A 144,179-nucleotide genomic window follows, 5' to 3' on the forward strand; every position below is an offset into this window, starting at 1 on the left:
TCTGCAGCCATATAAATATAGGTTCTCAAATGCAAATTCAATTTCGCTGGAATACCATGAACACATAGACGTGACAAAAGGTCAGCAAGGTAAACTAGTTTGCATTACTTCATAAATGTTCAAATAAAATAATCCCTAGTTTCCATTTAATTGTTTGCTTGAATTTATAAATATTCAAATAACTGCAGCCACTAACAGTTGTTAAAAAAAAAGACCAGTTGTTTTGTTTGTGGTAGCAATATGTCAAACTGAGATAAATGCTTGATAAGAAAAATAAAGTAAACATTGGAAAAACTGTCTGGATACCAAGAGACGGCACACACCACTCACCTGCCTAAACCGGGAGATGTTGTAAGGTTGTTTGAATCCTATAGAGAAACCAGTCTGCCTGATTTAATTATATTTCATACAGAACAGGTGCTACCTAAGAACGTCAGGGTATTCATGTCGCAGTGGTACTGTGTTGTCTTGGACTAAAGGTGTGACGGGGCCTGAGTTTTGTATGGCAAAAATAGGCCGCAAGTTGTTTCCTTGGAGATGGAATTGCCTGGAGCGGTTGGAAGTAATGTCATTGTTTAATCGGGAAAGTTTACAGTTTCGTGGTATTTTATTCTGTTGTACCATACTTTTCTTCCATTGCTTACCAGTCAGCTGACAAAACCTGAAAAGTGATTGAAGTAAGACAGAAAGCAGCCAGTTACACAAAACAGGAGAAAACGGCACAAAAATGTGGAGCGTTGTGTCGATTATATATATGTATAGCAAGAAGAACATATCAGCGATGGACAATGGAAGCTATAGACTGGATACCAAGAGATGAAAAATGACACTGAAGATGAAAACATAAAGGATGGGAAGATGAACTAATAAACTTTGCAGGTGTGACATGGAAATGAGAAGCTGTAGATCAAAGCAAGTGGAAACCTCTTGGGGAGGCCTTCATCCAGCAGTGGATCGATATAGGCTGATGTTGATGGTGAAGATGGTGTGTATATATATATATATATATATATATATATATATACAGATCAGCCATAACATTATGACCACCTGCCTAATATTGTGTAGGTCTCCCTTTTGCCACCAAAACAGCCCTGACCCGTTGAGGCATGGACTCCACTAGACCTCTGAAGGTGTGCTGTGGTATCTGGCACCAAGACGTTAGCCGCTTTTCCTTCCTTGGACCACTTTTGATAGGTACTGACCACTGTAGACTGGGAACACCCAACAAGAGCTGCAGTTTTGGAGATGCTCTGACCCAGTTTTCTAGCCATCACAATTTGGCCCTTGTCAAAGTCGCTCAGATCCTTACGCATGCCCATTTTACCTTTTTCTAACACATCAACTTTGAGGACAAAATGTTCACTTGCTGCCTAATATATCCCACCCACTGACAGGTGCCATGATAACGAGATTATCAGTGTTATTCACTTCACCTGTCAGTGGTCATAATATTATGGCTGATCGGTGTATACACATACAGTACTGTGCAAAAGGCCACATGAGAAAATTGTTTAAAGCACTTTATCTGAGCAGTAAGTGTTTATTTGTTCGAAATAACACTATATAACATTGAAGTAAACACAATGAATCATGAATATAATAAAAAGTAACAAAAACTTTGTGTGTTTTTAAAACAAGTCACTATTTCGTGTGGCCTACATTAGAATGAAAACTGAAGCAATTTACATTGGTAGACTGTCGTGAAAGTTTTTTAAGTAGTCCTGTGGTAAGTTCCTCCAAGCTTCTTGTAAGGATTTGCCATAACTCTTCTTTTGACTTTGGCTGCTTTTCGTTCTTTTCCGTGTCCAAGTGATCCCACACAGCTTCAATTATGTTGAGGTTGGGGCTCTGAGGTGGCCAGTCTAACACTGTGAGTGTTCCATCTGCAGTCTTCCGCTCCAAGTATGTCTTAATTGTGTTTGCAGAGTGTTTGGGGTCTTTATCATGTTGAAAGATACTGTTTTTGCCAATCAGTTGTTTTCCCGAGGGTACAACATGATATACCAAAATCTGTTTATATTTCTCAGTATACATAATTCCATCGATTTTGACCAGATCCCCTACACCGTTGGCTGAAATGCACCCCCGGACCTTGCCAGAGCCACCACCGTGCTTCACAGAAGGCTGCAGACAGGCATCAATGTACTTCTCACCAACTCTTATTCTGACATATCTGCGTCTTTGTGAACCAAAAAAACATTTAATTTGGACTCATCCCTCCATAAGACTTTCTGCCACTGGTTGTCACTATAGCTTTATGGTCTTCTGTGTTCTGCAATTTATTGTGCTTGTTACCTTTCAGCAAGAATGGTTTCTTAGCTGCAACACTACCTTCATTACCTTTTTTGTAACACTTTTTCTCATGGTCAAAGCATGCACTTTGGTTCTCAATGACTCTGCCAGATGCTGAGCAAGTGCTTCACTGGATTTCCTTTTGTCCCTCAAGTGAACTTTAAGTAATATTCATTCAGGTTTTTTGGTCTTCCACTGCATTTTTGGTCTTCAACTTGCCCAGTTTCTTCAAATTCTTTTATGGCAGCTTGAACACCACATCTTGAAAATTCAGTTAGACAGGCTATTGCTCACTGAGAATTATCTTGTTGATACAAAACTATAATTTTGTCTGTCAAACTGTGTTAGCTTAGCCTCTTCCAAACCAATTGATATCTTGTGAGCAGTGGCAGCTGGTGGGGGAATTTTCTGAGGAGGCTGAGGTGTAAATTGAAATTGATCATTAGCTATGACAAAACGTTATTAGACTATCACATTTTTTGTGATAATTAAGCTCCTATATGCAGATAATATATAAATATTTGATAACTGACAACACATGAGCGAAGCCTAGTTCAGGCATGGCACTCGGGCAGCGCATCATCTCGCTCATCACTGTATAGCTACTCAGCCCATAGGTTCATGTCCAATAAGGCGGCAGTATAAAAGTCGCACGGATATGCGTACACTCACGCTGTATTATTCTGTGCTGCTGCCACCATCCACATCTCCCCCGTGTTGTCTGTATGTTGCTATCCATCAGGGGGATTTGTACTCTATTGGCAGGGAGTGCTTCCTCTATGTACATCCACTACGCCAAAGTCAAACCTATTTCCATGTCTATGGTATCAATAAATGGTCAAATCATCATGTGAGTGTCTTGACTGAACTTAAATCTTTCCCATCACCAACACTTGTAGCAGTAGGAAATTATTAGAACAAATCACAGTGTTGTCTACAGACTTATAATCAATACAACAATTTATTAAAGTATGAATGGAGGGCCCCATTTGGTATAACATTTCTACTCACCTATTTGTAGATGAACTCCATCCTCTGCTCCTTCATTGTTGCAAATTAAAAAATGAAAGTTCTACGAAAACTGCTCTGTCTTCCCTGTTGTGTAATACTAAGTTCTGGAGTTGGTCACCCAGCATTTTTTATTTCTAATTGCTGATCAAATGGTAGCTTTCCAAAATTATTTTGTAACAAATAATCCATACTAGCGATTACAGCCATGTTGGCTAAAGTGAGGTTTTGCCGCTCTTTCTCCCAACCATTGGCAGGCTTGTTTCAATGTGATAATGAAAGCTAATAGGTTTATGAATGGGAGATCAATGCTTATTGGTTATTTATGCTGAAGGAGGCACAATTCAATTTGCCTCCCTTCTGCCTTTTTTGAAAGCGTTTTTTGACGGAAACAAATTACGTTGCAATATTTGAACATCCATTCTGATTGGTCAATTTAGTAACGAGAGGAGCCATTATGCTTTCAGCCTCCTCTGGCATGTGTGCAATACAATCAATGAATATGGGAATATGATATCGCCCGCGTATCTTGGAAAATGAAAATGAAAAAAATCTCTATATATATTATGGTCATCATCATCAAGGTATGAACAATTTTGTAAGAAACTGATTAAAATAAAAGTCAATTTTATTGCTTTACCTAGGATAATTTCTGAGAATTTTTTAAGGAGGCTCAGCCTCCCTTGCCTGCTCTGACCAGCCGCCACTGCTTGTGAGATGGCTAGATGAACACAAGTTTGGTTTCCAAACCTCTCTTTGAGGCAACCCAGCCATTCCATGTATTTGTTAAATTCCACCACTAGCACAGCTGGTTCAGGTAATCAATACCTCATTAAGTTGAATCAGGTTTGCTAGTGGTGGAATTCAACAAATACATAAAAAAGCTGGGGTGCCTTGAGTAGTGGTTTGGAAACCACTTTTGTTCTTCTAGCTATCTCACAAGGACTGAGCTTTATATTCAGCATAGTTACAGCACAGGATGGGAAAGTAATGGAAAAGTACTGACAATAAAGAGTTTCAAGTAAAGCAACTCCTTCTTTCAGAGCTTGTGTGTATTTCTCAAGTTGCAGATAGTGTTATCAACATGGGAAAGCACAGAGAGAATACATCAAACATACCTTACTGCTTAATAATATTTGTATTAATATTTGTATAATATGGCTTATTGAATACTACAGTACACCATATTATACTGTGCTATACTGACCTAACTTGCACTACACTGCACCAAACTGTACTATTCTGCTTCCTCACTGTGCTCCACTCCCTGCAATCTTCGTTATGGGGTTATTCTGCAACAGCCAGTACTGTACAGAGCATTTCATAGGGAACAATAGCACCACCAGGTGGACAAACTGTCTCACTGCACAAGCAAATACTGCACATAAAGTCAATAAACCAGGGATTTCCAAACTGGTCCTGGATTGTCCTGCTGGTTTTTGTTCCAACTGAGATCTTAACAGAATCCTTAACTGAACAGACAATGCAATAATAGGCTCAATAATATAATTATGAGCTTGGTCGGAGCAGAAATCAGCTGGGCAGGGGGTTCTCCGTGCAATAAACAAATGAATAAATGCATGACTAAAACATAAATGAATAAACACACTAGTCACAATAGAGACATTAGGAATATGTGTTTTTTCAGGTTTATTTTCAGTCTATACCGAGGGGTCACTCTTTCTCTCTCTCTCTCTCTGGGACATTCAGAGAGCATTCAAATCATAATTAGAGATTTTGATTACTTTTCTTTGTATATGTCATCCATCCATTCATATCCAATACCTGCTTTATCCAGAGTCACAGGATTACAAAGCAATACCATATATACAAAATGTGTGACACCATGTGAGGTCAGACATGTGGGTTTGGGGCTCTCATGGTAAAAGAGTGCAGGTTTATTTATATGCACTGCCCAGTGATCAATGTAAATACATAGACAAAAACCAAAACAAAACCCTAGCTCCTCTCGAGCCTAAACTACACATATAACAGGTCCCTAACTAAACATATAACTAATTCAACATGAACACAAAGACAGCAACCAAATCCAATCCACCGTAATCCAAAACCCAGCTCACTTGCCAAGTTCAGTACCGTAATTCAAATGATTTCCTTTCTACTGTTCTCTGTGTTGCTCCAACTCTCCACACTGGAACTCCTCCCTACATCACCTCAACAGGAAGCCTGTTGCTTCCTGTATTATCAAGGGGGCAGCCAGGGAGGGAACAGCGGTCCTCCCCCGGGGTCTGCAGACTGAAGCAGGTTTTTTCAAGTATCTGTCTGTATTTAACTCCATCCATTTTGCCCTGTACCCTGACAATCTTCCATGTCTCTGCCAAAACATCTCCATATCATGATGCTGCACCCCATGCTGCACACCTGGTCTGCATAAAAGCGCCTGTACTTTGAGACTGTTCTTGAGATTCTCTTGAACCTCTTCCATGCAGTTCCTCGTAATAAATTCCTTTTGATTGACCATGCATCTCTCTCTGGATGATTTTTGACTTCGATAAACAAGTCAAGGTACCATAAAGGTTTTATTTTTTGTTCTCTTTCTTTCTCTGTCTCTACAACTGGAAGTGGATTGCTTTCTCTTTTCATCAAAGGGGGAGCCAGTCACTGAAGGAACAGCAGGTGTTCCCCTGGAAATGTTCCTCCCCTGGGGGGTGGGGAGGAGCAGGGCAGTCACACACACACACACAAACACACACACACACACACACACACACACACACACACACACACACACACAGATCAGATGGCAGTTAATTCATTTTCAGGTTTATTTAAGGTCAGACAGACACACAAACACACACAACAGGTCACAATGAAAGACTCCCCCACCCCCCGCCTCTCTGTACTAGTATGGCCCCTCGTAACCCCTTCCTCCCTCTATCTATTTACCGCCCTTCTCCAGTTCTCTCCTTGATCTCCATCTGCATAACATACCTCCCATCTTCCCCTCCTTCCTCCCTCTAACACTGCTGTTCCCCTCCCTCATTATCCCATACCCTTCTCCCTCCCTCCCTCAGTGTGATCCAGCCGCTGCCACCAAAGTATTCCCCAGCATTCCCACCCCCCCGGCCCCCGCCCCGCCCCCAGGCCCGTCGCTGTGCTCTGCGCTCCAGAGCCGGTAGAAGTCGGTGAAGTCCACGTAGGGCTCGACCCGGCCGGTCTCATCAGGCTGGGCTGCCTGGCTGCCCCGCTGTCGGAACAGGCTGCCCCCGTCCCCCGAGCTCGAGCTGGATGACTGGGTATGTGTGCTGGACGACTGCAGGGTCACTGTGGGGCTCTGACTGCAAGGCAGAATGAGAGATGCAGGGGTGAGATGGAGATGGAGAGGGAGGGTAGCAGGAACAGAGAGAGAACGAGAGAGAGCGGAGGCGGTGACAGGACAGAGGGTCATTAATGGAGAGAGAGAGAGGGATGGGTAGGAGAGAGAGACTGAAACGCACACCTCCTCACTCTCACACACGGACTAATGCCCTGTTTCCACTAGCCACATTCAGGTACACCTCAGCGTGGCCATTCGAGTCCAGGCGTTTCCACTGGAGCTCAGCTACACCTATGCCTGTGCCTGAACTAGATTCAGTAGGCACAGTTTCGTACATCGTACCGGCTGAGTCCCAAACTGGTCTGGGGCACGTACTGCTACATCCCTTACGTAGCCAGATGCCACACCACTGCATTTTGAAATTGTAACTACAGTAATGGCAGCCGCTATCGATGCCAAAGATATGGTAGAAATGTTTCCCAAGAAATAATATGTATGTTTACCATGGGAAGACTATTACATTTGAGCTGTTATCAATGTACGATCGGAAAGTGCAACACACGATCAATTGCTCGGAACAGTAAGACATTTAACAGTGTTTGAAAAGATCGTGAAAATCCTGCTGGAGAAAGGACTGCATTGGACTGCTATACAGTGCCGTGACAAAATACATTCACTTTTTTGTATATATACATGCAAACATGAAAGACTATAGTGTCCATACGTCCTGGATTTTAATTATATTAAATCTCAAAAACAGAGGCATGTTTGTTAAGTGATCAATAGCATGAAGAAGCAAATATTTTAATTATATTGTAAACCCTCATTAACGTAAACTATATGTATATCCTACTCCTACTAACAGAATGGAAATCCGAGTATAGATGCTTTACCAACTGTAGAAATACATCACTACCTTGAAAAATTAGCGATTAATACAACCACCACCTGATCCATTAATTACGGTGTCAGGACAAGGTATTTTTTTAAAGGAATCCAATACAAAATAAATATTGATGCCGCGCATGCTGTTATCGATGTGTGATTATGTAGCGACATTGATTAAGCATATGTAGGGTTTACAGGAAAAAAGAGAACAAAAATGCTGATACTGAATTTGTGAAAAAGTTATGGATCCCAGAGTCCATTAATAACTAAGCGATCCAAGGGTCACATCCCGGTTTCTACTTTTGAATATCTGGTCATCCTATAATACAATCTGTTAGATATCGTAAAAATGTTTCACTTTAATGTTTAAGGTATTTCAGCCTGCAGTTTCTGAACACTAAATCCCACAATGCCTAGTGTGCTGGAATGCGTTTTGACCTTTGGTGTCTCAGATTCACTTCCTAGGGCAGCTGAACTTCACGACAATGAATGGAAACACTGCCAACAAAGTTTAGATGTGCGGTTACATCCTGGCCACACCGAGGTGCACCTAAAAAATGGCCAGTGGAGACCGGGTAAAGACCAAAAGATAAATAGATGCACACAGACATAGAAACACACACTGTTACACTCACTTGGTCAGGGTGGGTGTGGTCTCGTCCTGGGATGGGGGGGCATGGCTGCCATTCATGAGGGTCCCCTGGGAGGGCATGACCAGTGACAGGGTGACACTGGTCTTGCTGGTGGACTGGTTGTTGGAGTAGGGCACCGACACAGGGTAGAAACGGCCACCTGGGGAGGGAGAAAAGGGGGTCGTGTCAGGTCCTGGTAACTCACTCACTCGCTCTATACAGTTAGGTATTTGGACAAACTGAAGGCAAAACGCCCCATGAACAAGCAGGAACTAAAGACAGCTGCAGTACAGGCCTGTTCCAGACTTCAGGCAGTCATTGACTGCAAAGGATTTGCAACTAAGTATTGAAACTCACAATTTAATTCATGAATATGTTAGTTTGTCCAGTTACAATTGAGCCCCTAAAATTGAGGGGACCACATATACAAATGGGTGTAATTCCTACACCGTTCACCCAATTTGAATGTAACTACCCTCAAATTAAAGATGAAAGTCTACACTTAAAGAACTGAGGGATTGTTTCCTTTCAAACCCATTTTGGTTTATGAATATGAATATATTCAATACAGAAATAGATGTCATGCATTTCTCACTCACTCACTCACACACACACACACTCTCTTCTTATTTCCTCTTCTAATCCTTTATTTCTTCCTAGTACCATGATACGATTACAAATGGGCTCTATTAATATCACCAGAGATGGGGGGAAAAGAGCTGGTGTTCTCTACTGAGAAGAGAACGAATATTTGATCGGTAACGGACGTTGTAAAAGGAAGGCTTGTAAGAGTAGACTTGTAAGTTTGAGCTCAGTAATATCAAATGTGCCAAATCATGGGACTGAGTGGGCAGCCGTGTTTGGACAAGTACTACAGGTCTCACAGCCCAGTGACCCTGAGAGCTGGACAGCTGTTGGGCGATTGAAACTACTGTTGATTTTACAGGGGGGAGGCAGTACACGCAGGTCAGAGTGCGCAGTGACATGGTGTGTGCTGCCAGGCTCCATATGTTTTATATAGAAACAGCAGTGAGAAACAGTTTTAAATTGTTCATTATTCATCCTATGTGTGTAAGTGATCATGTTTTCATCTTAATTTAAAGCTGCTGAGGGACCAGGTTCTGTGCCAGTTTCAGTGATTTCTGTCTGGTCTGAGTCATTGAGGCAGTGGTGGGAGGTGGGGAAGGCTCAGATTAGGCAGATAAGGATGGAGGTGGTCAGGTTTTACACTGACCTGTATCGGATGGAGGACTCTGATGCACAAGGTACAAAGCTTTTAAAACAGCAACTGAGCTGGATAGTGTGCTCAGCCTGCAGAAGCTCATCGTGGCCGTCCCTGGCTCGGGCTGCGGGCACAGATGGGCTGCCTGCACAGTTTTATCACAGGCTCTGGGGCAATATTGGGGGAGATTTTGATGAGTTGCAGAAGCACTGGGAGGGGGGGTGGAGAAGGTGTGTGCCAGGTTGTCAGGGTGGGCACTGGTAGTTACAGGGATCTGCTCAGTACGCTGCGTACAGGAGTTCCTGGATGCAGTGGCTGCAGCGCTGCCCGCTTCTTTACAGAGTATTTTAACAGTGGGCAGGGAGAGCAGGGGCCACTGATCCCAGCAGGGAGGGAGCGAGCAGCAGGATGGAGTGGGGTTGCTGCTCTACCTCAGTACACTCAGTGCAGAAGAAGGCATCGTACGCAGTGTGCGTAAAAGTTTGCCAATTTTTACTTATTGAGGGAGACTCAAAATGGAGGGGAGATTTAACAAATGTTCACAATAGTGTAATAAACTGAAGGACACTGTATAAGCTGCCAGTCCATAAGAGGATCCACCAATAGGCACCTGGCACACCTGGATCCTGTGGTGGGTGGGGCATGTTCTTTCTGTACACTGTTTGGGCAGAGTGGCCTGCTGGCTTGACTGTTTAGTCTGCTGGGGGAGCTTTGTGGGAGGTTGGGAATAGTGTTCACTCTGGCATTTTTAATTTTTGTGTCAAAGTCAACTCTGCCAAAGAGTCTGATTAATTTTCTTTATGGACAGGCAAAGCTGAGTAACCAGGAAGAATAAGATGGCAGGATAAAGGGTGACAGAGCCACAGCTATTAGTGAGGGGGTGGGGGGGGGGGGGGGGTGTCTATGCACCTGAGGGCTGAGTGTGTGTATTACAGGCTTGTTACTGACCTGGGCACTTTCACCAGTGTGGGGAACATCATGTGTAGAGTATATGAAGAGGGAGGTTTAATTATTTTAAAATGATGATCTGGGGGGTTTAATAGGGTAATGGGTTAAGTTTTTTATTATATTGGATACGGTTGTTGAGGGTTTTTATCGCACATTTTAATCTGTATTGTTTGGATTATGGATTATTCAAAAATGTTTTTTGATAAATAAAGGGGATCAAAAAGTCACACAAAAAAAACTCTCTCTCCCTCCCCCGCCCCATCTCTCACCCTTTTTGGGGATCAGTGTGGTCTCTCCCCCTTCTTTCTTTCTCTCACCCTGTGTGGGGGTCAGTGCTGTGTCCAGGCTGTTCCCCAGTGTACGCAGCAGCAGGGTCATGTCCTCGTGGCTCCCACAGTGGGGGGGGGGCAGGGATTGGCCACGGGGTTGAGAGGGGCCGTGGGGGGGGCGGCCGCTGGCATAGGCGTCACGGTGCAGTCGCCGGACCCTGTCCACCACAGCCTGAGCAGCCGCGCTCACACTGCCCTGCTGAGCCAGCTCTGCGGCAACCATGGACACCATCTCCTACAGAGAGAGAGGGAGAGAGTGTACTGTCAGCATTGACACCATCTTCTACACAGAGAGAGAGAGAGGAAGAAAAAGGAGATTGAGTGAACTCTTCAATTCTTGTAGGGGAGAAAGGGGGGGTCCAATGGACTGGAAACCTTCACCTGATTGGCCTGCTCAGGACCGTGGGCAGCTTCCAGCGCTCTGATTAGTCCCTCTGACATGAGGAGGAGGAACCCAGTCACTCCATCCAATGACTGTCCTCCGTGGATCTCAGGCTCGGCGATGATTGGCTTAGACTTGGCCGCACTAACGGAGAGAGGGATAGTGAGGGAGAGAGATTGGAGACAGCGCTGTGGAGACTATAGTATAGTATACTGTACTGTGTGGGCTAGTCCCTGTGTTGTTGGGCCTCAGTCTCACCTCAGCAGCTCCACGTCACTGTAGTTGAACTTGGCTCTGTAGTCCCCGATCCTTCTGGTGCTGCTCTGACCCAACAGAACTCCAGCTTGCTTGATCCGAGACACGTCCAGACCTGAGACACAGGGACAGACAGAGAGAAACAAAAATAAAGAGACACAGAAACACACAGGGACAGAGACACAAAGCATGAAAGAGAGACAGACAGAGAGAGAGATACACAAAAAGTAAAGAGAGGGAGCATGAGAGGCAGAGAAAAAAACAAGGATGGAGGGAGGGAGAAAGATAGATGAAGAGAGGAGAGAGCAATGTTGTAGTGGTGACTGTAAGGAAAAATGCAATTGCTGAAACTGGGCAAATTCCACCATGATAAAAGTTTAAAGTCAACTCCTCAAATGTTCTTGGGTATTGTCCTAATTCACAGAAGGTAAACACGGATGGCTGAGCAAAGGTGGGGTCCCTGGTATCAATAGGAACAAAAGGTTGATAAGGACACAGTTTGCTTACCAGTCTTGTATCAATAGCATATCAAAAGCTATTGATAAGGACGAGTAAGGAGACAGTCTGTGTCTGTTGGGATTTGACAAAAAATAAGTAGCCTTTTTCCGCCCCAACCAAATATGGTAATCAACAAATAAAAATAATGCATTTTCTTAATCTAATTATCCATTAGTCATGGTCAAAGAGTTGCTACTTATTGCTCTGCATCAAGTGGCAAATACATACAAGCCATACGTTTAAACATTGATCTCATTACAGTATTACATTACATACAGTAACCGTAACCTCAACCCATATTACAGTTTACAATCAATATCAATGTTCTAAACCAGGGATGGCAAAGCTTTCTTGGCTGGAGTGCCCAAAGTCTGCTTTGTTTAATACATGTCATTAAGTGCCAAGGATGCCAATGATTACTTAGGGATGTAAATGTTTATACAGGGTCTAAAACAGCAACTTTTTAAATCAATATTTATTTAATGATAAGTTATTAAGCAAACATGCCAATAAAACAAACGGCAATCCACAATACAAAATAATCAAACACACTCTGGGCAGATAGAACTCCTCCGTCCATCCTCCCACTGCTGACCCCCCCCCACCCCTTATCCCTCTGTGGTCTGGAGAGCATGTGAGCTCTAGTCTGCTAATGGGATGTCTGCTGCAGAATATAAAGCTGTTTAAAGCAAGGGACCAAGAAAATTCTCACCAAAAAATACAACAAATGTCCCTCATTGCATTTTTGCTCACAGATTATGATTTTAGATTTTTTATTTTTTTTGTCTGTAAATTTACTGACTTACTGACTTTTTACTCACCTGGACCCGCCCTGTCTCCCTACTCCCCTTCCTCTCAAAGACTCTCGAGCGGGTGGTCCACCGTCAGCTCTCTGACTTTCTGTCCCAACACTCACTCCTTGATCCTCTGCAATCCGGCTACCGCACAGCTCACTCCACTGAGACGGCTCTCCTGGCAGTCACTAACTCCCTCAGCTGTGCTTGGGTGGCCTCCCTCTCCTCAATCCTCATCCTCCTTGACTTCTCCACAACATTTGACACTGTTGATCACTCCATCCTCCTCTCCTGCATCGCTGACCTTGGAATCTCTGGAACTGCTCTCACCTGGTTCTCCTCCTACCTCAACGACCGGACCTACCAAGTGACGTGTTGAGGTTCCTCATCCACCCCCCAACCTCTCCTCACAGGTGTACCCCAAGGCTCTGTCCTGGGCCCGCTCCTGTTCTCTCTCTACACTCGCTCCCTGGGCCCCCTCATCGCATCCCATGGCTTCTCCTACCACTTCTATGCTGATGATGCCCAGATCTTCCTGTCTTTTCCCTCCTCTGACCCTCTCATCCCCTCTCGTATCTCTTCCTGCTTGTCTGCTATCTCCATCTAGATGCACTCACACCACCTCAAGCTCAACCTCACCAAATCGGATCTCCTGTTTTCCCCCTACTCTTCCTCACCTTCTGCTGACCTCCCCATCTCGATCCCCTTGGAATCCACCACTCTCTCCTTCTTCTTCCGCAAAAAATCTAGGAGTCACGCTTGATCCTGCGCTCTCCTATACCCAGCACATCACTACGCTGACACGCACCTGCAGATTCTTCCTGAGCAACATACGCCGAATCCGTCCCTTCCTCACCGAATACTCAACTCAGCTGCTCATCCAGTCACTGGTCCTCTCCCGCCTGGACTACTGCAACTCCCGCCTGGCCGGCCTGCCTGCAACTACTACCTGCCGCTCCAGCTCATCCACAACTCTGCGGCTCGTCTGGTATTCTCTCTGCGCCGATTCGCATACGCTACTCCACTGCTCCGATCCCTCCACTGGCTGCCGATACCGGCACGCATCCAGTTCAAGACATTGACCCTCACCTACCGCGGTCTCAACCACACTGCACCAAGCTACCTTCAGTCACTCGTCTCTCCATACATTTCCCTCCAGACCACTACGTTCCTCCAGTGCCAGAAGACTAACTCTGCCTCCTCTCCACTCTCCTTCCTCCAGAGCCGCTCCTTCTCATCCCTGGCCCCTAAATGGTGGAACGACCTTCCCACCGAAGTCAAAACAGCAGAGTCCTTGACCTCATTCCGGCACTTACTCAATACACATCTTTTCAGACAGTACTTATAATATTAGTCCTTTTAACCCCTGTCAGATAGCACTTCACAGATTGTTATTATGCTTCTTGCATTTTTAATTTGTTTCCTCCTTGCTCCCTTTCCTGTAGCCCTTGACTGTGACCCTACATCTTGACAGCACTTAGCTTTTACCGTCCAGGATGTAGGACCTCACTTACTGTACTTGCCTGTGTAAATTGTAAATTAGAAGTTCATATTTTGAATTGCTATGTTTTATGTAAATTGAATTTGTAATGATTGATGCCTTTATTGAACTGTATTTTTGCACTTTGTTTTGCAATGTGTGGAAATCTGCACTACAACGCACTCCATGGCTTCCTTACAGAGAAGCACATAAGTGTATAATATGTGCAGTGCAATAAACTACCACAAATCTACAGCTGGTATATTAACCCACCTAGAAGCCAAACACCCTTCTGTGAAATGAGCAATGACAGGAAAAGAAAGAAGAGCAACAAACACATTAATTTTACATACACAGCCAGCTATTGCTATTATTTTTTATTTGCTGTAACTCGAGCACACAGTTGTATTTCCGAATGTAGACGGCATGTAGACTAATGTTAAGGCATTTTCATTGCAGCTCACATTGCAAAACTGGCAATTGAATGAAAATGTATAAAAATTGAAAAAGAAAAAGATATTGGTCAGTCAGTTACAGATGTAATTGCAAAATATTCCTTCATAAACAAATAGTCACAACCTTTATCGTTAATTTGAAATTGTGACAATAAAAAGTTGTGATAATGTTAGGCAACAATAATACGAGAGTTGACAGGTCTGCCGTTATTATGCCATTTCCATACGTCTTCTAATAATGCATTTTTACATTTTGTGTAACAATTTGTGATAGAGACATGTATGTTTTGCTGCTTTGCTGAGATCTAGCTGAAGAGAACTATGTGCGGTTTGTTTACATTGCGTCTTTGCTGGCGTTTGTGCATCTGCAGAAGATAGGCATGGTATTGACCAATGGAAAGGACGTTACTGTCTGTCATCATCCCTAGAGATTATATTTTTTACCCAATCCAAAGGACCTCTCTCGGCAGTTGTCCGATGATGCACTGCTGCGAGAGCAGTGGTCAGAGTGCAGATGAGAGAGAGAAAGAGACTTTTACATTGTAGCTTATAAACAATTACTTTTAATGACAACAACATTCATTTTAATTACTTTTAAGGGCCTTAAGAAAATATTTTGAAATGTACTGACTTTTAATGATGGGTGGAAACTCCGAGAAGGTACTAGCACTGAAGAGGAAGAGGAGTATAAAGAGTGACAATGTGTCAACATATAACACCCCTTCTCATGTGTTTGTTTAGTGTGTTTATACAGATCCCCATTAGCTGCCATGTTATTGCATATGTGATTGATTCATTTGAAAACAAGGCTCCCGTACAGTCTCTACTTACAAGTGTTATATTTCAATAGAATGCGATGTTTTGGTCAAAGACCTTATAACACTTGCAAGTAGAAACAGTGTGTGAGAGCATGTTTCTTCTATCCAAATCCTTTTCCCTCAAACACATCTGTCTAGAGTCTATACAGGTATGCGATTAGCTTTTGTTATTGTGATTGATTCATTACCTGAATAAATGTAATGTTTTAACATGTTCACGACACATACGCACCCTCATGCATTTCTGGTGATGTTTACCTTTGGCTGGTAAAAATACCAAGTGGCTGGTAAGTTTTTTCCTTCTTCCAGACACAGTGTCTACAGGCCAAAAAAGTTAATTTTATCCCCTGATCCCAATGCCTCATACTGCAGCAGAGAGACTAATGGTTATTGACATCACACACCTACACTCCTCATTTGCTTTCTATCAAATACCACTCACAGCGGCCTGATTGGAGTCAGTATATACCTGCGTATGCCCTCAAACTACAGCACTGGGAGGGAGGGGGAGAGAAATGAAGAAAGATGGATGGAGAGTGAGAGAGAGAGATGAAGAGAGAAGGAGGGAGGGAGAGTGAGAGAGAGAGATGGAGAGAGGAGGGCAGCTCCTACCCAGCTGTGCGAGGCGGAGCAGTTCGTCCTCGTTGTCCACTGTGTGTGGACAGCCGATCTGGCTCACCTGGTTCTGCCGGTCACTGGAGCACTTACACAGCAGCACACGATTACTGCCTGAAAGGGGGAAGAGGAAGAGCAGAACTGGTCAAACAGAATCAGACATACACATTGGAGCCAGTGCTGTGTGGACTATAGTATAGTGTAGTATAGGGGATTCGTACCCACGTTGGCGACGTAGAGCTTGTTGTTGAGGATCAGTGCCACAGCGGCTGTAGCCCCCCCTGACACCTCCTGCTCCAGCTCCCTCAGACGTTCTGAGTTCTTCTGATACTGAGGGGAGAGCTGATGAAACGGCACCCCCTGGTGGAAGAGAAATGTAGAGATCAGTAAGTCAGTCAGTAAGTGGGTGAGTCTATCAGTCGTGAATCAGTAATGCCTCGGTTCCACTGGCTTAAGCGACCGTGCAGTGCCATCCCTGTGGGTTTGGTTTGTGTTTCATTTTAAAAACAGAGACAGAGAACAACACTACGAGTGATACAGCCTGACGTGGACAGGACTTTTGTGTCTGTTTTATTCTTTCTGCTTTACATGATTGAAGACAGCGTAATAAATACATGTTTCTGTTAAGAGATATTAGGAAGAGCTAAACGTGTATAGACAACATTATATTCCGACGCGCATTACTGTAAGAAAACGTTTTCATGTGCAACAATAATACTAAATAGCAAATATGTTTTGTTATTATTCTCGTCATCATTTGTGCTAGTATATGTATTTTAAACGGCACAGCGTGACTCCCTTAACTTATTACTCTTTCTGTAGATTTGTAACTGCAAACAACACTTTTTGCTGAATTATTTATAATTTACTTAACAGATGTCCTTAACCAGGGCAAGTTACAGTTGAAACAAAATACACACGTTTCACGATTATTCATTCAACTACAATATAGCAGGTTATAATTTAACTAAAGTGTGCACGTTTCGGTCATGGACGCATTTATTAAACCAGTCCTTAATGTTTTAGAGGGTAATCCAGATCTGCTGTATTTATTCATTAATGCATTCATTTATCTTGTAAATGGGGACACGTTAACTGAATCGTGTTCGTCTTCATACTGCTTGTCTCTACGGATTGTCCTGCACACCATTCACAAAACACAGCCTGAAACACCAGCCAGCTGTTCATAAAATATTAATAAAATCAGCTGCTACGATCCGATTATTATCCTTCAGTTTATTTTTAACTAGTCACAGCACTGCACCGGTCCTGTGAAATCCAAGTTTTTAATGCACTCGGATATTAACTGTAAGCAGTCTGTACATGGATTTCACTTCATGCTGCTAATAAAACTGCAATTTCTTCGTGATCGCACTTGGCACTTATTATATATTATATCTTCCGACACAATGTATCTGATCTCTTCCCTGTCTCTTCCCAAGTCAAGCGCACACCTCCGCTCCTGAAAGCGAATCATGTCCTCAGTGGGCGGGACGGATGCTTACGGACACGTCTAGCACCAGATTGTTAACCGTCCACAAAACACGGATGCATCTGGATGCGTCCAGACACTTAGGCAGTGGAAACACCCGTTTAAGCGTCTGGGGCCGGACACGTCCGGACGTTTCTGCATAAGAATCTCACTCCATCAGTGCGTAAGTACCTCGGGTAGCTGTGCCTGCAAGTCAGCCTTCTCTGCCAGGGCATCATCAATAGACTCAAAGTAACTCTTCTCCACCACATCAAACGCCTGCAATCAGAGAGAGAGAGAGAGATACACAGATATACTTACAGAAAGAAAAAGGGAGAGACCAAGAGAGAGAAACCCCAACACACAGACAGACTGTGTGTGAGTGAGGATAAGATTTCAACGTTCAGCGGGGTCTGTGGTGCTCAGTAGAGCGGCCCCCTCCACCCTCCCTTACCTGCAACAGGACCCGCCTCACATCACTGTCCGAGTGACTGGAGTTCAGCTGTCCCAACAGCAGCTCGGCCGTCAGGGTCTGAGACACAAAACTAGATACTCGACTGCCATCGTATCCATTGAAAACCCCATAGAGGAACAGGCCGTCATCCCCACTGAGAGAGAGGGAGAGAGTTTGTTTTCTTTCTCTCCACACATTATTTTTCTATTCATCATTTATATCTCCTTTCGTACAATACAATAAATTATATATGGCATGCCAATAAAGCACCTTGAATTTAATTGAGAGAGAGAGCGTGTTGAAGTAACCATCAGCAATGGTTGCAGGGCCGAATTGTGCCGCTTCTCACAGCTGCCCACTGAAGACAGCACTGAAGCACTAGACCTACCCCATCTCACTTCTCCCTCTCCACCCCTACAACTCCACATTCCCGTCTCACCGGAAGCAGAGGTGCCCGTCCTCGTTGGGGTGCGTCTGGGTGCTCTTGCCATCTGCGCTGTACACGCAGTTGGGTGCCGTGCCGACGCCACACAGCCGGCACAAGGGCAGGTCGTCCGTCCAGCTGTGCTGCTGCCCCTGGGTGACACACAGGCGTAGCGATGCAGAGGGAGAGAGAGGGGGAGAGATGCAGACCCACATGGAGAGAGAGAGAGGGACATGGCAAGACAAGAATGGAGACAAATAGAAAGACACCGAGATGCAGATGCACGTGTAGAGAAAGATGCGGTGAGACAAGGAGAAAGACACAGAGAGAGACAGACCCAGAGTCACACAGAGAAACATAGATATACATAGTCAATGTAAAATAGTGTAGTGCAACGCCACATTGTGAATGTACAACACTGCAACCAAATCTGGGGTCAGATGCCTCTAAATGCAAATTTCTCCCACTTGTTAAAATCCTGATTTGCTAGCTGCAACAACAACAACAACAACACTGATGCACTGATTGCACTGCCATAGCATAGATAGTCTGGAACAGCACCAACCAACACAGTCACTCTAGAACAGTCACACACCACACCCATGCTCTGGAACTCTTAAACACAAGAAAGACTAGCGAAGTGACACAGTCTAGGATACTAACACAGATACACAACATCTGTATATAAATAACCTAAAGAGTACAGTAATAATAAATTGAAAGATCTAAGAACTGAAGTGAAGCAATTGTCTTATTTAGTGTACTGTTCAACGGTGTCTGGATACAGTTGAAAACGACTGCATTCATATTAAAATATGTATTATTATTTTAATTAGACTTGTTGTCGTTACAACTACTAGGCTATTATTATTACTACATCAATTGTATTAATCTGAAGTCGTAGTTCATTTCTTTAGTAACTACGTACAGCACTGTTTAATAGTTGAGTACACGTAGTATATAAGGCTAATATTAATATTGTCAGTTGCAGTACATCAGTACACCGACAACAAACCTAATACCTAATCAGACACGCAACGAAAAACGGACAATTTCTACAACTGAAATGGAGTTCGATTCGACTATCCTGCATTCTCACATTAAAATAATGACATTTGTATGTTTATATTTATAAACCGCAACTAAATTGCGTGTTTACATTCTTGCCGCACAATAATCAAACAGCACTTTTAAGTTTTTGTCCGAATTCAACATTTAAAATTGACAAACGGTACAATATAATTTCTACACGTTTGTTAAAATCCCCAAATCAAAATTTACAAAAATCTCAAAAACGTCCGGAAAGCAGAAATGTTATCAAAGGCTCTTACGCTGTGCACCAAACTTCGCCTCTGGGCGGCCATCTTGGGCGGAACTGACCTGTCTTCAGATACGGGCGCCGACATATTGGATTATTTCCGTACTGCGGATACGAATAGGCCTCTGGTTCTGCCGTACGACTCGGCTTTCCTCGACTCTTTCCGCTAGTCTGTTGTCCTCTAGTGGGACAACTCGGTAATTCCATCAACATTAATGCGGAATATTTGTACACAATATATAGTATAGTATTGTATAGTATAGAAAAGAATAGTATAGTATTATAATAGTGTTATAGTACAGCTAATTGTACTACAGTAGCCTATTGCACAGTGTACCACACATAGCTGAGGGCAACAGCATTTTACTGATGCACATTTCCTACACATTTCCCTTGACAGGGTGTAGTGTTTTGAGAAATTCACTCGGTAACAAGAGTGAAAAACAATAAATCAACAAATAAATAATACAAATATTTTTTTTTTAAAAGCTCAATGAATACATAAACAAATGAATGGAGCCGTTATTGATTATGGATAAACAAACCAAGAAAAAATGTTAATTGCACATAGTTCAGAAAGATCTGTATTATACTGTACTATACTGTATTGTATTCTACTGAATTGAGTTTTGTATTGTACCGTACTGTACTGCACTGTGTTATATTGGATTGTACTCTACTGCTTTTGTTTTGCATTATACTGTATTGTTTTATGCTGTATTGTATTAACTTCAGGGTTTCGTATTACTTTGTGCGCAACTACACTCCAGGGTGAAAGTGGGACTTTAATTAAAGTGTTTAATGAGAAGAAAAAACGTTTTTAAATGATAATAAAATAATTCGACTTGAAAAAATGCGATACACCGTCAGATAAACCTTACAATACAAACACGCACAGCAAGCCTTCCTCTCTCCCAAGATGGAGCCCCACCGTACGTTCCACGCTGACGTAGGCGGTCCTGGCATATCCTATAGCTCTCTCGCTCTCTCTGTCTCTGCCCCGCCCTCTCTACGTCAATTCCCACAGCCCCGCCCCACGCCCTGCCCACCACGCACCAGCGAAAAGTAAACAAACAGTCCGGCGTGTGGCTCAGGCTCCCTGCCGCAGAGAGCACTGCAGCGACCGCGGTGGAGTAGGGGAGAGGGCCGGGGTTCAGCGATGGCGGACGGGAATGCACCGGTGTCGGAGAAGCGGTTTTGCTGCCTACTGTGTCAAGAGAAGCTGCGGGAGCCGGTGTCCTTTCCCTGCGGACACAGCTTCTGCCGGGATTGCAGTCAACGCTATCAGGAACCCCTCGGCCCGCGCCGCTGCCCCCTATGTCGCCTGTCCGTCAGCCCCCACAGGACGACCGGGCCGGGGGAGTTGCCAAGGGCGGTGAAGTCGCGGCTGTCTCAGGTGAGACCGTAACAGCGAGAGGAGACGGTAAAAGGAAATACTTAAAGTGAAATTGTTATTGAGTTTTGAGAAACGCATATAGCAACAACAATATTGCACATTACATAAATAAATTGATTAATTAATTTAATTAACAAATTAATTAATGAAATAAGACAAAATGAAAATGATTTTTTAATTATGAATCAACAATTAATTGAAGTGTTGTACAGCAAATACTGTAAAACCCTTTATAACAAACAGACTGATTTGCTGCGTCTTGTTCTTGTCCCATGCATGTCTCTGGGAAGCTGTTTCTAGCAGACTGGAGATGCCTGTGAGGACAGGGTGCCCCCCACTAAACCCTCTCTATCTCTCTCCGTTTCTCTCTCTCTCTCTCTTTCTCTCTCATATATATAGAGAGAGGCAGCTGGAACTGGCTCATCGGCTAGTCCAGGGCAGAATCTGAAAGGAGTTGGAGACCTTAGACAGGCCAGGGGGACACTCACGGTAACTGCAGTACAGACACACTCACAGGGAATACAGTAATGTGTGGACTATAGTAATACTATTACAGGTGTCTCCAACCTTTTTAATATGAGAGCTACATAAAAGATGTCGCACCATCCGTGGTTTGACACTGCATGCACAGATTTAAAGGCACATCTAAGACACATCTAACATTACCTCAGCTGGTGCTAGCAATCCACCTCCTCTTCTCGAGTTCAGACTTCGCGCAATGTGCATATTGACATTGATGTTGGCAAATATTGCTGGAAATTAATTGGCAGATATTGTATGTTGTGCATTTTTAAACAATGCTGACTAATCAGGAGTGAGATAATGGAAATGTAGATTTGATTGGATAGTAGCTGGGTGTTTGCGTGTCTGATTTGTGAGATTTGTTTTGAGTGAACAAAATATGATTAGCCTTATCTGCATCTGATATATCATTTGTAGTCCGTCATCCGAAAAGTTTTCCATCAAGAACATGGCACATTGGATCCGCACCAAGTACACAGCCTTTCCAGTGTGTTTCTCAAACTACCCTACTGTTTCTTTACCTCCTCAACTATGACAATAATAATAGTATTATTATGATTATTATTAATAATAATAATACATTGTATGTATAACACACTCTTCTCATACCCAGAGTGCTACAAGTCCAGCAAGAGTCAAAACAGACAGCAAAAACAAAACAGGCAATAAGCTGTAGCAACTAAGACCACAAGGAAAAATACAGATAAACCAAAGAAAGCAAGACAACAGGCAGGTAAGCCAATACATTGGAACAAGCAATAAAGAATCACTAAGAGGATTTAAAAACTAGCAACTAACAGAGATCCTATTAAGTGCTATCCACAGCCGTTGGTGCGCAGTGCTACTGAAGGCTCTGTCACCCATTGTTTTGAGTTTGCAAAGGGGCTAGTGAAAAAATAAGAAGCTTTTCATATTTTTTTACAATGATGTAAAAAAGAAAACACTAATCACACACAAAGACACAAAAGCAGAATGCACAGTTCAACATTATACTGTTTATTTGAAAATGCAAATCGTTGTAATTGATGTAAGTCACTTTCTAGGAGAATTCTAGCTACATCAGTGTCCTGCTTCTCCGCGATAGCTTGCCATATATGTTCTGTCTATGTTTATTTGCTCTGTTGTATACTTCTTAGTGGTTAGACAAGCAGATGATAAGCTTTTCCATCAATGCACGTCTTCCTATTGTTTTTCATTGGTCAATGTAATTTTGAATGCACGTGAAATTGGATCGAATCAAACTCGTTTTGATTCCAACGACAATGAAGGCCTCAATGATCAAGGTGGGATACGGAATGCATACTAGTTTTTTTTTCTCTTTCCACGCACATAAAAATCAGGTGCATCAGCGGATCCAGTGTGTAAAGGGCTAAATGCAGCCCCAGCCCTGGCCAATTATGCACCCTGTGCCATGGCACTATTCGCTGCCCCTACCGGTATTTCCTCAGAAACTGTGACACACCGTTCCAGAAAGGTGATTAAACAAAGTAATCACGTCTTTGACTCTATAAAACTCAAGCTCAGTTCTATCTATATCTGCATAGACAAAATAAATACGTCATCATTCTAATTTGCACAGATCTGACTCCACCCAAAACATTCACCAGACAGCAAGAATGCAAACATATATTTTTACCACTAATGAAAGTTGACCAGCCCAGCTTTTCTCTTGCAAAGGCATGTACAGACTCTGTTAAATCCAGCTGTCAAGCCAGTTCATGCCCCATAGATATTGTTGTTGTCATTGAGTTGTTGCTCAGTCATTGTGGAGTGAAAGGAGTTTTTAATCGGCTTTAGTTTTGAAAAGCTGTGCTCGCCACTTGCCATGGTGCAACCGATATGACTGTCAAGTGTCATCAGTGAATTAAATGGGACAAACTCAAGGCCACTGGAATGGTGCGGGTTGGACCCCCATAAGCCACACTGGGGTCTGTTTGGTGATTATGAATGCATCAAATGGTGTACACATCATTCACACTGCACTTGATCGCTATATTTAACTCATATTAAACTATTTCCAGATGAAGATCTTCAGCCGATCTCTCATTCCACAAAGTTTCGAAATGTCAGTGTTTCTTTCTCCCGGCTTTTTCTTTAAAATAATTCTAACCAGTCAAAGGCTCTCTTAACTGTCACTCAGTTTAGTCCCGAAGTAAGTGACCCAATCAGTGAAGCGAGGTTTCGGAAAGCAACTCTGTTAGGATAGAACTGCTCCCGGGGCAGGACTTATATAATACTTCTGATTGGTTACTTGCCTTTAGGATGTTGGACATACATGACACGATCTTCATTTTGACAGGTTTGTAACCTTGGAGATGGCGCTGCCCCCAAAGTCTTGTCATCCTGTGTGGTTGTGCATACTTGCTCAATGGGCGAGCCGGCCCTGGCTAAATGTGTACATGTATTTCCAAAATTGTTTAGCGAGCCACTCATAGGTGACTATATATACTGGTATCTCGACCTGTTGGAGACCCCTGGTACTGTGTACCTATTAGGACATCCTCACTCCTCAGCATCAGTTGTCATGCATCACTTAGTTTTGCGATCAGCCCTCAGTAAGTTTAGCGATCAGTCCTCAGTTATCACTCATATTTGATATCACCCATTGGGTGTCAGTCTTATTTGGCATCAAGCTTCATGCTTATTTTATGTCAGTTCTCATGCATCACTCGAATTTAATGTCAGGTATCACTCGATTTTAATATCAGGTGTCAGGTGTCACTTGAATTTAATATCAGGTGTCACTCAAATTTTGTATCAGGTATCAGGAGTCACTCGGTTTTTGTGTCAGGGATCACTCAGTCAGTGTCGGGTATCAGAGTGTGTTTTTTCTGGGACTTAATTTAATAGCCAATCAAATGGCTGAACTGTTACTGTTATTTCATTGGTTACAAGGAATGTCAATCAAGCCAAATAACCATAGAGTGGAACCAAGGCAGGCATTCACAAGACATTTGTGGATAATTTTAACATGTGGTATTACCAAAAATAATTGTATTATAACACAAATATCGACTATAAAATCAGCATGGAGTGAATACACTGTAATACAAATGATTGACATTTCCTGTAACCAATTAAATAACAGTAAAGACAGTTCAGCCATTTGATTGTCTATTCAATTAACTCCCAGAAAAAACACACTCTGATACCTGACACTGATTTTGAGTGATCCCTGATACAAAAACTAAGTGACTCCTGACACCTGATACAAAATTCGAGCGACACCTGATACCTGATATTAAATTCGAGTGACACCTGATACCTGACATTAAATTCGAGTGACACCTGATACCTGACATTAAATTCGAGTGACACCTGATACCTGACATTAAATTAAACACAGTGTTATCTCTTTCTCTATCTCTCAGAGCCATGTGTGTGCGGTGCTGGGGGACAGTGGGCATTTGCTAGAGGAACTGGGGGCCACAGCAAGGGGTCTGGGGGCCGGGCGAGGGTGGCAGAGGATGGAGAACTTAGCACTCCGCACTGACCATGCCCATTTTCTGCAGGTACACCCACCCCTAAAATAATCATAATTGCAAGAATCATGATTTTAATGTTGGTAATGGAATCCAGTAAGGAATTTAATTGCTGTCCCTGTCTCACTCTCTTCTTCCCTCTAGATCCTGGAGATCCCAGCTGTGCCTCAGGCTGGGATGATAGTGGCAGACCGAGTCCCAGATGTTGTGCGAGTGGCAGTGGGGGAGGCAGTAATGGAGGCAGTAAGGGGGATCGGCAGGGAGGCAGTAAGTGGAGTGGACAGGGAGGCAGTGAGGGAAGTGGACAGGGAGGCAGTGGGAAAGGCAGTGGGGGAGGCAGTGAAGGTTGCAGTGAAGGGAGTGGACAGGGAGGCAGTGAGGGTTGCAGTGAGGGACGCAATGAAGGGAGTGGACAGGGAGGCAGTTAAGGAGGCAGTAAAGGAAGCAGTGAGGGGAGTAGACAGGGAGAGAGTGTGGGAAGGAGTGAGGCAGGTGGACAGAGTGCCAGTGAGGCAGGCAGTGAAGCAAGTGGGCAGGGTGGCAGTGCGAGTAGCAGCTGTGGGTCTGAGGGTCAGTGTATTACCAGACACTGTGGTTGCTGCCAGGATCCTAAAATCGGCCAAAGGGGCGCTGAGGGAGGCTGGAGGGCTGCGGTGCCTGTCCCAGGGGGCAACCAGGGGCTCTAATCAAGGGGTCACCTCTGGCCAGGACCCTGAAGGTCGGCCACGGCCCCCTCCCAGGCCACCTCATGGGCCTAGGGTTCTGTGTCCGCTGCAGGAAGAGGGGGAGGGGTCCAGGGATGGGCAGAGGGTGGGGGTGGGGAAGGGGAAGGGGGATGGGCAGTGTGAGTCTGTGAAAGGGGAGGGGCAGTGTGGACCTGGGGAGGGGCAGGGGGTGGAGCAATGTGGGTCTAGCCATTTTCACATTACCTGCTCTCCCCTGCATTGTTCCTGAGTTCAACGTCACCTTGCACTTTACTAGACTATAGTGAACACAGCGCTGGCTCCAATCTGGTCCTTATACTAGATTACAGTCCATACAGCACTGTCCCACACTGCTCCCTGCACTGCCTCAGTCTGAGCTGCTGTGACTCCTAGCAGCCCCGAGGTGTGTTGCTGTAAATATATATTCTTGTAAATCAATCCATACATGCATACATAAACATTTTCTCTCTCTCTGTTCTCTTGTTTTTGGCAGGACACCTACAGTAGGATACAACACCACTATACTCTTCTCTACTATACTGTACTATAATATGCAATACTATACTATACTATACCTTGCTACAATTTGTGCTAAACGGGGTCATAAATACATTGAATTTATGTAGATAGATTTCATACATGACAAAACGAACATTAAAATTATATAAATGTGCTGTTAAAATAATGAATCAGAATGGATCTACTTAAAAATAATTTTTTTAAATACTCAACATAACTTTTTTAATCAGCTAACTATGGAAGGCGGGCGTTGCATTTCAGTTTTAAAAATAATTGGATATTTTAATGATTTTTTACATTTTAATTTTCAATTATTTTCCTCAATTTCATGTCATAATGAATCCATGCATAAGGGGGTCTTGCAAAGCCCACACCCCAACATATGAGGCTTCAGCGGGCCAGAGCAGACACCCAAGCTCTGTAAATATGCACCACTTCTTACCTCATTTGTAAATGAAGTCCATCCTGTGATCCTTATTAGTAAATTCTCCAATGACTGCCGTAGAAGCTGCTCCAAGAGAAAGTGGAATTTTTAAAATTATGTAAAATCCCGCCACTGAAGAAATCGATTTTACTTCCCATTCCAACAGGTAACTTTTGATGTGATGGATTAGGTGCAGTTTACATACTTTAACTTGCTTACTTTAGCTGTGCTCACCAAACGGGACATGTAATTACACCTTGTAGGTGGGGCTCTGGGAAAACGTTTCCAAATATAATCCAGTGCCGTGGTGCATTTTACAGAAGTAGAAAAAAAAAACTAGTTTAGGCCATTTAAAGTAGTCCTGCAGGCTTGTGACAACACTAAATTCAGAACGTGCACACAGCAATGAACAAAACTGACACACATTCCCTCATTCCAGTGGCGAATCGTGCCTTTCAGGACTGGGCCTTCTATACCTCCACCCCCCTCAAAAAAAAAATCACTAACAAAAAATAAGGGGCGTCCCTGGCCATTTTTCCGCTTTAGGCAAAATATAATTTTTACTGCTCCATCTTCGAAAATCGCGTTTGTTCTAGTTACGCGGGCACACACACACACACACTATCGGACGTCACGGAGGCAGTCACTTTATGAACAACAATCACTCAACAAGTGTGTGGAAACAAAATGCAACCAGTTCAACGAGATGCAACACTGTAGCCAAACCAGCAATAAAAAAAACAGTTTCACTCACCAATGACGTTCACTTGAAGACGAAATCCATCCTGCTGTGTTTTGGTGTTTTTGTGCAGCCTTAGTTAAACAGCTAAGATTATTGTTGCCTTTCCAATTCCACACACCCTTGTTGGTCCCAAAACAAGCCCCCCCAGCAGTAGAGCCTCTTTTGTCGAACTGAGCCTATTATCCAAGTGTATCGTTCCCAGTTGCTAGCCTGAAAATGGCGAACATATCCCGCTTTTGAATGTTGATTGAGATGGAGATGTTCGGGCGTTGGGCGGCCTTTTTTTAACAATGTCCATCTTTTCATTAAACGGTCGTCTTGAAAAGGGCACTGAGAATAAATCCGTGACAATATCATATTCCCCTACTGTGTCAATATCATCTCCACCTGCTGCCATCTTCGATGTCGGCTATCAATCGCTAGTTAGCAACACTAAGCTAGGTCTCGTGACGTAAGCAGGTCTTCTAGAATACCCTGGAGCCGCGGGAAATCTGAAATAATATGCCCATTGGCTACAAATCCAAATATGATTGGTTGATCAAGTTGTCAATCCAAACGTACGCTCTCATTCCATTTAATGGTCAGGGAATTCTATCGAGGAAATAGAATACCCTGGATGGAAGATATTCTCCCCAGAGACTCCATAGTAAAATATCTAATTGGTTGCATTTTTTCCCAACACAAAACCATTCAAATGCGCAGTGCAAGAAACAAGTTGGCAGAATTTTATTTTATTTATAGAATAATCACATACGTTTTTTTATTTTTTCATCTGAGGATTCCAGGGCCTTCTCTGAATACCTTGAAGGCCCTGACAGTTCGCCACTGCCTCATTCGCTCACCTTGGCCTGCAGGCCATTTAGTTGGCCAGACATAACTGCGGTTCCATTGTATGATTAACTAGATTAACAGTATGCATGCATGTGGTGCGTGAACAAGTGTTTCCACAAGTGTTTCCACAAGCAGCTTTCAGCTTTATAAGAATGTGTAGCCTAAACACTAAGTTCACTTTTCTGATGGCGCTTCTCTCTTTATCTCTCTGTGCAATGGTACTATACAGCACTTTCAGCACAGCCTGCCAGCGACATCATACCTTCCCTTGCATGTGCACACCTCATCCTGTCACACTGTTATAAACATAAAATATATAAGTTCACTGAACTCCTGAAATCTTTGTCTTTTCCCCTTATATGATTAATTAAACTACATTCCATGGCCGAAATGTGAAACAATAAGAGTTAGCAAGGTAAGCAGGAGTATAAGGAAGCATAGTTCTATAAAGTGTGACATTACAGATGTATCTTGAGTAATCGCCTGAAGGTGATCAGGTACCCTGCTGTTCTGACCTCAGTGGGAAGGTCGTTCCACCACTTAGGGGCGAGGCTGGAAGAGGAGAGGGCTCTGGAGGAAGGGCAGCGGCAAGGGGGCACAGGGAGTCTTCTGGTGTATATATACTGTACTATAACTATATTTCATACTTTTTTGTTTTAAAAGAAAGAAGGAAATAAAGGAAGAACAAGAAAACAGACAGAAAAGAAAAAGACAGTGAAAGAAAGGAAAGCTAGAAAGAATTAAAAAATACGACAAATGGAAAAGAAAAGGAAATGAAAGAACAAATGTACGAATAAGAAACTGAATTAATACTTGGGATTGTGGGGCTGGCAGTGCTGTGGTCGGAGTTATGGACTGAGGTATGAACAGTTTCCACAGTGTAAGGTGCACAAGCCCCTCCTTCTTGGCTGTGTCTTTGGCCCTGGGCTGGGCATCCCGTGGGGATTGGTGTCATCCGCCTGGTAGAGGCTGACTGCTGGACTGCTTGTCTGATCGATTTGTTATTCAATTGCCTTGGTTCCCCTCAAAGTGCACTACACTGCACCAACACTACACTACACAACACTGCACAGTCACACTAGTACACTACCACTACAGCACTGTCAAACAGTATACTACACTTCTCTAAAGTACACTACTTAATACTGTAGTATACTATAATACGCTGCATTGCACTACACCCTGTCAACAGTACAGTAGTTCTGGTTCAAACAAAGTCCTTCACTACGGCCAACAGCCAAGGAAGGAATCCTCCAGCAACAGCACCAGAGGTGTCATGTTAATCATTCATTATTGTTTTATTAGTTTTTTTGTTTTATTTACAGAATCCATATTGCATTTACTGGAAAACACTGAGAAACAATATTTGTACATTTTATATATGTATACACCGATCAGCCATAACATTATGACCACCTGCCTAATATTGTGTAGGTCCCCCTTTTGCCGCCAAAACAGCCCTGACCCATCGAGGCATGGACTCCACTAGACCTCTGAAGGTGTGCTGTGGTATCTGGCACCAAGACGTTAGCAGCAGATCCTTTAAGTCCTGTAAGTTGCGAGGTGGGGCCTCCATGGATCGGACTTGTTTGTCCAGCACATCCCACAGATGCTCGATTGGATTGAGATCTGGGGAATTTGGACAACACCTTGAACTCATGAATCATCAGACCAGGCCACTTTCTTCCATTGCTCCATGGTCCAGTTCTGATGCTCACGTGCCCATTGTAGGCGCTTTCGGCAGTGGACATGGGTCAGCATGGGCACCCTGACTGGTCTGCGGCTACGCAGCCCCATACGCAACAAACTACGATGCACTGTGTGTTCTGACACCTTTCTATCAGAACCAGCATTAACTTTTTCAGCAATTTGAGCTACAGTAGCTCGTCTGTTGGACCACACAGGCCAGCCTTCGCTCCCCATGTGCATCAATGAGCCTTGGCCGCCCAAGACCCTGTCATCGGTTCACCACTTTATCTTCCTTGGACCACTTTTTATAGGTACTGACCACTGCAGACCGGGAACACCCCACAAGAGCTGCAGTTTTGGAGATGCTCTGACCCAGTCAGTGCACCTGTACTAGGCTCTCCATAACTGCAGACACACACACACTTTGAACAGCACAAATCAACTATTCAATCAACAATTTACTCATTCAAATAATAAATAAATAAATAAGAATTAAGTATTACATATTGTGCTTCAACAAAAGACACTACTGATAGAGAACACCACACTCACACACATACACCCTCATACACACTCACAAACACACACTTCCAGTCCATTCCAAATTTTACTCCCTGTCAATTTATACTCCAATCCAATATTTAACACCTTGCCAGACCCCTGCCATCCAAATCAGGAAGTGCTGTGTAGCTGGCTTGGCCTTCCCCTGCAGTAAGGGACCGTAACCAATTGTGACATTTTACCAACACTGTGGCATCACTTGGCCCCTCCTACCAAACCTCCTGTGATTGGTTGCTCCCAATTAGGACAGTGTAGCATTTTATTATTTGTCCCTACCAATGTAATTTTTACTCTACATTTGAGCCTGAGCAACAAATAAATAAAAACAAATACATACATACATACATACATACATACATAGAAAATACATTGAAAACATTTTAACATGGTTGTTTAGTTTATAGCAACACATGAAATCTCACACAATCCTACCTAAAATCCATATAGTGTAGTATTTTGGTCACAAGATTTATTTTATATATATATATATATATATATATATATATATATATACACACAGATAGATTGATAAATAGATAGATGTATGTATATGTATGTACATATCATATTTTGTAATATTTTATATTTTCAGCATGTATTATTATCCCAAAATAAAAAATATTCTCAAAAAGCAAATGAAATAATAATAATAATAATAATAATAATAATAATAATAATAATAATAATAATACAAAAGAAACATATGTACTGGTTTGGAACCGAACGTCACACAATTAATTCAATAAGCTATCATTTGTTTTATTAATAAAGATAAACTCTACAATAAAACTCATATATACTCTCTTGAAACACTAATATACTTTGAGATACAGATTTACATATATATAGAGATAGATAGAGGTTTTTAAGGATTGTAGCTATCTATGAAATTCAGTATCAGATTCATACATTTCTTACCTATGGTATATTTTAATTAATATTATGCTTTTAAAAAATAGTGTTAAATTACAGAAGCGAATCTGCTGCCACAAAATATACAATTTGTGAAGAATCATTTTAAATCCTCTTCTTAAGATATTCTTGAAGGTTTAAGTTATTTTAAGGTTGGTTTAATAAGTCTTAGGTGATTGAATGCTTTAGTAATGCTATACAGCAGGGTCTCCAGCCCTGGTCCTGAAGAGACACTAAAGTACAGTACTCCACTGGAGACCCCTGCCATAGCCTGTGACAGTGAATTGTACTGTGTTAAGAATAAACACATGTAAGTAAAATCTTTAGTTACTGGCTTTGAAGACACTCAGTTTAGCACTTAATGTATCTTTTCTGCTGGTATTTTACCAAGACCTGTCTTACTGGTTATGTTTTGGTACTAGAAACCCATTCTGTCTTTCTAAATATGTGTTTATATCACTAACCCCATCTCCTTTTAACTGTGTGTTTATAACAATAACTCACTGTCTTTCTTCCTGTGTTTGTCCTAGTAACTCGGTGTGTCTTTCTTCCTGGCTGTGTCTGTAGTAGCAACCCACTCTGTCTTTCTTATAGACTGTGTTTGTAGCAATAACCCAGTGTCTCTCTTACTTGCCTCATGTTTTGTAGGGGTGACACACTCTATTTCTGTGACGTAGCCTCAGTTCTGTGCGATGCTGTGCTAATTGGGTAGTGTCAATGGGAGCTGGTTAGGTGTCGCTGGCTGGAGTTTTGAACCACAGAAGTCAGTGCTGGGCCGAGCACAGCCACAGAGACAGTCTGGTATGGTTATTGATTGGGGTTATTGGTGCAGTGTCATCAGGGTCATTGATTTCTTTTTGGTGCAGTACTGGCTTTATGGATGAGGTTCGACAGTGACTGAAATCCTGTTCCTGGGGTGTTTTTGTGCCGACTCTGTTTTGTGCTTTACAAGCATCTGTGTGTGTGTATCAATGTGTGTATCTGAGTGAGAGTGTGTGTATCTCTAACAGGTAGTATTGCAGTAGTTTAAGCCAGACAGAATTAGGTTTCTTAGGTTACTCCTCTGTAGGTGGAGGGGTGGGGGGCTGTAGAGCTCACTGCTGGTCCCAGTGTGGCAGAGTCTATAGATATATGTACTATAGGTACCAATCAGCCTCAGAGACTCCGATCATGGTATAGGAGGTGCACTCAGGGCCCAGTGTAGTAAAGCCCAGTGAAGGCCTGTTGAGCTCCAATAGGACTCCACTGTGGCACAATGGTAGAGCCAACCACTGTACTGCACCCCCCCCAACCCCAGGCCCCCCAGCATCCCTTACCTCACCACTACCCCCTCCCCTGCCACCCCCACCCTCTATGCTCCCTCCCTAGTTCTCTTCCCTCTCCCTCTCCCTCTCCCTCTCTCTCCCCCCCTCCCCCCCTCTAGTTCCTCAGTAGTCCTGGCGCTGATATCCCGCTGAGCCATCAAAGCCATCCAGGCCAGGCTGGTAGGGACCGGGCCCGGGGGCGGCAGAGAGGGGAGGGGGGCTGGCTAGCTCATCTCCCCCAGAGGGGTAGTTGGTATAAGGGGCGGTGCCGGCGTCCTGGCTAGGGTCGGTATAGTCCTGGGAGAACAGCGCCGAGTCTGCTCCCAGCCTGTACCTCTGAAAGGCCAGGAAGGACTGCCCTGCCTGAGGAGGGGGGTAAAGAGGTTGGGCATGGACAGGGTGGGACAAGTAGGAGAGACAGGAAGGGGGACGAAGGAAGGAAGGAATCGGAGTGGGAGGTTAAGGAGAGAGAGAAGAAGGTAGAGGGATTTGCATGCAGATTAGGGGTTAGCATTATGTCAATTTGGGTCACAGACAAGTGTGTGCAAGTGTGGATGTGTAGGTGTGTGTGTATGTGAGTGTGTGTGTATAGGGGGTTGTGTATGGGTATGTGAGGTGAGGTTTAGAGGGGAGAGGGGGAGGGAAGGAGGGAGGGAGAGAGAGCGAGAGAGAGAGAGAGAGAGAGAGAGAGAGCAATTGGTTAGTGTTGTCATTTAAGATTGTTAGTGAGTCAGCATTAGTGAAAACAAGAAGAGTCACCAAGGAAGTGGTCCGCACACCTCACCCCCCCGTGATAGGAGGACAAGGACACACCCCCACTCCACCCCCCACATACAGAAACCTCCTAGGGTGCCTGGTGTGTTCAGTGTTTAACATCCAGCACACTGCTGCTTTAAGAACAGGGAGAGATAGGATGAGAAAAGGGGACATGAAAGTAAGTAGGGGAGAGGAGGGTAGGGGACATGAAAATAATGATGTGTGATGGTACTCAGCCATGAAAACAAAGAAAACAAAGTTTTGAGTTCAGAGAGTCATCATTATCTTCATCATTATTTCACAGAATGGACAATACAGTCCCCAGGCTTTTCTGGCGCCTGTTGATGACATCACTGTAGAGTTCTGTACACTGGGGACCATAGGATTTTATATTGTTGAACTGGTTAAAAAAAGTTTGGTTGTGTTTCAGTTCTGATACAAACGATGGGAGAAAAAGTGTGGCGCCCACTTTGGAACCACACACATCAAAGCAGAACTATATCATTTCACAAATTCATATACAGTATGTTTTGTGTCATTACTGATTATTCTGTGTATTTTGATTGGTGAATATTTTTTAAGTTTTTTCTCTTCAGTTATCTATGTCAATTCATAATGTTGTTTTGGAAAGTTTTGACAACATCACCCCTGGAGTCTGCATATGTCTGCCACAACGTCACCTGGTTCTGTGGTTCATTTTATTGCAAGGTTGCCACAATGTTACTTGGTTAGCTGGAAAGATAATACAGTGAGGGCTTTCGCTATCGAGAGTCTGTTGCTTTGGACTGCAAGTGAAGAAAAGTTGAGTGTAAGAGATTGGACACATACAAATACAGTTAAGAAAAAAACCCACTCCCCCCTTCAGGTGGCATCAGCACCGCTGTGCCCCCTCCCACCCGTGAGCCTCCAACATCCATACATACAATGTAAATAAAATGCCACTCTAAGACTTTGACTGTTCTATGGTAGGGAAATGGGGGGTGGTGGGTTAGGGTGTTTAGTGATAATGGTTAATGCACATGGATTAGACCACAGGGGGCGTGGCCTGGCTGGTGAAGAGTTTGTTGTACTCTTCCTCGAAAGACACACCCTTTAACCTCTGCACTGCCAGCACTGTCTGGGCTCCCTGCAAGAGACAGAGCCAGTGGGACAGGGGGTCAAAGAGAGCGAGCGAGCGAGCGAGCGAGCGAGAGAGAGAGAGAGAGAGAGAGAGAGAGAGAGAGAGAGAGAGAGAGAGAGAGAGAGAGAGAGAGAGAGAGAGAGAGAGAGAGAGAGAGAGAGAGAGAGAGAGAGAGAGAGGGAGGAGACAGTGGAGCAACACATCATTGCCTGCCACACAGAGAGGCAAACTCCAGATACAACAATCTTATGCAAAATGTCTTTATATGTTAAATGCATAATTTCTGTATTTATTGTTCCCATTGCCCTGTCCTGAATTGAAATTGAATTTGAGAGAGAGAAGGAGAGAGAGACAGATAGCAACAGCAGACCTGGCTGCCCGGAGAGAATGTACCCTCTGATCAATGTGAGACAGGAGTGGTGGAGATAAATATGCCCAAACTAGGGAAGTATTCTTTGATAAAGTAATAAATGCTCATTGAAATTATCTGAAACTGGAAAACACAGAAAAAACTGTCAGTCCTCCTAGGGGAGGGACACTCTGGCTGCCCAATATGTAACTGCCTGCCACAGCCTAAGGGCACACTGTGACACTCTGCATAAGAGCACAGATTATTCTGATCAATTCTCGTATTACTTTTGTGCTAATGGAAAAAAAGAAACGTCTATGTGTTTTCATTTACTTATTTATTTTTCTTTATCTTGTTCTTAAATATGTTTTCAACTTCCATTAAATCTTTTACTTTATTAATATTTAATTTAATTAATCTAATTTATTAAACTTTGTGAAATATTATATTTTCAGGTATGTATATATTGTGTAAATGTTTTGGCAACACTGCTAGTTGACAGTGGTATTAGGGAAGAGGGAGGGAGGGAGAGAGAGAGAGCAAGAGAGATAGAGAGAGGAAGAGAAAGAGAGAGAGAGGGAGAGAGAAATGGGTTCTCACCCAGGTGAAGATGGAGAAGAAGGAGAAGGTGATGGCTGCCCGGGCTGCATCTGCCCCCTCCCCCAGGGGGTTGTCCTCATGTTTGGACACCTGCCACTGATTGGTCAGCAGGCAGAACCCCACGAACCACATGAAGGACCAGAACGCTGCAGGGAGAGAGGAGAGAGAGGGAGAGGGGGGGTAGAGGAGGGAGCAGTGAGGGGAGAGAGAGAGAGAGCTCTTAGCACATTATATCACATTGTGAACACATTCTCTTCCACCTGTTACCGCACCCCCCTTTCGTTCTCTCTCTGTGGACATGCCCACATCAGTCAGTACAGCCTTCTTGTGGTCCCTCCTTCCTCTCTCCCTCACCAGCCATCACCCTCCGCCTCCCACCCTTTCTCACCAGACATGCCCACGTCTGCCAGCACGGCCTTCTTGCGATCCTTGACGCTGCTGATCTGGGGGAAGTAGACATCCAGCGCCAGGAAGCCCAGACAGCACAGGAAGGCCAGGGTTCCCATGGTGACGCCGTAGTTACAGGCACTGGGGTTGCGGTTGAAGATGCAGAACTCCTCGACCTCGCTGGGCCGGTTCACGTAGCCCTCATTGGAGATGCAGCCAAACACCACGATAGAGAAGAGCTGAGAGTAGGAGGGGGGTGTGGGGGGGTGTAGTGGAAGTGGAGAGAAGGGGAGAGAGGAATAGAAAGGGAGGGAAATGTAAATTCCTACAAATTCCTATATTTGCAACTTATAACATAAATATATGGAATATAAGGAGCACACATTACTACCACATGTTAAAAATCTATGTTTGTTCCATTTGGTTGTTACTTGTTTGTTTTTTTGCATTAAGTGCCTGATTGTGTTTGTTTCCTTTTCCTCTGCCATCTCCTCTCTTCCCGCTGCGCCCATCCCTTGCTCCACTCCTCTCCTCCCATTTCGGCTCTTAATTCCAGCCCTGACCCCCCTGCCACCATTTGCCTTCCTCATCACGAGGCTGTGTTTATAATGAAAGCAGGCATTGTGGAGGCCACCTCAGGGTAAGACGGGGGGGAATCCTGATCTTGTGACATTCAGAAGGGCCCTGTTGAGCAGGAGCGAGTTCAAAAATGTGTGTGTGTAAGGTTGTGTGCAAGAGTCTGTTTCTGTGGGTCTGTGTGTGTGTAATGGAGTAGGGGTAAAACTATTTTTTTGTATTGAATTAAAAGCCCAACCCATGTGAGATGCCATGAGTAAGAAGAAGAAGAATTTACAGAGGACACTATTTCCTGAGCAGGGCTTTCATCCACAAATGGCAATGCAATTTTGTGACTCAGCAGCTGTACCCACAGCATACAGTATTGACCTTCAGTAATTAGTGCAGGCCTACCCATATGACAGCACCTACAGTAACAACAGTATGATCTACAGTACAGATCTGAGAAAGATCAGCAAATAGAGTACAGCAAAGCAAGATACCCACTGTACTGTGTCTCTCCAGGACCAGGGCTGGAGACCCTGCTGTACTGTACTGTACTGTACTGTAGCTCTCAGTGTCAGCGAATGCAGGGTGATGGTGATCAGACTGCTTCCGTCACAATGGCAGTCTGGCTGCTGCTTTCTGCTGGCACTGTGAGGGACAGAGAGATAAGCTAGTGCTTGTCTGGGCCAATCAGAGTAGTCTAGTGTTGGGTGGTATACTGTAGTAGAATGCATTGTGGTAAACTGTAGTACAGTGCAGTGGCTTATGGTAATATGTGGAGTAGTATAGCATAGTAAACACACTGTAACTGAGATACTGAAGACACTATGATACTGAGCTACTGAACACACTGCTACTGAACATACTGTGACAGTGACACTGAACACATTGTGACACTGAGCTACTAAAAATATATAGTGACACTGTGACACTGAACACATTGTGATACTGAGCTACTGAATACAACACACTGACATTGAACTACTGAACACACTGTGATACTGAGCTACTGAACATACTGTGACAGTGACACTGAACACATTGTGACACAGCTACTAAGGACTGACAGTGACACTGAACACATTAACACAGCTACTGAACACACTGTGACATTGACATTGAAAACACTGACAATGAGATACTTAACACAGTGACACGGAATACACTGAATACACTACAGCTCCAGCAGACTTTTTGTGAACTATTACATGAGACAAGGCAAGTCTTTTCCCTTCTCCCTCTTTCTTTCTCCCTCCCCCCTCTCTCTCTCTCTCTTTACTCCTTTCTTTGCCTGAGCTCCATGTCCATCTCAACCCCTCCCCCTCCATCCTCCTGCTCTAATCTCTGTGACCTTGTGTGCAGAGGGAGAGAGAGATGGAGAGAGAGAGAGTGACTGTCAGATATTAGTCTCTGAGTCACAAGGCAGACAGCAAGAGTCATACACACATACACACACACTCACTCACAATCACACACTCAGAAATACGGGCGTGCTCCCAATCATACACACAGTTACAGAAACACAAACTTAAACACACACATACACTCCGACTGGAGCCAGCGCTGTGTGCACTATAGTATAGTACAGTAGAGTATAGTATACTGTCCCAGACTGGAGCCAGCTGTTTGGATTATAGTATAGTATAGTATAGTATAGTATAGAGGCCCAGACCCAGACTGTGTGGACTGCAGTAGGTAGAATGATAATTGTGATGATGTCAGCAATTGAAAAGGTAAAGGAAGAAGCCAATTGAACACTGTGCAGATTTGGTAATTTCTGCTCTTTCATCAACACACTGACACACTGACTGACTGACTGTCTGTCACACTGAGTGCTCACTGACTGTCTCCAGCCCTGGGCTACGGTGTTTGTACAGCGCACTGTGCTCTCCGACAGGCACAGGGACACTATGGACAGTTTGGATAGCTGAGAAAAGGTAAATTGAAGGTAAGAATAAATATGTCTCTGCCAGAATCAAATGAGTGTGAGCATCCAGACAAGGTGAGGTTTCTCACTGAAATTTCAGTTTTATTTTCAAGTTGACAATAGGGGAGAACATGCAGGTATGGGGTCCAGAGGAGTTGATGTTGACAGCTCAGAATAACTGACTGACTGACACCCACACTACCACAGAAGTCACTGCTCCTGATGCACTTGCTAGCAGTAGTAGTAGTAGTAGTAGTAAGACTGTAGTAGGATGGACACACACACACAATTAATTACAGGGCAATCTATAGTAGCCAATCACCCTAAGCAGTCTGTCTCTGGCCTGTGGGACGAAGCCAGAGCCCCCAGAGAAAACCCAGGCAGCCCACAGAGGAGAAGAGGAACACCATACACAGGCAGACATACCCAAGGGTCCAGAATTGAACCCAGGGCCCAAGAGCTAGGAGGCAACAGTGCCAACCCCAGCACCACTGGGAGGACCGTTTGATAAGTATAAATGTATTTTAGAAACTCAGTAGTTCAGTAGCAGAGAGCTTGCTTGGGACAGCAACCAGGGGGATGGGGGACAGGGGCACAGAACCAGGGTCAAGAGCCACTGATGTACACTATTGTGCAAAAGTCTTAGACAGTTTCCATTTCTCTATTGTGATGTGTGAGGAAATGAAAACTTTGTGTTAAATGCAAAAACACTGTTAAGACACAGAATGTCTGACTGAAATAAGACAGCACTAGGTATTCAATTGTGTGTGTTCCTGGCTGTAGTCACCATACCAGCCATTTCCCTCCACCACTGCAGGTTCTGCACCTTTAGACTGGAACTGAACTCCTCCAGGCTGGACTGTTGGCTCCCAGCTCAGCCCCATAAGTGGCAGTCGTTCATTGTCTCAGACACTAACTTCAATTAGATCCTCTGTACTATGGCTGAATGGACAATGGCACCAGAGCCTCCTGCTAGTTCTCGAATGATCCCAGCTGTCTCACTCCCATATTGTTGTGTTTTCATCTTCGTAATCACAGTCAGAGTTCTCACAGTTGGAGACAGCACAGAGACTGAGCAAAATTGGTGATGCTCAGAACATCAACATGTTATACCCCCTGCATGTGTCCAAGGCTTCTGCACAGCACTGTAACTCCACGGTGCTCTGACCCCCTCAAGCCTGGAGCCTACTGACCCCCTAAGGCCTGGAGCCCCACTGACCCTCCCAAGGCCTGGAGCCCCACTGATTCTTGTGGCCAGCCCTGCAGTGCTGGTGTACACTGTTTAAACTGGATAGTGTGTGAGACACACTTCAAACCATCTTAGTCAAAGGAAATGTAACAAAAAAGGCAATTTTCATTATTATTATTATTATTATTATTATTATTATCATCACCGTTATCAATTTTTTTTTCATAATTATGAATATGTATTTATATATAGTCTTACTATAGTGTCTAACTAGTCTCTTACTGCAGTTGTGTTACTATAGTGGCTTAATACAGTGTCTTTCCTGCTGTACTGTACTGTAGTATCTCTCCAGGATCAGCAATGGAGACCCAGTGGCATAGTGTGACTTTTTCTTACAGGGGTGGGGGCAAGGCTAAGAGAAATTCCTGTGATTAACTGTACTGAACACAGCAACAGCATCACCGTGGGTGGGGCAGTGGATAGTGAGATTCTCTAACAGGGGTGTGTGTATGAGAGTATTAGATAGGGGGAGACAAAAGGAGAGGCACAGAGCACTGTGGCTTCCTGCAGATCTGACCCACTGACAGAGACAAAGATACAGGCACATCAACTCACAATGACTGCAGAGATCTGGCCCGCTGGTTGGGAACCACAATGTGAGAATGCAGACCTGACCAACACTGGCACCTGTGTTGGTACTGAGGGGAAGGGTGACCCAGGTTGAGGACGCTGTTGTGACAGGGACTGTAGTGTCCAGCAGGGCAGGGAAAAGGGTATACAGGTGCAGTGAGAACAGGTGCATCTGAGGACAGGTGGTCATAATGGTGTGTGTTACTGCTGAAACTATTTGAAAGGCCATATTTATATATACCTTTGAAGGCGCTACACCCACGCACTCCCAATACTCTCACTATCTGTCAGCGAGACATGGACACTGGAGACAAGGCCAGGCTCACGTACCACAACTCACAACCATCAGAACCAGCAGCACCACTACAACAATAATAATGATCAATTATCGTCTAACTAATTCACTCTCTCTCACGGTTTGTGTAAATGTTTATGGCCTAATACACTCCCAGCCTACCACAGTGAAGCAAGCAGACATGACGATAATACAGGCAATAACCACCGACGTCGTTAGGTATATCAACCGCAGCAGGAATAATAATAGTCATCATCATAATAATAATAATGAGTGACAAGGTGTGATTCAACTTTGGCCCGTACAAGAGAGCGCTGAGCCGTGATAAACTGTAACACTAGCCGATAGACGCGCTGGTATACAGATTGCAGGCATCTCCCTTTCACCCTCTCTCTCTCTCCCTTCTTTCGGCCCCTGCATTTGCCACTGTGTTTCACTTCACTTATTTTAAGTGTATTTCTTTTTAAATACCACAATTGAGCAACTAAACTGCACCTGTTTCGCAGTAGAGGGGAGCCAAGCGGCAAACGCCCCCCTACCCCACCCCACCCCACCCCCATCGCTCTTTCTGTCTCTCTATTGCCACATGATGATACAAAATAAGGAATAATATGAGAAACCTATCAAAATATAACACCGCCCCTCCCCCGCTATTTTTAACCCGTGTGTGGTTAAGTCTGCTCTGATCAAGACGGTCACCTCCTTCACTACAGACAGATTTCTCCTCCACCCCCAAAACACAACACACACACACAACTCGCCCCGTGGTTTTATTTATACAATGGTCACATTTGTATTTTTTGGTGGAACGAAAAACACAACAACCCCCTTCTCTCTCTTTCTCTCCATCCTTCACGTCCTCCTCACTCTCACTCTCTCTCTCTTCCAACGGTCGGCTGTCATTCTATTCCTTTTACTCCTGCTCCAGCACCACTATATTAAAATCATTATTCCTTTAATACACTAAACCCGCCGTGCTGCACCTGTGACCAAGCGCTTCAATAATACGAGCTATAATAATAACCAACGAAGCCTCAATCAAGGCTGTTTCCAATGTCAGGTACGGGCTTAGGGGAGCCGCACAGCCGCACATTCCCAGTGTGTGTCTGTGTCTGTGTTTGTGTTGTGCCTCCAAACACAACGCGTCCAGGCTATTGTTAATTATGGTAATTATCATCGTTATGTATTCATGAAAATGTAGCGGCACTTACCCAAGACACAATCCGGAGAATGGTGTACGGTTGTCGGAAGAATGTCACGGGGTCGAAGGCTCCCCCTGCTTTCCCCGCGCCGTATGCCATTCCTTCCATCTTCGACCGATTGGGTGTTTATTTATTTTTTATGTCTAATAATACGGTGTTTTTCAATTTTTATTCTGGCTGCGGTTGCGGTTGTTTTGAACGCGTCCTCTCCTTCTCTCCCTCGTCCTCCAACCTCTTCGTGTGAACCAACAGCTATAATCTAGTGCCGCGTTTTGTTTTGATGTAATTGTGATTTACATTAACCGAAACCCAACAGGCACCGCGGATTCTCGAGAATACGTTAGTAGCCTCTCTCTCTCTCTCTCTCTCTCTCTCATAATATTCAAGCCTGCTATGGAAGGGTGGAGAGAGGGATGGAGAAAGAAGGAGAAGGGGGGTGGTTCTGGGTCTCCAATGGAAAAGATGGCTGCGCGTTCCCGTGTGCTCCAGAACGCGCTTTGCTCCTGTCAAATCGCCTCTGCGCGCGATCGCGCTTTTCTCCTCACACAGTGCTATGAACGCGCGTTCCGGGCTCTGCTCCTTAATTAGAGAGACAGTGGGCGTTGCTTGGAGGGGGAGGTCAATTCATCATTGCGCCCTTGGTTGCTCTGCAGAAGTAACTGACAATCAATCAATCAATCAATCAATCAAAGACATGCATAAATTCCTAAATTCTCCCGCCTGGACTACTGCAACTCCCTCCTGGCCGGCCTGCCTGCATCCACTACCCGCCGCTCCAGCTCATCCACAACTCTGCGGCTCGTCTGGTATTCTCTCTGCCCCAATTCGCACACGCTGCTCCGCTCCCTCTACTGGCTCCCGATACCGGTACGCATTCAGTTCAAGACTTTGACCCTCACCTACCGCTGTCTTGACCACACTGCACCAAGCTACCTTCAGTCACTCGTCTCTCCATACATCCCCTCCAGACCACTGCGCTCCTCCAGTGCCAGAAGGCTAACTCTGCCTCCTCTCCACTCTCCTTCCTCCAGAGCCGCTCCTTCTCATCCCTGGCCCCTAAATGGTGGAACGACCTGCCCACCGAAGTCAAAACAGCAGAGTCCTTGACCTCATTCCGGCGCTTACTCAAGACGCATCTCTTCCGACAGCACTTGTAATATTAGTCCTCTATCCCTGCTAGATAGCACTTCACAGTTTTATTATGCTTCTCGCGTTCTTGATTGTTTTCCTCTTTGCTCCCTTTCCCGTAGCCCTTGATGGTGACCCTACATCTTGACAGCACTTAGCTTTCACCGTCCAGGATGTAGGAAGTCACTTACTGTACTTGTGTAAATTGGAATTTGTAAAATGTATTATTTTGAATTGCTGTTTTAGCTAAATTGAATTTGTAATGATTGATGCCTTGTACTTCACTGTATTTTTTCACTTTGTTTGCACTTATGTTGTAAGTTGCCCTGGATATGGGCGTCTGCCAAGTAATAATAATAATAATAAATAAATAAATGCAATGCTTAAATTTCAGTTCAACACAGAAGGCTAATAGTCATAGCTACCCAAGGGCTGTTAATGATCCATCTCATCTAGGGCTGGCGAGGTGCCCCCACCAGAGGGCAGACCACAGCCAGCAGCACCAATGATTAATTTTCTGATCTTCTTGCTGCTGTATCATAGAATTGTACTGCGTGGACAGGAGGTAACCATTATGCCTAGCCCATAAGCCGTGGACCCCAGAGATGTATTTTATCTTATAACAACCTGCCACCCATAGGGGTTTTTGTTTTTTTCTCATTCGTGACTAATGGTTTATTTTATTTTATGGTTAAATAAACCATTATTTTTGTGTCTGTTTTCAACCTGTAAAGTGCTCTGTGGCTACCCTGTGAAGGGCGCTATACCAAATACAAGTTGATTGATTGATTCTTCATATGGTTATATATTATTATTATTTTTATTTCTTGTCAGACGCCCTTAGCCAGGGCGACTTACAACATAAGTGCAAAAATACAGTAAGTACAAGGCATCAATCATTACAAATTCAATTTAACTAAAACAAAGCAATTCAAAATAATAAATTTTACAAATTCCAATTTACAATTTACACAAATTATATAATAACCCTGCAAAACAATTGATGCTACTAAACTGCTAAAATACTATGGCTTCACAAATACCAATTCTGCAATTATTATTATTTGCAAAATTGGTATTTGAACAGAACATTACATATCACAGGGAGTGCAAATTCAGTACAATATACAGCACCAGTTCCACTAACAGTGAATCAGAATCAGTACAAAACACAAAGCAAGAGTCTTGTGTGCAGTTGGTCAGAGCAGGCAGAATTTGCTGATGTAACAGAAGGGGTTATATTAACACAGTCAAAGTGCAGGAGTAACACCACCACCACTACTACTCTTGAAATAAAGTACAATATACAGTACAAGACAATACTGTACTGCACAATACACTACAGTACAAAACAGTGAAATTCAATAATGTACTATAATAGAATACACAGCAGTATAATACAATAAAGGACAGTACAAGACGAGAGTACAGTATAATTATTACAGTACAGTACAATGCCAAACAATAGTGTTTATTATTATTATTATTATTATTATTATTATTAGCAGTAGTAGTAGTAGTACAGTACAGTGCAATGGCATACAATACATTGGAATACCTTAAAACAATACCGCAGCTCATTGTAAAACTGAAATTATTAAGGACTGATGGAGGGGTGGAAATGCTCTGACAGTTTTAACCTATAATACAACAAGAAGAATTATGATATTAACCAGAGAGGTAGCAGAAATAAAGAATGAGGTTACACATTTTGTCCTCACACACAACTCATCTAAAAACATCAGGTCCTGCTAGAATCCTGTTTCAAGTCAAAGCGGCTCAGCTCAGAGAAGGGGGGTATAACTAAACAGATCAGATTGCTACAGTCTGTGTGCTTGATGTAGTATATGGTTTTCATAGTTAGCTGACTGAAACAACCCACTGTACAGTGCAATCAAAGTCCACGTGTAATGAGCAGCATCTGTGTAATGGTAAAAAATTAAACAAATAAACAAAATACATACATTTATCACCCGGACCTCCGACCAAAGTACCCGGCTGCTCTATCCCCGCCCCTCGCGTCGAGGAGCCGTGCGCAGTGACGTACCTATAAAAAGAGGCGGCGTCACTTTCAAATTCTCTTTTCAATCGGACGGGAGGGAAGATGGTGAGTATGTACAGGCAGTTGTTAGAAAGTGGATCGACCATCTGTGATATATCGCAACCATCCTGTCGCCTAGCTGTCTAGTGATACTCAGGCAACGTTTAACAATATACACTTTGTACAGTGTAGGGTATATTACATCGTATGTTGGCTCGGGCGGTGTTTATATTGATTATGGTAAAGGGATGGTCTGAAAATGGCGGAGAGGATTTGTGCAGGTGTCTACAGTATTAAGAGCTGGGTTATACCGTGTACAACGGATCATGAATCGTGAGTCGGAGCGGAAAATGCCTTCCGGTATTCAAGACCTAACGCTACGTTTACTTTAAACGCCCCTTCTGTTTTGCACGGTGTCTTGTATGTATGTGTCTCGCAAGCAATTGGAAGCGATGCCGGGACACGAGTACGGAATGGAGGCAGTGCGGCTGCAGTTGTGATAGTCGGTACCAAATGCCGTCCTCCTCGGCAAGATCTTATTCTTCATTTCTATACTCCGCCTAACTTGTACGTTAGTGCTCGCTTTTTGTGGGTACAGTATTGACGACAACTGAAACGATTTTGTGTAGGCCGCAACCAAATGCACCCGAGTTATTTTCTTGAGATGGTGGTAGTTACGGTTCTCCCAGTACCGTATAATAAGCCCATACCCAAGGTTTCATTTTTATCTTAGTCGGTGTATACGGTTTATCCTCTCCAGTCTTACCATGTGTAGGCCTTGTATATGGCCATAATGGGTAACAAAAGTTAAAAGCCCAGACATGTCTCTACATGTCCGTATAGGCCCCATCCGAAACTTTACTGCGGCGACTCTCGTCCGAATAGAAGTACAGACGGGGAGATCCAAGGCAAGTGGCCATTGCGTCGGGTTTGCAGTTAATTGTGTTCCTTGCAGCTTTTAACTTTTGTTACCTTCTAAGGCTATATACAAGGTATAATGTATAGAGGTTATAATGGATTCGCCTCTGCGCCACAGACTGACAACCCACGTGTTGTCGACTTGCCTTTCTATAAGACTACGCGAAAGTGGCTTTGTAACTTGAATAAGCTTTTCATCGAAGCTCGTTTATTTTCGAGCTGGAAAGACACCACCTCTAAACGAAATATGGTTGATTTGTCTATGGCGTTTATTTTGTTTAAACATTGGTGTTTTTAACCCCACTTTCTCCCCCTCCAGTCTCACCGTAAGTTTTCGGCCCCTCGTCACGGCTCTTTGGGCTTCCTGCCCCGCAAGAGAAGTCGTAGACACCGCGGCAAGGTCAAGAGCTTCCCCAAGGATGACCCCAGCAAGCCTGTGCACCTCACCGCCTTCCTGGGCTACAAGGCTGGCATGACCCACATCGTGAGAGAGGTGGACCGACCTGGCTCCAGTGAGTACCTTTTAATGGGTTTCATATTCTTCATTTGCAATTCAATTTTGAAGATTAATTGCGCCCGAATTCAGTTCTAATTCCTGAATCTGTACTTGGAAGTAATATGCATTTTAAAGTGAACAATCTTGGCTACATTGCTTGTTGACTAAAAAGACATAACGTTTAAGCTTGCAAGGTAATGTACTGGAGTTAACCTTTGAGTGGATTAACATGCCTACTGTGGAAATACTTTTAAATCTTTTTGTTCTGGACTGATTAAAAAGATGGTGTAGGATGGGGGGGGGGTACTAAGCTAAGAATAACCTGCTACAATGTCAGCATTGATTTGGTTTTGTGCTGTACTGATCCCTTCAACCCCCTAGTCTGAGTCAGGCTGTCTGTGATGATCCTATCGACGGGCGGACAGACTGGGTGACCTCGAGTCCCCCCTGCTGAGTGTCGATTTTTTTCTGAGCAGCCTGTAGAGCCAGGGCACTGTACTGTAGCTCCCCAGGCCTGGAGACCCCACTGTACTATAGTTCTCCAGGCTGCCGCCCCCCCCCTCCCCAACCCTGTATTTATAGTGGAAGCTTGATAGTCCTGCCTCTTGATTGTAACCCCTGTCTTCCCCCACAGAGGTGAATAAGAAGGAAGTTGTGGAGGCCGTGACTGTGGTGGAGACCCCACCCATGATGGTGGTGGGAGTGGTGGGCTACGTGCACACACCCCGTGGCCTGCGCTCCTTCAAGACCGTGTTCGCTGAGCACATCAGCGATGAGTGCAAGCGCCGCTTTTACAAGAACTGGTGAGCGGCCCACACCTGTCCCAGTGTCCCCTTTCCTACTGGGGCATCAATGCTGGGATTCCTGCTTCCTGAACACATCACAACTGGAAGGGGTGGTGGGGGTTGTAATATGGCTCAAACACTCTGGTGATTTACATGTAACGGGCCGTAGTCAGTATGCTGTATTTTAATCTAAATGGGATTGGAATTGCAAGCTCAGGAAGCAATTAATTCAAGATTTTAATGTCTGGTCTAGGGTTCTGTTTGCTAGGACTAGTTTTGGACATCCGGGAGTCACCTTTTCAAAAGCAGTACCTTATCTCGGTTCAGTTTTTATTCCAGATTTGGTATCTTGTGTATTAACGATTACCCTCCTCCCCCCACTCCCTCCCCTTGAAGCAGCTCCTCTCAGGCCTCCCCTAGGTCTCGATGAGCTGTGGGGCTCCGCTGGCTTATTGCGTCCGAGCTGAGATGCTGTGCCAAGAGCCCCCCTGCTAGCTGCCTCTCTGCCTCTAGAGGGCGCCAGTGGGGGCACCTCACCCTTCCGCTGGCTCTTCGTGAGCCATGAAGGGGTGGTGCCAATCCTCTTCCTCGTCTGATCTCTGGGCTCCTCCCCCATTCCTCACTGCCCCCCATCCTTTAGGTACAAGTCCAAGAAGAAGGCCTTCACCAAGTACTGCAAGAAGTGGCAGGATGAGGAGGGCAAGAAGCAGCTGGAGAAGGACTTTGCATCCATGAAGAAGTACTGCCAGGTCATCCGCATCATTGCCCACACGCAGGTAAGCCCTGTTAAAAGAAACGTGTACTACTCTGCTCGGTGTGTGGTATGTTGGTGTGATCGGTGATGAGAACACGGATCACTGCACCTGGCAGGGTGCCCGACACATGTGAGGAGACTTTCCATGCTGCCTTCCTTCTGAGAACATGCCAATACTCGCACGCTTATGCCAAGAAAACCTAGGCTATGCAATAAGGCCATGAGAATTGGTTTCGTGACCCTCTCCCTTCTTCCTTCCCTCCCTCTCTCAGATGCGTCTGCTGCCCTTGCGCCAGAAGAAGTCTCACCTGATGGAGATCCAGCTGAATGGTGGCTCCATATCTGACAAGGTGGACTGGGCCCGTGAGAAGCTGGAGCAGTCTGTGCCAATCGCCAATGTCTTCACCCAAGATGAGATGATTGACGTCATCGGAGTCACCAAGGGCAAAGGCTACAAGGGTACAGCCAGTCACACAATTCCCCAGCTCCAAGTTTTGCTGCAGTAATAGTACTTTTATGAACAGCATTCAGTGGGTTTGGACTAACTGGTTGGTTAGTGGGAAGTTTTAGGGATTACCCTGGGGGTAAAATGGTGCTTTAATACTTTGGGGTAATGTGGGGGTTCATTGGAAAAAGTCAAGTTTTTGGGTTAACTGTCCAGGGTGACAACCTGTCCAGTAGAAAATGCTCAGTTGCCCTTTTGTGGGTAATGCAGGGAGCAGTTGAGTTGGCGTGATCGGTGATGAGACCATGGAACACTGCGCCTGGCAGGGCGCCCGACACTTGTGAGGAGACTTTCCATGCTGCCTTCCTTCTGAGAACATGCCAGTGCACCTAGAATGGCACCCTGCACAATATAGAAGTGTACTGCTTCTGCAGTCAAACATAGGAATTGTAGTGCTTTTAGACCGGGATATAGGCACTGACCTCCCTCTCTCGCGCTTTCTTTCCCCCCCCCCCCCCGCTAGGTGTGACCAGCCGTTGGCACACTAAGAAGCTGCCCAGGAAGACTCACCGTGGGCTGCGTAAGGTGGCCTGTATTGGAGCCTGGCATCCTGCCCGTGTGGCGTTCTCTGTGGCTAGGGCTGGCCAGAAGGGCTACCACCACCGCACAGAAATAAACAAGAAGGTAATGGGTGTCTGATTTTCTGTTCAGACCTATTTTTTAATGTGAGTGATTTTGTTTTCTTTGTCTGAATGTTGGTTTTAATTTGAATTCTCTCTCTTCACCCCCCCCCCCCAGATCTACAAGATTGGTCAGGGCTACCACACCAAGGATGGAAAACTGGTCAAGTGCAATGCAGCCACAGAGTATGACCTGTCTGACAAGAGCATCAACCCACTGGTGAGATGGGGAAGTTGTTGGGGTGGGAAGGATGAAGAGCTGGCTGTATCCTGTGCATTATGCTGCTGTCCCATCTTTTGTGGAGGGTAGCTTTTTTTTTTTTTTTTTTTTTTTGTATTGTTAATGCCCCTCTCCTCTGTAGGGTGGCTTTGTGCACTATGGTGAGGTGACCAATGACTTCCTGATGCTGAAGGGCTGTGTGGTTGGGACCAAGAAGAGAGTGCTGACTCTGCGCAAGGTAAACCTGCAGCCTGCTTTCACTGCACTGACTACAGCACCGCACCTGGCTCTCTAAAGGCCGATTTATACTTCTGCGTAGGTACATGTATGCGTCTCTGTGTAGTGATACAGGGGTTTCTGGGTAAGTATAGCCTGCAGAGGCCCACTGACGCGCACGCCTCTGAAATCTCAACAGTGCGTCATGCAAGTGCTGATCTATTGCTGCTCAGCCATTCCAAGACCTGCGGCCAATCGCTTAGTGCTGGGGTGACTTGTGCGATGCGTCTGTGTAGGTGCCGCTGCAGAGAAACGGATGTGACATGCCAAAGTATTTAAAATGCATCCACAAAACTAATTTGTCCACATAATGAGCGTTTTGTCCCTCAAACTTCACATTTCGTGAACATAATTCACATTTTATCCCTTGAAATGCCCACTTATTTTGTGCGTGGCAATTTTGGATGAAAGGTAAAATGTACTTTTGCTTTCTGTGGATGGAATTAACAATTAGCATTCATGATCAAACTGGTGACTGATCAAGACATTGATCCAGAGACCCGGGTTTACAGCATGATCAGGATCGAATTCCAAATGAAAGTTAGAAACTTGCTGAGCCGATCAGACGATCGCGATATAGAGTACAAATCTAATACAATATTTGCTACACATCATATATCGATCATTTAGTTTCTTCAATCAACATGTTTTATAAATCTTTCACAATTACTAATTTGATTACAAAGCCCATATTGTCGGCCATAGTATATTATTCAGTGGGCTATAGCCTATCGCATAAACTGTGGGTCTGGTGGTTGGAGAAGAACGTATTTTTAGCTCATTAATTTTGAGGAGTCTTAACGGCAGAAATGCCATAAGTATCTAATTCAAATGTATAGTAACCTATAAGAACGGATATGCAGGAAAAATTCACATGCAGAGGTGTGTATGTATGTTCTAGTGTTAAGTTTCTAGCCAACTATAGCAAGATAATGGATAATCTGCACATACATGATGCAATTTGTGTGTACGTGTAGTTTTTGTAGTAAAATAACGTGTTATTAACTGTGATAATTTAAACCCATAGTTGTATGTGCACCATAGAAATCAGGTTTAGTTTTCTGTAGATTGTTAATGTGATACTGCCCCCTATGGATGTCACTCTTGCTTGCAAGTATGTTGGCAGACAGCTGTGATAACATCTGCGTATGACGCCTGCGCATGTACGCAGAGACGCAGATGCAGAAGTATAAGCCAGCCTTAAGACTCTCTATAACCCACCGTGCCTGGCTTACCAAGAGCCACTCCAGCTGACTCTTGTTCCCTCCCTTTCACTCAGTCCCTGCTGGTGCAGACCAGCCGTCGTGCTCTGGAGAAGATCGACCTCAAGTTCATCGATACCACCTCCAAATTCGGGCACGGCCGCTTCCAGACTGTTGAGGAGAAGAAGGCGTTCATGGTGAGTCTGTCCCCCCCACTATGGTGGTGGGCAGTGTATGGAGGGGGGGGCTCCATTCCCTGGCAGTTAATGAGGAGGTTAATCAGTCCACCCTGTTCACAATAACACTATGGTCTCTATCCTTATGATGGGCATTGGCTGACAAATTGGAACCACTTCATAACCTTGTCTAATCCCTTGGTTCCACTGGCTTAAGCATCCGTGCCATGCCGGACGCGTCCGTCCTCAGACGCGTCCCAGAGCCTTTTTTGCAAAACCAGGCCATTGTGAAGTCCGTCCCTCTGATGGGAGGAGCAGCGACTGTGGGTTTGGTTTCGGTTTCATTTTTAAAACCGAGACGGAGAACAACACTACGAGTGTCACAGCCTGACATGGAGAGGACTTTTGTGTCGGTTTTATTTGTGTTTTACATGATTGTAAACCGCGTAATAAATACACGTTTCTGTTCAGAGATATTGGGAAGAGCTAAATATGTAGACATTATATTCAGACAAGCATGTTCACATAAGAATACGGTTCCATGTGCAACAATAATAAATATCAAATCTGTATTGTTATTATAGTAATTTGTGCTAGTAGATTTTTTTTTAAACGGCACAGTGCGACTCCCTTAATTTATTCTTACAGATTTGTAACTACAAATGATACTACTTGCTGTATTTTAATTTACTTATCAGACGTCCTTAACCAGGGCAAGTTACAGTTTAAACAAAATACACACGTTTCACTATTAATAATCCAGATACAATATAGCAGGTTTAATTTAACTAAAGTGTTTGTGTCTCAGTCATGGCATTTATGGATGCATTTATTAGAGGGGAAACCCAGATCTGCTGTATTTATTTATTTATTAATTTATGTTGTAAATGGGCACGTTAACTGAATCGTGTTCTCCTTCATACTGATTGTCTGCAGATTGTCCTGTACACCATTCACAAAACACAGCCTGAAACACCGTCCAGCTGTTCATAAAATATTAATCGGCTGCTATGATCCGATTTATTATCCTTCAGTTTGTTTTTAACTAGTCACGGCACTGCACCGGTCCTGTGAAATCCAAGTTTTTAATACTCTGATATTAACTGTAAGCAGTCATTGTTTCTGTATGTGGTTTTCACTCCATGCTGCTAATAAAACTGCAATTTCTTTGTGATCGCACACGGCACTTGAGATTATATCTTCTGACACAATGCATCTGATCTCTTCCCTGTGTCTCAAGTCAAGTCACCTCCAAATCTGAAAGTGAATCATGTCCTCAGGGGGCGGGACGGCGCTTATGTACACGTCTAGCACCAGCAAGTTAACCGTCCACAAAACACGGACGCCGGTTTAAGCGTCCACCAGTGGAAACTGCATTAATGAGTGTCTCAACCCCTGACCTGATGCAGCTGTAGTTGGAGATGCCCCCCAGGCAGTGTTGGCCTAGTCCCCGTCCCCCCCATATCTTTTATCTTATTTTTTTCTCTCTCTGGTCCTTCCCTTGCTCCTCTTTTATTGAGGCCGAGTCACAGTAGCTTAATATTGTTTTTGAAGTGGGGTGGTGAGTGGGCTTTAAAGCAAGCATGGCATGTTTAGTGGAAGCTGACTGGGGGGCTGAAGAGCCCCCCTCCACACACACACACGCACATTTGCATCTTTATGTTCCAACTCCCTGTAAGGGGACTTAACAGTGCTGAACCTCTACTCATAGCTCTTGGGGACCCTCCTGTATTACCTTCAAGTCCCCCCCCCCCACCCTCTGCACTGATCGTAACCTGTACTCAGTCTGTGATCTGGTACTGGGTTCCATTCCAGTGCTACAGTGATCCACCACCCCCGCGAGATACAGGGGAGCTGTGTGTTATACGCAGCCTTTCCTGTTATCTGGCTGGGGACATTCTCTCCTTTTAAGTTGACTTGCTTCCTTGTATCACTCATTGGTGCAGTTGTTACAGCTTAGTACCTTGTGACTGGCCATTGAAGACCAATAGAGATTTAATAGTGTACAGCTACAGTTAAATGAGTGATTCTTTTCTCTTGCAGGGACCACTCAAGAAGGACCGGCTGGCCAAAGAGGAGACTGCTTGAGCATCGTTGTGCTTTCCATCTGGCTCCTGGCTAATTTGAGATGTTCAATACAAAAATAAAATTTTAAAAATCTGCTTGTGGTTGGGTTTTTTTTTTTTTTTTTTTTTTTTTTTTTTTTAAATAAACACTTTACATACCACATGATTGTCATGTGCGGTTTGCCATGATTTGGCAGTATGGTAGTCTCTGGTTTAGTGGCTAAATGTTAACTTCAAGAAGTGCATTGATCGTTTAGGTAATTTAATGTAACTGAGAGTTTCACTTAGATATTCCTAATGAAGTGTCCACTTGCATGAAGGATTTGAAAGCCTTAAACATGAATAAGTTAAGGTTGAGCAGGGGTGCCCAACATTGTTCTGGGACCACCACAAACCTGCAGGTTTTCCATGTCTCTAAAATATCAGTTAATAGATACCTTGAAAATGGGGACCGAACACCTAATTTAAGACCCACAGTTGTGTCTGTTTATCTGGAGAGAAAAACATGTAGACCCTGAGGCTCTTAAGGACCAAGCTTCGCTATCCATGTTCTAGTCCGTTTTGGAGAAATCCTACCCATTTTTATATAGTTCATAGTCGACCAGTCTCCCATTTTTTTTTTTTTTTTTTTTTTTGGAAACCATTTACTTGAGCTTAGTGCGTTTACTTTTGGCTGTGTAGACTTCCATGCATCTCGTTAACTGAAACTGCTACCGAAGTTACAATGGAGTTTTAATTGCAAGTAAAATGAAAATATAATCTTTCTACTGTGGCCATTTAATTAATATTATTGAAAAACTTGGAACAGTTAGGTTGTAAGTGTCACTCCTACAATTATAATATTGCAAAACTGGGGGAACGGCGACCTTCAAGCTGTTCTGTATTAACGTAAATCTTACGCCCTTCGACCACTCTGCGCACCGGTCACGGTATCCTACAATGAGCTATGTCCCAGTTCGCCAATGAGTGTGCTTCGTTTTGAGTGACAGCCCGGTAAACCAATGAGAATTCGGAAGAGGATTAAATATGTCGAGTTGGAGAGGAAGGAAGCTGGGGGGAGGACCGGGAATTCAAAATGGCGGGTTTAGACGGGTTGACCCATACGGGGAATCGCTGTAGAGGTTGCTAGGAAACCAGGCGTGTATAGGTTGCCAGGTTGGTCGGCAAGAATAACGTATCGGCTTTGTATTTCATTTTTACATGACAAAAATATCCAAAACAAGGGAACTCATTGAACATTTACGAGAAAACGGACATACGGATACACCGAATCCATCCCGCGACGACTTTACGGGCGTTAGTTACCCGTGCCGTACACTGTCATGGTGAAGTTACGGGCTAAGTGTATATTGGCAGGTGAGTTTAAAATACCAAACTATTGCGGGACTTAAGCTCCTCATCGTCTAGCCATTTATTTTGTTAAGCACTTAAAAAGTTGCTCTCGTGTGTCTTCGGTTTTTAATGCTTTTGTGTGTGCATCTGTAGTTTGTAAAAAGAGTTGGTGTGTGTGTGTTTATCCGTGTCTGCTAGTATGCCTGCGGGTGTGTCTGTGTCTCTTTCTCTGTGCATGTGTGACTATGTCTGAGCAACCTGTCCATGTTTGAGTGTCTCTGTCGGTCTGTGTCTCTCTGTGTGTGCCTCTGTCTGTGTCTGTCTTTCTGTGTGAGTGTCTCTGTCTCTTGTTTGTGTCTCTCTGTGTGTGAGTGTCTCTGTCTCTGGCTCTTGTGTGTGTCTCTGTCTGTGTCTCTGTGTGTGAGTGTCTCTGTCTGTGTGTGAGTGTCTCTGTCTCTATGTCTGTGCAGGAAACGCAGCTGTGGGAAAGACTGCTCTGGTCCAGATGTTCCTCAGTGATGGAGCTCACTTCCAGAAGAACTACAGCATGGTGAGGCACTCCATTCAATTCAATTCAAAGGCGCCTTATTGGAATGACCATAGTCAGCAGTGTTGCCAAACCAGTTAACATGTTAAGACACTGACATACAGAAGCACCTAGATATGTGTATATATATACAGGGAACATCATAGAGAAGCACATCAGAATGAATAGGTGAGGAGGAAAAATAGATACATAATAATAATTTTATTAATAATAAATTTACAATTAAAAAAAAATAAAAAAATAAAATATATATATATATACACTCACCTAAAGGATTATTAGGAACACCATACTAATACTGTGTTTGACCCCCTTTCGCCTTCAGAACTGCCTTAATTCTACGTGGCATTGATTCAACAAGGTGCTGAAAGCATTCTTTAGAAATGTTGGCCCATATTGATAGGATAGCATCTTGCAGTTGATGGAGATTTGTGGGATGCACATCCAGGGCACGAAGCTCCCGTTCCACCACATCCCAAAGATGCTCTATTAGGTTGAGATCTGGTGACTGTGGGGGCCAGTTTAGTACAGTGAACTCATTGTCATGTTCAAGAAACCAATTTGAAATGATTCGACCTTTGTGACATGGTGCATTATCCTGCTGGAAGTAGCCATCAGAGGATGGGTACATGGTGGTCATAAAGGGATGTACATGGTCAGAAACAATGCTCAGGTAGGCCGTGGCATTTAAACGATGCCCAATTGGCACTAAGGGGCCTAAAGTATGCCAAGAAAACATCCCCCACACCATTACACCACCACCACCAGCCTGCACAGTGGTAACAAGGCATGATGGATCCATGTTCTCATTCTGTTTACGCCAAATTCTGACTCTACCATCTGAATGTCTCAACAGAAATCGAGACTCATCAGACCAGGCAACATTTTTCCAGTCTTCAACTGTCCAATTTTGGTGAGCTTGTGCAAATTGTAGCCTCTTTTTCCTATTTGTAGTGGAGATGAGTGGTACCCGGTGGGGTCTTCTGCTGTTGTAGCCCATCCGCCTCAAGGTTGTACGTGTTGTGGCTTCACAAATGCTTTGCTGCATACCTCGGTTGTAACGAGTGGTTATTTCAGTCAAAGTTGCTCTTCTATCAGCTTGAATCAGTCGGCCCATTCTCCTCTGACCTGTAGCATCAACAAGGCATTTTCGCCCACAGGTCTGCCGCATACTGGATGTTTTTCCCTTTTCACACCATTCTTTGTAAACCCTAGAAATGGTTGTGCGTGAAAATCCCAGTAACTGAGCAGATTGTGAAATACTCAGACCGGCCCGTCTGGCACCAACAACCATGCCATGCTCAAAATTGCTTAAATCACCTTTCTTTCCCATTCAGACATTCAGTTTGGAGTTCAGGAGATTGTCTTGACCAGGACCACACCCCTAAATGCATTGAAGCAACTGCCATGTGATTGATTGGTTAGATAATTGCATTAATGAGAAATTGAACAGGTGTTCCTAATAATCCTTTAGGTGAGTGTATATATATATATATATATATATATAAACATAGGCCTATACATTCATAACAAATAACTTTAATACCATGTTAACATTGATAATAATGGGCTAATTAAGCTGAAAATGTTTCTCACTCTCTCTCTTGCTCAGTCACTCTCTCTCTTTGTCTCTCTCTCACTCACACAGTCATGCACTGACAGCCACTGTTAATAATGTTACTGCTTCTACTACAACTAGTCTTAATAGTAACACCGCTGTTTGTGTGTGTGTGTGTGTGTGTTGTTCAGTCGGCAGGGGTGGAGGTGGTGGTGAAGACTGTGAGCATTCCAGACTCCAGCGACAGTGTGGTGAGTGAAAGGGATGGACTGGAGAGAGGAGGGAGGGCACTAAAAGGAACAGAGGAGTGAGAGGAGGGGAGTTGATGTAAGGGAAGGATGGAGGGAGAGTGGTGGAAGAGAGAGGAGAAGGATATGATGGATCGAGAAGTCAAATTTATTTATTTTTAATTACATTTTCTTTGATTCATTCTTTCAGGAGCTGTTCATCTTTGACTCAGCTGGGAGAGAAGTCTTTTTGGAATCCTGTGAGAAACTGGTGAGTGATGTCACAGGTAGTTGTGTCTTGAATCAAGAGTCTTTCAAAGCCCTGAACTATAAAAGCACTTTTAACAATGTTATGTGTGTCTGACTGATACAACAACCTAGTTAACACAGTAACAGAGAGAGAGTGGGAGAGAGTGTTAGGAAGAGATGGGGTTGGGGAGACAGAAGCAGAGAGATGGACAGAGAGAGCTCCACAACATTTTGACAAATTTCTCCAGGGCATCTTCTTACAAGTTGAAAGGTCAGAGGTCAAGGCTTAAGGAACTTCTGTTACATACACTTTCTCTCACACAAACACTCACACACTCATGCTTACACTTTGCACTTTTCCACCAACACAGTGCCGGTGCTGGTGCCTAATCTGGAACTGCTCTGCGCTTTTCCACCGCACAACAAAATGGTTCTTGGCCGGCAAAAGTGGCTCCATGCCAGCACCATAAACCTGCTGGTCTGGAACCAAGGAACCCGTGACCTCAGGGGCCGGGGGGTGGGGTAATGTTGTCACCAACAGCGGTCTGTCGAGGAGAACACTTTAGTAACAATATGGTCCTCACAAGGTCCCCTAACTACTTAGGAGTTGGGAGAGCAGCAATGAGAAGATGGGATCAGTGCAGCTTCCATGAAAGGAAAGACGTGTTACAGCGGTGTGATGATGAAGATTATTGCGGCTATATAAATTGGACAGAAACTGAATATTGTTTGTTACTGAACTAGTTAGAAATGCATTATCTTCCGCCACTGTCAGTAATGCGGCACCGTCAGCAGACATACAGGTGGTGACAATGTTGCGGTGTCTCGCAACAGGAAAATGCAACAATATAGCAGTGATGATTTGGGACCATCATCACAGTCTTCAATAAGCAGAATTTCCCATCAAACCATAATGGCATTAATAGCCCCCGAGATCGTTTGACAGTTTACTGATTTCCCCACCACCGCGCGGCAAATATCCCCAAAACAAGCTGCATTCATAATCAACAGGCTAGCCTGTATTCATCAAGGGTTTTACATTACACCAATTCTATATCTGACTTTTTCTAAAATGAATAAAAGTAAAAATACACCACAAAATGAAAAATGATCTCTCATACAAACCATATTCATAATAAACTGTATGCGCAGAGACGAATGCATGTTAACTTTAATTTGTATTTTATTCAATACAGAAAAAGTATCTGAAAGCGAATTGGTTACCCTTCATGAATGTACCCCAGTGTTTCCACCTGTAGATAATTCCCTATGTACAACGGAAGGATAAATAATGTTAAATTTAAGATGTTTTATGCATATTTTATGACTGTGATTATGAATGTGAAATTAACCTATGATTTTAATTCCATGTAGCAGCTTAATGCCCTCGTAGTGAAGGAATGAGGCGAAACACTTATGTGTCAAATTATAGACAAAAGGCTGAGTTATCTTAGAATATTCGTATTGTTGTATTTTTGCTTCTGCTTGTCTACTGTGATCTCACTTTTTTTTACACAATGTATTTGTGCTGTGTATAGACACTAAATTAGTTGAATTTAATGGTTAAATTGGTTTTCAAAGCCAGTAGTAAAGCTTGCAAATAAGGACGTAATCCACCATGGTGGTGCTTATGGTTGCCGTGTGTTTCTCGAGTTCTATTTCATGCTTGGGAACGCCTACATCCAGTTACGTAAGCGTTCGCTTATCAAACCTGTGGAAGTGCAGGCCGGCAGTTTAGCTGGTTCCCTGGCCAAGCACCAGCTCCGGCACTGTGTCGATGGGAAAGCGTTAACTTTTTTTGCAGTTTCACACTCTGCCTCTCTCTGTGTGCAGTGGGCCCAGGCATCAGTGCTGTGTGTGGTGTTTGATGTGACCAGCGAGCTGTCCTTCACTCGCTGCGCTTACTGGCTGGACAGAGTCAGGCAGCACTGCCAGGACCCACAGGCACCAGGTTAGTGTGCGTGCGTGCATGTGTGTGTGTGTGTGTATTTCCCTGTGTGTGTATGACTTTCTGTTTCCCTGTGTTTATATTTATCTATCTCTGTGTAGTGTTCCCCTATATGTGTGTGTTTCTGTGTGTCTGTGCATAGTGTAATGCAATGCTGTGCTCCAGGGGTGCTGGTGGGGAACAAGGTGGACCTGGAGGAGCGCAGGGAGGTAGAGGCAGGGGTGGCCAGAGACTGGGCCCAGAGCCAGGGGCTGGAGTACTTCGAGACCTCTGCTGTGAGTCACTCTCCCACCATCAACTCCCTCTCTATCACTCTCTCACACACACACACACACACACACACACACACACACACACACAGACACACACTCTCAAACACACACAAATAATTTCAATATATAAATAGAGGCAATCAATGTCCCTCTTGTGTTGCAGAAGGAGATGCAGAGTTTTGAGCTGCCCTTTCTCGGCCTGGCTCAGACCTTTCACCGGGTCTATCAGGACAGAGTGCAGGCTTTGCGCACCCTGGCATAGGATCCCCATCCCCTGGGACCACCACACTGGGCCCCAGCCTTGGCCCTCGAGTCTGTGTCCTCATCAGCCCAGTGTGGACTGCAGGCTCACCTGGTTTGGTATCACAGGCACTGGAGCCACTGGACTGCCTTCTGACCCAGCACACTTTATATATATATATATATATATATATATATATATATATATATATATATGTTATTTTTGTTTCATATGCATTGCCTATAAATCATATGCTTTGGCTACACCGAAGAGAGAGGTCACGCCAATAAAGCTTGTTTTGAATTAAATTGAATTGAGAGAGAGAGAGTGCCGGGGAGCGGGGATTGTGGAGGGAGAGATGCAGACATCGCGGGGGACGGTGGAGATACTGTGAGGCGGTCACAGGATGGCCACCCTCCTCCCCAGCAACTCTCCCTCAACTCAAGTCAAGGAAGAGCGCACACTGCACTTATAGAACGCACATGCATTGTGAAACTGTGCTAATGATGTGTGCTTCTTGTGTTGTATTTCAAATGGGATGTATTTGACATGTATTTCAGCCTTTCCTCCGTATATCTAAGAGAGGTTGATTTCCACAGGACCTTTACAACATGTACAATAAATATATGGAGGACAGACAAAAATAGATTTCAAATACTTGATTACAGTGCATCAGAGCCCACCATTAGAGATAGTGTGATGCTGCCATTGTGCTGTAGTGTGAGAAAGAGACAGTTTAATCCCCAGACAGACAGCAGAGGCCTCAGCCCTAGTCCTCCCCACTGCTGTGACTGTTCTCCCTGTGAGACTTTGTGCTGAGCTGAGGTCGGTGGTACAGGTGTGCAGTGCAGCAGCTGAGCAGACAGATCAGGGGGACAGTGCTGTGTGCTGCTGTGGTCGCCATCTTGCTGGAAATTGGAGGTTACTGGAGGAAGTTGAGAAAGCCAGGACTACTGACAGCACTACAGCACCCACAGTCCCAGCAGAGTTCAGCACAGGAATTGTGCCAGAGGACCTACACCCTGCTGCTCGCAGCCCTCCGAAAGACAGACTCCGTCCAGCAGACCCTACCTGTGCGACTGTGTCTGTCTGTGTATGCATGCATGTGTGTCTGTCATTTCAAATTCTAGACAAGCTTTATTAGCATGACGAGTCTACCCAAGTCTTGCCAAAACATTTAGATTGAGTGTCTGTGCAGATGTTGCTCTGTGTACGTCTCTCTGTGTGTCTTCTGCTTCTCTGTGTGTTCCTCTGTGTCTCTGGCTGTCCCTCTACGTCTCTGTGTGTCACTGGGCGTCCCTCTGCATCTCTCTGTGTCTCTGGGCATCCCTCTGCTTCTCTGCCTGTTTTTCAGGCAGCTAGGTGAACAGTGCGTCGCCGGCAGTATTAGTATTCTGTTCCTGCCTCTAGTGTCACACTGCATCGACTGCAGAGGACCAGTGGTCTGGGGGTGCAGTGCCAGGGAGCACCACCAGAGGGAGTAAGAGTGCAGTGGATCTCCCTGATAGGTGAGGAGAAGAGAGGTGAAGAGAGCAGTGGAGTGGAGGCTGCAGTCATCCTCTCCACTGCAGGGAGCCAGATGAAGACCCACTACACTGACAAACTGAAGCTGACACACATACACACATTCATACTACACACTTACACACACCATCTCCACACCCCTGCCTTTCACACTCTCTTTCTCAAACTCTCCATCCCTGTGCTGGTGTGTGCAGCAGCAGCAATTCTTCCTCTCCAGCAGGTGGTGCTGCTCTGTGCTGACCTCCACGCTATAACTCTTCTTCTTCCTCCCCCTCTCCCCCTCTGGCTCTTCTGCCAGCAGCACAGTGATCACACAGCTTTACACTACACACACTGGCCTTTGATCAGCTCCCTGGGACACAACACAGCGAGAGAGAGAGGCACCGAGGGAGAGTCACACAGACTGACAGAGAGAGAGAGAGGTAACTGGGTCTCTCTCCAGACGAGTAGTTGTCTACCCTGAACCTAGGGGCACTGCTGGTCTATTTTATTAGTTAAATTAACTAAAACTCTGCCTTGATTTACTTTTGTGGACAAACGCTAAAGTCTCCTCTTTTGTCTACACCCCTCTCGCTCTCTCAAATTGAAATTTAAAAAGCTTTATTGGCATGGCCAAAGATAGTATGGCCAAAGCAATAATGACAATTATCAAGAACTATAAACATGAATAATGACAATCATAATAATAATAGGAATGACAGGTGATATTAACAGTATTTACATACAATAATTCCATAGGAGGGATAAGGTTTAGTGAGCAGAATGATTCAGTTGCTGCTCATTGGTCATGCCCACCTCCTGCCTCCTGCCTCCTTCAGAGTAAGGCGATGTCAACAGATTGACTTTGATATCAGAACTAGAGGCACACGCCCACATTTCATTTGCTGAGCAGGCCGTATATGCGTGCAGTTATTCAGAACTCCGAATACCAGAGGGATGTTAGGGGCCGGTGGAGAATTCGGTCTGTCAGGTGGTGCGAGGGCCCTGCCAGCTTTTATGCCTGAATTGTTGTTTTTTCCAGAATTTTTCAATAAAGAGGTTAAAAGGTTAAAAGGTCAAAAGTCTCCCTCTCTCAGCTGCCAGAGAGTTCCCAGGAGGGAGGCAAGGTGGCAGTGGTGGGTTGGGGGAGGGGGCAGTCTCTCACTCCTGTATGTGCACTGTGCCTGTGTACCTGTTCAGAGTGGGACAGACAGAGAGAGAAAGAGGGATGGAGAGAGAGATTCAGTGACCACAGCCTGGCCATTAGGTGTGTTTACACTGCCATTTCTGATCCTGATCAATTGCATCGGTAGCATTTGGTCAAATGCACCTCTCAGGGAGATGATACAGATCTGGATCAAATGCATCGGTTGCATTTGATCCTGGTAGTGTGGACGCTCACATGCTTGTTATACAGTGGTTTTCAGTCCTGGTCCTGTAGGACCCTCTATCCTGCTGGTTTTTGTTCCAGCTGAGCTCTCAATTACTTAATTGAACCCTTAATTGAAGTAATAATTTCCTAAATCAGAACCTTTTAATTATTTTAAACAGTAGGGGTTTTAAATGAAGTATAAAATGGTATACGGAACTTATTGTATTAAGGAACCAACATTTGATCAGTTACACAATTTAAAGTCAAATATAAGCAATTTATTACCTCAGTTAACAGTAACAGAAACCAACAGGGTAGGGGCTCCTCCAGGACCAGGGTTGAGATCCACTGTGTTAGAATAATTCAAAACGAGATAAAACAGTTCTTGATATACAATGCCTTGCAAAAGTATTCCAACACCTGCTCAATTCTCTCATATTACTGAATTACAAATGACACATAGAAATTTCACTTGGTTTGATATTTTAAAACATTGAAACTCAAAAACAATTATTGTAAGGTGAGATACTATATGGGAGGGTGGCAAGAAAGAAGCTGTTACTCAAAAAGTACCATCACAGCTGGGTCATTCTCATGCTTTCAGATGGTACTTTTTGAGTAATACCTTTCTTACTACCCTCCCATACAGGGTAGTGTTATGCAGAGCTCTTGATATGGTTGACTGGTGCACCATTACTCCACTCCCAGCCACTGAACTCTGTAGCTCCTTCAAAGTGAGTGTTGGCCTCTCTGTGACTTCTCTCACAAGTCTCGTTTTGGTTTGAGTGCCGACTTTTGAGAGACAGCCTTTTCTTGGCAGTGCCTGGGTGGTGTGATGCAGCTTCCACTTCCTGATTATTGATCCAACTGTGTTCAATGGGATAAACTCTTTTCCTAATCTGTACATATGTATTACCTTAACTCCTGTAGAATGCTGTTTGGTCTTCATTTTCCTTCACATTCACAGCCTGACCAATGATCCTTAAACAGTGGGGGGATAAGCCAAAAAATGTGAGAGGAACTTTAATGGTTCACAGGTGGAGGCCAATGGAAGGTAATTGTGTCCTCGTTAGGACAATTTATTTTTTCTGTGTAAACTGGGAACTTCCGCAGCACAGCAGTTGAATTTTGTATTTTCCTTACAAATATTTCCCAACATAAAACCAATGCCACCTTACAATAATTGATTTTGAGTTTCAGTGTTTTAAAATAAAATATCAAACAGAATGAAATTTCAGTGTACCATTTCAAATTCAGTAAATATGAGAGAATTGGTCAAGGTCTGAATACTTTTGCAAGGCACTGTATAGCTCTGTGTTCTAAATTACTAATTGAATATATACATATAATTAAGTTTGGACATACATGCTACTGCACATGCGACAGTTGATCCTGATCAAATGGCAGTGCATACACGCCACCATTGATCGTGATCAAATGTACCGATGCATTTGATTGGGGTTAGAAATGGCAGTGTAAAAGCACCTATTGAAACGGGCCGCTGTTGGGAACCAAGGGAAGGTTGCTGATAGAGAGATTTGTGTTTGAGAGACAGGAAATGAAATTGGGCAGAGATGCACACAGATAGGTACAGATACAACTGCAGCCTGTGTCTGTCTGTGTGTATCCATCTACCTGTGTAAACCTGTCTGTCTGGTCTGGTCTGTATATATAATTTATTGTTCTCTCTATCTCTCCCTCTCATGTTGCACAACATTGCAGTACATCAGTCAGCCTGCGGAATGTAAAGACAGTGTGTGTGCGGGGGGAAGCAGTGGGTGCATGAGTATGCATCTATGAGTCTAGACTATAAGTTAACGTCTGTGTGAGTGTCTGTGCGTGTGTGTTTGTGCGCATCTGGTTGTGGTTGTGTATGGCTATATGTGTGTCTGTGCATGTCTCAGTCTGTGTTTGTGTGTGTGTGCATGTGTCACTTTTTGTGTGTATGACTGCATGTGTGTGACGTGTGCAGAATACACTGCCTCTAATCAATATGGCATAGCTGGATTCGCTGTCTGTCAGCCGGCCGACCGGCCCCCTTCCCTCTCTCCCTCTCCTCCCACGCTTCACGTGAGCTGGCCTGCTAAAATGGCTGCCTGCTGCAGTGGAGGCTGCTGGATATTTGTTTCTCTCTCTCATTCTTTTTCTATTTTGCTCAGCCCAGGAACTTAGCTTAACTGAGATTTCCTGCAAATGCTGCTGCTACTACTGCTGCTGTACTATACTGCTACTACTCACAGTTCTAGAATTATAGAACTGCCACTGGTAAGAAACTACTAACAGTTCTAAAACTATTTCCCCAGTATACAGACCCTACTTCACACTGACCTCTATAGACCCCAGTATACAGACCCCACTGCACACTGACTGCTCTAGACCTCAGTTTACAGACCCCACTGCACACTGACCACTATATAGATGGGGCATCTGGAATGTGCTTGCGGTGTGGTCTATAACTATGTTTTGATCCAGGAAATGAACATTGCATTTTTCACGTGTGTTTGTATGTGTACATAAGTGTTAACACTGCCCAGTCCTACAGTCCTGGCCCCCAGGCACTTCCTTCTGCAGTGTAGGGGTTGGAGACCCCTGTTCTACTGTTGTGTAGCTCTGAGACTCCCATTAATGTTGCCAAACCATACGACTGTGCTTTTGTGTAGCTTTCCGCAGACATCAGTCATATATGGAAACACATACACGCATATGAGCACAGCCCTCCCCCTCCATAGGAAGGACACAGAATAACAATAATAACACGAAATAGTTAGTGTATATATATTTTTTTGTTCCCTCAGGGGTTCCAATTTTATTCATCACCAGGATTTGATGCATCCAAGTTTAGGATAATTCCATTTTGGCACCTTTTTAGAGTTTTTTTTTTTTTTTTTTTTTTTTTTCTCTTTTAAACAACACAACGCGAATCAGAAAAGAAAAAATGTCTAAGGCTGTGTGAAGAAAAAACAAAGAAATACATTCAACCCACTCATACATACAAACGCATACATACATACATACACACACGCACACATTTATAAAGAACGAAATCTGTTTTTAAAAAGTTTCGTTTTTGTTGTCGTTTCTGTTTGTTTCACCCAAAGCATAAAATAAAAAAACGGGGGGGGGACCGAAAATAAACGAAAGAAAAATAAATGTACACACAACAGTAACATTTTTTTACTTTGCGTCTTCGCGTTTCCCTTATTATTAGTATTACTTTTTAAAACTTAAGTTTCTCAAGAGCAGATTCGCTGTATCTTTTAATTTTTTTTTTTTTTTAGCATGCATGTAAATTCTTTTTTAATTCATTTTACGAGTCACTTAACGTCGTTGGTTCTCCAACTCGTCTTGATTTGTGTTGCGTCGTTGAATTCATTTGAACACCATGTCCGTCTTTTGTGTTTTTTTTTTTGCAAGTTTATCCTCCTTCTTTTGCGTCTTCTTTCCCTCGCTTTTATTTTTTAATTATCCTGTCGTTTGAAATTAGTCTTTTTTTCTGAAAAGTATTCAGATCCCCATTATTTTCCTTGAACGAACGGACGAATTCGCCAATTTCTGTTCATCCCCGACACGTCCGCGTGTGGTGCTTGGGCGCGCGCTCCTTCAACGACACGGAAAAGAAAGAGGGGGAGAGAAAAAGGTGGAAAAAGGAGTGAGTGAGACGAATATTAAAAGAATAGAATTTGTCTTTTTGTATCTTGACTGTTGTAGGGCTTCTCTGGTGCCCAACCTCGACCCCTCCAACGGTCAAAATAGGAAATTCCGCTTCTTCGGTCTGTCCTTCGTCTCGGCAAGTCCTTCAGTCGTTTACATTTTGTTAAAAAACTTTTCACTTAAGAAAAGTTTTCATATTTTTCTTGTTATATATATATATATATATATATATATATATATATATATATATATATATATATATATATATGTGTGTGTGTTGGTTTTTTGCAGAGTTCATTGTCTGGTAGTTCCTCTCGCTGTAGACACCCAAGCCATCTCGTATTATTATTATTTTTAATTTGACTGAAATTACTTTAAAAAAATGATAAAAAATAACGAAACAATCGGTGATGGGCAGCGGCAGTGGGGGAGAGATTGGAGAGGAGTGGAGAGGGGATGGCAGACTGAGACCTGTGGCCTCTGTTACACAGAGGAGAAAAAGCCAATGGCGTCAACCGAAAATAGTCAAAAAACTAAAAATAAGAAAAACATAAAGCAATTGCTGCAAGCTACCCTCCTCTTCCCCCTCTGCTCTCCACTCACCCCCACCTCACCACCTGCCCACCTAGCACCCCTGACATGTCCACCCCCCCGGAGCTGTGCTCCCCAGTTCAGCTTTACAATCATTATTTATTCATCTGAAAAATCTTTAAATAATGGTAGATGGGAATTCATGCAATTTTATGTTTTTTTTGTCTTTTCTCAAAATGGAATTTGCAATACATATATATATATATATATATATATATATATTGCAAATTCCTACACACACACACATATAAGAATATACATGCACACACCACATACATATTTCAGTGTGTGTGGTGTGTGTGTGTCTATGTCTATATCTATATCTGTATCTCTATATATTTTTTATTGAATTGTAATTGCTGGGCTTTCCCATCCCTCAGCCTCTCTCCCTCTCCCGCATGTCTCTCCCTCTCTCTCTCTCTCTCTCTCTCTCTCTCTCTCTCTCTCTCATACGGGCGTGGTGCGGCGGTTGGCAGTGTTGGTGTGGGCCGAGTCCTTGAGGTCCTTTTGCACGCAGTTGTGGACCTGCAGGAAGTTGTGGTCCCTCTCGGAGTTGTAGGTGGCGGTGGGGGTGGGGGCAGACTTGAGTGTGTCCCTGGTAAGGGTGTACATGGAGATCTCGGTGGAGGGCAGGGTGTTGAAGCCCTTCAGGCCCACGGGCGAGGTGTCGCGCGAGTGCGAGGGCTCGGTGGAGCGTGAGCTGGACCGCGAACGGCGCCGGTACCGGTACCGGTAACTGGGGATGCGGGTGATGGCCGAGCTCTGCAGGTAGTCAGTGGCGCGCGCCCCGGCTCGCAGCTGCCGGTGCCGGTCGATAAACATGTGCACTGCCAGCACGCCCACCATCTCAGCGATGATGAAGGACAGGGCGCCGAAGTAGAAGGACCAGCCATACGAGTAGCTGTTCTTCTTCGAGTCGCTCTTGGACGGGTCACCCGCGTTGGCTGATATGTACACGATGATCCCGATGATGTTGCTCAGGCCTGGGGCAGAGAGTGGGAAGTTAGAAAGCATTGAGGGAAGCAGTGAACATACATCCACATACAAGCCACATATTCTACAGTCCACACAGCGCTGGCTCCAGTCTGGGCCACTATACTATACTATACTATACTATATACAGTGAGGGAAAAAAGTATTTGATCCCCTGCTGATTTTGTACGTTTGCCCACTGACAAAGAAATGATCAGTCTATAATTTTAATGGTAGGTGTATTTTAACAGTGAGAGACAGAATAACAACAAAAAAATCCAGAAAAACGCATTTCAGAAAAGTTATAAATTGATTTGCATGTTAATGAGTGAAATAAGTATTTGACCCCTTCGACTTAGTACTTGGTGGCAAAACCCTTGTTGGCAATCACAGAGGTCAGACGTTTCTTGTAGTTGGCCACCAGGTTTGCACACATCTCAGGAGGGATTTTGTCCCACTCCTCTTTGCAGATCCTCTCCAAGTCATTAAGGTTTCGAGGCTGACGTTTGGCAACTCGAACCTTCAGCTCCCTCCACAGATTTTCTATGGGATTAAGGTCTGGAGACTGGCTAGGCCACTCCAGGACCTTAATGTGCTTCTTCGTGAGCCACTCCTTTGTTGCCTTGGCTGTGTGTTTTGGGTCATTGTCATGCTGGAATACCCATCCACGACCCATTTTCAATGCCCTGGCTGAGGGAAGGAGGTTCCCCCAACATATAATGTTTCCACCTCCATGTTTGATGGTGGGGATGGTGTTCTTGGGGTCATTCCTCCTCCTCCAAACACGGCGAGTTGAGTTGATGCCAAAGAGCTCGATTTTGGTATCATCTGACCACAACACTTTCACCCAGTTCTCCTCTGAATCATTCAGATGCTCATTGGCAAACTTCAGACGGGCTGTACATGTGCTTTCTTGAGCAGGGGGACCTTGCGGGCGCTGCAGGATTTCAGTCCTTCACGGCGTAGTGTGTTACCAATTGTTTTCTTGGTGACTATGGTCCCAGCTGCCTTGAGATCATTAACAAGATCCTCCCGTGTAGTTCTGGGCTGATTCCTCACTGTTCTCATGATCATTGAAACTCCACGAGGTGAGATCTTGCATGGAGCCCCAGACCGAGGGAGACTGACAGTTATTTTGTGTTTCTTCCATTTGCGAATAATCGCACCAACTGTTGTCACCGTCTCACCAAGCTGCTTGGCGATGGTCTTGTAGCCCATTCCAGCCTTGTGTAGGTCTACAATCTTGTCCCTGACATCCTTGGACAGCTCTGGTGGAGAGTTTGGAATCTGATTGATTGATTGCTTCTGTGGACAGGTGTCTTTTATACAGGTAACGAGCTGAGATTAGGAGCACTCCCTTTAAGAGAGTGCTCCTAATCTCAGCTCATTACCTGTATAAAAGACACCTGGGAGCCAGAAATCTTGCTGATTGATAGGGGATCAAATACTTATTTCCCTCATTAAGATGCAAATCAATTTATAACTTTTTTGAAATGCGTTTTTCTGGATTTTTTTGTTGTTATTCTGTCTCTCACTGTTAAAATACACCTACCATTAAAATTATAGACTGATCATTTCTTTGTCAGTGGGCAAATGTACAATATCAGCAGGGGATCAAATACTTTTTTCCCTCACTGTAGTCCACCCTGCACTGCTTGTACATGCACCCGGTAGATGTTCATAATAAGTAGCACCTTTAGTTTAAATCTTTTTATCTTTTCTATTTTTATATACATGCTATTTTTTCTCTCTGTTGTTTTGTTCTGTGTATCATCCCATCATTCAGTACTCTGTGAGTATGCTTGTATGTACTGGGTGTGCACGTCCTCAGTGTACTTCTGTTTCAATCAAGATTTATTTCATTTTTTATTCTTTTCATTCTCTTTTTTATACTTTTCTCTAGTTTTTTCATTATTTTCTTAAGTTGTCTTTCATTCATTTCTGTTGCATTCTTTTCTTTTTATCCTTTTTACTTTTTCTTTTTTCTTTCTCTTCTATTCTTTACTTTCATTTTTATCCTTTCATTTCTCTATTCCATTGCTTCCTCCTTTTTATTTTTTAAATATATATTTTGCATGCTCATCCCTTCCTCGCGGCTCTGTCCCGTGGCTCGGTCTCAGCTGTGGCTGTGTGTCGGATGGGCCCTATTAAAGTGTGTCAGCATATTTATAGAGTCTAATCCCACTGGGTTGCTCCTGCCCTAGCAACAGGAAAAGGAGGGGGGAAAGAAAAAAAGGCGAGAAAAGAAAAGTCACAGATAGAGGACTGAGAGCTCTCCTGAGGGGAGGCTGCCCAGATCCCTGACACACTCAGTGACACATAGGGCAGCCCAGTCTGTGCTCTCCTGCAGTCGACATCTCAGTCCACTCAAAGGATGTGCAGTGAGGGTTCTGACCCCCCCCCCCATACTATACTATACTATACTGTACTATACTATACTAGTCCACACAGGACTGGCTCCAGTCTGGGCCCCTATTCACAACATTACAGTTTTAGTGCAGCTGTCTCTGTGGAGTCCAGTTGAGTTCAGGTCAGTTGTAAGCCATGTTGTTGCCAAACAGATACACAGCCAAGCAACAACAAAAAACTCGCACATACAGTGTGTATGTGTCCCCTCCCTTCCTCTCCCCCTCTCCCTCTCTCTGACCTGCCGACACAAAGAAGATGCCCGCGCTGAGGATGATGTTGTGCCTGGTCTTGTAGAACTCACTGGCGGCGATACACAGGCCTCCCATGAACAGGAGGATTACACTCAGGATGGGGAATATACTGGAGGCTCGCACTGCACCTGCACAGAGAGAGAGAGAGAGAGAGAGAGAGAGAGAGAGAGAGAGAGAGAGAGAGAGAGAGAGCTGGTGAGGCAGAGACACACAGAGAGATATAGTATAGTGTAGGGTCCCATACTGGAGCCAGCACTGTGTGGACTGCTTGTATGTGTGTGTGTGCAATAGTGTACCCTTTTGTAATAAAGACCCCCAGGGCAAAGCAAAGTGTACAGAGCTGTACTGCTGTGGGTGGCCGACCAGGGTCTCAGTGCAGCAGCTCTAGTGGCTGCTGGCAGGGAGAGACAACGTCTGTTCTGTGTTGATGATTAAGAAGCAGGTTTGTTACTGTCTTTGGAAAAGGCCTGAGGAGTAGCCTGGAAAGATCCTGGAGTGACTGACTGACTGACACACTGACACACTGACTGACTAATACATCGACTGACTATTACACTGATACATGGGAAAAGGGAAAAACTAATGGAAATTCCAAAAGGAGGATATAAAACTACAAACAAATTACAATTAAAAAGCCAAGGAAAGCCAAATTTGGTCACTGTACAGTATACCGACTAGATAAGGACACCAAAAAGAAATTGATAATAATGATAATAGTAATAATAATAATGACAATAGTGAGAATAACTATAATAATAATAACTAATAATAAACAAATACATTAAATGTGAAATATTAATTAATCTGTATAATAATTTAAATAACGATAATAATAATAATAACAATAATGTAAAAATATTCCTGTACATTTGGGTGAATTCTGCTTCTTGCTTCTTGTGATTTTCCAGATTATCTGAAAATATATATAAATTGTATAGTTCTTGCAGGTGAAGGGATGTGCCCCATTGGCTGCCCCAAGTGACCAATCCCTGAGCAGCTCGTACCACCCGTGTGACTGGGCAGCTGAGTACATTCCTACTTTCTTCCTCTATCTTTCTTTTTTATCTCTTCCTCTCTGTGCTGCAGTGTTTTTCTCAAGCTCCAATGACTTACAATGTAATTAGCCCACTTCAGGAAGCACCGTTAATTGCCCTGAGTTACGAGCTGATTGACCAGGGTCCCTGTGCGTCTTTCTCCCAGCTTGTCCTGCTTGCACGTTGCATGTGAGCTGTGGCAACTGGGCAGTAGACAGTTGGGACTGCTGTGAAGGAGTAAACTGGGCTGCTCTGTAGTCCCCTTGACTCTCACTGGCTCGCTCCGCATTGGTGCAGTGAGCAGTAAAGATACAGGGGCACTGTACTGTACTATGTCTCTCCAGGACCAGGGCTGGATACCCTGCTGAATTGTACTGTGTCTCCACAGATAGCGCCCCTCTGGCACACCAGTAGAGTATAATGGACAGTGTTAATTACACTACAGCAATTGCAGAATGACACTGTCTCTAATGTCTCTAACTGCCCACTAACACACTAATGAGCACAACTGATTCATGTTCTCATTATTAATTATGCTGCATACGTGATGATTGATGCCAGACGGTCTTGCATGTTAATCACCTTGGATGATATAGATTGCCAGTTGACCTAATAATAATAATGATAATAATGATATTAACTGTAGTAGTAGTGGTATTTCACGTGTGTCTCAGTGGGGTTTCTGTGGGATAGTGGGTGCTCTTGATTAGTGGTGCTGTCTTTCTGTGCCTGTCTGTCTGCAGTGTGACTCTTAATTGTGACAGTGCTGAGGGAGAGAGAGAGAGAGGGAGATGGGGGCAAGGGAGAGGGAGAGAGAAGCTAATCGAAATGTATCGATCAGCCCTTCAGTGTGGGCTGGCATGGCTGGGGTTATTGTGTCCAGTGACTGCCCCCTCAACCACACACACATATGCATGCACGCATGCACACACTGTCACAGGCATGCACACACTCACATACACAACCTCCATCCGGAAAAAAAGACACACAGTGTTATCAGTCAGAGTTCAGGGACACAGCGTACAGACACCCTCACAGACTTGCTTTCACACGCAGTGCAGTGTGCTGCGATATTAAGGTCACACCCCCTTATGGCGAGCTAGTGCTATAACCCCCCAGTGTGTGCTCAGATATGCAGTGTTGCTGTGGCACAGTACTGTGATCAGAGCTCTAGCCCTAATAATATTATTTGGATTATAGCATAGGGTAGTATAGTGCCTGGTCTCTCTCTCTCTTTCTCTCTCTCTCTCTCTCTCCTCAGAGAGTCAGTATAGTACAGTATGGTAAAATATAATGCATTATAATAAAGTACTGTACAGTAGAGTACAGTAAAGTATAGTAAAGTGATGTACTGTATAATATAATGTGGGGCCCATCCTTTCTCCCACTCTCACTCATCTGTGTTTTAATGTCTGTGTTTACTCTCATGTGATGGCATGTACATTGACAGGAGCAGCTGTGTTGTGTGGGGGGGGCTTTTCCATTGGAATGGGAGAGGAGGATTGTGTGCGTGTGTGTGTGTATGGATAGGGGGGGGTCAGTAAATTAGAAAATGTGGCCGACTACATACTCTCCTCTCAACTCTCAAAACAGGCACCACTGGCACTTTCTCTGCCTCTCTCTCTCTCTCTCTCTCTCTATCTCTCCCTCTGCCCCTCTCTTTGTCTCTCCTTCTCTCTCTCACATCAAGGGACATTGATTTTAGGAGCCACAGTACAGACTGAGCACTGAGAGTGTCTGAGTGTGTCCGTGTGTGTGCATGTGCGTGTGTTAATGAATGAGAGTGTCTGAGTGTGGGAGTGAATGTGTTTGTGTGTGTGTGTTTGTGACAGCTCTTCAAAGGACATCAGGACATATGATGGCAGATTAATAATAATAATAATTAAAAAAAAGATACTACTAGTTCTAATAATAATGTTTATTAACAGAAGCCCTTATCCACGGCAAGTTTCAGTTGCGACAATGTATCACAATTACCCATTCATACAGCTGGGTTTTTACTGGAGCAATCAAGGTACAGCAGCAGTGTCTGCCACCTGGGATTGAACCCATGAGCCTCCACTCCATACTGCTCATCATCATCAAATAATAATAATAATAATAATAATAAAAATAGTAGTAGTAGTAGTAGTATAGGGTCTGTTGGTATTCCCCATGCCTGTGCCCCCCTGCCTGTAGCTCCTCCCTGGCCTGTGGTGGAGCTCTGAATACAGGCTGAGCACAGAGAGCAGCAGCCAGAGGACCTGGCCTATATAACAGCTGTAGCCTGGGCTGGCCACACTGCCGCAAACACACCACAAAAGTGATGGCTGCTTTGAGGAATGGAGTAGTTATTCTGGTTGTGTTCTGTTGTGGTGCAGGGGTTGCTGTCGCCAGGGCAGTGTGCTCAAGTTTGGGACTGCTTCCCCTTTCACCTTCACATCCCAATCAGTTGATACAAAACGGTAAGGTAGGTCTCCAGGACCAGGGCTGGAGAACCTGCTGTACTGTACCTTTCTGGGCCCCTATTTTATACTATAGTCCACAAAGTGCTGGGCTTATACTATGCTACAGTGCATCCAGAAAGTATTCACAGCGCTTCACTTTTTCCACATTTTGTTATGTTACAGCCTTATTCCAAAATGGATTAAATTCATTATTTTCCTCAAAATTCTACAAACAATACCCCATAATGACAACATGAAAGAAATTTGTTTGAAATCTTTGCAAATGTATTAAAAAAAAAAAAAAAAAAAAAAAAAAAAAGCACATGTACATAAGTATTCATAGCCTTTGCTCAATACTTTGTAGAAGCACCTTTGGCACCAATTACAGCCTCAAGTCTTTTAGAGTATGATGCTACAAGCTTGGCACACCTATTTTTGGACAGTTTCTCCCATTCTTCTTTGCAGGACCTCTCAAGCTCCATCAGGTTGGATGGGGAGTGTCGGTGCACAGCCATTTTCAGATCTCTCCAGAGATGTTCAATTGGGTTCAAGTCTGGGATCTGGCTGGGCCACTCAAGGACATTCACAGAGTTGTCCTGTATCCACTCCTTTGTTAGCTTGGCTGTGTGCTTAGGGTCATTGTCCTGTTGGAAGATGAACCTTCGCCCCAGTCTGAGGTCCAGAGCGCTCTGGAGCAGGTTTTCATCAAGGATGTCTCTGTACATTGCTGCATTCATCTTTCCCTCGATCCTGACTAGTCTCCCAGTTCCTGCCACTGAAAAACATCCCCACACCACGATGCTACCACCACCATGCTTCACTGTAGGGATGGTATTGGCCAGGTGATGAGCGGTGCCTGGTTTCCTCCAGACATGAGTTCAATATTTGTTTCATCAGAGAATTTTGTTTCTCATAGTCCGAGAGTCCTTCAGGTGTCTTTTGGCAAACTCCAGACGGGCTGTCATGTGCCTTTTACTGAGGAGTGGCTTCTGTCTGGCCACTCTACCATACAGGCTTGATTGGTGGAGTGCTGCAGAGAAGGTTGTTCTTCTGGAAGGTTCTCCTCTCTCCACAGGGACACGCTGGAGCTCTGTCAGAGTGACCATCAGGTTCTTGGTCACCTCCCTGACTAAGGCCCTTCTCCCCCGATCGCTCAGTTTGGCCGGGCGGCCAGCTCTACAAAGAGTCCTGGTGGTTCAAACTTCTTCCATTTATGGATGATGGAGGCCACTGTGCTTATGGGACCTTCAATGCTGCAGAATTTTTGCTGTACCCTTCCCCATATCTGTGCCTCGATACAATCCTGTCTCAGCGGTCTACAGACAATTCCTTGGACTTCATGGCTTGGTTTGTGCTCTGACATGCACTGTTAACTGTGGGACCTTATATAGACAGGTGTGTGCCTTTCCAAATCATGTCCAATCAACTGAATTTACCACAGGTGGACTCCAATCAAGTTGTAGAAACATCTCAAGGATGATCAGTGGAAACAGGATGCACCTGAGCTCAATTTTGAGTGTAATGTCAAAGGCTGTGAATACTTATGTACATGTGCTTTTTTTGTTTTTCATTTTTAATACATTTGCAAAGATTTCAAACAAACTTCTTTCACGTTGTCATTATGGGGTATTGTTTGTAGAATTTTTAGGAAAATAATGAATTTAATCCATTTTGGAATAAGGCTGTAACATAACAAAATGTGAAAAAAGTGAAGCGCTGTGAATACTTTCCGGATGCACTGTGTATTGTACAAAGCTGGCTCCAGTCTGGGCCCGTATACTACTATAGTATACTATACTACAGTGAAGTGTATCCGCAATGGTGCAGCAGTGAAACAGTCTGGGAAAAAGTGCCGGTGAGAAAAAGTACAAGTTGGGCCTGAAAGAGGCAGATGGAGGCCAGAGAAGGCTGTCCTACTTCACTGCGCCTGAAATATTTATGGAAGTGGGTGTCCTAATTGGCAAACCTCTGGGAGCTGCAATCTGCTCGCATGTCATCTTTCTCGCAATATCCCATATAGATGCATATAGAAATATATAGGTGAGGTTTTAGCTTATATAAAACAGAGAATAAAAAGTGTGACAGTGTGTGTCTCAGTGTGGGAGTGAGTTTGAGTTTGTGTGAGTGTGCTCAGTGTACTTAGAGTACAATCAGATGGAATTACAGGATCCCTGGCAACTGAAACTTTCAATACCTATTTATTTATTTATTTATTTATTTATTTATTAATTGATTAATGTATGTATTCATTAATTTATTAGAAGCATCTGCAATCAGATTAGAGGTCCTTCTTGGACACAAAAATAAATGAAAAAATACATACATAAAGGCCCAGTTTCTTATTGCATATCTCAGCTGCATTGGGAGATCAGAGTTTTCACACAGTCTCCTTCCTCTACAGAGCAGGATAGACCTCTTTCACTGGAATGTGCACACCCTTGTTCCTGCTAGGTCTCTGTTGCCATCTTGGGTGGGTGGGACCCTGTCTGGCTGTGTCACCGCAACCCTCTTGAGTTACATACAGTGTCAGTGTGAGCTAGGCTGGGCTGGGGTCTAGGCCAGAGAAAGGGGTCTTCATACAGTGATTGATCGCCGTTGATTGAGTGGCTGGGCTGATCGATCAGGGCTTTTGATGTCCCCTGTCTACTGCTGCACTGTGATGTGCTGTGCTGTGTAAGCAGGGTGAACTCAGCAAACTGCCACTCTGGGTCTCAAAGGAACACCGCCCACACATAGACAGACACAGACACACAGACACAGATGACAGTCACATAAGGGGGCACTTCTTTACACAGAGAGTGGTAGGGGGCTGGAACACACTGTTTCTCATGTAGATGATACACCGACAGACTGACTGATAAACATACTGATCAATCTGCTATTACTAACTATCCTGTACTGTACTGTATAATTATGTTATGCTTGTGTGTGTGTGTCAAGAGGATCAGTCTATGGGTTGTTGCCCATGGCAATCAGAATTGGGCTTGGAGATGGAACTGACTGATCAGACCAGTGTTACCAGATGACAGGAGTATGGGGGCACACTAAAAAGAGATGGAGAAGTTTTTTAGATGACTTACGTAAGAAGTACTCTGCAGTGTCAGCCTCGTAGTCAGTGTCCTCTGGAAAGTGGTCGATCTGTTTACACAGCCCTTTAAAATTCCCTGTACACGAGAGAGAACAGGAAATTAGGGGCACAGATGAAATAATAATACAAATAATGAAAAATAATTTAGTTTTAGTCTCCTGCCCCGCAGAGACACATATAATCACACAAAGACAATATCACACACAGACACTTGCAATCACACACAGACATGTAAAATGACTGAAGATGCACAGTACAGAGCACACAGACATACATATTCATTATATATGTTATGTGATGCTATCCCAGTTCAGCCAGCCTAACTCTGGACAGTTGTCTCTCTGGGGCTGAATCAGTGTCTCCTCAGTCTACTGACAGCTCCCCCTGACACACCAGTAGAGTGTAATGGACAGTGTTTATTACACTACAGCAATGGCAGCATCACACGGTCTCTAATGGGGGGCTGGGAGCACTGTGAAATATACCTGTGTATGGGACACCTGGATATGGAGAAAGTGGTGGAAAGGATGGAGAGAGGTATGTGAGAGAGAGAGGGTGGGGTGAGGGAGTTAGGAAGGAAAGGCTAGTGAAAGAGAGGTTGGGGTGAGACAAAGGGAGAATGACAGAATGACAATGAGATCAGGAGAGAGGTAGAATGGAGGTAGCAGTGATAAAAGGAGAAAGAAACAGGGACGGGAGCAGGCAGAGGGGAGAGGGTGGTGATAGAAGGAAAGAGAGTACAATAATAAGGGTTAGAGAAGAGAGAAGAAGGATGGGCATTAGAACAGAAAGGAGAGTGAGAGAGAGTAGTGTTTACTAGCGAGGAGGGAGGGGGCAGAGGGGGGGCTGTCATTAACAAGGTCCCGAGTGAGCGTCTGTTCGTTAGTGCCGTGTTTAAGCAGCCTGTTAATTACCCTTCCCCTGCACACGCCCGGGCGCAATTAAACGGGCCCTGGTAATTGATGATTAGGGGTTAAACCCCAGTGTCCTCACAGACTGCCTGGAGACAGCTGAGCACTGCACTCAAACACACATAGGCTGACACACACACACACATACACACCCACACACACAAACTCTCATACATGGACACACACATGCACTCTGACTATACTATACTATAGATAATATACACCGATCAGCCAAAACATTATGACCACTGACAGGTGAAGTGAATAACACTGATAATCTTGTTATCATGGCACCTGTCAGTGGGTGGGATATATTAGGCAGCAAGTGAACATTTTGCCCTCAAAGTTGATGTGTTAGAGGCTGGAAAAATAGGCAAGCGTAAGGATCTGAGCGACTTTGACAAGGGCCAAATTATGATGGCTAGACGACTGGGTCAGAGCATCTCCAAAACTGCAGCTCTTGTGGGGTGTTCCCGGTCTGCAGTGGTCAGTACCTATCAAAAGTGGTCCAAGGAAGGAAAAGCGGTGAACCGGCGACAGGGTCATGGGTGGCCAAGGCTCACTGATGCATGTGGGGAGAGAAGGCTGGCCCGTGTGGTCCGATCAAACAGACGAGCTACTGTAACTCAAATTGCTGAAAAAGTTAATGCTGGTTCTGATAGAAAGGTGTCAGAACACACAGTGCATTGCAGTTTGTTGCGTATGGGGCTGCGTAGCCGCAGACCAGTCAGGGTGCCCATGCTGACCCCTGTCCACTGCTGAAAGCGCCTACAATAGGCACGTGAGCATCAGAACTGGACCACGGAGCAATGGAAGAAGGTGGCCTGGTCTGATGAATCACGAGTTCAAGGTGTTGACTTGGCCTCCAAATTCCCCAGATCTCAATACAATTGAGCATCTGTGGAATGTGCTGGACAAATAAGTCCTGTCCATGGAGGCCCCACCTCGCAACTTACAGGACTTAAAGGATCTGCTGCTAACGTCTTGGTGCCAGATACCACAGCACACCTTCAGAGGTCTAGTGGAGTCCATGCCTCGACGGGTCAGGGCTGTTTTGGGACCTACACAATATTACACAGGTGGTCATAATGTTATGGCTGATCGGTGTATAGTCCAGACAGTGCTGGCTCCAGTCTGGGCCCCTATACGATACTATAGTCCACATAGCGCTGGCTCCTGTCTGGGTCCATATAATATACTATACTATACTATAGTCCACACAGCGCTGGCTCCAGTCTGATAACAGTGTCAGGTGTCTGTGTGCTCTGTTGTGTTCTCAGTGAGAGCTGCATCAGCCCTCTCTACAGCTGTCTGCAACCTTGATATTAATAGCAGCAGTAGTAGCAGGAATATGAGTAGCAGCTTCAGTAATTGTAGCATTAGCAGTAACACTATGGTACTGTACACTACGTTACACTACACTACATTACACTACAGTACTAAAGTGAAAATCCCCTTCAAAATATTTCACATGGTATATTGTGTTTTTCTCAGATTAGTAAAGCACAGTGAAGTAAAATACACGGCACTATCCTTCACTACACAACAATACGTTACACTGCATTACACTCCACTCCACTCCACTGGACTGCACTAGACTACACTACACTGCTACACTGCACTGCACTACACAGCCCTGGTAGACCATGGTTTACTGTACTCAGGGCTGTGTGTGTGTGTGTGTGTGAGGTGTGCTGGTACGGTGTGCAGTGCAGGACCCACAGCTACAATGTTCTGTGCAGTCTGAGGCTGCCAGTAGCTGCAGGGTGACAGTAGTTGACAGTGTGGTGATAGTGGGTGACAGTGCGGTGCTGTTCCAGGACTGGTTGCCATCACCACTGTCCCCATAATTAGCTGCCCGAGTTAATTGGACCACCACGGTGCGCAATTCCTAGGAAGGGAGCGAGTGTTTGCATGAACTCTGTGTTTCATTAAGTAATAACAATAATAATAATCATAATCATAATGATCATAATAGTAATGGAGATGATGATGGCGGTCCTTGTGCTAATACTGCTACCAAAGCCATTGCTTCTCCTGCTCCTCCCGATCATTAAGAAACAAATTAATTAGTTTGCTGATAAAAAGGTTGAGACTTTGGATACACCTCAGAATAAGAAATAGCTATACTCTGTGGTATAGTACAGAACAGTATAATATAGTACATTATAATATACTATAGTACAGCACAGAATACCACAATATTACACTTAAATTGATTAGTCTAGCACAGTATAGGATAGCATGTTGAGGTATACACAATACAGTAGAGTGTAGTGACATAGGCATGACATAGTATAGTACACATAATAGAGAACAGTATAGCATCATGAGGTATAGTATACATAATATAGTACAGTGTAGTCTAGCACAATGCATTATAATACAATGCACACAATACTGTATTGTGTTACATAATCAATCTGTCAATTACTCTTGCCTCAATGAAAAGTGCAAAGTTATCACAATGTTGGCACACTGTTTTACTGTGTTTTTGTTTGGTGCACTGGCACGGGCTCATCGCTGTCCCAGCTCATATCGGGTGAAACCCCAGACGCCCCCCATCTCTCATCCCTCTCCTCTCTCTGCTGCTGACCCAGCTGTAGTGGTTTCTGTTGTTGCTGTTGTTGCTATTGTGCAGGTTGTAAGTTTGCATATTGAGTTTCTCTGCTCTGGCTCTCCACACAGATCACTGAAGGGCAGGGGTGTAGCCAAGGCAACGGGCAATCAAATTTCTGATGATGAGTACTATACACATCTGTCCAGGTGTATATATACAGCACAGTACAGTACAGTACAGTACCGGAGCTCCAGTCAGTGTCCCCATTCTATATTCTTATATTCTTGTAGATTATAAAGTAGAATATAAAACTGCTATCCCCCCCCACCCCTCTCTCACGCTCTGTGATGCTGTTTCTCCCCTTCCCCCTTCCCAGTCCCTCTCCTCCTTGTTCTTTGTAGTATCAGATTGCTATGATGTCCCATCTATTCTCCCCCTCTCCCTCCTTCCCCTGTGTCCCTCTTTCCCCTGCCTCCCTCTCTCTTTCTCTCTCTGTGTTGCTGTTTCTTACTGCTGACACAGAAGTTTTAAGGAGAAACACACTCAGTCACACACTGTCCCTCGCTTACACCCCCCCCCCCACATACAGAGTAAGACACATTCAAAACCTCAACAGAAGTACATCCCTCCCTCCTTCCATTGACAATAGTTGCTTGACCCTAAGCAGCCTGTTTCTGCGCTGTGGGAGGAAACTGGACCCCCCAAAGAAAACCTAGGCTGCCCCAACAGGGGAGAACAGGCACACCCCACACAGGCAGACACGCCCAAGGGACTAGAATCGAGGAGTTGGGAGACAGACGCGGCATTCCTTTTGCCACCAGGCCGCCCGAAAATAAATACTACCAAAACAATGAAACAGGAATTCATTTGATTCCTATTCAGTTATTTATTTACATTCTCTATATATTCACTTTGGCTACAGTGCCTTTACAGCAATAATCTGTTGCCTAGTAACAGTGGTTCCCACGCCAGAGCATAGTAAACTGTAGTGTTGCACAGTATAGTACATTGCAGTACAATTAAGTATAGTATAGTACAGGAATGTAAAATATAACATTATATAGTACAGAATAGTATTATACTATAGTATAGCAAGGAAAGGAATGTATAGTACAGTGCACTATAGTAAAATATAGTACCGTGCGGAACAGCACACTCACAGACACTCAAGTTCACAGTTTATTTGTATACATGTATAGCTATATAGATAGAGAGATAGATGCACAGCTAACAGTGGGCAATGCTCCCAGCACCCCATTAGAGCCAGTGAGATGCCGCCATTGCTGTAGTGTAATAAACACTGTCCATTACACCCTACTAGTGTGTCAGGGGGAGCTGTCAGTTGACTGAGGAGACACTGATTCAGCCCCAGATAGACAACTGTCCAGAATTAGGCTGGCTGAACTGGGATAGCATCACATAATATAAAGGGATATATAATGAGTGTGTATGTGTGTGTGCTATGTACTGTGCACCTTCAGTCATTTCATGTGACATAATGATCATTTCTGTGTGTGATTGTGTGTCTGTACGATTGTATGTGTCTGTGTAATTGTGTGTGTAATTGTGTGTGTTTGAAAGTGTTTGATTGTGTGTCTGTGTGTATAGTCTAGCAAATTGACTTTGTACATTTTTAAATTACACTGCAGTGATGTATAGGCACAGATAGACAGACTGACAGACAGAGCTCCTGTGTCCAATACTGGATCCAATCCATAGATAGATAGATAGACAGAGAGAGAGTTGTATATTACAACTGCTAAGGGGATTGTTTCACACACAAAGCATGTAATAAAATGTGCAATTAAAACAAAAAACTCAAATGATGCCACATGAAAACCACAGCTACAATAATAATAATAACAATACATTGTGTTGGGTGTGCAGGCTAGCTCCCTCATAAGCGCAGCCACTTACGAATCACCAGAAATGACGACGCTCAGTGCCGGTCTCCCTTTCTATCTCTCTCTGTTTCTCTCCCCATCCCCCCCTCTCTTTCTCCCCCCCCCTCTCCCAAACCGCTCGAGGCAAAACGATTAATTTGTGGCTATTGATTCCTCCTCCTGAGCTGAGAGAGAGAGAGAGAGAGAGGGAGGAATATATCCCGTATTCAGAGTTGTGTCTCTCTGCAGTGTTTTTTCTTTTTCTTTTTTTCCTGGTTCTTCATGAGAGAGAGAAGGGGGGGAAAGAGAGGAAGAGAGAGAGAGAAAAAAAGCCCAATGGTTGCAGTCTTGCTGCGTCAAACTGCCTCCCTCCCTCTCTATCCCTCTCTCTCTCCCTTTCTCTCTCTCTGATTGGCAATTCACAGAGTGTTCACATGCCGTCACTTCTTGTCGTGCTGCAAAGAGAGAGAGAGAGAGATGGATGGAGAGAGAGGGATGGACAGAGAGGGAGAGGATTGGAGAGAGAGGAGAGAGAAAGGGATGGAGAGAGAATGGGATGGAGAGTGAGGGAGAGAGAATGGGAGGAGGAGGGGAGGGCGGGTGGAAAGTTTTTTCTGTGCTTTTTATTTTATATCAGGATCGGAAATTATGTGCTTGGGTTGATCTGTCTCTCCATCTCCCTACCTCTCCATCTCTCTATCTCTATAGATATAGCTAAATAGCTATCTACCCACCTACACATCTCTCTCTCCATCTTTTCCCTTTTGTTTTGTCTATTCAGTGGCAGTCAGTCTACAGGAGCTCATTTTGTGTTTCCTTTTTACACACAAACAGGCCCCCCTCCCATGGCCAACCTCCACCCACCCACTCCTTCTTTCAGAATTACAATATCTCAGTGGTGAACAAGAGAGAGAGAGGGAGAGGGAGAGAAAGAGAGGGAGAGAGATGCTGAAGCCTGTGTACATTGATGCTGTGACATTAATAAGGTAGAGGGGATAGCCTGTGATTTGGGAAGACAGATATCTTATGATGCCTCTTCCTCTCTCTCTTTTTCTCTGTCAGGCAGGCACGTGCACAGGTAAGGCTCAACCTGTGAAGAGCACATGCCCTTTTTCCATAAGACTTCCAAAGTGCCCTTTTTCCCAGCGCACCTGCCCCCCAGACCGCACTTCGGCAGCTTCCACCCCCCATCCCCGGAACGCACTTCATCAGCCTCTCTCCTACGGACAGGGTGCCATTATTTTGGCTTGAGCCCCTGCCCCCAAAATGTCTGTGCACGGCAATGCTCTCTGATGTCTACCCCTTTCATCTCCTGATATGTGTTTGCGAACTGTGACACACACACACTCTCACATACACACACTCTCTCACACATACTCTTATACACGCACACACACACACACAGTCACTCACACAGATTCAAAGACACTCACTCATATACTCTCACACTCACACTGGTTATGTGTCCAGAGCCCTAACCACTACTCACCAGTGCTGCCTGTATATACAGTGAGGGAAAAAAGTATTTGATCCCCTGCTGATATTGTACGTTTGCCCACTGACAAAGAAATGATCAGTGTATAATTTTAATGGTAGGTGTATTTTAACAGTGAGAGACAGAATAACAACAAAAAAATCCAGAAAAACACATTTCAAAAAAGTTTTTAATTGATTTGCATATTAATGAGGGAAATAAGTATTCGATCCCCTATCAATCAGCAAGATTTCTGGCTCCCAGGTATCTTTCATACAGGTAACGAGCTGAGATTAGGAGCACTCTCTTAAAGGGAGTGCTCCTAATCTCAGCTCGTTACCTGTATAAAAGACACCTGTCCACAGAAGCAATCAATCAATCAGATTCCAAACTCTCCACCATGGCCAAGACCAAAGAGCTGTCCAAGGATGTCAGGGACAAGATTGTAGACCTACACAAGGCTGGAATGGGCTACACGACCATCACCAAGCAGCTTGGTGAGAAGGTGACAACAGTTGGTGCGATTATTCGCAAATGGAAGAAACACAAAATAACTGTCAGTCTCCCTCGGTCTGGGGCTCCATGCAAGATCTCACCTCGTGGAGTTTCAATGATCATGAGAACGGTGAGGAATCAGCCCAGAACTACACGGGAGGATCTTGTTAATGATCTCAAGGCAGCTGGGACCATAGTCACCAAGAAAACAATTGGTAACACACTACGCCGTGAAGGACTGAAATCCTGCAGTGCTCGCAAGGTCCCCCTGCTCAAGAAAGCACATGTACAGGCCCGTCTCAAGTTTGCCAATGAACATCTGAATGATTCAGAGGAGAACTGGGTGAAAGTGTTGTGGTCAGATGAGTCCAAAATCGAGCTCTTTGGCATCAACTCAACTTGCTGTGTTTGGAGGAGGAGGAATGACCCCAAGAACACCATCCCCACCATCAAACATGGAGGTGGAAACATTATGCTTTGGGGGTGTTTTTCTGCTAAGGGGACAGGACAACTGCACCGCATCAAAGGGAAGATGGACGGGGCCATGTACCGTCAAATCTTGGGTGAGAACCTCCTTCCCTCAGCCAGGGGTTTAAAAAAGGGTCGTGGATGGGTATTCCAGCATGACAATGACCCAAAACACACAGCCAAGGCAAAAAAGGAGTGGCTCAAGAAGAAGCACATTAAGGTCCTGGAGTGGCCTAGCCAGTCTCCAGACCTTAATCCCATAGAAAATCTGTGGAGGGAGCTGAAGGTTCGAGTTGCCAAACGTCAGCCTCGAAACCTTAATGATTTGGAGAGGATCTGCAAAGAGGAGTGGGACAAAATCCCTCCTGAGATGTGTGCAAACCTGGTGGCCAACTACAAGAAACGTCTGACCTCTGATTGCCAACAAGGGTTTTGCCACCAAGTACTAAGTCGAAAGGATCAAATACTTATTTCCTTCATTAACATGCAAATCAATTTATAACTTTTTTGAAATGTGTTTTTCTGGATTTTTTTGTTGTTATTCTGTCTCTCACTGTTAAAATACACCTACCATTAGAATTATAGACTGATCATTTTTTTGTCAGTGGGCAAACGTACAAAATCAGCAGGGGATCAAATACTTTTTTCCCTCACTGTATACAGTACAGTACAGGGGCTCCAGTCAGTGTCTACACACCATTAATTGAAAGAAACTGTACTGTAGATCTACAGAACCAGTGTGGGAGACTCCTGCTATTTTGTACTGTACTATAGATCTTCATAGCAGAGAAGGTTGTTGATGAAAGAGAGAATTCTCCAGCCATAATCTGAATACTAGTAAGAAACTTATTTTTTAAAATCTTTTTCCAGAATAACTGACCTCTGAGACATGGACACTGACTTAGACCCCCTAATGCAACCAGAATAGACTCCTGAAATCCCGAGGCAGACCTGATCTCGGCAGGAGCAGACGAAATGACCAAAAGGCGACAATTTCAAATACATCCTACATACTGGAAGCAAACCAAGACAGGAAAGGCACAGGGAGACAGACAGACAGACGTGTCCACCCTGTGTTAAAGAAGAGGCGATTGCTCTGGATGAGCACATCTGTGGTCCTCCATTGCCCATAGGATTGATGTACGCAGTTGCTCCCCAAGGGTTTGAGGTCAGAGGTCACGACTCTGACTTGTTCGCTACAGTCCGAGAAGTCTATAAACAGCCAGAGGTAAAAACATATTTTATAAAATGGTGCTGAGATTTGCAGCAGGTCGTCTTGAGACTTTTTAAAGTGTGTGTTCTCCTAATTAGCTACCAGGTGTTCAAGGGCAGCTGTATCTAAAAAAGACATTGGCGTATGTTTGCAGTCAAGGGTCGAAGGTCACACTGGCGTCCAGGGGTGGTTTTCAGAGGTTCTACTGCGGGCACCTCCTCTGTGGGGGTTCCCGGTGCTCGGCAGAGCTATTCTTCGACTGGCTGTGGGGGGGACTCACACAGAGGCAGCGTCGGGGGGGGGTTTCGGTGCCGACTTCTCCCATGGGAAGCACTGCAGGGGACACAAGAGCTGGATTTCCATGAGATCCCCTGCACTCCCACAGCACAGCCCAGGGAGGTGATGCCCCAGCACCCCATGCCACCCCCAGCCAGCATTGGCTGCAAAGACCGTCTTCAGAGAGCCTCCCACAATCCCACAGCTGCACTGGGATGGGTGCTGGCAGGGTATAGATTGCCATTGTAAGCTGCTTTCTATTGTATAGTCTGTACATATACAGACTACAGGGGCCCGTTTAAAACGCAGGGTCTACCATACTCATGGACCTCTACCATGGACATCATTTCAACTTGTGCAGAAGCTCTAATAGTCCAATTCTAAAGCTATATATTGTAAAAGCTGCAGTGGCTCCCTACTACTGCTTGGTATTTTACCTGTATCTCTACCTGTATTATATCCCACATGTTTAAATGACTGTTGCTAACTTCTTGGTGTATTGAGAATGATGGAAGCCAGTACGGTTGGTCACCCTGCCTGCTGTGCCCTCTGACCTCTGACCCTGCTGCACAAGCACAGCACTGAGTTCTCCATTACTGCATCTCTATTCACACTTGAACTCTCCTCGTACAGAATCACACTTTATCATTGTTATTCATATTATTATTATTATTTTGGTTATAATGCATATTATCATCAATTAGGACTATTCTGTATAATGTTGCACTTTTGTAAAGTGCATTGGTGATATGTGTATAGTTTGTGACAGCTGGAAGCTGACCTGGGTAAACACGTGTTAAGAAGTTAGTGATAATAATAGTCATAATCATAATCATCATTAAAATAGTAATAATAATAAGGGTGGCACGGTCGCAGTGGTTGGTGTGGCTGCTTCCCAGCTGGGCTGCCTGTGTGCATTGTGCCTGTTCTCCCCTGTGGGGTCAACTGGGTTTTCTCTGGGGGCTCCGGCTTCATCCTACAGCACAGAGACAGGATGCTTAGGGTGACTGGCTACCCTAGATTACCCTGTAATTGTGTGTGTGTGTGACCCTGTACTGAAATAGTGGCTTTTGACAACTGATGATGATGATGATGATGATAATAATAATAATAATATACTTTCCATTACTGCTTTTCTTCTGTGACTTAATCAATAAATAAATTGAAAAATAAATAAACAATTGACAAACAAATAAATAAATACATGGATACAAAATAAATAGACAAATAAATAAATAGTTTCTCTTCCGCTTACAACACAAACCCTGACCGGCTATGCCCTCAGCTCCTTGACATCAGGGTTCATCTCTCTAGTGTGTCCCAGCACACCATTTCTGTCAGTTCCAGGGGAGGGACCAGCTGCTCTTAGACATGTCTGACTGGCACAGGTACTGGCACTGCACTGATTGACTGACTGACACTGACAGTGTACTGACTGACTGCCTGATGCACTAACTGATGACTGTCTACTAATATGTCCTGGAGAGCATAGTACAGCAGGGGTCTCCAGTCCTAGTCTGGAGGGTTCTGACTGCACACACTCTTACACACTCACACACATCAAGCTTTGAGACTGACTTGACTACTTAACTGTATCTCTGTATATAAATATATACATACATACTTATTAAAATATATATCAGCACTAAGGACATTCACTTCTTATTCGTTTACACTATGCTTGGTGTCTGTGATTTGTTCCCGTAGGCGGGGGTAGGTTTAGGGGAGCATGGGGTGACACGTCCCCTCCAATGTTGAGAGAACGTTAAATTGTCCACCTTTAATATTGCATGCCCGGCTGCATAGGTGTAGGGGACGTATCCCCCCCAATCCTGAAACTAAACCTATGCCCTTCTTTGTTTGTACTATGCATTTGCACATTCAGATTCACACTGATAGGTGCTTTATAAAATGATGTATCTGTGATTTGTGGCAGCCAGTTGAGCACACAGGCCTCCCAGTCAGCATCTCAGTCAGTCAGTCAGTCAGTCTGTCAAGTCAGTCAGTCAGACAGTAAGTGTATCAGTCAGTCTGTCAGTCAGTCAGTAAATGTTTCAGTCAGTCAGTCAGTCAGTCTGAAAGTCAGTCAGTCAGACAGTAAGTGTATCAGTCAGATTGTCAGTCAGTCAGTTAAAATACAACCCAATGCTACAGAACACAACTCATGGCTTACTGCACTCAGGGCCCAGTGTAGTAAAGCCCAGTGGAGGCTGTTGAGCCCCAATAGGACTCCACTGTGGCACTACGATAAAACCCCAGTCAAGATGTTGTAACAGTCAACATTGTCCTCTGGGGAAATAAGTCTGGTAAATTTAACATAAGGGTATTCCTCAAGGGCACACCCTGGCATATCTCTTCTGCCACCCCATTGCCCAGCACTCCCCTAGAATCAGGTAACACAGCCTGAATGGGGGGAGGAGGGCCGTAGTCCTTGGCTGCAAGATCAGACAGGATCTGAAAAACAGCCTGTCAGCACCTTTCCAGCATGGTGCTAATTAGGAGCTGCAAAGTGAAAACATCTCTCTCTCTTGCACACTCTTTTGCTCTCGCTCTCTCTCGCTCTCTCTCTCTTTCTCTGCATGTCATCGTTGTTAACCCTGGCAGGGGGGGGCGCAGGATGAGAGGTGCGGCGCATCTGGCTGCTTTGAAACCGGTCTGCCACTGGGGTCTATAGGATGCAGGAATGTAACTAGTACATACTCCCCTCTATGATAGCACGGCTCCTGTGATACGCTCAGTGTCACTGCGTCCAGTGTGCTAGAGACCTTTATTCCCCCCCTCGGCAGCCCACAATGAAAAGTAACTTCACAAATACAACTATTAGCTGTAGGGATGTGCAACGTTCTCCACTAGCCCAGGTATTACTGCTGCTACTGTCAGTTGCTGTCTGTCTGCACAGTTCATAACTCCCATCAAACAAGCACATGTCTGCTTGCTTTCAACTCCATCATTTCAATAGCTCTCTACACTGGGCTTATAATGTCTTTTTTATCTGGCCTGGGGACATGCCCCCACAACCAAACCCCACCCACATGCCCATATAAGGAGAAAGCTTCCTTTTTCTATGTTAAAGTCAATGGCTTGAGTTAGATAAAACTCACCTGATGAGTATGTATTAGCTGTGGAAGTTTCAGTCATTGACAGTAATGAATTGCAATTAAATCCCATACCCAAAAACATTCTAGAAATTATATTATGGCACAGCAATGTTCTTCATTCCAATAGCAACTTTCTAAATAAAGATTTCTAAAATCCCAAACTAGCACAATACAAAAATACACCATAATGTGCCAACATATATATATATATATATATATATATATATGTCTGTATGACTGACACTCTAACTGACAGACTGATACACTGACTATCTGACTGATTGACTGATACACTGACTGACTGACTGACTGACTGACTTGTACTCTGATTGACTGATACACTGACTGACCAATACAAGGACTGATAAACTGGCTGACCAAGACTCTTGGTCAGATCTCTGCGTTAAGTGAGAGACAGACAGGGGTCAATGCCTCGCATTACAGCTTGAAAAGCAAAGAGAGAGGGATGGAGGGAGAGGCAGTGGGAATAAAGGACGAGAAGGATCGGGATGCTGTACTGACCCGCAGCACACACAGTGCAGATCCGATAGTGTAATCCTGGGGTTATCTCCATGTAGGCGGGTTAATAGGGTGTGATAATGCCCAGTAATGTAATAAAGACTTAGGCTGTGTCTCTGTAGTGCGGGTGATAGCTGGGGATAATCCCTGTCTGATCTCTGTGTGTATGTGTGTGTGTGTGTGTGTGTGTTGCGAGAGAAAGAGAGACAGTTCAGGAAAAGACCCAGCCCAGCCGGCACATGGTGCTCTGGCCACGTTGTGTGAAGGTTGCAGTTTGGTTGCGTTTTGGTTCTGAAAAAGCTGACAGGCCAACAGGTCTGACCCCGCCCACCAGATCTCACTGTGGCGCAACAACCTTGTCTGCACATCTCACAGGGTCTTCTCTGGAACCACACACATCGAGCACAAACTGTATAATTTCACAAGCACATATGCAGTATGTTTTGATTATTTTTGACATTTTACCTAAATTATGTATTCATTGTATTCTGATTGGGTTATTTCTGAATATCGTTTCTCTTCCATGTAGTTATCTATGTCAATTTATAACGTTGTTTGGGGACTGTTTTTCCAACATTCTGATGCAATTTGCAAATGTCTGTTGCCACAATGTCACTTGGTTCTGAGTTCACTTTATTGCATTGTTGCCACAACTTTATTTGGTTTGCTAAGAGATTCTTTCTCATGGATCTCTTTAACAGTGTGCATCCCTTATGAAACTAACATCTATTTTTAATACATGGTAGATGATGTATTATATAGGTCATATACCAAAATATTATATATATAAAACACATAGGATATATGTAAAATATATGTATTTCTTTATTTCTCTGTTTATTCAACTGATGCTTTAGATCTGAACCGTGCCCTATATTTTGAACATATGAATACATGGATGGATTACAGGCCCAAATATATATTTTAACATATCCCAAATATATTTACCAAGACCCAAAAGGTGACAAAAGGGCTACCACAAAAAATATAATATAAATATATATCACACACCTACTACCATACATCTCAGGAGTTTGATCAACCTCAATAGGTGTATGTAGTAGAAGGTTGAGCAGCTTTGGCTCCAGCTTTTCATAACTGGGGGGACCAATGAGACTAAAGCCCTATTCACACTGAAATACCAGCTAAATGCAAGCAACGTTTGCCAGCTTTTTTCCTGTTACACCCCCATTCACACTGGCTTTGAATGCTGGCAAATTGCAGGCATGTTCCTATTCACACAGAAAACAGTGAATGCAGGCATTAGCGCTGTAGCCTTGGGAATGAAACACTACAGGAGCCTGTGGATTTGTGAGAGGAGACATGGACCGATATTCTGGATGTGTTTGTAGAAGTTCGATCATTTCCCCATTTTGACAGTTTCCTTTCATTGTGTTTACTGGGGTATTAGTTCTAACAGGGAGGTGGTTTGGTTCGGACTCACTACCAATAACAAATAGTCAAGAGGGAAACGCAAACGATACTTTAATCTAGGGTGTGTTTTCATGCTAAGACCAGGTCATCAGGCTGTATGGTTGTGTGTTTTTGTGGTGTGGACCCAGCGGTCACAGATTATTTGAACCAGTGAACCTAATATGAGACTCGGCCCTCGGTTCATGGTCACGTAACGAGAGGCATTGTGTGGGGTCTTGACATTATACTGCAGCAAAGTTAAATCAACTAAAATAAGTGAGAAAAAAAGCATTACATTACATTGTGTGTATATCTATATCTACCAAAAGTCTGGATGTGCAGATCTGAGATTGATTTATTGCTCAAAACAACTTATAACATTTTTTGAAGTTTGACATTACTGCCTTAAAATCAGATAACTCAAAACAAACTACTGTCAGCGTACACTGTAATGTAGTCTAACACATTTGTCAGTATAGAGGTATTATATTTTGCACGATTTATTGGTATATAACTTCTGACATATGTGTGACAATAGTTAGCATTACATACATCACCAACCTGTTGGTTCATCAGTTACACTTAGAATTGCTGCAACTGTATTATTTTCAAGCTCTGCCATTTCTAATGACCCGATTCACTTCTCATTACAGTCACAAGTTCTTTGTCAAAGCTGACTTAACCTGGTTGTGTTGTGGTCAAAACACAAAAATACACTCCGTTTCTGATAGGTCACTTCAGTTAGCTGACGCACTGCGTCAATAACACAAGGACATGAAGTGTCATTTGCCGGCATTTGTTTTCCTAATCCATTCACACAAACCTGTTGCCTGGAAAAATGGTCCCAAGGTGGAAAAATCGAGTGTCGAAATACAGGCTTAAACCCATTCACACAGACCTTTCCAGCAACAAAATGCCACCAAAAAGCCATCATTTGTTTCAGTGTGAATGAGGCTTAAAATAATGAAATACATACATACATACATACATACATACATACATACATAGAGCAAGCAACAGTAACATACATCTCTTCTGATTACACTTCAATGCAGGTTGTATAGGTTCAATGCAATGTATAATGATTTTAGACCTATTGCGTCTAGAGCAAACCCACAAAGCTACAATGCAGAAAAGTGACGATTCCTTTGGCATTGTGGTAGTGTGTTGGGACTTACGCTCCCAGGATGCTGGGATATAATCCAGGCTTCGGAATAGCAGAGCAGGACCATATCATCACATGTATCTTGTATAGAACATTGTATTTTAGTGCTGGTATGACCTTGTATGACCTGGTAAATCACCTTGTATAAAGGCTTCCGCTAAATTTCATAATAATATCAATAATGATGTGATACGTAGCCACATGTCTGGTAATCTAATAATTCTTAGGCCTAGGATTTTGTGATACTTAAGGGAATAAATAATATAATACGAATAAGCACATTTTGGGAAGAGTTACCTATTAGATGTTTATTATGTTTCTAAAGGTCTTAACACATTGTAGGCAATTGCAGCTGCATAAATGCATTTACAATGCTTTGTACAGAAATCAACTAATACAAATCAATTTACACCACAGTTACGTGGGTGAATGTAGGCTTGAACCTTTTCCTGTTTCAGCTGCTTTATTGGTCAAATAAAATATTTTGTTTCTGTAGCAAAAAGCCCCACATCTTACAAATGTTACAATGCATTGCGATTTCTATTTAAAATATTATTATGGGATTGGTACTGACCAATTAGTATTCTCAAAAATGTCACCTGGTTTCACTCAGTGTTTTTGGAAAAGATTTATATGTTACACATAGAATATGTTACACACTTGATTTCCTACACATGTACAATATCTGCACTGAATATTTAAATATAAATAAATAACACGATAGGCACCAATTAATAGTGAAAATAAAAACTGGCGTGAGACTAGGGTAGTATTTCTCCCTGAAACTTAAAAATATAACTTAGTTGCATAAAGGGAAGAAAATCACTAGCTACAAATAAAACCTTTTTATCGTAGGGTCCGAAGTGTTATACTGAGAAAAAAGTCAACTTGACATTTATGTATTTTGAATGTGACATTTTGTTTGGCGTTAATGTGAGTGTTTGTATTTTTAACAGTTTGTAATAAGATAGTACATGTATCTGTTTTTGCCACTGATGTGTTTAATGTAATCAGTCACAGATTTTAGAAGCATAAGGTGAATGGGTGGGGCCTACATTAGCAGTCAATGAGACATTCACTTGAGACTGAACTCAGCCTATTACCTTGCTGTCAGTGTCCCTGTCTTGATGTAATGGTCAATTGATTCTGTGTGTTATGAGCTGGTGTTGAAATGCGTTCATGTGTTAACTTTGCTCTGTAAGAAATTGCTATCCAATCACCTGGATATTATCTGTGTCTTCTTACCAGTAAAATACAGAGTGTTACTCTAAACTGAACAGGACCCTGTGCATGTGACTGAGAGACCCATTTGTAGCATCCTAGCCATCATGGGGAGCAGGGTTATGCGGGAAGAATCCTAGATTGTATACCTTCATTTCTACAAAATGACTACCCCCACCTGGTTGGCACACCTGTCTTGTACCCCACATTGCAAACAAATTGCCAAACCTTCACCTGTATATCAATGTATTATTTCCAGCAAGAATACATCATGGCGCTTTTTTACAGTGCGTTACTGTAAACCACCCCGGATTTCTGGGACACCCATTGTCTGGTGAGGAAGTGAGCATTTAGCAGCAATGTGAACATTTTCTTATCAGTAGTTGTCCAGGTATGTATAGCTGGTGGGTCGTGTCCAGATTTGGTCTGCTGCTGTATATGTCTTAAATACCGTAGTGCGGTGTGAGGAGTATTTGCCAGAGTCAAGCACCACAGCACTGCAAGCACATCTGTTGCTGAGAGCGGGGTGGCCGTGTTGGGAATAGAGCAGTAGGGCAGTTTCCCACATATAGCTGGTGGAGTGTCCAAACCCAGGTAACATTTTGTACTGAAATAATGACTGGGCTTGCTGATCAGCAATGGAGTAATTCTAGCCAGATTAGATGATACTGGCCCGAGGCAAGTTCAAAAACTCCACATCTGTCCTTGAGAGCTGGGCTCCCAACTGTGGGAACTGATCGGACTTGTGTGTTGGGGTTTGTTTGTGTTTTTAATTTGCAGCTCAGGGACCAAGCAGGGTTTGTCAGCAGCACTGCCAGCATGGGAGTAGAGCACATGTAGTATTATGGGATATTGAACCTTATTTCCTGACACAGTGCATGTGACCATTATGGAATTGGAAGTTAATGCACCAAGTCATGAGTGGAAATCAGAGCAGGGTTAATGAGCCAGGACTGTAAGAGTCTAGTGTGTATCTCCTCTCTTTCCCATGAGAACAGACTCAGTTTAGGTCCTCATAACACACAACCCCATCAGCATACACCTGGTTATGCTACTGACCAGCAGCGCCAGGACACAGGGGTATACATGAACCTCCATGTCAAACCACACTCGCTGTGTTCCCCTCTCGTGAGTGTATCAGTCAGTCAGTCAGTCAGTCAGTGAGTTCCAGTTGTGTGCAACCCTGGGCAAACTTCGTTTCATCCACTGCTCTTCCTCACTTATTACCCACATGCATCAGCGTCACTCATGTTTCCCACTGGACAAAACCAAAATGACTGACATCAAGACAAAACCTGCATATACAGTACTGTGCAAAAGTTTTAGGCAGGTGTGAAAAAAATATGTAAAGTAAGAATGCTTTCAAAAATAGACATGTTAATAAATTATATTTATCAATTAACTAAATGCAAAGTGAGTTAACAGAAGAAAAATCTAAATCAAATCCATATTTGGTGTGACCACCCTTTGCCTTCAAAACAGCATAAATTCTTCTAGGTACACTTGCACAACAGGGATTTTGTAGGCATATAGTCAGGTGTATGATTAAACAATTATACCAAACAGGTGCTAATGATTATCAATTCAATATTTAGGTTGAAACACAATCATTAACTGAAACAGAAACAGCTGTGTAGGAGGAATAAAACTGGGTGAGGAACAGCCAAACTCAGCTAACAAGGTGAGGCTGCTGAAGACAGTATACTGTCAAAAGTCATACACCATGGCAAAACTGAGCACAGCAACAAGACACAAGGTAGTTATACTGCATCAGCAAGGTCTCTCCCAGGCAGAAGGCAGACAGGGGTTTCCAGATGTGCTGTCCAAGCTCTTCTGAAGAAGCACAAAGAAATGAGCAACGTTGAGGACCATAGACACAGTGGTCGGCCAAGGAAACTTACTGCAGCAGATTAAAGACACATCATGCTTATTTCCCTTCACAGTCGGAAGATGTCCAGCAGTGTCATCAGCTCAGAATTGGCAGAAAACCCATCTACTGTCCGGAGAAGTCTGGTCAGAAGTGGCCTTCATGGAAGACTTGCGGACAAAAAGCCATAGCTCCGACGTGGCAACAATGCCAAGCGACTCAACTATGCATGAACACAGGAACTGGGGTGCAGAAAAATGGCAGCAGGTGCTCTGGACTGATGAGTCAAAATTTGAAAGGCTGGAGAGCGGTACACGAATGAGTGTCTGCAGGCAACAGTGAAGCATGGTGGAGGTTCCTTGCAAGTTTGGGGCTGCATTTCTGCAAATGGAGTTGGGGATTTGGTCAGAATTAATGGTCTCCTCAATCCTGAGAAATACAGGCAGATACTTATCCATCATGCAATACCATCAGGGAGGCATCTGATTGGCCCCACATTTATTCTGCAGCATGACAACGACGCCAAACATACAGCAAAAGTCATTAAGAGATATCTTCAGCGTAAAGAAGAACAAGGAGTCCTGGAAGTGATGGTATGGCCCCCACAGAGCCCTGATTTCAACATCGAGTCTGTCTGGGATTACATGAAGAGAGAGAAGCAACTGAGTCTGCCTAAATCCACAGAAGAACTGTGGTTAGTTCTCCAAGATGTTTGGGCCAACCTACCTGCCGAGTTCCTTCAAAAACTGTGTGCAAGTGTACCTAGAAGAATTGATGCTGTTTTGAGGGCAAAGGGTGGTCACACCAAATATTGATATGATGTAGATTTTTCTTCTGTTCACTCACTTTGCATTTAGTTAATTGATAAATATAATGTTCTGTTCAGACTGTGCCTGTAATACCACAACCTAGTCTCCTGAGCAGCTCAGCACTCTCACTCTTATGTCTTATTAAACCCTGCTCTCTCATGCTCCTGGTTACTGATTATTGTTGGAATAATTTGACTATAACTTCTCCTAGGCCTACTCTACGCCTTGGCTCTTACCAGGGACTCAGCATCAATCCTTTTGCAGGTATGTTTGCAGTGCTATTGTGTTCTTGGGTTTTTCTTGCAATGAGTTCAACTTTTTTTGTCTCCACATTGTGGGATTTATGAATGTCAGATACAAAAGAAATCCTCTGGAATTTTTATTATTATTATCCACCAACCCCACCCATTGTCAATAACCATTTCTTCTACTACAGGGTCACTCCACACAGGCAGAGACACCCAAGGTCCCAGAATCGAACCTGGGGCCCAAGAGCTGGGAGGCTGCCGCACCAACCACCGTGGCACCATGCCACCCATAATTATTAATTACAATTTCTTAACAGATGTGTTTACCAAAGCCAACTTCCAGCTGTCACAAGCCATACATGCTTCACCAAAGCACTTTACACGAGTAACATTATACAATACAGTCCTAATTGATAATACCCATAATTCCATAATAATAATAACAATAATAATAATCACCATCATCATCATAATTTTGTCAGTCTTACCCAGGGCGACTTACACCTGTTGCAAAAACACACTCTTCTCAAAAACAAGACACATTACATAAGTGCAAAATACCACAGGCCACAAAACACAGCAGTAAAGCCAATCCAGTACAGCAGTTAATTCAGTGACAGCAGTGACATCAATTACAAGACATTAGTGACAGCATCGATAGCAGTGACAGCAGACAGCAGTGACATCAGTAACAGCAATGACAACAGATGTCAGTGACATCAATGACAACAGACATGGGTGACATCAGTGACAGCAATGACCACAGATGTCAGTGATATCAATGACAACAGACATGGGTGACATCAGTGACGTCAGCGATGTCAGCGACAGCGGTGACATCAGTGACAGCACCAACATCAGTGACAGCAATGACAACAGATGTCAGTGATATCAATGACAACAGACATGGGTGACATCAGTGACGTCAGCGATGTCAGCGACAGCGGTGACATCAGTGACAGCAGCGACATCAGTGATATCAATGACAACAGACATGGGTGACATCAGTGACAGCCGTGACAGCAAAGTCAACAGTGACAGCAATGCCGTGTGTGTGCAGTGGGGGCCAGAGCAGAGCATGGTTACAACAGCCTAGTTACAGTGAGGCAGCTAGAAGCACCAGAATTAGTGCAGAGTAAATCACAGTGAGCAACAGAGGGAGCCATCCAGGTTGGGAACAGATTAGAGCCCATAAAACAGTACACAGTGCAGAGTAATAACAGTCGTATTTTTAACATTAGGTAGAAATCTGTGGTCCTTATGTTTTTCTCCTCTGCCACACTTGTAAAATATGGGGGATGTATTTGGAATATTTTAGTCCAACATGCATATTATTTTGAGAAGCTCAATTCCTAGAAAACATTCTGCACCTACAAAAGAGATATATGGAAATATACAAAAAATAAAAAGAGTTTTACAATATTGTGACAGCTGTACACATCTTTGTCCCCACCAAAGTCTGTGCTCTGGTTTGCACTCTGTTGCAATGCCTACTAAGTCAGCTGCCCTTATGAATAACTAGCATGTATTTTTTAATTCATACTAGATGATTTTGTGATGCTAATATTAGTCCTCCTCCAAACCTGCCCCCACTGTTTTATATATTTCAAACAGGGGGACATATTTACAGTGTTTTTCAGTCTGTAATCCATAGCTGAGTTTTATGTGTTGAAACTATATGGATTTCGATGAAATGTAGCTTATAGGGATTTCAGAGTACGGCAATATTTAAATATATTTAAATTTATTTTAAACAGGTATGTGCAGAGACACTGTGTGGGGCAATGGCTCAACCCCCACCATTGCAGTCACTAACACACTTGCTCGGGGTGGCAGTGCTGGTGAATTCTCGACCCGGGGGGTGGTGCTGACAGGGTTGTGGACAATTCAGTAGCAGCTATTAATACAGCAGGCTGCAGCAGGGGCACAATCAGGCACTTGAACTGTGGACCAAAGGGGCAGTTCCCGCACCACATCACTGATTTTAAATGTACTAAATGGGGGCAGTTGTTTGGTATGTGAGAAATGTAAGGATCATACATTGTCTGGTATTAAAAGTGGAGGTTAGTTCCATATGGGTGCATACAAGTGCCTTCAAAAGAACAGGGGAGTACAATGATATACCGTGAGAAATGTCTCTAAGGCATGTTGACTAGTAATAAAGCACAGTGAAAGTCTACTGAACAACACTACACTGCACAACACGGCACTATACTGTACTACATTACACAGCACAACACTGTACTAGCCACAATGTAAACTAAAAATACATCAAATTTACTGTAAAATCTAGATGCTTCCTGGCAGCAGAATCATAATTATGCCTATAACCCAGGAGTTACTGTAAAGTGTCATACTGTGCAATTTTACAGCTAAAGTGTGTTTACAGTAATTATTCCAGTACCCTAGACAGATATGGAGGGAGGAGGTGCTTTTGAATACTTTATGACTCCTCCTGCCATTGGTAGTGAAGGCTCTTCCCCTTGTTCCACCCAGTGTATTGCTTTACTGGGACACTTAGCATCAGCACAAAGTGGGCCCATCCAGGATTCAAACCTACACCCTTCTATATCTGAAACAAGTGTCACACACACTGAGCCACTGTGCCAGCCTGCAGCACCAGGGAAGATATCCACCTGTGCTGGGTGATCCAGAGAGCAGGACAGAACTCCGATCGGTTCCCACAATGGCCGCCCAGCTTTGAGCAACTGATCCAGCTCCCCATACGTGGGAAACTACAGGATCTCCACGTCACAAGGCTGATTAAATGTCCTTATCTGAGAATGCGTTTTACTGTTAAGAATATAGTGACACACAAGCAAGTGTATAGTAAAGTTTTACAGTGCAGAATGAACAGCACATTAAACCTTTATAGTAGTGTGTCCAACCCTGGATCTGCAGTTTCCCCTTCTGTCTGCTGGTTTTCCTTCAGATGCTAATTGAGTCTTTAATTGGACTAACAAGCTTAATTTCCACCCTGTCTGGCTGCAGAGCCATTTGCTCCTCTGTATCTCACAGCCCCACTCATGCACATCCCCACCCAGTCTGAGCCCCTGTCCTGTATTTCTGAGCTCATTTCAAACACATTATAGTTTGCAGCCAAAAACTTCCAAACCTCAGGCCAGTACTATGTGCTTACTATGTGATTAAAGCTCAGCCAATGACTGGAATGAGAAGACATTTCTGTACTGGAGACCCTGCTGTACTGTACTGTACTATGCCTCTCCAGGACCAGGGCTGGAGACCCTGCTGTACTAAACTGTACTGTATATTACAGGTTTGGGAAACAATGCCGTTTAAGGATACCATGGTAAAAGGAAACGTCTCGAGCTAATTGTAACACAACAGACCCTTTAGGCCTGACCAAAAACCTCTCCACTGTACTTCACATCTGTGATAAACAATACCCTCACAGAGAGAGAGACAGAATCTAGAAATCCATGAATCAATAAACATTATTGATCTGCAGCTGTGTTTGTGGGTCACTGAAAGGAGCAGAGAGCAGCAGAAAACTATTGTATTTTGCTCTGCTTTTCACTACACTGCACTACACCACACCACACCGCACTGCACTATACTACACTACACTACACTATACTATACTACACTACACCACACTACACTACACTATAATGCACTATACTACACTGCACTACACTGCACTATACCACACTGCACTACACTACGCTACACTATACTATACTACACTACGCTACACTATACTGCACTACACTAAATTACACCACACTGCTGGCCCAGCCCAGTCTCCATGCCAACCGGAGCTCTGCCTGTTGCCTAGTTGCATCATCAGTCAGATGCAGTTAGCAGTGTCTGCAGGTTGATCCCTTCTGAACGCTGACCACAGTACATTTCTGCAGTGGTCTGTCTGTTCCTCCCCTATGTGTTCTCTGCATCACTCTACTTTTCCAGAGGTCTTGCACTGTGTTCTCCTCCCCCCATACAGTGTTAATTCCACTACCCCGCTCCCTCCACTGGCTCCCCAACTTGGCTCTCATCCAGTTCAACACTATGGCTCTCACCTATTGTTGTCTGGACCAGACTACTTACAGACCCTCACCTCTCCTTACACTCCCTCCAGACCACTGCTGTCCTTCACTGCCAGAAAACTCACTGTGCCTCCTCTCCACTCCCCTTCCACCAGAGCCTGCTCCTGTTCAACCCTCGCCCCTAAGTGGTGGAACGACCTTCCCACTGAGGTCAGGACAGCACAGTTGCTGACAGCCTTCAGGGAATTACTCAAGACACATCTGTTCAGACTGTACTTGTAATTTAGAAGCCTATTCTCCTGGGCTGCTAAGCACTTTTGCTTTCATGCACTTTATTAAGCTGTGCTCCCTTATGTTCCTGCATACTTATGTACTATTACTACTACTACTGCTACTAATATTACTACTACTACTACTACTACTATTATTACTACTACTAATATTACTACTAAAACAACTACTACTACTGCTGCTACTACAAATAATAATACTATTATTACTAGTACTAATACTATTACTACTAATATTTCTACTACTACTTCTAGTATTAATAATACCTGGCATTTATATAGCACCTTTCATCTCCAGAGATCCCAAAGAGCTTTACAGTGGGGAGGAAAATCACTCACTCCATCTCCGCCCTGCTGCATCACTAAAACTGGAAGTGCACTAACAACGCGGTTCCAGCGTTCATGGGTACTGCGAGTTTCACATTGTTTTTCCTCTGTGTGAGTGCACATGTAGTGCCTGAGAGCCACTGGTTCAAGCCACACTCTGACTGGGGAGTCAGTTCACAATGTTGACCTGCAGGGCATTTTGCCGCAGTGGAGTCCAGGGCTGCTCTTGAGAGAGAGAGGGACACAGGGCTGCAGGATTCCTGTGCCTCTTGAGTCCCCAGGTTCTTAGTGCCTGGGACACACTGACTCTGTGAGGCACTGAACACCTGGGACATTTTAACTGGTTTAACTTACAAAACCTGGATGTTTGCAAGTGCATAATATAATTGTATATTTAACTACTAAGCTCTAATTGGGCAAATTAATAGTTCATTGAAGTAACTGAGCATTTGGCTGCGGCACAAAGTGGACACAGAGTGGGGACCCTGGGACCAGGGCTGAGAACCACTGGTGTACAGGACTATGGGCAGCTCCAGGCCTCAGGGGGTCAGTGAGGCTCCCGGGGGGGGTGGGGTGCTGACTCTCTGATTCCCATAGTGACTCCCAATCAAGCACTGAACTGGGACCTGAGGAGGGGGGTGTGGAAACCAGAAGAGCCCAGAAGCTTCAGCCCCAGAGGACTGCAGAGGCACAGCCCACACACACACAAATCTCTAAAGTTCACAGTAACTTACTGGCAGTGTTGCGCAGAGTTGTCAATAAGTCACTGTAATTATGATTAAGAGGGGAGTAACTTGCAAACTGTCGTACTGTACAATTTTACAGCAAAAGTGTGTTTACTGTAATTATTCTGGCACCCTGCTGCTGGAAAAGTCAGTGAATTTGTAGTGTTTTATAAAGACACAGTTCGAGCACTATTGAATCATACACAAGTTTCTGACTCCTTTGCCCCAATTCACTTCAGCATAAGATTTTCATCTCATCATCGCCCATTTCACTAGGCCATTCAGCACAAACTTGGGTTGGCCAGGATTCCAACTTACACTCTTTCACTTCAGAAACAAGTGTTGCAGCCATTGATCCACTATACTAGGGTCAGGTGGTCAAGACACATCTGTTCAGACTGTACCTGTAACAAAGCAGCCTAATCTCCTGGGCTGCTCAGTGTTCTTGCTCTTATGCACTTTATTTAACTATGCTTCCTTATGCTCCCGCGTACTGATGTATTGTTAGCACTTCTATCGTTTGACTGCAACTTCTCCTATTCCTCCCCTTCCCTTTAGCACTTACCTATGACTTAATTATATCATTGTCAGCACTTCTTAGCTCATTGTACTAGAATGTGTGCATATTGTATTTCGTACTCATTGTATTACTGCACTTTTGTAATGTAAACTTCAAAATGTTTCTTGTGTAAACTGTAAGTCACCCTGGATAAGAGTGTCTACTAATCAATAATAATAACAATAATACATTGAATACTTTTACCAGTTACACTACTACACTGCAGTCATACCCGTGTCTGTATCAATTACACTACAACACTATAGTCACACCTGTGTCAGGAAATTAGGTTCGATATCCCATAATACTACATGCAGCTCTACTCCCGTGCCTATGCTGGCAGTGCTGCTGACAAACCCTGCTCTGTCCCTGAGCTGTAAATTAAAAACACAAACGATCCCCAACACACAAGTCCAATCAGTTCCCACAGTCAGTGCTCAGCTCTCAAGGACAGATGTGGAGCCACAGTTTTCGAACTTTCCTCGGGCCAGTATCCTCTAATCTGGCTTGAATGACTCCAGTGCCAGTCAGCGAGCCCAGTCATTATTTCAGCACAATATGTTAGCTGCATTTGGACCCATACGTGGGAAACTGCAGAATCTCCACCTTACCCTACTGCTCTATTCCCACCACGGCCACCCAGTTCTCAGCGATAGATGTGCCTATTTGTTTGCAGTGTTGTGTACAGGACAGAGTTCTGCCAATCAGGTGGGGTTAGTACAAACAAAGATATATGATTCCTCCCACATAACCCTGCTCCTCATGATGGCTAGAATGCTAAACATGGACCTCAAGACTATGCCCTCCCCATCAAATATTTCCCCCTCAGAACAGCCCTGGGTACAGTGTAATTTAAAAAAAAAATTGACTTCAAACTGTTTATTCTGTGTTGAGAGAAACATGAAAATGAATCAGAACTTAAGTAAATGATCATAAATAAACAATATTCACCCAGTATGTAAGTGTATTTAAAATCCTGTGGAAGTCTAGCTAGTGGGAGACTGTGATACAGTGGCCGGCTCTCTGTGGTCTTCAGCCTTCCTTACCCTGTGCTGTTTCAATTCCTTCACACAACACACTTCAAAACATGTAACTGTCCCTTGTGTACTGTGTGTTGACAGCACCAGTGGAAGAGGAGTAGGAATCAAACTAAATACATACATTTCCTGTTGCCTCTAAGAGTTGCATACCAGGTTTGAAGCAGTGAGTGGAGTGTGGAATCTGTTTTATATTGTGTTGATTGTTTGTTAGCCAATACAATCTGTTACACTTGTATATTAATCAGCATTGAATGAATCATCATGAATATTAACTGATTCCACCAATTTTATCCTATATATGGACTTTTCATTTGTTCTGTCTCTAAGTCTTGACTGGTCAATGGGCACTCAGGGCTCTGAACTATCTCTATATATTAGCAGACACTGTTATTCAAGGTGACTTACAATATCACATTATGTTTACATATGATTACCCATTCAAATAGCTGGGGCTTTACTAGAGCAATCTATGAATAACTTCCTCAAGGGTCCAACATTATTGCCCCCCCCACCTGGGAGTTCAGAACACTAACCACTAGTCCACATGGTCCTATGTTTCTTTACGTTATTTTATTATCTAATTATCATATTTGTGATTTGATTTAGCCATTTAATATTGTTTTCCTTCAATTTACTTATCTATGTCAATTTATAACATTATTTATTTCACAACATCCCCCTTGGGGCTGCAAATGTCTGTCACCACATCTTCGCTTTGTTCTGATTTCCCTTAACTGCAATGTTGCCACAGCGTTATTTGGCTAGCTGGGCTCTACCTCAGTTTCCACTGCAGGTCAGGTCTGCACTCTCACACTATGGGTCCCAACAAGCAGGCCGGATCTGCAGTCATGGTGGCCACAGTGTGCAGTGTGTGTGTGTGTGTGTGTGTGTGTGTGTATAGGTGTGTATGTCTCTTTCCATGTGGCTTTCTCTCTCTGTGCCTCTCTCTCAGTGCAGGAAGTCCACAGTTTCCAGGGCCTCTCATCTCACTGTGCCCAGGTCAGTGCTAGCTGTCTGGCTGGCCAACAACGAGGTGTGGGGATAGGTGCTCCTGACCCAGGTCAACCTGGTCCCCATGTGTGTTGTTAACCAACCAGAAACAGTTACAAGAGCCAGTTATGGTTCTAATCAGGGCAGCCATTTCAACTGAAGGAGTCAAGGCAAACAGCCCTGATAAATGAAGAGAGCCAATCAGATTGTGCAAACACAGGCCCATACATCTCTGTGGAGGACCCAGTACACTGGCATCCCTTCTCACTGTTACTAACAACAACAACAACAACAACAACAACAACAACAACAACAACAACAACAACAACAACAATAATGATAGCATCGCTTTACTGGACAATGATTTGTTGCAGCTGTTATTATGGTGTTATGTATTCATTGTTTGCAGTTATTTATTGATTGCTATCTATAGTTGCTGTTTACATAGTGCTCTATATGGTTACACATTGCCGGTGTTTCTGCACTGAGCCAGGGTGAGCCGGAGACAAATCCCCTTTTTGGGTTCTATTTCATGGACAACAGAGCCTTTGGTTTGATTTGGTTTCATTTCTTTCTGAATTGGCAGATGTCCTTTACCCTGTCTGTATACATCCATATGCAAGTATGTGTATCCCAAGTTGTCTCTCTCTGCCCATGCTTTGATGACATATTAAGTCTACATGAATTGGTCTCCTATTTGCTTAACCAAAGGGCATCACAGCACAGAACTTCAATTAATAATAATAATAATAATAATAATAATAATAATAATAATAATAATAATAATAATAATAATATAAACCCACTGCCAAAATGTAGTTCTGTGTAAAAGCTTCCACAACTTTTATGCAAACACATACAAACGTGTTGCATTCTTGCGCAGAAACAGACAGACACACTGCAGAGTTTACACTGGTCAATTTTATTATTATTATTATTATAACGTTAGTATGGGCTCTGTGTCTGTTTCAAAGAAAACCCGTCGTTTTCATCATCAGTGGTAGAATAAAACAAACAAACCAACAAACAAACAGACCATGGTAATTTTTTCTGCTACTATCTCAGTCACTGTATCTTTATATAAAGCGTCCCTTACCGCCTCCTCTGCTCCAGTTGTACACCACGCTATACGGCACAGTACACCATTTCAGGCCTGCTTCATCGGTACACTGGATGTATATCTCACTCTCATCAGCACAAGGCTTGGGTTAGAGACGATGCAGCCAATATATAACGCCACATAACTTATATATACAGTACCGTGAAGCGGGGCGGGGTCAGGAAGTGAGAGAGTGAAAGAAAGAGGGAGAGAAGGGAATGGGGCTTGGAAAAAACTCTCTCTCTCTCTCAAATTCAAATTCAAATTCAAAAACAAGCTTTATTGGCATGATATGTTCTCTCTCTCTCTCTCTCTCTCTCTCTCTCTCTCTCTCTCTCTCATACACAGCGTCTTCCCCGCTGCAGCTGCTGCTGTACAGTGTTGATATCTACCGCCAGTTGTGTTGGATAAGACTTGAACGCACACCAGTAGGGCCATTTGTCTGTGCTTAGAACTCTTTATTGCATTCGTGTAGGGTGGTGATGGTGGATGCCAAAGCCTTCAATACGGAAAAGAAGCAGGAAGGGGGGGTTAGGGTTTGAGTGGGTGAGTGACAAGTGAAGCCTCCAAAGATGCAGGCGCCAAGCAGAAACTCCGCTTCAATAAATGCGTTAAATAATAAATAAATACATAAATACATAAATAGGCCTACACATACAAACACATTCGAAAAAAACACCATGGCAAAACCACAATACATTTTAGCAAAGATTCCCCTTCTAACATCTAACCAATTAACCAATTAATTAATTAAAGACCGTTAATCAGGTCCGTTACCTTCTAAGCAACACGTCCTCCAGAGCCCCGAGTGAGTCATGACCTCCTCGTTCTTCTTACTGGTCTCGTTCTCGCTCACGGACTTGGTCTTGCAGACGCCCCGCGAGTACAGCCAGTAGTCCGTGCCCACCGCGATGGTCATGAGGCTGAAGGCGGCGAAAGCGCCCACCGTGGTCAGTAGCATCTGGACGCCGCGGTCAAAGAGGCCCATGTTCCCGCATTCCATGAAAGGGGGGCCCCCTTTCCGCTTGACGTATAGGAAATAAATATTTGACGGCTTAAGGGGACACGCACAAGGGAGAAAATCAAGAGTCTCGCTTGTGTAAAATAATAATAATAAAGAGGTGGGGGGAGAGGGGGGTAAAGGGAGGTGAGACGGGCGGATGTCTTAGGAAGTCGCGAAAGAGGGAGATCTGAGCAGCGGGGGGTGGGGGTGGGGGTTTCCTTATATATCGATTTGTCCGGTTGGGGTCTTAAGGCGCTCGGTGACTGCAAGGCTGACACCGACAGGATGCCCGACACACCACTGTGTCTGCAAAACTAAGCTATCACTACTGCTGCTACTATTACTACTACTGTACTATTACTACTACTGCTACTACCAACACTGTTGCTGCTACCACCGCTAACAACCTACCCCTACAGGTGCCGCATCTACTCGCTGAATTCACTGTCAAAGAAAGACAAAAAAAATCTTAACAGGTAGACTAGACCCACCCGGTATTAATTTATTTCGATGTAAAAATAGAACACTGAGAAAATAGCATCATAGATTAGTATTTTTTTTAATTTATTTGAATTCACACTCAGAACCCCTGTAGGATTTAATAAGCGGTGTTGTCTTCTCGACAATCCGGCCTTTTTCCAAGTAGAAGCCCCGGACGGATTAACGGTTTCTCGGTGACTTACTTGCCAATAGAAGAGAGACTGTGTGGACTGGTCGATTTGCGCTACATATATAATATAGCCTATACAGGTTTAAAATTCGCCTGGGTTGAGGTTTGTGAATTGGCTAAATTTCCTATCAGTAACGTTAAGAAAGAACAAAAATATATGTATAATAATAGAAACGCTAAATTGGTACTATATATCTATAGCTCTGTATCAGTACGTCCGTCTGTCCGTCGCTCTGTCTGTCGAGTTATCTATCGGTCTCTGTTTTCTAGTTAACGGGAGAGAAGAATGAGGCAGAGAGGGAGAGAGAGGCAGGGTCGGGGGGGAGCCGAGGGTTAAAGGAAAAGCGTTATAATAAAGAAAAACAGAAACGTACTGAGGGGAAGCGAAGGAAAGGTCGATCGAATAAAGCATTAATAATAGCAATTATAATAGCATTAATAATACCATAATAATAATTAACTAAATCTTCCACCCGATCAACTCAATTATATAAATAAATAAATATATAGGCTATTTGCGATCAAACAACACCGCAAAGAAAATTAATATCCAAATCAGTGAATGAATGAGGAGGTGGTGGAGCAGGGGATAAAATAAGGGAAAATAAATAAATAAATAAATAAAACAAATATTTAAATAAATAAATAAATTGAGGAGGAAGGGTAAAAAAAAAAAAAAGAAACAACGGTTAGTTTTCCTTTTTTCTAAAATTCCGGTCCCCTGTTTCCATATGTATACTCTAGCTCCGAGAACGGATTCGTCGAAAATGGGGATCTGCGCTGAGAAGAGCCGACGATCCGGGTAGAAGCGACTTCATCCGCGGCGACCAAGCGACCATCATTCGGCATCGAGCCGGGAGGAGGAGGAGGAGGAGCGGGCGCCGGTACAGCTCTCCGCCTGTGCCGCTGTTGCCGGGGCTTCTGCGCTGGAATCAACACAATCCGTGACACCGGAACCGCTACTCCCAGAACCGAGCTCCTGGTCCAGCCCTTGCGCCATGAAAAAAAATATTCTTTTCTGGTCTTCTATATATATCTATATATATATATCTATATATATAGATATATATATATAAAAAAATATTTTATCGTCCGCCGTCCGCTCCAGTGGAGAGGAGTGGAGAGAGGATTCAGAAAAGCAGGGGGTGTGTGTGTGTGTGATTGTGTGTGTGTGTGTGTGTGTGTGTGGGGAAAGAGTGGGGGGGGGGTGTTGAGAGAAAGAGAGGGGAGGAGGAGTAGAGAAGGTAGGGGAGAGAAAAAAAAATACACAAGCACAAGAGTAAATCCACGCCACGGCAAGAGCCCTCAGCACCCTCAAATCTCAGCGAGCCGAACCGTGGAGGGAGATTACCGAAGATCCCAGTCTTGTCAGTTCGGGAGGCTCGGCGGAGCGATGGTGGATCCAGGCGTGGATTTCGCACTAAGGCCCCCCTCCCCCTCCAACACCACCACCACCACCACCCCCACCAGCCCCCCCCCCCACCCGTGATAGAACACGCTTGCCCAACAAGTTTCCTTTCTTTCGAACCACGTCTCTCTCTGTGTCCGTGGGTAGAACCCGCTGCTGGTGACTGAAAGCGAAGCTGAGAGATACTGAAGAATTTCGAGGAGGGGTTGTGGGGGGTGTTGCGGAAGGTGTGTGTATGCGGGTGGTGATCCAGTGGAGATTGGGCTATTATTATTATTATTATAATAATAATAATCATAATTATTATTATTATTATTATTATTATTATTACCTGGATTATTGAGGCACGCGATAGTGGCTGCAAACCGAACCCCACTCTGATTTTATTTTTTTATTTTTTTACTTCCGCACCGTGTTATCCCCCGCTCCTCTCTCTCCTGACTTCACTTGAATACAATCAGAACCAAATCTAGGATTGTGTGTGTCTCTCTTTACCGCCCTCCCTCCCACTCTCTCCGGTGTCTCCGTCAGACGCCTTTCATATTTGCAGACTCCTCGAACTGACATCCCTTAGTTTATTTTACTTCGTTGTGTCTAACCCTCGTTTTCCGTTTGGATTATGAAATGTCCGGGTTTCTTTCATCCGGACTCGTGTCTGATCTGGCAACAACTGATCTTGCAGCTTTGTAAATAATAATAATAATAATAATATGTAACCTCACACTCAAATGGAAAGAGTGTTTTCAACGATTATGTTTATTATTATTATTATTTATCCAAACCAATTTCTACTCTCTCAATCGCCTTCAGCTCCCGTCTCTATGCAGTAAAGCGACATCGGCAAACCGAATGGAAACGCCGCACAATTGCTGCCGGACTGTGCAGCGGTGGGGTCGTGCACCCGGTCCTGTGTGTGTGTGTGTATCTGTCTGTCTGTGTATGTGCCTGTGTGTGTGTCTCTCTGTGTGTCTGTATGTGGGGTTGTGGTGCTGAAACGGACAGCTCCCCTCTTCAGCTGCTCTATACGGCACACGGCCGCCTGCGCTCCTAAGCGTCACATTTTGAACTGGAATTCCGACGTCCTGCCTTCCAACTCGTTTCTCCTTTGCAAGCCGTCTGTCCGTGTGAGTATGTCTCTATGTGAGTGTGAGTGTGTGGGTGTGTGTGTGTTATTGTGTACGAGTGTAAGTTTGTTTGAGTATGTGTTGAATGAAATAAAATAATACCATCCGTGTGATATGGGAAATATAGTCTCTCTCTCTCTCTCTCTCTCTCTCTCTCTCTCTCTCTCTCTCTCTCTCTCTCTCATATTAGGTACCAAACCCTCCACCCCTCTCTCCCTCTCTCTGCCTCCACTATGTAAAACAAGAAAAAACACACACACTCACTCTTACACAGTCACACAGCCCTGTGAAGTACAGTACAGTACAGCCCCCTTAAAAAGCCCCAATACAGTCCCTGTGCAGTGAAGAAAAGTATAATTCTCACTCACACTCACACAAATACATTTCTGTCAGGTCGAGAGCCGGGAAGTGTGTCATGGGAACATCACCCTGCCCATCTGTCCTCACTATTGTGTGAAAGTGAAACCCTTCCCCCCTAATATCATCAGTAGCCCCCTAAAAACTAGCACACAAGCCAGATCAGATCACCCCAACCTTGAAGGAGGAACCAGGGAGAAGAGAAGGACAGACAGGTGGACCCCACTTATTGCAACATAATCCAAATTTTCTCCTTCCCCCTCCCTCCCTCTCTCTCTCTCTCACTATCTCTTTTTCACTCTATGGTTGGAATGGTTTTTTTTTCAGTGGGTGTTTGAAAGACTCAGGATATGATTATGCCAGCCAGTGTGTGAGAGAGTATGCATGTTGTGTGCATGAGTGAGTGTGTGTGTGTGTGTGTGTGTGTGTGTGTGTGTGAGTGGGGGCTAGAGCAGAGTGATATGAGTGAGGGGTGGTTAACTGAAATGGACTGAGACTAGATTGGACTCTCCAGCTGCAGAGTCTGCTTCTTATGTCCTCTGTCCACAATGCAGGGAAGGACTTAGAGAGAGAGAGAGAGAGAGAGAGAGAGAGAGAGAAAGAGAGAGGAAGAGTGAGAAAATGTTGGATAGGGAGAAAGAAGGAGAAGGGGAGATGGAGAAGTTGGGGAGAGCTACAGTGCACTACAGTACAGCAGGGTCTCCAGCTTTGGTCCTGGAGAGACACAGTCCAGTATGTGTGGTTTGTGTCCCAGTCTCAGTTAGTGTGTATTGGCTTAATTAGTAAGGATGAGCCTGGCATGATGTGAGGAGGAGGGGGGATTCTGGATCAGCCCAGGGTTTGTCTCTGGCTGTCAGTCTGTTTACTGGAATTAAGCAGACAAACAGATTTGTGAGCCATTAGCTACAGATTACAGCTGATTTGGGAAAAGAACAAGCAAGTACACAAACACAGATGCACAGACACACAAGCATACAAACACAGACACAAAAACACACTCACACACAGACACACAAAGACAAAATAACTCAGACACATACAGACACTCAAACACAGAAACACTCAGACACACAACTCTCTTCCTAGCCCTCTCTCTCCCTCTCTCTCTCTCTCTCTCTCCCTCCCTCCTTCCCTCCATCCATCCTAAAGACACAATTCAGTAACCTGGTTTCCCCTGCCCCAAGTCTGTGTTGTGTAAGTCTTTCAGATTGTTCTACGTTGGTTTCCGTAGAAAGACAATAGGGAAAACGTCACACAAAGTGCAGAGTCAGCAGGTCCTGTTCCCATAGAGACAAGTATTGGTGTACAGGAAGAGTGAAGCAGGAATTCTGCCCTTCTTCCTGAATCCACACACACACACACACTCTCAGAAACATACAGTCTCACACTCACATAAATACACACACATACATGCACACTCACACACACAGACACACACACACACTCTCTCACTCTCACACACGCACTCGCTCACACTTACACTAACACACACACACACACACACACACACACACACAATTATACCTCCCTCTTTCCCCTTTCAACTCTCTCTCTCCATCTCTCTCCCCCTCTCCCCTCTCTTTCTCCACTCCCCCTCTTCCTATACCACTCCCTGACTCTCTCTCTCTCCCTGTTTCTCACTGAGGTTAGGTGCATTCCCTAAAGCACTGAAAACACAGGTGATCCACAAAATAACGAATAGCATTATACTGTATTACACACACTCACACTCATTCACCCCGCCACACACTCTCTCACTCTCTCTCTCTCTATCATACACACACTCTTACACACAAACACACTCGCACACTCTGACATACTCAGACACACATACCTTCCCTCTCTCTTTCTTTTGCTGTCTCTATTCTCTCTGAACTCATTCACAAGGAGAAGAAAGGACGCAACCCACTTTGCAGAACACAGCTGCCTGTCCTTAATACACTCCCCTCCTCTCTCTCTCTCCCCCCTCTCTATTTCATTCATTCTCCCCCTCTCTCTCACTGCCCCTCTACCCTACCTCACATACACCCCCTCCCTCCCTCTCACCCCTTCCCTCTCCTTCCTCTTTCTTTATTTCTCTCCCCGTATTGTACACTGTACAGTACAGTATATATCAGAACAGTACAGTGTATATCAGTACAGTACAGTGTATATCAGTGCAGTATAGTGTATCAGTACAGCATTTGTCAGGTGCTGCTAATCTAGGTCACCACCTTGCCCTGTTTCAAATGGCTGTGAAACTATCACAGAGCAACTCAGACCAACACAGTGTAACACGGAGCAACTCAGAGCAACACAGAGCAACTCAGAGCAGTACAGAATATGAGTCCCAAAAGAGGAGGTCAATTTTATTTTTAAATCGTCCTTGGAACACATCTTGAGAACAAGAGAAAGAAAGGGAGGGAGGAATAGAGAGAGGGAGGGATCAAGAGAGAGAGGGGAGAGAGAAAGAGGCAGGGAGGTATGGAGAGAGAGAGAGAGGGGAGAGAGAAACAGAGGGAGGAATAGATGCAGAGTGAGTGAGGGAGAGAGAAGAGTATCCACCCTGGAAGAGTCTCTCTTCACTGTCAGAGATACAAAGCAGAGACAGATCCTGACCCAGTACAGACTCAGTGACCACAGCCTAGCCATCAATGCCTAGACACCGGCAGACCTGGCTGCCCAGAGAGGACTGGTGCTGTGGTCACTGAGACAGGAGAGGTGGACACAGAGATGCATTTACTCCTGCGCTGCACAGAATACTCCTTACAATGGGAAACACACTTAGATTACAGTTTTTCTGACAGAGGTTGAAGAATGGAGTGCTGTATTGTTTGGGCCAACAGTAAAGAACACCTTTTCTTGAGATGCTGCACACATGGCAATATCCCACCTCTCTGGCCTGAACACTGACAGTGGCTCTGTGACTGATGAGGCTCCTCCCATGTCTACTCACTCTGGCAAATTGAATCTCACTTCATCCATGTATTTGACTACATGTGGCAACACCTTTGAGAAACCTTCAAGAGAAACACAAAATTAAGTGGCTATTCTATCTGCAATTAAATATTGAAAGGAAATTCATGACTGTGATGATCCCTGACCTGTACAGACTGGAACCTCATCTCCTTCACTCTGTCACTGTCAAAGGTCACTGTACAGCTGTTTCATCTTTAGTTGGTGTTGATTCAGCACCTGGTCAGTAGTTACAGACTGGAACTGTGTACATTCTGAAATATTTGATGTTCTTGTATATTTGTAGTCTGGATCTTCCTCAAACATACTGAGTTGATGGAAACCAAGACTCTTCCTTGGCCACAAGAGCAGTGTTGTCTTTCTGTTCTATAAACGGATATCATGAAATGGTCAAGAAAGATGTTGGAAAACATGCATTACATGTATATTGTATAGTACTGTAATACAGTGAAGGAATCTATGGTCACTTACCTATTCTCATTTCTGAATACTCTAATTATTGATGACACAATTGACTTGCTTCGATTGGGCTGCACCCTCTTCCCAGCCTCTCGCATGGTTTATCACATGGTCAACGATAGTGGCACATCTGTCAATGGAAACATCTGTTCTGTGTCTTCCCCTTTGAGCTGCTGTGCCACCGCATAGACACACCCCTCTTCCTTTATGGACTCGTGGTTGTGATGCCCCTCTCTTGACTTCCTCCAACACCAACTCACTTATATATGCAAATATGGACTGATTGCTGATTGAACAATTGAGGAATAAGGATTTGCACAGAGATTCACACTTGTGGGAGTATGTTATTGACTGTGAACAAAAGTTCTAATTTTGATTGACAATACTTACCCAATTGATTTTTGTGTCTTGTGTAGAGAATTGTGTTTACTGTTCTGCACCAATGTGCTTGGCATTTGCATTTTGTGTGAAAGCAACTATAACTGTGCTGTTTTTCAGAAATGTGTACTGTTCTGCTCATCTAGGTTATGGTGTTGGTCATGTGGACCACAGTTTCATTGACACTGAGTTAGCAAATGAGAAAAACTGTAACATCAGCAGATCCCTCCAGCACCTCACACAAATGACTGAGGAAGAAAACTGTCCATTCTACAGGGCAAGGGACACACTTTAACAGCCCAGTAAATAGCTGCCTGCCACAGACTGAGGGGGGCGCCAGTGAGCTCCTTCCATAGGGGCACGGCTGGAGAGAGGATATCTCCAACAATACAATTATTTCTGCTGGCCTGTTTAAGATATATTACTGTAATTACAAGGGTGTATTATATCCACCTGTTTAAATGTATGTTTAAACACCTTTTACTACTTATGTTTTAATAAATCTATTTATTATTATTTATTACCCCCAACATTATTATTTTAATATTATTAATAATTATTATTATAATAATCATGTTTCTATTTATCATTTATATCCCCTTCTGCAAATGACTTGCCAATAAAGCACCTTGAATTCAATTGAAATAGGGGGAGAGAGAGAATGGCGAGAGAGAAAGGGAGAAAGGAAAAGGCAGAGGGAGACATTGCTAGCTGCACAGTGGTGCTGGTGCTCTGTGCAGAGATCAGGCAGCCCCTGGTGTTATAGAGGGACTCGGCACACTGCATTGGGGAGTGGGAGCTCCCACACCCTCCCTCTTTCTCTCTCTCTCCATCTTTCTCTCACCCTGTCCCTCTTCCTCCCTCCCACTATCTCCCTCCCTCTCTACCCCATCTTCCTCTCTCTCCCCTCTCTTTCTCTCTCTCCCTCCCTTTCTCTCTCTACTCCCCTCTCTTCCTCTCTCTCTCCCTCTCCCTCCCCCTCTCTCTCTCTGGGTGCAGGCAGTGTAGAGCTGGGGGAAGAATCAATATGTTTTCAATTTGCAGCAGAGACACACTCTCCTGCATCCTAATGAGACCGGTGAGAGAGAGAGAGAGAGCGAGAGATGGGACAAAGAGAGGGAAAGAGGGACAGAGATGGGACAGAGAGGGAGGGAGAGGTTGGGAGGGAGCAGGAAAGAAGAGATGGGGAGGAGGAGAGAGAAAAGAAGAGATGGGGACAAAGAAAGAGAGTAAGGGAAAGAGAGGAAGAGAGAAAGAGAGGGAGAGAGGGGTTGGTCATTAAACTGACTGCTTTGCATGCACTCAATCAATTTCTGCTGTAGTGGTGGCACAGAAACACACAGTCTGACCTGCCTGCACTGTCAATACACTGTCTGTACTGAGATAGTGTGTGTATGTAAAAGAGAGTGTGTGAGTGACCAATTCACTGACTGACTGACCAACCAACTGACTGACACACTGACAGACTGACTGACTGACTCACACACTGGCTGACCAGCTGATACACTAACTGATTGACTGACTGACGGACACACTGACTTACTGACTGACTTGCAAACTTAGTGACTGAGAGATGGGGTACGAAGGAGGTGAGGGAGGCCAGAGAGAGAGAGAGGAAGAGAGGCAGAGAATGAATATCTCCCTTTAGCTGCTCTAACCCCATCTCTCTCAGTGCAGCTGTGTCAGCCCTGTCCTTATTTGAAAAGTAATGATGTGTCACCCCCTTGTGCACATACAACTCACTACACCCACTGACTTACATGTGAATGAGCATGTAATGTTACAGTTTTTTTACAATCACTTTGGCACTAATTTTAGAACCTTGATGTCATTTTTCAAAACTCTAGACACAAAACTCAAAACGGCCATCAACACCGGCTGTCCAATGTTCAAAACATTGTATTGTGCATTCATATCTTTAAAGAAAGTTTGCACTTGCAGAATCATTGGATCAAATCACTAATTTATCATGAAATACCATAGGAACATTAATTTAGATCACCCACACACAAGATACCGATAGTTTCACTTTGTAGTTGTTCGTACAATCATTAAATATTGTAGTACAAAATGTGATACGTTTCATTATGGTACTACATGTAAATACATCACTGTAAAAGGACTAGTAAAGAGAATAAAACAGACATAGTGGAATCATTGAACAAACTCTGGAATGTATTGATGAACTACAATAAAATCACAACATAGTGCCAGACTGCATTTTTAATAAAAAACATTATTTATTTTTTTTTGAGGGGGGGATTTTGCCGCGGACACCCTACCACCCCCTCGCGGACCCCAGTTTGGGAACCTCTGACATAGGTCACGACATTAGCTCTACAGACCTGATTTAGCTCATCAGGGAAGGTTACAAGGAGAGCTGCATTATATGATCCAATACGAGGTCTGCGTACCACCACACCATCGTCCGACATAGCCACACACATGGTGATGTTGGCCCCACATTGTCCAGGTACTTGAATGGTTGCCCGCTGGTCAATTAAATTCCGACCTCTCCTCCTTGTCTTGGCCAGGTTGAAGCCTGCCTCATCCAGAAAGATGAATTTAAGATCGTCAGCATCCAGCTCCAACACCCTCTAAAAAGACATTTTGGAAAGAGAATTACTGATTACAATGATGTAGAATTTTTGTGGAATTTTTCACAACAGGCATCTTGAAACTGAACATACTCAGTCCTCAGTTGCTTCACTCTGTCTGCATTTCTTTCAAAAGGCACAAGGTATAGCTGTTTTAGAGACACCTGGTGCCTTTTCAGCATGCGTGCAGCAGTCGGCAAACTCATGGCTTCCACGTTCATGAACATGTCGTCATTGTTCAAGATGTGCTGCCTGAAGGTGAAAATCATTTCTGGCCTGAAACAAATTGACCACAGCTCATTGGTCAGTCAGAATTTTGCCTCTGCCTCCCCTATTTGGTGTAGTCTCTATTCTGCAGGGAAAATTACAGTAAGAACACATTTAGTCACATAGTCATGTAGCGTAAGGTACACTTATAAATTTCAATTTAAGAAGTGAATTTATAGTATCACCTTATCACGAATCCTGGAATCTTGTAGAACTCAATTTCTGTAATAATTGGACGCAGACATCAATTCCAAAGATATAAATTGTCAAATTTATTCAAAACAAAGACTAAATGTAGCACTACACTAATTATACAAAAGGGAAAAACTAATTAAAATTCAACTCTAGATCAACAAATCAAAGACAAATCACTTCCGTGACCAAATCAAAGACCATGGGATCGCATATGATAACACAAATCATTAAACAAAAAAGGTTATAAACACATTGACTACAATACCGGTTAGTAAGACAAAGGTGAGTCTCTCATTAGTATCATTAGTCAGACATTAAATAACTACGCAGGTTAGTATTTATGTCAGGTAACTTCTCGTTATATATATATCAGTCTCATTTACGTTTAGGTGCCGAGAAAGATCCTATCATTACTTGTTACCACAATTTCCCTTAACTGATTATTATTCAATGATTAAGGATAGGCAGGGCCACCAATAATCTAATGTCTATTAACTTGTGTCAATTTCAGACTAAACAGTTAAACAGGAATGAGAAGATATTTCTCGGCGTTGACAGATTTTATTTCTAAAATTATCAACAAAACAGTTTAATGCAACACACATTTATATTGAAGAAAACGAAATGATATTACACATTCTAGAGTTATGAATCACAGATTAACATTTCTAATTGATTTCTCAAATGTCATGAATCATGAACTCCAAACTGTTAAACTTATCTGAACTTCGTCGCAGAGAGGCCTCTCTGTCTTCAGTCTCAGATAACAGCACACGGCACGAGGTTCGTGTGGTTTGGAACAAAGGCAGTCCGGTTCGGCTTTGTCCAAGAACTTCCACTCAGTCGATGCACCTGGAAATTGGGGTTTCGCGAAAGTAGAGTCTTTTCCAAACAGATTTTCCACTGGTTTGAAGGCTCCAAAGTTGTGCACAAAATCTTCTTGGCAAGCAGGGTCTCTCACCGTACTTATTTGAAGACAAAGTCTTTGAGGAAAGCAGGGCCCTGTTTGTTCCAAGGGTCAAGTTTCTTAAGACTCAAATAGCTATTTAAATGACTGACACTTTCGTATACAGTCGACTTAGTCAATTGTCCAGCTGTAAAACTCCACTGATCAGGTGGGCACAGGCGGGCAGCGCAGTCTGTAAAGTTCTTTATTTAATAAAGTCCTTTAAAAGAATTCTCCGTACGGCTCAATCTCCTTCTCCCAGTTTAACTCTTCTGTTGCCGGCAAAGACTTGGTTGGTTTCTGGTTCCGGTTCTGGCAACAGAGCTACAGGTTGAGCTGTGGCAGCGAGTTTCTGGTTCAGGTGAGAGAGAGAGAGAGAGAGAAAGAAAGACTGTCCGCTGTTCCTTATAGTCTGTCAGATCAATAGGTGATTGGTCCCTGAGTTCTTGAGATTGGATTTCGGTTTCAGCCCCCAGTGTCCTATTGGAGGGGGGCTTGATTTATGACTTATGTCAATCCATGCCATCTTTTGGAAATGCCGGTTGGCCTGGGTTCGTAGCTCTATGTCGGGATTTCGGCTCTCATTCACTTCAAAGAGTTTTTATCACCTACAGGCCCCTTTCTCCAGACATCTCATAGCAGAATTCCAAACTATTTGGCCTCTTCTTGGTGCCATCCTCCCCAAAACTGTCACTTTGATGCAAACCAGTTCCAAGCTGATGAGCTAATGGAATCTGATAACTTTGGGGGGGGGGAGAGGTTTTCTTTAGATCAGTGCTTCAGCTCAGAGCCCAAATGCTCTTATCCAAATACACCCAACATAACGCTACAGTCATTTGATAATTGAAAGTAGCTTAATGTTTAGTGCATGCTGAAGACTTACCGGCCATGATTGATCTTCTGAGATGTAGTTGAATCATTGTAGCTGCCTCAGTCATTGTCATGCCATGATTTACGACATGGTCTACAACTATTGCTCGAATTTCATTGGACACTCTTTGCTGTTGACCACCACGTCTTCCTCGTCTTCCTCCTCCCACTGTTTGTGACCTGGATCACCTGCCAGCTCCATGTTATCGCTATGTTGTTCTAGGTGGATATCACTCATTTCACTATATACTCGTACCACTATGTGAAATCAATCATCAGTAACGAGTTGGCAGCATTGGATAATCAATTACAAGGGCCTGCATACACACAGTAATGTCAAATCTAAAAACATGGTCTGGAAAAGTGGTACATGGGACCAAAGAAACAGTGTCTGATAAAGAATGTTGATTAAATATTACATCCACAGACAATGTAGTCCAATTGGTTCATGTTCCACGGTAATTGGTGTCAATGGATCTCGTTATCCTGAAAATTTCATGACCTGAACATGGAATATTGTTCGTCAGTTTCCATAAAACCATGCATTAAGAGTAATGCAACAGTATCAATTGATAGTTAGATCATTATAATGAAATGAATAGATGAATCTCAGATGTAATGTGTAAATTGCATTTTTAAATGGTAATACTTTGATGTTAAGTTGTGTCATTTTGAACAGGTGATTTTAGTGATTTTAGTGTTTTTAATGAACAAATCATAGGTTTATGTGTATTGTATCCAAGCAATTGGAAAAAGTGTTAGAGTTTTGAAAAATGTGCATTTTGATCATCGGTTGTGACTTTTGTGTATAGAGTTTTGAAAAATGACATCAAGGTTCTGAAATTAGTGCCAAAGTTATTGTAAAAAACTAAAACAGTAGTGTAGTGCAGTGCAGTTTACTATAGTGCAGTGCATCTATAGTACTGTAGTCAGTATTGCCTGACTTCCTGATATATTAACACATGGTTCTAGAGATTTACAGCACCGTACAGCACAGCCACAATTCACAGTTATGGAAATCAGATCCAGCATATCTTGAACCCAGACAGGCAAACCGACAGACAGACAGACAGACAGACAGACAGAGACACACAGGAGGACTGGGCCAGCAAATCAGCAGTGCTTTATGATGATGTTTGACAGATCTGAACAGTCTGGTAGCTAGGGCTGTGATCCAGGGTTATTAGTTCTCTCTCTCATTCCCCTCCGCCCTCTCTCCCCTCTCTCCTCTCCTCTTAAATTCAAACTCAGAATCAAAGGTTACTTTATTGGCATGACCAACAGGAGCACAGATGCCACAGCAGGATTGCACAGAAAATACAATAAAACTCCTCCTCCTTCTTCCCCTCTCCTCTATCTCCAATATTGGTCATATAATGGAATTGATTGGATATTGGTGTCGATCAGATTCTGATGTGGTGTGGTGCAGTAGTGTGTGGGGGAAAGTCAGTGTATTGGCATATTATACATATATTATAGTGCTGCACTCCTGGTGGGATCAGGCCTGCTTGATCTCGCTGATGTCCCAGCTATACTGCACTGGCAGGCCCTTCATCTTCTCCCTAAAGATTTGGTCGAACCTCTCACTCTGAGCCACGGTGAAGGTGTTCTTCCAGTCGCCCACAGTGCCTGCATCAGGTAAACAATTGCAGGAAGGTTTAAAATGTAAAAAAGGTGACTATGTATGTCTGCAGAGATGGGATTGGCAAAGGAAAATGGAACATGTGGTTCCAAGAGGAAAAGGGTTCAGACTGGAGCCAGCGTGTGGACTATAGTATAGTATAGTATAGCATAGGGGCCCAGACTGGAGCCAACAGTATAGGGGTCAAGGTTGTTGCTGTCTTGTCTGACCTTTGCGCAGGAAGGCCCCCTGCCTCTTGTCCATCACGTCCTCAGGCAGGAAGTCATAGTTGGCCCGCGGGTCAGACTTCATGTTGCCAAATGTGGCCTTTTCCACCACATGGTCAATGGTCGCTGCGTCCAGCGTCTTGCCCAGGAACTGACTGATCTTCACCACTGCCGCACGCAGGTCCTACACACAAAGACACATATACTGAGGCACACACAGGCACACTGAGACACACAATGACTCAGAAACTTTGACACACAGACACAGACAGAGACACACAATGACATACAAAGACACACACAGACTGAGACACATGGAGACACACAAATGTTCCAAACACAGACGCACTCCTGTCTGTACTGAAGCTGTGAGTCATCTGTGATTGACAAGATTTTCCCCACCCACCTTGATCATTTCCTCATAGGTCAGGAAAAGGATGTTGAAGTCATCTCTGTGATTGTACCAGCCGCACACGTGATCGAACCAGGAGCCACAGATCACTGCAGAGCACAGGAACAAACAGCATTGATTGAGGACATGTTGGCAAGGATAGCCTATAACACCTCAGCACTGCAGGCTGTTGATAGAAATGCATAAAACTTCTACTTTCTAATCCTAAATTCCAGATTCACTTGAATTTAAATCCAGGTATCCAACCTAAATTTAATTTCTAAATTCTAGATTCAAACTGGAGTATAGGAGGGCAGACTGGAGGCAGTGCTATGTGGACTATAGTATAGTATTGTATAGTATAGCATAGTATAGGGGTCCAGGCTGAATCCCTTCCCCAGTGTATCATGAGTCAGACTTACCTCTTCCCTCCTCAAACCTGTCCAACATGTCATCAAAGTCTTTGGGCGTCTCCAGTTTGGCCATGATTTTGGCGAAGTGGTAATAGGACACCAGGACGTCTTTGGGGTTACGGGAGACATAAATGACCTGTACAGGGAGGGCACACACACATACACAGGTGAAATGGGGGGAAGTGTTATAGCATGTTATAGACACAGAGACACATATACAGGCACTTGGACACAGACATAGACAGAGACACAGATAGAGACACAGAGACAGAGACACAGACACAAACAGAAGAGACACAGATAGAGACAGAGAGACATACAAAGAGACACAGATAGAGGCATAGATAAACAGAAGCACAGAGCTAGAGAGACACACACAGACACCAACAGAGAAACATAAACACGGACAAAGACAAACACACATAGACATACTTAAACTCACTCATACACACAAACATAAATAGAGAGAGAGACACACACACCAGGATTGCTTGGTAAATTGCCAATAATCTTTTTACAGCTATTTACCGAAGAGGCCCAAATCCTCTTTGATCCCTGTGAACCTTGACCGTGCTCGTCTCCCACCTATAATCTCAGTTCTCCCAGTGTTCCACTAACAAAGTTCATTTGCAAAGCAGCCACCCTTACCCACTGTCACAGGCTATAACCCTTTCTGAAATCAGGGTCTAGCTGATACAGAACTACAGTCAGGAGTGTGAACCACTGATGCTCATCTAGACAGTGTTTTCCCAGCAGCCCTTGCTGACTGGCTGAGCTGTGCTGAGCTTTACCAGTGACAGGAAGTGCTGCTGTAAGAGCCGCTGTCCGTCTTGTTCCGCTCACTCTGAGGGCTGGGGAAAGTGTTCAGTGGTGCTCTGTGAACCGCTACCCTGAGCCTCTTTATAAAATGTAGTGCACAAACCTGCGATACCTGAGCGGATGAAGGAATGCCATAGAAGAGGAATTGTGCAGCTGATCTCAGTAAGTCAGCAGTAGAAAGCAATAAACCACAATGTGAAGTTGGGGCCAGTTGTGAGTGCAGAGTTCAATGCTGCATATAAAGTGTATCCAGCCATGTTCAGCATATTTCACACTACATCATTTATAAACAGTGGAGGTTGTACTGCAAACTTGACCTGCAAACCCACAGATTATGCAAAGCCATTTGAAAGTAACATATTTATTTTTTTAACATAGGATAGAAAATGTGCGATATTTTTGCCTATGCCACATTTGTCCCCTTTCTGTATCTTTAAAACATGTATGTTTATATCTATATCGATTTATTTTATGCACTGAAAATATATTGTAGAAAGTAACCTTAGCATATACAACGATCAGCCATAACATTATGACCCCCTGCCTAATATTGTGTAGGTCCCCCCTTTGCCGCCAAAACAGCCCTGACCAGTCGAGGCCTGGAGTCCACTAGACCTCTGAAGATGTGATGTGGTATCTGGCACTAAGACGTTAGCACCAGATCCTTTAAGTCCTGTAAGTTGTGAGGTGGGGCTTCCATGGATCGGACATGTTTGTCCAGCACATCCCACAGATGCTCGATTGGATTGAGATCTGGGGAATTTGGAGGCCAAGTCAACACCATGAACTCGTGATTCATCAGACCAGGCCACCTTCTTCCATTGCTCCGTGGTCCAGTTCTGATGCACACGTGCCCATTTTTGTCACTTTCGGCAGTGGACAGGGGTCAGCATGGGCTCCCTGACTGGTCTGCGGCTACGCAGCCCCATACGCAACAAACTGCAATGCACTGTGTGTTCTGACACCTTTCTATCAGAACCAGCACTAACTTTTTCAGCAATTTGAGCTACAGTAGCTCGTCTGTTGGATTGGACCACATGGGCCAGCCTTTACTCCCCACGTGCATCAATGAGCCTTGGCTGCCCATGACCCTGTCGCCGGTTCACCGCTTTTCCTTCCTTGGAGCACTTTTGATAGGTACTGACCACTGCAGACCGGGAACACCCCACAAGAGCTGCAGTTTTGGAGATGCTCTGACCCAGTCGTCTAGCCATCACAATTTGGCCCTTGTCAGAGTCACTCAGATCCTTACGCATGCCCATTTTTCCTGCTTCTAACACATCAACTTTGAGGACAAAATGTTCACTTGCTGCCTGATATATCCCACCCACTGACAGGTGCCATGATAATGAGATTATCAGTGTTATTCACTTCACCTGTCATAATGTTATGGCTGATCGGTGTATAACCTGTATATTTCCTATACAAGCATGTAAACTGGAACTTGTAAATTGCATTATGCTTTGAACTGTACTACATTTTGGCACTTTGTATTACTCTTATGTTTTGGAAGTGGAGGAGCACAAGGGGAGCTAGCTCCTATAAGCAGGAAGCTTCCCAGGCTTGAGAGGCAGAGAGGACTGTCTGTGGAGTGAAGAGGGGAGAAAGGGAGAAATTAACCAGCCTGAAATACAGGTGAACGACCCGTTGTTGGTGGATTTGGACTTTGGCTACCGGATTTATGATTTTGATTGTTTACCATGCATGTTTGTCTAAGGGAGGGCCCTGTATTCAAAGTATAGTTTGTCTTGAGGAGAGATAGGGTTTTATTTATTCACTTTTTTACTGTGATTTTTTTCTTTGACTCACCAACATGATGCCATGATATACAACACAGGGGCACAATTTCGGTATAGGAGAAAAATATAAGGAGCATGCACTTCTACCCTATATTAAATATATTTGTTCCAAACGGAAAATTTACATGGAAAGCTATTGCATTGTTTCGCATTTAATTTCTGGTGTGCACGTGGGTATGTATGAGTGAGTGTATGTGCATGAGTGCGTGCGTGTGTGTGTACGTGCGTGAGTGTGAGTGTGTGTATGTGTGTGTGTATGTATGAGTGTGTGTATGTGCGTGAGTGTGTGGGCACCCGGGCTTGATGACAAATTTCATAGGCATATAAATAGTACAAATACGCAATATGGAAACAAAATTATGTAAATGAAAAACACTAAGCTCACTCTAAACTTTTCCGATGGCGCTCTCTCTCTTTCTCTCTCTCTCAAATGCCATTATACAATGCTTTCAGCACAGCGTGTGTGCCACGGTACCTTGCAGGCACACGCCTCAGCCTGTCACACACTGTTAGACAAATAAAACATATTAGTTGACTGAACTCCTAAACTCTTCGTTTTTTCCCCTTATTTTATTAATTAAACTAGAACCCCTGGCTATATGAACAAGGTAATACTAAAGTAAAATAATAAAGTTCAATCACAAGTTCAGCTGGGTTCACCAGCTGAGTTTGCCCTATGCCAGAGGTGAGCTGCTATCAGTGTCAATGTAAACAGAGAGAGAGAGAGAGAGATCCTGGATGGCCAGAAACGAGTGGCGTGTCCTGGGGGAGGTGTTCCTGTTATTCTCCAAATACAGAGAAATACGTGAGGAATCTCTCCTGAAATGTTATAGGTGGCTGAATTTGATGGCTCTCTGACTCTGAACTCTCTAAACTCTGCAGCCTATTACAAGAGAGGGAGCAGCTCCTGTATCAGAGGACCTATAATCTGCCCCTGGCTGGAGACCCTGCTATTCTGTACTGTACTGTAGTATCTCTCCAGGACCAGGGCTGGAGACCCTGCTGTACGGTACCCCCTCTCTGATTTACTGGAAATATTAGAAATCTGTTCAAGATTCAATCCCACCTACACTTCCCCCCTGATCCACAAAACAATGACCCCTCACATTCCCACATCCTTACTGGTCCATCAGTCCCTCTGTCCATCTGTCCCCTGTTCACTCTAGGGCTGTCCCCAATGTCTGTCCCCTCTGTCTCTGAATGCCTCTTTGTAAATAACCTACTTTGATCTGCTTGTCTTTGACCCCCTGGGGCATCAGGTAGTGCCCTAGGTGCGAGGCAAAGAGGCGGGGGGAGGGGCGGTTGATTATGTCCTGGTCCTTCTGGATGTATTCCAGCCAAGGCATACGCTGGAAGGTGGTGTCAGAAGTGGGGGGCGCGGGGGGCAGCTCAGACTCGTACAGCATTGTCACAATATTCTGGGTCCACACTGTGCCTGCAGGAGAGAAAGAGGTTGGGGCCATCAGTTTAATTTGTGCCTGATTAAAATGTGAATGTCTCCCCGTTTCATGTCTCAAAGTGTCCTGGTGGGCAAGGTATAGAGGCTATGGTATATTTTGTCTGGTTCATTTTTATTTATGTTACTTGAATTGTGTGTTTGTTGTGTTTTCATTTGGTCTTATATTTTTTTCTTCAATCTTGTTATTTACATTGATTTATAACATTGTTTTGGAACGTTTTAACAACATTCCCTCTGGAGGCTGTTACAACATCACTGGGATCTGCCTTGACATTATTGTAATGTTGTCACGATGTTGCTTGCGAATGCATTATAGACTCTTTACTCTTCAGTGGTTTTTTACACTGAGTTACTAGGCATCTTGTAATCTTTCCAATTGATCACAGTCTGTCACACTCAAACATACTCATGTACACACACTCATTCTCACTCACACTCCTGTCACCATACTCCTGCCCAGAGTGCACTGAAAAACTTCCCTGTGAGTGTGTATAAGTCAATGTGTGTGTATGAGAGTGTTTGAGTGTTTATGTGACAGTTTGAGAGTGTGTGTGAGTGTGAGAGTGTACATGAGAGGGTAACAGTCAATGTGTGTGTGCAGTAACGTGCAAAGGACATTAAGAGGACAGGGGTTCATCCACGGAGGGGGTGAGAAAGTGCATCGCTGGCAGAGGGCACTTGATCATAAGGGCAGGGGCTTGAACCCCCCCAGCTATCACCACTCCCATCCTGTGCACGTCTGTGTGTGTGTGTGTGTAGAGTTCACTGAACTGCAATCACCCACAATATATTTAGTTTTATGATTGCTTATGCAGCACAGTCTCCTTCACCTGTGCTACTGTTTATCATATCCAGTGGGGCAGAGGTAAATTGGAGGGAGGCCCTGTACCACCCACAGGGGCACTGGAGCTGTAACACAGAGGAGCTCACCAGCCTTGGTCCTGGAGAGACACAGTACAGTACAGCACAGCAGGGTCTCCAGCCCTGGTACTGCAGAGCTACAGTCCAGTACAGTACAACAGAGATACAATCCAGTACAGTACAACAGAGCTACAGTCCAGTACAGCACAGCAGGATCTCCAGCCCTGGTACTGGAGAGCTACAGTCCAGTACAGTACAACAGAGCTACAGTACAGTAAGCAGGGTCTCCAGCCCTGGTACTGCAGAGCTACAGTCCAGTACAGTACAACAGAGATACAATCCAGTACAGTACAACAGAGCTACAGTCCAGTACAGCACAGCAGGATCTCCAGCCCTGGTACTGGAGAGCTACAGTCCAGTACAGTACAACAGAGCTACAGTACAGTAAGCAGGGTCTCCAGCCCTCAGTTTACTCCCAAATGTTGAATCAATTTAGGACTTTAATTTTGCATACACATAACACCAGTATATAGTGGAAGAATGGCACACAGTTGTATTTTGACACTGTCTAAACAGATGTATTACAGTACTATATTCAATAAAGGGAGAACATATGTATTATTATTATCATTATTGTTGTTGTTGTTATCTGATTACATATATATGTATATGTATGTATGTTTGTAAGTATGTATGTACGGGAGTCTTTTTTCCCTTGCCGTAGGATACCTGATTTGGGATAGGTGACCAGGAACACGTCACTGTCCCTTATTTCGAAATTTTCCAGTGAGTCGATGTATTCCGGCTGTACCTCGTCTCTGATGAAGACATAGCCCTTGTACTTAAACAGATAGTCGTCCAGGATCTCCACCTCAGAGCTGGCCATGGTCGCACAGTAGACACGAGTCACTGAGACTTTGTGAGGAAGACCGAGTCTGAGACACAGCTACACGCAGAGGGGAGGGGGAGTGACGGAGTGACAGAGAGAGAGAGAGAGAGAGAGAGAGAGAGAGAGAGAGATATGCCCTTCGTCCTCCACTGCAGTAAATATGCCCAAAATAAGGGACACTTTCTTTAATAAATTCATAAATATTATAAAATCGTATTCAGAATTGATAAATGAATAAAAAATAGCTATCCTCCTGGTGGAAGGACACACAGCACCCCTGGCCGCCCAATATCTAGCCTGCCACAGCCTGAGGGGCACACCATGAAAACATACAGGAGCACCAGCTGTAAACTTGTTAACTATAAATAAAGTAAATGTACATGTCTATTAAGATTTTATTTATAAATTATATTGTTTCAATTTTTTTTTCTTTTTCTTACCTTTTATTATTTTTCAATGTATGTATGTAATATTAACTGCTTTGGCAACACTACAGAACTGTTTGTCATACCAATAAAGCACCCTTGAATTGAATTGAATTGAGAGAGAGAGAGAGAGAGAGAGAGAGAGAGAGAGAGAGAGAGAGAGAGAGAGAGAGATGCACATTAAGTGACTTTCATACGCGCTTTTAGTTCAGATTGACCAGGACCCATACCGCATATATTATCTATATTGCATTTACCTTCTTACTGTTTTCTATACGATCGGATGAAGTCACTGGACCTGTCTGTAAATGCAGGACTGATGTTAGACAGTTTAAGTCGTGCCGGTTAAGCTTGTATTTGTATTAATATCGTATTATTATAGTGTGAAATTGTATTTGAGAAGCTGAGAGAGGGGAAAAGAGAGCGCGCACACTTTGCCTCTCTTTACCTTGTAGTATTATACGCCTTGTACTGATTAACAGCGAGATTTAAAGGACAATCTCGTCACATTAGAGACCTAGTGTAAAATATATTTAACAATGTTGCACGTTGCATACAACAAGTCTGTCGGAAGAATTTCATTCATAGGCGTAGGTTTCATTGATTTGTACTTGGAATATGCACACACACACACACACACACACACACACACACACACACACACACACACACACACACACACTATTATTGTTAAGATCACTTTCGTTACTTTAGCCTTACTGGATGTCATTACAGGGCGCTCCAATCTTCAGCATATTTTGTTTTAGTCGTAAAAGCATATGTAGAACAAACGGAAGACATTATTTAAACCGATATCGGACGTATTTCCATTCGTCTCACACTGTCCTCGCTGATGGAAACTGTAACTTTAACGACACTCCCTTCGAGCCGCACTGGGGACCTGTTTGAACCGTTAATTTTTGCAAGGCACGGAATATCAATACAAAAAGACTCTTCGTCATATTTACAAAATATTATTATATTACTACTTTAATGAGAGCAAAACATATTAGTTTTGTATTTTAATTTGAATATAGCTATGTTAGGTCTAGTTATTTTTAATTGTGATGACCTGAACATAAATGTATTCAAGTAAGTTTGGAGTTAAATTGTAGAGTCAGTTATTAATAGCGTATTGTGCGTAGGTTATAATGATACGTTTATGTTTCCATCAGAACCGCTGTTGCATGGAAGGACTGGGACTAAAAAACGACTATGGACTTTGACCCAGACCGGTCCACCACAACCGGCCCCATATACTCAACCGCCCAACATTAACCTGTTAAATGTAATTTTAAAAATGCAAATATCCGCCTAAATATACATATCCAAAAGTAATGATTTACCAGGAGAGGGCCATACACAATAACTATAATGATGCATACTACAAGAAATATTAAAAATTCACATTTCTCGGAAGAAGTGGTTATAACTTACTCAGGTGTACAAATAATGATGGAAATATGATATATACGCTATATGGTAGTTCCTATTCAACAAACGTTGAAGAAATAGGGCTTGAAATGACATAAAGGGCATGCACATTAATCAACAAACTATCTTAGCTGATAGGGATGTTACATTTCGTTTAATTTAGAAAATGTTTAAATATTACAAATATAAGAGTTTAAAAGTTTAAACTCTGGCATGCAACCTGTAATCTATAAACTATTAACATCACTATTAGCTAGCACAATACCGATGTTGTGTTATTCGTCTCCCTCCTTGCCCTGGCCCCCCATTGCCTACTGTTTTGGTTGCAGCCGCTGCCCTGACTTTGCTGTCGCTGTTTCATTCTTCTCTCCGAAATCTCTAGTACAGGATAGTAAAGGGCCCCTAAAATATGAAATACATAATATCTAACAAAAAAGTACGGACCGAGTGCTTTTGAGCTGCGCACAATATGCGGACTCCCAGCTGAGTGACGGAGATGTAGATGTAGTGTGAATGTTCCCACCTGACACAGTTAGTTGGAATAACGTTGCATTGACGTCAGAATCCGGTCAGATTTTGGTCATATGATGGTTGTATATGAAAGTTGGATTGACGTTAGAATAATGTCGTTGTTACAACGTCAGAATCTGATGTCATTTATAACTTTCACCTACAACCAGTATATGACCAAAATCTGACGTAGGATTTTGACTTCTGTATAACATTATTATATCAATCATATCAATGTTATAAGTCTGACTTTAAGTTCCTAAATTAAACAATGTTATTAGTACACCACATGCAGTATATAGTAGGCTTTTGTAGAAATAAACTGAATTCAAGTCATACTTTATTTAATACAACTTTGCATTAACAGTAAAATTAACAGTAAAATTAACAATAAAAACAAAATAAAAACATGTCATTTAGCTAGGCCAGTGGTTCTCAACCCTGATCCTGGAGGACCCCCTACCCATTCTGTTTCTTATTCCAATTGAGCACTCGATTACTTAATTGAACTAATAATATGCCTAATCTAAGCCTTCCAATAATTTTAAAAAGGGGGTTTCAAGTTAAGCATAATATGTTATACAAAACTTGAATTGGAACATATTATTGGTTATAGGACTATACAATTTTAAAAGTCACATTTATGTAAATTATTACTCCAATGTAAAATAACCTGAAATCTCAGAAATCTGAAATCTGTCTCTGAAGAAACATTATACTTTCTCCACATCACTCTGTTTGCTTGTTCATGAACATCACTTCTGTTTCTGAGGAAAACTGTGTCTTCTTGTTCCTCATTGCTGCTACTGACTTCAGCAAGCTCTCTGACTTCAGCATTACATTTTCTTCCTTGTTTCATATATGCCATTTTTCAGCTTCAGATGGGGGGACAATGCAAATATAAGGCTGTTTTTTTTTGTCACTGGAAAATCTGGCCATGTTAATTTTTGATTGCATCCCAAATATGATCAGCGATAAACACATTTTAAACAACTACACCAGCTGACCTATTCAAGATTCAATATTCTTGTCGCAAATTAATTAATATAACACAACATAATCTACAAGACCTGCAGCCAGTTGCATTAAAGCCATAATCTAGACTTCACTCCCAAGCAGGACTTGGGATCCACAAACGACATTTCCTACCATGCTTTAACTAGAATGCAGTTTTGAAGTGAGTGGATTTCAAATCCTGCTTGGGAGTTAAGTATGCAACTGACTCCTAGTTGGTTATTCCGTTTATAAAAGGGATACAAATATGCACTAAAAAAAATCCTTTATTATTATTATTATTATTATTATTATTATTATTATTATTATTATTATTATTATTATTATTATGTTCTTAAACGGACAATTGTATTATACTCTTCAGCTTTGGAGAAAAAAGTCTGCACCGTACAATGTGAAACTGGAGGTTTTCAACACAACAATATGCTACAATTGTATCTTGGTCAGTGTAGAACATTGGTTAAATGTTCTTTGTTAATTTCCAAAACGCATTTTGTATCTAATGTGTATCTGTAGTTAGGACGTAAACATCACGTATCGGTACACGGAAGTGTAATATGGAGATGTACGACATGTACATGAGCTGCTATATAGTTCCCTAGTAAAGTGATTAAGTTTACTCTGATATGTTGTCCGATCATCATTAACAACATGGTGTCAGAAGACAGTATGGGAAAAAGAGAACAAGTTTAACATGAGGAACCAGAAACCCGGTGAAACCATTGAGGCATACATAAGTGATTTAATAAATAAGGCAAATACGTGCAGATTTGGGGATTTAACGGATAAACTCGAGAAAGACTTGTGTGTGGTGTGAGCAATGATGGCATGAGAAAAATACTGCTGAGAGACTGTGATTTAAAGCTAGCTAAAGCGATAGAAGTGTGTCAAATTCACGAGATAATGGATCAACACACAAAGACCCTCGCAGTGCCCAAGCAAAGTAACACTAATGTGGACAGTGTGCGACCCAAAACAAAGGCTAAAATAGCACAAGTAATCAAATTTAATTTGCACAACCTCCCAAATCTTACTAAATTGTAGCAGTTGTGGGGGGAAAGCATGAAGCAAGCAAAGAAAAATGCTTTACTTATGGACAGCAGTGCCATAAATGTAACAAGTGGAACCATTTTAAAAAGTGCTGCAAGACAATGCCAAAACACAGGATGAGTAGACAAAAACAAACAGTAAATCAGGTCCAGACAAAAGAAAGTTCTACAGACAGCACAGATGAATCATACTATGTGGATGGTGTGTCAATGGAAAAGTCTGTGATACAAACAGTGGGAACAGAAACTAAACAAACTAAACTAAACATGCAATTGACTTCAACGTAGATACAGGAGCCAAATGTAATGTAATGTCTGAAACTTTATTCACAAAAGTACATGTAGAACCGTCTGGGAAATAAGTGGAGAGTCGCGGAGATAAAGCAAACAGACCTTAATTCAAGCCGGCTCGGAAGCGCCACGTCAGGAATAATTCCTTCAGTGAGACTTAATGTTTACAAACATGAGTAAAACTTTATAGGAAAAATGACGTAACATCTTATGGCCGTTCATCCAATCAGCAGATACAGGTCCGGGTCCGTTTACGATCTGTCCTCCCGTGAAGAGGTGATGGATCCAAAAAGCAGATGTCCGTCTTTGATGTGTACTAGGAAGATGCGATCCCATGGTGGTCATTTACCTTGTGTCAATCGCTCTTTAACGGAAACAATTCCTGCCTATCTTGAGAAACGATTAAGTCATAAACAAATTTTCAGCAAACATCTGTAGACTATTTCGGCACGGTGTGATCTTTTATTACTGACAGGAGTTTCTAACAAATCAACCTTGTTGACCTTTTGCTTGTCCTGCTAAATCTAATCTGCTCAGTCTGTATACAAACTACTTCTAATGCTAGTATTACAATAAAACATTATATAATTATCACAAAACACTTTCTTCAACTTCCTATATAGAGTCTTCATTCCCTCCTTTTGGCAATAGAGCGAAGCGAATAGAAGCAAAAATAATCGTGTTTGTCAGTTACAATAATTTCTTCCTCCTGAGCATAGTGCTGCGTTTTCAGCATATATTATTATTATTATTATTATTATTATTATTATTATTATTATTATTATTGTGTTTGTATACCAAATAACAATTGTCAGTGGTGTTTAATTGTTGTTTTTTTATATTTTTTTGTGATAATCGAGATTAATAAAAATGTAACGTGTGATAAACAATGGTGTTTTTATGTGTGAATTTATTAACTAGGTAAAACGTACTTATTGTGCATATAATATTTTATTATCTGGTTATCAGGCATTACATATATGAGAATTACAAATTTCATTAACAGGCACTATACATATATAGCGTTATTCATACATGGTTCTAACATTGCTAATTTCTGTTCATGACTGGTTTAGCAATTATGACAGATCCTAAAATCATACATTCGGTTACACATCTGACAATTCTCATTTACATGAAGCTTAAACAAATACATAGGTCTCGTTCTTCTGTTATAACTTTTAACAAACTGCATTACCATGTTGTCATTACTAATTAAATCTTCAGAATACAAATCCAATATCTGATTATAAGCTAAACCTTTACAACGCTGCTTTAAAAAATACACACAATGGTTTCCACATGTTGTGGACAAAGCATCTTGAAACTGGTTACTGTTATACATGGCATTTGTGTTTAAAAAACGCATGATTGATTTAGGGAAAAAAGGAGCATGGGGGGGAATCCATAAGAATCAAAGAATTCAGCCTTCCCATCTCCTCCTAGATAGATAGCGAGCCAGTGCTCCCTGGGTCGGATGTGGGGGTGGGTGTTAATGAAGAGACAGACTGGCCTCCTATTCGGGACTCGTGATCGTTTGGGGAGCTTATCAGATGGAAACACACCCAGAATATAGTCTCTTGTGTAAATGTCCTTAGTCATGATGGCAAAAATTTGTTTGGTATCCATGGCCAGTTTAGTGAAAGGTACAAATTAAATAGTTTTTTCCATTTCAGCTGTAGTCATAAAGCACTTGGCGTCTCATGTTAATTTCAACAATGTTATCAAAAACAGCATACAATATCATGTTCACGGTGGTTGGTAATGGCTGGGCAAAACGAATTTCTGCTCTCGGGTTCCCTGTTTTTATGAGTAAATATTGCCCGGTGCACTCTTGATCCAGGCTGAGGTTGAATGCAAATAGGGTGTAACCTCTGACAAACTCCTTACGGTCCACTACCAGGGGCTTGTCTTTGAAGCGCTTTCCGGCTGTTTCCACCAGGTTAAAGTACTCCCGGACACAGTTATCATTTGCGAAATCCGGTTGTAGTGTTTTAGTAGGGATCTGTTCCCCATCAGCATACAGGGCCAGGAAATTAATATCACAATGTTTAAAGTTGAAGGGGTTTTGGTCACCACTGAATGCTGCGTTATCCACAAAACCAATTACTATTATTTTAGGCAATTGGCCCAGAAACAAATTTTCCTGGTTGCAGACCCGGCTTCCTCTGGCCAGACTGAACACTTTCATCTGAACCCGATCTACAGGGTATTTTGCATTAGCCACCTGCAGCGCATCGGCGTGGCCCAGCCTGACAGCGGGGGCCACCCGGACCCTGTTGACAAACAGAGCTGCTGAGAGAACCAACAGCTTGAAATCCTCAGCGTTGCTCATGAGACAGAACGCTTCTCTGTTACGGGTGAGTTTAATTTTTATATGAACGCCGTTCAGCATTAATTTGTCTTGAAAAAACATGTCTGCATGAATACAACCCAAAAATTCTAGTTTTCGGCTTCCTGCTGTATAGGCCGCTCTATTTTTGAACCCCAGTTTTGCCCCGTTCTTGTCGTTTTTGTCCTTGACAAAAAGGCCTGCAGAGTACTGTGTGTTCAAAGTGCTTTCACTGTAGTTGAGAATGGATTCTATTATAGCCCTGTACGGATAACAGTTGTTGCTCTGGCTAATAAGTTTGTCCCCAATTGTGATGTCGACCTGGCTGAAAAGGGAGGCCACGGGGTAATTTACCAGGCCCACCCGATCATCCAGGGCCAGTTCGGTGCCATCATGCCTAGTTATCTTGCAAGTCAGGTAGATGACGGTGTTGTTCAGGTCTAGATAGTCTTCTCCGTTTCCAGTGATGTAGAATTCCAGGGGGGCGTTGTCAGAGAGCGCTGTGAGGGGCGGCACCTCCACATAGAAGCTCTTCTCAATGCTGGTCTGTGTGGGCGCCAGCTGAAAAAGGTCCAGTTCAGATTTGGTGCACTACCCAGAAATGCAGTGAACGAAAGCCATGTTTAAAATATATCCCTGCGATGTTGTTGCCTGGAGCTCCTCTTCTTACCGGCCCCGTTTCTCTTATGATTGTGTTTTTACCATACGGCCCTTCTTTTAACAGAGGCCGGGGCTCCTGTGAGCCCCAGTGGTGTCGTTATTTTCCTTTTAATGCCTCTCCTGATATACATTAGTCCCGAGCCCTCCTGTTTCGGAGCATTTATTCTACTGGCCACCGCACTTGTAACCTGCAAGACCACATCTTTAGCTATGTTTGTGGCAGCCGATCTAACATGTGGTTTGCCAATTTCTAATCCGCGCCCCAGAAAAGGCATAGCTTTTTTGAATAATGCTCTAAATATACCCGCTACCCCCGCACCGTATTGTACCGGCATCCCGGCGAAACCGGGGAGGCCGTTACCCGCCTGATCTCCATAGTTTTTAACAATCACCATGATTTAAAAGTGGTTGTATCTAACAGGTCGGAAATGCAACTTCACTATCACCTTGCCGTATGCGAATGTGGCATGTTCGTTCTGGTCAGTCTTTATTTCAATGCTGATTGTATCAAATTGATCAATGCTCAGGGGGACATAGTGAGGCTTATCATATAACAGCGTAACAAACTTGCCTTCTTCCCCTTTTTTAGGTACACAGCGCAGAAGTGGGGCATAAGTGTCACCCACTAATTGGTGTTCAATGATATTGGTATAAACATACATGTGGTTAAAACCCACAGTAATATCCGCAGGATGGGGTGATTTTTTCCCCCCCTTCTCGGGAATGAACCCCAAGACGTGTGCTAGCTGGCTCCTGGTAAAAAACAATATAGTCGAATCCCCGAAAATGCGCACACTTCTACTAATATAGTTGTATTGAAAGTATACCTTGGGTGATGTGGGGACAGACTTGACAGCATTATTCATGGCTGTTAACAATACATCAATGTTTTTATAGTAGCCTTGTGATATTTCATAATACCAGTTTGTGTCAGTTGTCTCAGAATGCAATTCGAAGCTCTGTTTCCTGTCAAACGTATTGACAGTCATGGGGTAGTGCATCTCCACCATCCCTACCTCCCATTTACCTGATAGATCGATGGATTTGGCTAGATGATCAGTAAAGGTGGAGCTCTTGTTATTAGGAAATAGATCCTGTGAGGCGTTGCTGGTTAAAGTTAGGTAAAATCCGTTTTCACTCATTTTTTGAGCCTCTCACAACCCCGGGGCTATGTTTTTCACCTCCGAAGCTTTGATCCAACTATTAAATTTAACCCCCCACCCCAACCATTTGACTAAAACTTGTTTATGTCTGCCACGACCTCTTGAGTCTAAAATGTTTTTTATACGATATATTCTGTCAACATTCGGGTTTGTCTTTTGTAACTCTTCTGTGTAAAACTGACCTTTTATCTCATCACCAGCATAATCTTTTAGTTTGTAAATGGGTCTTAACCCCGGGGTACATTCTTTGACTATGAAAATCTCATCAGTGAATGTCTGCTCATACCCCTTTTCAAATCTCCCTTTTATCCTTGATACTCTCACATGATCACCTTGTTTAAACTTTAATATTGAAGGTTTGCTTTTTAAAAATGATCCATACACTGTCCTCCATACCCTCAGGGCATTGTCAGGAGTGACATCTACTGGATGTTCCTTGACAGTTCTATGGAATGTGTGATTGTAACTGCGCACCAGGTCTGGTAAGACATCCACATATCTAAAAGTGTTCACTGTTGTAAAGTACTTCCACATTTTCGATTTTATAGTCCTATTGAACCTCTCTACCACGCTGGCTTTCACTTTACTGTTTGTCACAAAATGTACAATTTGGTGTTGCTTGAGAAGACTTTGAAAACCCTGATTGAGGAACTCTTTCCCCTGATCTGTCTGCAGTTTCTTTGGAACGCGCTCTTGGGTGAATATTCTTTTAAAGGCTGTGCACACTTGCTGACCCGTTTTGTTTTTTAACGGTACTACCCAGGCATATTTGGACAACACATCTATACAGGTTAGAATGTATTTCATACCGTTATTGAACTTTGAGAACTGTCCCATTTCCACCAGGTCTGCCTGCCATTGCCAGTCAATGTCTTGTACCAGTGTCAAGTTCCTCTTAAACCGCACCCTCGCCGGTTTGAGCACTGAATATGTGTATTGATCCCATAACCATTGTGAAACATGTTCTCTTTTTACATGGACACCCTTTGCTCTGGCACTTCTCAGTAGTGTATCGAGTCCTCCAGAACTTCCTGCTTCACCGGGTGTATAATATATCTCTTTTAATCTCTTTTCATAACTCATCCTCTAATGATTCAAAAATACCTGTTGCCCTTAACAACTTATACTAAGTAGTAACACACCAGGGGGGTCAAGTGGTTAAGGTGTTGGGCTTAAGATCCAGTGGACATATAGCCGTATGGGTTTGAATACCGATCTGGTTAAATGTTCTTTCTTTTTATTCTGTCTGCTGTAGGAGTTGGGCATGGGAAATCACTGGTCACCCGTGTCAGTATCTAAGCTCACTGTTTACTTCTGATCTGATACCATGTTGTCATGTTTAGGTTGGTCACAATAAAAAGACTGTCATTGACACATATTTTTATCTTTTTATTTTTTATTTTACTTAAACAGTTTCATAAAACATTATAACCTAATATATATGTGTGTATTTAAAACTTGTATTTTTTAATTTACTAAAACAGTATCATACAACAATATAACCTAAAAAAACACAGTTTATGCTATTAAACATTACACCTCCACACCAGCAGGGTGAGGTACCCTCGGACCCTCACCATGATGGATGTCACCCTAGCAAAATGGCTACCATCTTACCAGATGACCTATGACCTTACAAATGGCTGCCATCCAAGATGGCTACCATCTTACCAGATGACCTATGACCTTACAAATGGCTGCCATCCAAGATGGCCGATATCAACCAAGATGGCTGATATCCAATATGGCCGATATCATCCAAGATGGCTGACAAGGGAGGGTCAAAGGGTAACCCTGGGGGTGATGGAAAGGAGAGAGAAGTTCTGGTTCAAAGGTGGGGGTAACCGGAAGGTGAGGTGGGCCTTCCGGTCTATGGTACGTAGGGAGGGCGGGACTTCCGGCTGTCAAAATAAGAGATGCCGCCATCTAGACTACTATCCTTCAGTTTATTTTAACTAGTCAGGCACTGAATAACCAATACACAATACACAATACACTGGCGGACACGTCCGGACGATTAAACGGGTGTTTCCACTGGCTAAGCGTATGGAGGCGTCCGCCAGTGGAAACGGGGCATAAGAAATGGCTTACAGCTGTACTGTCCGACAGTAGTGAGCGATGGGTGTGAGGGTGTCCTAACACAGACACCTCCAAGATTGTGTATTGGTTATTTAATCTAAAGTATCGACTAATATATAACCAATAAATTACGTCTAAAACAGACGTTGCCTTGCCGTCATCTTAAAGACATTGTAGGTTGGTTATATTTTGGTTGCATGACGTCGCGACTCAAATACAACCAAAAAAAACGACATCATTATAACATTGTGTGTCCATTGAGTTTTTTTTATTTTTTATTTTTCAATATATTTCGTTTGTTTCAATATTGAAATTGTTACTGCTACAATGTAACTCACTCCTTGATCCTCTGCACAGCTCACTCCACTGAGACGGCTCTCCTGGCTTTCACTGACTCCCTCAGCCATGCTCGGGTGGCCTCCCTCTCCTCAGTCCTCATCCTCCTTGACGTCTCTACAGCATTTGTCACCGTTGATCACTCCATCCTCCTCTCCTGCCTCGCTGACCTTGGGATCTCTGGGACTGCTCTCACCTGGTTCTCCTCCTACCTCAGCGACCGGTCCTACCAAGTGACATGGCGAGGCTCCTCTTCCACCCCCCAACCTCTCCTCACAGGCGTTCCCCAAGGCTCCGTCCTGGGCCCGCTCCTGTTCTCTCTCTACACTCGCTCCCTGGGCCCCCTCATCGCTTCCCATGGTTTCTCCTACCACTTCTACGCTGATGATGCCCAGATCTTCCTGTCTTTTCCCTCTTCTGACACTCTCATCCCCTCGTGCATCCCTTCCTGCTTGTCTGCCATTTCCGCCTGGATGCACTCGCACCACCTCAAGCTCAACCTCTCCAAATCAGATCTCCTCTTTTTCCCCCACTCTTCCTCACCTTCTGCTGACCTCCCCATCTCGATCCCCTTGGAATCCACCACACTCTCTCCTTCTTCTTCCGCTAAAAATCTAGGAGTCACCCTCGATCCTGCGCTCTTCTACTCCCAGCACATCACCACGCTGACACGCACCTGCAGATTCTTCCTGAGCAACATACACCCTGGATCCGACCTTCCTCACCGACTACTCAACTCAGCTACTCATCCAGTCACTGGTCCTCTCCCGCCTGAACTACTGCAACTCCCTCCTGGCCGGCCTGCCTGCATCCACTACCCGCCGCTCCAGCTCATCCACAACTCTGCGGCTCGTCTGGTATTCTCTCTGCCACGATTCGCACACGCTACTCCACTGCTCCGCTCCCTCCACTGGCTCCTGATAGTGGCATGCATTCAGTTCAAGACATTGACCCTCACCTACCGCTGTCTTGACCACACTGCACCAAGCTACCTTCAGTCACTCGTCTCTCCATACATCCCCTCCAGACCACTGCGCTCCTCCAGTGCCAGAAGGCTAACTCTGCCTCCTCTCCACTCTCCTTCCTCCAGACCCGCTCCTTCTCATCCCTGGCCCCTAAGTGGTGGAATGACCTGCCCACCGAAGTCAAAACAGCAGAGTCCTCGACCTCATTCCGGCGCTTACTCAAGACGCATCTCTTCCGACAGCACTTGTAATATTAGTCCTCTATCCCTGCTAGATAGCACTTCAGCTTATTATGCTCCTCGTGTTCTTGATTGTTTTCCTCCTAGCTCCCTTCCCCGTAACCCTCGTCTGTAACCCTACATCTTGACAGCACTTAGCTTTCACTGTCCAGGATGTAGGAAGTCTCTTACTGTACTTGTGTAAATTGTAAATTGGAATTTGTAAAATGTATTATTTTGAATTGCTATGTTTTTTAATTTGTAATGATTGATGCCTTGTACTTCTCTGTATGTTTGCACTTTGTTTGCACTTATGTTGTAAGTCGCCCAGGATAAGGCCGTCTGCCAATAAATAAAAATAATAATAAAAAAATAAAATAATGTATTATTGTTATCGTTACAGTCGACTCCTTTTAATTGCATATCAGATAATTGAATTCTCTGTTTTATTGCATAGCAAACATCTGGTCCAATTTTAAAAATGCATAATTTTGAATGTAAAAATGCTTCGCTTTAATGCATAATTCGGATTAGTGCATAATGTGATCCCGTTAACAATTTTGCAATGCATTTTACACCTGATAATTGCATATGCTTGTCCACAACGGTGAAGTTTCGATTTATATCAAACACTTTATTCAAAGATGAAAAAAAAGATCAATAGAGTTTACCAGCTACACACCTTATTATCAATGACAACAGTGTAATTTTCATTATAACTCATTATTAACCTATACTTTTTTTCTATGAAGATGTGAACTAGCGAAATTCTTTAGTACATTTGAGGGGATACTGAAACACCAGAATGCCAGAACAATGGAAGATTTACAAAGACGTCCAAAACAGAACAATACTTATTCTGGGCTTTCAGTAAATTGTGTTTTAATTGAAAATATTGTAATACATGACGTACATTATATTACTTTTTTTAATTGGTTACACACATTTCTCATTCATTAATTATGTTCTCACTCAAACTCAACCACCAGCAAAACTCTATGTATAACTCTACAGCCCATTTTGCACGTTTACAAACTTTTTTCAAAACTGTTAAATTTAAGTTCAAGACATAACACAAAAAATAGGTTGCAATTTGCTACATTTCTATGTTAAAAATGTACTGAAACATATTCAAACTCTATAATAATAATAATAATAATAATAAATAGACCAACAACAGCTGATTCCCATTTTAGCCGAATACCTACCCAGGTGTTTTATTTATTATTTTAAATTTCATTATCATCTATTTAAAATGGGTCTTCTTTGGAATGTTTTTCATGGACCCAGCCAATGATAGATTTTCCTCAAACTTCTACAAACAATACCCCATAATGACAACGTGAAAGAAGTTTGTTTGAAATCTTTGCAAATTTATTAAAAATAAAAAACAAAAAAAGCACATGTACATAAGTATTCACAGCCTTTGCCATGACACTCAAAATTGAGCTCAGGTGTACAGAAAAATGTCTGCAGCATTGAAGGTCCCAATGAGCACAGTGGCCTCCATCATCCGTAAATGGAAGAAGTTTGGAAGTTTTGGAACTAGAGCTGGCCACCCGGCCAAACTGAGCGATCGGGGGAGAAGGGCCTTAGTTAGGGAGGTGACCAAGAACCCGATGGTCACTCTGACAGAGCTCCAGCGTGTCTCTGTGGAGAGAGGAGAACCTTCTAGAAGAATAACCATCTCTGCAGCACTCCACCAATCAGGCCTGTATGGTAGAGTGGCCAGACGGAAGCCACTCCTCAGTAAAAGGCACATGACAGCCCACCTGGAGTTTGCCAAAAGACACCTGAAGGACTCTCAGACCATGAGAAACAAAATTCTCTGGTCTGATTAAACAAATATTGAACATTTATGTGTATGAGCTAAATAGATAAATGTACCAAACCTAATTCTATAATTTCAACCATGTTACACAGCCCTACACTATACAGTTTTATATATAATTTTATATGTAATTTCAAAATTAATTATACAATTCTATATAATTAATTAATTATTTTTTACAGGAATGTGCAATGCAGCTGGACTTGCAAAAGCTTCTATCTGTTTCTATGGATGGACCAAATGTCAATTGGAGGTTTTTAGAACTGCTGCAACAAGAGCATCGTGAGCAGTTTGGTGGCTCACAGCTGATTGTGGTGGGGAGCTGTGGCCTCCACACACTACATAACGCCTGCAAACATGGCTTCTCCGTGTGGCAGCTGGAGAAGGTTCTGAGGGCCTTGCACGTTCTCTTCCACAATGCGCCAGCTAGGAGGGAGGATTTCACAGCTCTTACCAAGTGCACAAAATTTCCACTTCTGTTCTGTGGACACAGGTGGCTTGAAAATCTACCAGTCATGGAGAGAGCTTTGGAGGTCTGGCCATCAGTTACTATGTACGTGGATGCAGTCAGAAAAAAGCAGATACCAAATCCTGGAACAGCATCATCTTATGACACTCTTGAAGTTGCTGAAAAAGACCCTCTTATTCTGGCAAAGATGCATTTCTACATGGCTATCACCAGGACCTTCAGTCCTTTCCTAGCCTTCTATCAAACAGATGTACCTGTGATTCCATTTCTTGCCAAAGACTTGGCTGATGAAGGTATTGTAATTCTAGTACAGTGCAGATCTTGTTATGGGTGATTTACTATTAATTGCATGCATAGGTTAAGAGACAAGGGTATGAAGCAATCACAAAGAAGAATACTTGATAGTATTTTTCTATGGAATGTTGATTTAATTAAATTGAATTCAAATGTAAAATTTGGGTAACATTTTTTGTGTTTTTTGGAAGAGTATGCTGAGGCGTTTTGTTAAGAAAGAGTTACTCTAGGATAACACTCCGCTGCAGTTGGTGAGGCTGGATGTCAGTGACAAGCAGAGCTGGGTAAACCCAAAGGAATTTATCATAGGCCTGGGTGCAGAATCACACCTTAAGGTATTGTTCACCTACAAAATTGTAATTTTGATGGGTTCAGCTAAAAGCTTGCTTTTATAATAGATAACCTAAATAGGTTATAATAGGTTGTTTACCTTCCCTCATCAGGAACTACAAAAACAGAAAAAGATAGGTGAACTCACATTCCTGGAGTTTAGGAATGACTATGTCAAGGTAATGCACACCATCATCCAGAAAGTACAGGACAAGAGCCCATTAAAATATCCTGTAGTGAGGCAGGTGACTTGTTTGGACCCCAACATGATGTCATCTGACCCTCACTGGTGCAAAAGCAATATGACAACAGTTGTCAGGAGGTGTCTGCTGGTAGGAAAGAATAGTGCAGTTCTATCAAAGTGTATTTATTCAAGTTATGAAATATGCTTCTAAATGTAAAGAAATATATATCAACTTGTGTAAATATTATGCATCAATTTATATGCATAATTTATTTTTTTCTACTTTAATATTCCTTTTCCTTACTGTTATTTTCTGCAGGTGATGTGATATTCCAGCAGTTTAATGATTTCTTGTCTGTTGGAAATGAGACCTTCCTTTCATACCAACGCACAGAGACCAGTCTTGATGTTTTCCTGCATGGTGTTCTGGGCCAACACTATATTGAGCTTTGGGGCTTCTGCAAAAAACTGCTTCTCCTGTCTCATGGGCAGGCCACAGTGGAGAGAGGGTTCTCCATAAACAAAGAGGTGGAGACCTGCAATATGCAGGAGGAGACAATGATATCCCATAGACTGATATGTGATTATGTCAATATCTGTAGAGGGCCCCTCAATGTCCCTATCTCTAAGGAGCTGCTGGCCTCGGCCGCATCAGCTTGGTCTAGATATCGAATGCACCTCGATCTGCAGAAGAGTAAAAAAATGACTGATGTCCAGGGACAGAAACACAAAGCAATAGAGGAAAACATAGAGGACCTGAAAAAGAAAAAGAAAATTCTGGTCCAGGTATCTATCAGCCTGCAAAAGGATGCTGTACGGCTTGGAGAAGAAGCTGAATGAAAAGCTGGCACCTTGATGGCACAACTCATTACAAAATCCAACACACTGAGGAAGCAATATAAAGAGAAAACAAATTAATTACAGCTAATTGAGTTGGAGAGAATGGGCCAAGAACTTAGATCCATGCAATAAGAAACCCATTGTTCAGGTTAAAGGTGTACATGCCACATATTACTGGTGTGCAGGTTGTTTTTTTGTTTTTATTAATCTTGTAGGCTGTCAGTGGTCTGCCTAATGTTTAGTCAGTTCAAAGACTTATATATTGCAATTTTTTTTGTTTCTCTGTTTGTATATATCAATAAACAATGTGCCATGAGGATGGTAATTGGTGGTATTGTGTGCTCTTTACAAAATGGTTAGTATGAAGCTGGTCTTAAATTTCATTCTGCGTGGTATTAAAAAGGTCTTAAAAAGTCTTGGAATGTTGGTTTATGTAAAATATCAAAGATACTTCAAAGACAAAATGATCTTGTAATGCTGCCTGTTGTTAGTGTTAGGTCGTGTTATGAGTGACGAAGTGTTCTTGTTGGGAGATAACTTTTGCTTGTGTTATAGTAGAATGAGTTGATTTTGAGACATGTATGAAGTGGTTTGGTAGTTTTAGTTAATTTTGGATGTGAGATTAACTGTTGTGCCAAGCTGCATGTTGGTAAAGAGAACTGTGTGAAGAGTTTTGAAAACGTGAACTTAGTATTGAGAAATGCATATAACCAATTGTATAAAACTGTAATAATTGTGTTATTATTATTATTATTATTATTATTATTATTATTATTATGATTATTATTATTATAGTGCAGTGCAGGAATTACAACCATTTTTATATGTATTTGCAAATCCTTTGCAGTCAATGAGTGTTGAACCCTT

The 144,179-nt window shown here is 43.4% G+C and overlaps 7 protein-coding genes, 1 long non-coding RNA gene and 2 other non-coding genes across 12 annotated transcripts; 5 read left to right on the top strand and 5 right to left on the bottom strand.

The window, feature by feature from the left end:
- Nucleotides 1–6,065: 6,065 nt before the first annotated feature.
- tab1 (TGF-beta activated kinase 1/MAP3K7 binding protein 1) lies at nucleotides 6,066–19,650 on the bottom strand. Of its 2 annotated transcripts, none has more exons than XM_066707156.1 (11): nucleotides 19,577–19,650; nucleotides 18,261–18,397; nucleotides 17,822–17,975; nucleotides 17,560–17,646; nucleotides 16,118–16,256; nucleotides 15,894–16,010; nucleotides 11,240–11,351; nucleotides 10,981–11,125; nucleotides 10,588–10,834; nucleotides 8,104–8,260; nucleotides 6,066–6,602 (listed from the first exon to the last, which is right to left on the bottom strand). In XM_066707156.1, exons 1-11 carry the CDS (start codon nucleotides 19,607–19,609, stop codon nucleotides 6,335–6,337), a joined length of 1,596 nt encoding a protein of 531 aa, XP_066563253.1. In that variant the 5' UTR covers nucleotides 19,610–19,650; the 3' UTR covers nucleotides 6,066–6,334. The 2 variants fall into 2 exon arrangements, with proteins under 2 accessions (XP_066563253.1, XP_066563252.1); XM_066707155.1 differs by having other exon boundaries at nucleotides 10,540–10,834.
- A 990-nt stretch (nucleotides 19,651–20,640) lies between these two features.
- Nucleotides 20,641–25,917, top strand: LOC136751878 (uncharacterized). Its single transcript, XM_066707632.1, has 4 exons — nucleotides 20,641–20,959; nucleotides 21,359–21,448; nucleotides 24,853–24,993; nucleotides 25,108–25,917. The coding sequence occupies exons 1-4, from the start codon at nucleotides 20,723–20,725 to the stop codon at nucleotides 25,915–25,917; spliced, it is 1,278 nt and encodes a 425-aa protein (XP_066563729.1). The 5' UTR covers nucleotides 20,641–20,722.
- A 6,820-nt stretch (nucleotides 25,918–32,737) lies between these two features.
- syngr1b (synaptogyrin 1b) lies at nucleotides 32,738–42,212 on the bottom strand. Of its 2 annotated transcripts, none has more exons than XM_066707158.1 (4): nucleotides 41,675–42,212; nucleotides 35,863–36,100; nucleotides 35,475–35,620; nucleotides 32,738–33,012 (listed from the first exon to the last, which is right to left on the bottom strand). In XM_066707158.1, the coding sequence occupies exons 1-4, from the start codon at nucleotides 41,771–41,773 to the stop codon at nucleotides 32,773–32,775; spliced, it is 723 nt and encodes a 240-aa protein (XP_066563255.1). In that variant the 5' UTR covers nucleotides 41,774–42,212; the 3' UTR covers nucleotides 32,738–32,772. The 2 variants fall into 2 exon arrangements, with proteins under 2 accessions (XP_066563255.1, XP_066563256.1); XM_066707159.1 differs by lacking the exon at nucleotides 32,738–33,012 and adding an exon at nucleotides 34,068–34,531 and having other exon boundaries at nucleotides 41,675–42,209.
- A 2,605-nt stretch (nucleotides 42,213–44,817) lies between these two features.
- On the top strand, nucleotides 44,818–52,947 carry rpl3 (ribosomal protein L3). The gene is made up of 10 exons (XM_066707160.1): nucleotides 44,818–44,900; nucleotides 46,072–46,264; nucleotides 46,883–47,051; nucleotides 47,674–47,809; nucleotides 48,060–48,246; nucleotides 48,756–48,916; nucleotides 49,031–49,132; nucleotides 49,275–49,370; nucleotides 50,688–50,807; nucleotides 52,830–52,947. Exons 1-10 carry the CDS (start codon nucleotides 44,898–44,900, stop codon nucleotides 52,872–52,874), a joined length of 1,212 nt encoding a protein of 403 aa, XP_066563257.1. The 5' UTR covers nucleotides 44,818–44,897; the 3' UTR covers nucleotides 52,875–52,947.
- LOC136752103 (small nucleolar RNA U83B) lies at nucleotides 47,864–47,957 on the top strand. The gene has a single exon (XR_010817268.1). It is a non-coding gene; the product is annotated as a small nucleolar RNA U83B (small nucleolar RNA).
- LOC136752102 (small nucleolar RNA U83B) lies at nucleotides 48,519–48,612 on the top strand. The gene has a single exon (XR_010817267.1). It is a non-coding gene; the product is annotated as a small nucleolar RNA U83B (small nucleolar RNA).
- Nucleotides 52,948–53,915: 968 nt separating the features above from the next.
- ift27 (intraflagellar transport 27 homolog (Chlamydomonas)) lies at nucleotides 53,916–59,534 on the top strand. The gene is made up of 7 exons (XM_066707161.1): nucleotides 53,916–54,208; nucleotides 54,655–54,734; nucleotides 56,481–56,540; nucleotides 56,728–56,787; nucleotides 58,599–58,716; nucleotides 58,879–58,988; nucleotides 59,149–59,534. The coding sequence occupies exons 1-7, from the start codon at nucleotides 54,175–54,177 to the stop codon at nucleotides 59,245–59,247; spliced, it is 561 nt and encodes a 186-aa protein (XP_066563258.1). The 5' UTR covers nucleotides 53,916–54,174; the 3' UTR covers nucleotides 59,248–59,534.
- A 2,149-nt stretch (nucleotides 59,535–61,683) lies between these two features.
- Nucleotides 61,684–63,347, bottom strand: LOC136751498 (uncharacterized). Its single transcript, XR_010817016.1, has 3 exons — nucleotides 63,018–63,347; nucleotides 62,387–62,449; nucleotides 61,684–61,921 (listed from the first exon to the last, which is right to left on the bottom strand). It is a non-coding gene; the product is annotated as an uncharacterized LOC136751498 (long non-coding RNA).
- Nucleotides 63,348–66,531: 3,184 nt separating this feature from the next.
- On the bottom strand, nucleotides 66,532–107,960 carry cacng2b (calcium channel, voltage-dependent, gamma subunit 2b). Its single transcript, XM_066707162.1, has 4 exons — nucleotides 105,958–107,960; nucleotides 76,516–76,599; nucleotides 69,963–70,103; nucleotides 66,532–67,326 (listed from the first exon to the last, which is right to left on the bottom strand). Exons 1-4 carry the CDS (start codon nucleotides 106,181–106,183, stop codon nucleotides 66,791–66,793), a joined length of 987 nt encoding a protein of 328 aa, XP_066563259.1. The 5' UTR covers nucleotides 106,184–107,960; the 3' UTR covers nucleotides 66,532–66,790.
- Nucleotides 107,961–115,750: 7,790 nt separating this feature from the next.
- On the bottom strand, nucleotides 115,751–126,959 carry LOC136751500 (amine sulfotransferase). The gene is made up of 8 exons (XM_066707163.1): nucleotides 126,729–126,959; nucleotides 124,903–125,114; nucleotides 121,071–121,197; nucleotides 120,664–120,758; nucleotides 120,261–120,441; nucleotides 116,584–120,038; nucleotides 116,225–116,483; nucleotides 115,751–116,131 (listed from the first exon to the last, which is right to left on the bottom strand). Exons 1-6 carry the CDS (start codon nucleotides 126,883–126,885, stop codon nucleotides 119,908–119,910), a joined length of 903 nt encoding a protein of 300 aa, XP_066563260.1. The 5' UTR covers nucleotides 126,886–126,959; the 3' UTR covers nucleotides 115,751–116,131; nucleotides 116,225–116,483; nucleotides 116,584–119,907.
- Nucleotides 126,960–144,179: the final 17,220 nt, after the last annotated feature.

This window comes from Amia ocellicauda, chromosome 6 (genome assembly GCF_036373705.1).
Source record: "Amia ocellicauda isolate fAmiCal2 chromosome 6, fAmiCal2.hap1, whole genome shotgun sequence".
NCBI classification, from domain to species: Eukaryota; Metazoa; Chordata; class Actinopteri; order Amiiformes; family Amiidae; genus Amia; species Amia ocellicauda.

Bases quoted from the DNA above. Each gene is read 5' to 3' on its own strand.
- tab1 (XM_066707155.1), bottom strand. From the start codon at position 19,609: ATGGCCGCCCAGAGGCGAAGTTTGGTGCACAGC. The intron at 18,398-19,576 runs GTAAGAGCCTTT...TGTGTCACCCAG, and splicing joins GGCGAAGTTTGGTGCACAGC to GGGCAGCAGCACAGCTGGAC. The intron at 16,011-16,117 runs GTACGAATCCCC...TCCCCCTTTCAG, and splicing joins GCTCTACGTCGCCAACGTGG to GCAGTAATCGTGTGCTGCTG.
- LOC136751878 (XM_066707632.1), top strand. From the start codon at position 20,723: ATGGCGGACGGGAATGCACCGGTGTCGGAGAAGCGGTTTTGCTGCCTA. The intron at 20,960-21,358 runs GTGAGACCGTAA...TCATATATATAG, and splicing joins TGAAGTCGCGGCTGTCTCAG to AGAGAGGCAGCTGGAACTGG. The intron at 24,994-25,107 runs GTACACCCACCC...TCTTCCCTCTAG, and splicing joins ACCATGCCCATTTTCTGCAG to ATCCTGGAGATCCCAGCTGT.
- syngr1b (XM_066707158.1), bottom strand. From the start codon at position 41,773: ATGGAAGGAATGGCATACGGCGCGGGGAAAGCAGGGGGAGCCTTCGAC. The intron at 36,101-41,674 runs GTAAGTGCCGCT...TCCTACTCTCAG, and splicing joins TTCTCCGGATTGTGTCTTGG to CTCTTCTCTATCGTGGTGTT. The intron at 35,621-35,862 runs GTGAGAAAGGGT...CTCTCCCTGCAG, and splicing joins GGCAGACGTGGGCATGTCTG to CGTTCTGGTCCTTCATGTGG.
- rpl3 (XM_066707160.1), top strand. The intron at 48,917-49,030 runs GTAATGGGTGTC...CCCCCCCCCCAG, and splicing joins GCACAGAAATAAACAAGAAG to ATCTACAAGATTGGTCAGGG. The intron at 50,808-52,829 runs GTGAGTCTGTCC...TTTCTCTTGCAG, and splicing joins AGGAGAAGAAGGCGTTCATG to GGACCACTCAAGAAGGACCG.
- ift27 (XM_066707161.1), top strand. From the start codon at position 54,175: ATGGTGAAGTTACGGGCTAAGTGTATATTGGCAG. The intron at 54,735-56,480 runs GTGAGGCACTCC...TGTGTTGTTCAG, and splicing joins TCCAGAAGAACTACAGCATG to TCGGCAGGGGTGGAGGTGGT. The intron at 56,788-58,598 runs GTGAGTGATGTC...CTCTGTGTGCAG, and splicing joins TGGAATCCTGTGAGAAACTG to TGGGCCCAGGCATCAGTGCT.
- cacng2b (XM_066707162.1), bottom strand. From the start codon at position 106,183: ATGGAATGCGGGAACATGGGCCTCTTTGACCGCGGCGTCCAGATGCTA. The intron at 76,600-105,957 runs GTAACGGACCTG...TCTCGTGTACAG, and splicing joins GAGGACGTGTTGCTTAGAAG to GGAATTTTAAAGGGCTGTGT. The intron at 70,104-76,515 runs GTAAGTCATCTA...CTCTCTGTGCAG, and splicing joins CACTGCAGAGTACTTCTTAC to GTGCAGTGCGAGCCTCCAGT.
- LOC136751500 (XM_066707163.1), bottom strand. From the start codon at position 126,885: ATGGCCAGCTCTGAGGTGGAGATCCTGGACGACTATCTGTTTAAGTAC. The intron at 120,442-120,663 runs GTGGGTGGGGAA...CTTTGTGTGTAG, and splicing joins CCTATGAGGAAATGATCAAG to GACCTGCGTGCGGCAGTGGT. The intron at 120,039-120,260 runs GTCAGACAAGAC...TACCTGATGCAG, and splicing joins GGGGGCCTTCCTGCGCAAAG to GCACTGTGGGCGACTGGAAG.